Source organism: Sturnira hondurensis, unplaced genomic scaffold (assembly GCF_014824575.4).
Source record: "Sturnira hondurensis isolate 20B ecotype Veracruz unplaced genomic scaffold, ASM1482457v3 Scaffold0021971, whole genome shotgun sequence".
Lineage (NCBI taxonomy): Eukaryota > Metazoa > Chordata > Mammalia > Chiroptera > Phyllostomidae > Sturnira > Sturnira hondurensis.
This window is the reverse complement of record NW_028094602.1, coordinates 366,430-501,985: the sequence shown is the minus strand read 5'-3', so window position 1 is coordinate 501,985 and position 135,556 is coordinate 366,430. Positions and strand designations below refer to the sequence as shown.

The window sequence follows — 135,556 nt, the reverse complement described above, 5'->3', positions numbered from 1 at the left end:
GGGAGTCACACTGACCTCTACCCAGGGCCAATTTTGAATTACAACTTAATTGTGAAGAAACCACCCAAACAACTGAGCAATAGCCAGAGAGAAGCAAAATAACTCTGGACAGACAGAAGAACCAGCTTAGGCACAACCTGTCTGAAAAGGGGTGTGGTGGAGCCTTGAGAAGGCTGGCTAGGTGCCCACAGGTGGCAGTGCCTGAGGGATAATTAAGCAGCTGGTGGATCTCCTTGAGAAGAGTAGGGTCTAAACCTAAGCTGGGATTCCCAGCCTAGGGCACTAGAACACACACACAAAAAATACACAGATAACAACCAGCAGCAAAAAGCAGCGGGGCTGCAGAGACAGATTGCTGGAGATGCAAGAGCCATTTAAAGGTCCAACACACAAATTTTCCTTTGCAGCCTTTTACCCTGGGCACTGGTAAAGGTGAGAGTAGAGTGTACTGCTGATACCTGAGAAGAGACTAAGGACTGAAGCTTGAGGAAGAGAACTGAGAGAGTTGACACTGGGATCTTGGGGCTGAGTCATCTCTCAGAAGGCAGCAGCCATCCTGCTGAGACAGATCACTCCCCTCTGAGCAGCAGGAGCCTGAGGGGAAACAATATCCTTGACCCCAGGAGGGACTCTGTCCTGGCTCTGGGGTACTTAAACCTGACTGCTGAGTGCAGAGCGACCAGATTAACAACTGAAGGAGATAGCCAGAGAGAGTAGATCCATGGCAAATATGGGGAAGAGTGGACTAAAGAGACTTGAGGAGAGACTGGGGATGGAGGCTTTGGGGAGAAAACTGAGGGAGTAGCTACTGGGATTTCAGTGCTGAGCCAGCCCCCATATGCAGCAACCCTTCTGCTCAGGCAGACCACTTCCTTTTGAGCAGCAGAAGCCTGAAGGGAAACAGTAGCCCCTGCCCCAGGAGGGATTTGGCTATGCCCTACAGTGCTTAAACTAGACTGCTGAGTGCAGGGTGACCAGATTAACAACTGATTGAGACAGCCAGTGACAGCAGATCACTGGAAGTCTCGAACAGGCTGTCTAAGGTCAGACAGGGTCAACATCTGACATCACCAGAGGCAGATCCAGAAGGAAAAAAAAAACAGTGGTAAATACAGGAGGCTACTGAGATGAAAGCCACTGTGCCCTTCTTCATTATTTGTGGTATTTTCTTCCTGCATAGCTTTTTCCTATTCATTTCTTGTCTAGCAAGTTTGTACATATTAAGTCACTAGATATTATACTATAGTGTATTTCAATCACATATTTTGCCCCTCCCTCCTCTTAAGCCATTTTGCCTTAACCTTTCCTTGAATCATTTTCATTTCAAACTTTGTTTTCTCTCTAGCTACAACTTGTTTCTATTCCACACTTTTACTATCTCTCCCCTGTCCAGATACACAAAACCAATTTTCTTGTCAAGGGTAATTTCACATCCTTTGCCCTGCTCTTAAAATACCTGCATTCTCTCTCCACCTTTAACAATCTTTGCTACTTGGTGGTGGGTAGGATAGTTGTCATTGCATTGTTTTCTCAATTTTATTTCTAGATATTCACTAATTATGTATTTCAAATACAAAAATACAAATTTTACTGGTCCTACCCTTTTTTCATGTCTCAAATTTTAATTTTGCTGTCTTAGCCTATTTTTTTCCTTCTTGTATTTCTCTTTCACTCTGCCCTTTTATTTTCCTTTATTCTCCTATTTTTTTTCTTTTCACTGTTTCCTTACATCCCAAATTTTATTTTTTCCCTCTCTTAGCCTGGTTTCTGTTCCTAAATCTTAGTATTCCCTCTCCATCTATCATTTCAAAATCACTTCCCATTTCTCTACACATCTCTTAGACTTTTCTTTGTTTCTTTTTTCCCTCTTATTCCATACCAACTATATTAATTTTAGTTCATTTGTTGTTTATCATATTGTGGTGGATCTTTCTCTCCAATTTGGCTCCTATATTTTAATGAATTATTTGCTATTTTCCCTTCCTTTTTCTTATTCTCTTTCACTCTGTTTTATTTTATGTTACTTTAACTTTTCTTTAAGCCTAATATTATATGCTCCCCTTTTCATACTCCATTCTTCATTCTCATTTTTATTCATGAGGTAAATTTTACCTTCTCTTTTTTTCATTGCTCCAACTACCAACTCCCAACTCTTATTAGTACTCCTCCCTCTATACTCTCAAAATTACTTTTTTCAGTAGTCATCTCATATCTGCTTTACTTTCTTTTAATAGTATTAATCTCTTTATACCCTTATTAATACTGGTTCATTTGCTATTGATAGTGGCATTGTGTGGGGAGTTATATTTGCGGGTGTGGATTTGTTTCCTGAGCTTTGTGGTTTTCTTCGGGAAGTACATAAGACATGGTGGGCAGAGTAACCATCACACAACAAGCTGGAGGGAAGGGACCACCAAAGAACTACCCAACAACAATCCAAACCCAATTACATCCAGAGAACCAGCATAGAAGCATAAAGGACATCCCAAGAGCATCAGGTTAAGGTGATTAAGGAGACTACACCACTGAATCTTACAGGCCTCCTACCATAGAAGTTCACACCACAAAGTAAGAAAGTCAAAACAGATCAATTTAAGAAGCAGAAGCAAACAAGAAGAGTCATACAAATAATGGTAAGACAAAGAACAACTTCCAATTGAAAGGAAAGGAGGAATCCTCAGAAAGAATGCTAAATGAAATAGAGGCAAGTCAACTATTAGATAATGAGCTCAAAGCAGTGGTTATAAGGAAACTGAATGAGCTCAGTGCAAATTACCAAAAACTGCAGGGAAACTAAACATAAAAAGGACATAGAAACAATCAAAAGGGCCAAGAGGAAATAAAGAATACAATTTCTGAACTGAAGAACACACCAGAAGGAATCAAAAGATTCAAAGAAGGAATCAAAGAAGCAGAGCATTGAATCAGCAAGCTGCAGGACAAGGTAGAAAAAATCTCCCAAAAAGTGCAAGAAAAGGAAAAAAGACTCAGAATAATGAAGATGGATTAAGGAAAATTCAGGACAACAAGAAACACAATAGTATCCATATAATAGGAATATCAGAAGGAGAATAAGAAAAGGAATGGAAAACCTGTTTGAAAAAATAATGAGAGTGACTTCTGGCCAAGATGGAGGTGTAGGTGGAAACACTGTGCCTCTTTCCACAACCAAGTTTAAAGACAATAAAGTTTTAGTAGCAAAAACGCAGCCAAAACACAGAAAATTGAACTGTATGGAGGTCTGACAACAATGAACCATTCATCCAGACCAGTAAGAGGGGCGGAGTCAGCGGCTGGCAGAGCAGGGTCGCAGAGGAACAAGTAGCTGAACCCACCTAGGCGTGCAGGCGGTGATTGGCAGAGCCCAGGTGTGGGGTGGCACTGGGCGGACCCAGTGGGGGTTCAAGGCAGCTGGCTCACCATGGTCACTCATTTACGCACAGATAAACCAGGCAAAAGTGTGAGCAGTGAGACAGACTGCACAAACCAGGGACCCGGCACCAGGAAATAAAGCCTAAAAGCACCAATTGGAAAAACTTTCGGGGTCGAGGTGCTGGGAGAAGCTCTCAGGCTCACGGAGAGTTTGCTGGAGAGACCCACAGGGTCCTGGAGAGTGCACAAGCCCACACACCCGGGAACCAGCTCCAGAAGGGCCCAATTTGCTTGCGGGAAGCAGCAGAGGGGACTGAAATCCGAGAGAGAGCAGAATAAAGGCTATTGCTCCTCTCTGACCCCGCCCCCACATACAGCATCACAACCCAGCAACCTGGGTCACCCCACCCTGATGAACACCTAAGGCTCTGTCCCTCATACATAACAGGTGCAAACAGACCAAAACATTATGGCTCAGGAAGAACAGCCCAAAGCCCCAGAGCCAATACTTCTAAGTGACCAAGAGATAGCCAACCTATCAGATGCACAGTTCAAAATACTGGTGATCAGGATGCTCACAGAACTGGCTGATTTTAGTCACAAATTAGAGGAACAAACGAAGGCTAAACTAAGTGCAATGAAGGGAAATGCACAGGAAACCAATTGTGATGGGAAAGAAACTGGGACTCAAATCAATGGAGTGGACCAGAAGGAAGAAAGAAACAACCAAACAGGAAAAAATGAAGAAACAAAAATTCAAAAAAATGAGGAGAGGCTTAGGAACCTCCAGGACATCTTTAAACATTCCAACATCTGAATTATAGGGGTACCAGAGGGGGAAGAGGAACAGCCACAAGTGGAAAACTCATTGGAACAAATAATAAAGGATAACTTCCCCAGTCTGGCAAAGGGAATAGACTTCCAGGAAATCCAGGAAGCTCAGAGAGTCCCAAAGAAGTTGGATCCAAGGAGGAACACACCAAGGCACATCATAATTACATTAGCCGAGATTAAAATGAAGAAGAGAATTCTAGAAGCAGCAAGAGATAAGGGGACTGTTACCTACAAAGAAGTTCCCATCAGAATGTCAGCTGATTTCTCAAAAGAGACCTTCCAGGCAAGAAGGGGCTGGAAAGAAGTATTCCAAGTCATGAAAGGTAAGGACCTACATCCAAGATTGCTCTATCCAGCAAAGCTTTCATTTAGAATGGAAGGACAGATAAAGCACTTCTCAGATAAGGTCAAGTTAAAGGAGTTCATCATCACCAAGCCCTTATTATATGAAATGTTAAAGGGACTTATCTAAGAAAAAGAAGGTAAAAATATGAATAATATGAACAGTAAAAAGACAGGAAACTCACAGTTATTAACAACCACACCTAAAACAAAAACAAACTAAGTGGACAGCTAGATCAGGAGTGGAAATATAGAAATGGAGATCACATGGAGGGTAAGCAACAGGGGAGTGGGAGGAGGAGAAGTGGGGAGAAGGTATAGAGAATAAATAGCATAGATTGTAGGTAGAAAATAAACAGGAGGGAGGGCAAGAATAATATGGGAAATGTGGAAGCTAAAATGTAAGAACTTGTGACACATGGATATGAACTAAAGGGGGGAAATGGGGGAAGGGGATGTGCAGGGTGGAGGGGAATGAAGGAGGAAAATGGGCCAACTATAATGGCATAATTAATAAAATATGTATATTTTAAAAACCATGGAACATTTACATAATGGAATACTTTGCAGCAGAAAGAAGGAAGGAGCTCCTTCTTGTGACAGCATGGATAGAACTGGAGAGCATTACAAGAAGTGAAGTAAGCCAGGTGTTGAAAGACAGATACCATTAATCTCACCTATAAGTAGAACTTAATTAACAAAACAAGGGACCAAGGAAAATATAACCAGAGACATTGAAATTGAGAACAAAGTGACAGTAACCAAAAAGGCTGAGGGAAGGAAATAACAGGGGAAAGAAAGTAAATGGTCATTAATGGACATGTATAAAGGACCCATGGACAAAGCCAAATGGGGGTAGGATTGAGGGTGGGATATGAGGGTGGGTAGGGCAGAGGAAAGTGGTGGTGGGAAAATGGAGACAACTGTATTTGAACATTAATAAAAAATGAATAAAAAAGGTCAAGTTTAGGCCAAGTTGTCAAATGGCTTCTATCCACAAGCAAAGGCCCCAGAACCCCACTTGGCTCCATATCCAGCTATGCCAGTAAGTACTTCACTGGGCACTACACATCAGTGTGCTGCCAGCTACCACCAGGGAGAAGGGGTAGCTGCCATCCATAATGGGGCCACAACGAGGCTCAGTGGGGAGTTGGGACATCTGACCACAGCTTTAGTAGCCATGGAGTGAATGGAACAGACTGGCTGTTCAGAGTATCTAGTTCAGTTTTAGCGTTAAGAAAGTAGTGACAAGAAAAAATTCTGAGATGTAAATTAAGTTATAGCTAGTGGAAAGATGAAGGTGATTAACCAGTTAGTAGCTATGGGCCAACTAACAGAAGATTGCTTATTTCCCTGAATATACTCATCTGTTGGAGCTTTGAGTCAACTTCCAGGCTGCTATGTAAAAAGAAACAATTGGCCACCTGATACTGCTGCATCCTGCTTATACTTGAACTTTCTGGACTGTTGCCTACAATCAGTAAAAAGTAGTAAATTTTTTTTTCCTTATGGGCTGTGTACTTATCCTAGAACTGTCCCTGCTTTACCTTTTGCAGCCACAGCCCCCCTTATTTATAGCCAATGTAAAGTTTTGCAAAACAACTTCTTTATAAAGAGCTTCATCAGCACCAGAACAGTTGACATGTTTGTCTTACCCCTTTACCATATCTGTCTGCTGCTGGTTTAAACTGCATATCCAGGACCTGGTCCTTTTTATTGGCTAGCATATGGCTCAATAAACCCTTTCTCTCCGAAAAGCTTTCAGCAGTGAAGGTTTTTGTTTAACAGCTGAAATGTGTAGTCCACTTAGAAATGTTTTTACCAAAATGAGTAAAATAGAAACCAATTGGCTGTGATGGGTGTAGGCTTCAGTTGCCTTGAAAATTTGAGGTTGTGAATGTCCCAGAGCCTCTCTCTGGGCAATCTCTGAGCTCCCTGAGCACCAGATGCTTTCCTTTCTGGGCAGTCTAGGCCAGTTCAGGAGGGCTTGGCTGAATGGGGTACTCTTTTGCCCTTGGCTTTCCAGAGTAGATCCCTACAGTGGGGTTTGGAGGTTGGATGTGACCTGTAGTTGCATTTTGCTTGGTTTTCCCTTTAAAATATTTTTGACTTTGTCATCAATTTTTACAGATTGGGAGATTTCACTTAAAACTTAAAACTGTGTTTACTTGAAGACCAGTACATCAGGTCACACTGTGCCTTCACTGCCTCAGTGATAGCAACAGATGGAGGCCTTTTGGGGCTGGGCTTATTTTTCCAATTTCCTATGGTCCCTGCCAATCCCCTCGGTCCTCCAATAACAATGCCATATAATATAGGTATATAGAGATAGATAGATAGATAGATAGATAGATAGATAGATAAATGATATATGTATCGTGGCAGTCCCATGATCTGCCATCTGCAAGCTGGAGACCCAGTAAAGCCATTGATGTGATTCAGTATGAGTCTGAGGGCCTCAGAACCAGGGAAACTGATGGTATAAATCCACGTTCCAGAGCAGGGGAAGATGAGATGAGCACCCTTTAATCAGCAAGGCAAGAAAAAGGGGACAAATTCCTTCTTTGTCTACCTTATAGTGCCCACCTAGTTAGTTATTTTGCTTTGTGGAGGGTCACCTATTTTATGAATCCATTCAGTCAAATGTTAATCTCACCTGGAAATGCCCTAACAGACACACTCAGAAACATGTTTAAAGTGGCCACTCAAATTGACATGTAAAATTAGTCATCACTGGGATCCTTGATAGAAAAGTTTTCTTTCATTCTGTGATGTTATATGAAGTCTAGAAAGTATCCAGCCATGTACTGTGAAAAATAGAGACATTTATTGAAAAATATACAAGAAACCTTGTACAAAGGACAATGACACCTCAGTCTCCTTCAGAGTAGGCACCTTGGGGTCTTCACACAGTTCTCCCAGCTTCTCTTCCACTGTTAAACACTCTTCAAAATCCTTTGTTGGAATTGCCATCAGCTGCCCCATTTTATTTTCCTGAATCTCATTGGTGGTCTGAAATCTCTTACCTTTCAAAGGTGATTTTAGTTTTGGGAAAAGCCAGAAGTCATAGGGTGCCAAATCTGAGCTTTGACTCAGCCCACAGGGGGCCTGAGTCACCTGGGTGTTTGATGTTTCACCAAAAAACTCTGCATAAGATGGGAAGCATGAACAGGCACAGTGTTGTGATGAAGCTGCCAATCACCAGTTGCCCACAGCTACGGCTGTTTTTATGTATTGCATCTTTAAACTGATGAAGAACTCCTTACTACTTGTTTGGCCTTAAAGGGCATACTCATGATGGACAACACCCTCCCAATTAAAAAACATAGTTAATATGGTCTTGATCTTGCGGAGACTTTGCCACACCTTCTTCAGGTGTGGAGAAGCAGGCAACTTCCATTGGGACGACTGGGCCTTCATTTCTGGATCATGGCCACAGACTGTTATGACCTTCTTGTGGAAATCTGGTTCATTGGTAGGGGTTTGAATTAAGTCATTAGTGACTGCTACACAATGCTCCTTCTGCTCTGGTAGCAGAAGCCATAGAATGAATTTTGACATAATGCATGCAAAGATCCTGCATGAAAATCTTGGACACAGTAGTTTTTGGAATCCCTGGATCAGCTTCTGCTTCTCACATTGTCAGTTGCTGGTCTTTGTTAATTGTAGCTCATACATGTTCAACATTCTTAGGTGTTCTGCTTGTTGCTGGCCTCCCAGAATGTGGGCCACTTTCAATAGATTCTTGAGCATCTTTTAAAAAAAGATTTTATTTATTTACTTTTTTTAGAGAGATGGGAAGGGAGGGAGAAAAAAAAGAGAGAAACATCAAGGTGTGGTTGTCTCTCACATGCCCCCTACCGGGGACCTGGCCTGCAACCCAGGCATGTTCCCTGAGTGGGAACTGAACCAGTGACTCTCTGCTTCACAGTCCGGCACTCAGTCCACTGAGCCACACCAGCCAGGGCAAATTCTTGAGCATCTTTGAAGCATTTGTGCCACACTTTTATTTGTGCTGCACTCATTGATTCATCCCTGAAAGCCTTCTGAATCATCTGAATAGTTTCTGCAGATAAATATTGCAGCTTAATGCAAATTTTCATGCAGATTCATTGCTCTACTTGCTCAATCGCTTTGAATGTGATGGCCACACAGTACACATCCTCACTCAGTGGTTAATAGTGCCCCTACTGACTAGCACAGTATAGTTGTCATCATTCACACATACTCCTTGAAGTCCACTCTCCTTGGCTACCAGGTTACATTGATGTTATGCAAACTGTTTTCATTTCATTAAAATGGTGGGACTTTTTCCAGACATAACTTGTAATAAGAAATATGTATTTGGTTTTCCTTCCCATATCTTCTAAAGCCCTTAGAGCTTCCTAGTGATAAGAATGATAAAGGTGTTTTGATAGTCATAACAAGCTCCTTTCATGTACATCTGAGTTTATGTTAGTAAGGTGATTTTGGGTAATGGGGAGATGGGTTGGAGTTTGGATCAGTTGCTGATAGCCAATGACTAAATCAGTGCTTGTGTAATGAAGCCTCTCTAAAAAACCAAAAGGCTGGGTTTTGGAGAGCTTCCAGGTTGGAGGACACTGGAGAATTAGGAAGAGTGATGTACTAGGAGAGAGCATGGAAGCTCTGAGTCCTTTACCCATACCTTGCCCTATTGCATGGCTCCATCTGGCTATTATGATAAACCTAAAAATAAAAAGCCAAAGTGAAAGGTAAAAAACCGTTATTTGAAAGAGAGCTGTAAGAATACACTGAACCTCAAGAAAAATACCCATAAGTGTGGGTCCTAGAGCAAGTAATCTTGAAACATTGCTGGAGGCAAAATAAGAAAACTAAAGCTGCCCTACTTCGAGCATATCATGAGAAGGCAAGGTTGATTGGAAGAGACAATAATGCTGAGAAAAATGGAAGGCAGCAGGAAAAGAGGAAGAACTATGAGATTAATTGATTTCATAAAAAAAGCCATAGGCATGAGTCTGCAGGACCTGAACAGGGCTGTTGAGGACAGGACACTGTGGATGTCACTATTTCACAGAGTTGCCAGGAGTCAGAACTAACTCAATGGCACGTAACACACACAAAAGTTATTTTGCCAAGTTCAAATCTTCCAAAGGTTCAAGGAACAAGGCAGATCCTCTGGAAGAGCTATCCTGACTCCATTTTTAAATGGATCAACTTATGCCAACACTTCACATAATAAACTGGTAATCTAGTAAGTAAAATGTTCCTCTGAGTTTTATGAGCTGCTCTAACAAACTTAATCAGACCCAAGGAGGAAGGTTATAGCAACCTCAAATTTACTGCCAGTCAGTCAGAAGCGTAGGTGACAACCTGGACTTGCAACTGGTGTCTGAAGTTGGGGTGGAGTCTTTGTAGCACTGAGACCTTCACATGTGGAGTCTGATTCTATCTCCAGGTAGGTAGTGTCAGAATTGACTTGTCTGGTGGTATTGGGAAAAGAAATACACATTGAAACTCCTGACCCCAGTCCATCCCCAATCCTGTTAGAATTTAGAAAGTCTTGTTCATTTAGTTGGTAATGCCAAATCTATAGTGAAGCCTTTCAGCCTATCAGAGGTGCTGAGCAATTTCTCCCCAAATGCAAATAAAAACTGGCTAACTTTACTTGGCATAACGTCCTCAGGGGTCATGTCGTCATGTGTCGAAATTTTCTTCCTTTTTAAGGCTGAATCATATTTCTTTTTTAAAAAATATATTTTAAGCCCTGGCTGGTGTAGCTGAGTGGATTGAGCATGGGCCTGTGAACCACATGATCGTGGTTCGATTCCCAGTCAGGGCACATGCCTGGGTTGCAGGCCAGTTCCCAGTAGGGGACTCACGAGAGGCAACCATACATTGATATTTCTCTTCTTCTCTCCTTCCCTTCCCCTCTAAAGATAAATAAATAAAATATTTAAAATATATATATATATTTTATTGATTATGCTATTACAGTTGTCCCATTTTACCCCTTCACTCCCCTTTGCCCTGCACACCCCCTCCCACCCACATTCCCCCACTTTAGTTCATGACCATGGGTTGTACATATAAGTTCTTTGCATTCTACATCTCCTATACTATTCTTACCCTCCCCCTTTTAATTTTCTACCTACCATCTATGCTACTTATTCTCTGTACTTTTCCCCCCTCTCTCCTCCTCCCACTCCCATTGCTAACCCTCCATGTCATCTCCATTTTTGTGGTTCTATCCCTATTCTAGTTGTTTGCTTAGTTTCCTTTTGTTTTTGTTTTAGGTGTGGTTGTTAATAACTGAGTTTGTTGTCATTTTACTGTTCATATTTTTATCTGCTTTTCCTCAGATGAGTCCCTTTAACATTTCATATAATAAGGGCTTGGTGATGATGAACTCCTTTAACTTGACCTTATCTGAGAAGCAGATATCTGCCCTTCCATTCTAGATGAAAGCTTTGCTGGATAGAGCAATCTTGGATGTAGGTCCTTACCTTTCATGACTTGGGATACTTCTTTCCAGCCCCTTCTTGCCTGTAAAGTCTCTTTTGAGAAATCAGCTGACATTCTGATGGGAACCCCTTTGTAGGTAATTGTCTCCTTTTCTTTTGCTGCTTCTAGGATCCTCTCCTTCATTTTAATCTCGGCTAATGTAATTATGATGTGCCTTGGTGTGTTCCTCCTTGGATCCAACTTCTCTGGGACTCTCTGAGCTTCCTGGATTTCCTAGAAGTCTATTTCCTTTGCCAGATTGGAGAAGTTCTCCTTTATTATTTGCTCAAATAAGTTTTCCACTTGTGGCTGTTTCTCTTCTCCTTCTGGTACCCTTATAATTCAGATGTTGGAATGTTTAAAGATGTTTGGAGGTTCCTAAGCCTCTCCTCAATTTTTTTGAATTCTTGTTTCTTCATTCTTTTCTGTTTGGTCATTTTTTTCTCCCTTCTGGTCCACTCCCTTGATTTGAGTCCTAAGCCCCTCATTTTTTTAAATTTTTGTTTCTTCATTGTTTTCTGGTTCTATGTTTTCTTCTTCCTTCTGGTCCACATTGTTGATCTGAGTCCTGGTTTCCTTCTCATCACTATTGGTTCCCTGTACATTTTCTTCATTTCACTTAGCGTAGCCTTCATTTTTTTTATCTAATTTGCGACCAAATTCAACCAATTCTGTGAGCATCCTGATTATCAGTGTTTTGAACTGTACATCCGATAGGCTGGCTATTTATTCATCACTTAGTTGTATTTGTTCTGGAGCTTTGATCTGTTCTTTCATTTGGGCCTTTTTTTTTTTTTTGTCTCATGGAGCCTGTTGCATAGTGAGGGGTGGAGCCTTAGGTGCATCAGGGCAGGGCAACCCAGTCACTGGGTTTTGAGGCTGTCAGTGGGGAAGGAGCCGAGAGGGAACAATGGCACTTGCTCTGCTCTCTGGTGACTTTCAGTCACTTCCCCCACTTCCCACAAGCAAATTGGGCCCTTCTAGTGCTGATTCCCGTGTGGGTGGGTTTGGGTACAGTCTAGGACCCTGTGGGTCTCTCCAACAAACTCTCCTGTGAGGCTGGGAGTCTCTCCCGCTGCCGCCTCAACCCCTACAGGTGTTTTCAGTCTGTGGTTTGAGGCTCTATTTTCCCTTGCAGGAGCCCTGGGTTGTGCAGTCTGTTTTGCTCCCCAGTGGTTTTTCCTAGTTTATCTGTATGCGAATGTGGGATCACCCGGTCTGCAATCCACCACCTGGCCGGGTTCATCCATTGCTGCCTTGCTGGCCAGCTACAGCCATGTGTGCCTGGCTCCACAATCCACTGCCTCAATGGGTCCTCCAGCCACTGCCTTGCCAGGAGTCCTCTCTATGCAGCTGCCCATCTCTGCCCCTCCTATCAGTCTGGATGAATGTGTCTTCTTTAACTCCTTGGTTGTCAGACTTCCATACAGTTCAGTTTTCTGTCAGTTGTTTTTTTGTTTTTAAATTGTTGTTGTACTTCTTTTGGTTGTGTGAAGAGGCACAGTGTGTCTACCTACACCTCCATCTTGGCCCGAAGTCCTGAATCATATTTCTTTAAATGGGATAGACCACATTTTGTTTATCTACTCATATGTCAAAGTACACTTGGGTTGCTTTAATCTTTTGGCTATTGTGAATAGTGCTGTTATAAGCATGGATGTACAGACATCTGTTAGATTCCCTGCTTTCATTGTTTTGGGAAAAATATACCCAGAAATGGAGTTGCTGGGTCATATGGTAATTCTAGGTTTAGTTTTTTGAGGAACTACCATACTGTTTTCTATAATAGAAATAATATTTAATTATTAAAATTACTTAAAAGACATTCATACTCTTAAACAAAATCAAATAGTGCCAATGGAAGTGAAAGTACACCTTTTCCACATCACTTTATAAGTAGTCACAGGTTCTAGCAGTGTATCTTTGTAGGGACTTTCTACGGATATGCAGGCACATGAACTACATGTAGTTTCCCCTCCTATACAAATGGATCCTCCTAAAGAATGTTCTACATTGATTTTTCCTAACTATGTATTTTAGTGGAGACACGGAATATAAAAGTCTCCCTGTTTTAAAGTGTGCATACTCATTGTGTTCTCTGTCACCACCACTAATTCCAGGACATTTCCATTGTCCCAAAAGAAACCCTGTAGCTATTAGCAGTCTTAATTTCACCTCTCCCCCCTCCCTAGGCAACCACTAGTTTCTGCTTTTTTGGATTTACTCACTCTGGACATTTAATATAAATCAAATCATACAATGTATGTGGTATTTTGTGTCTGGCTTGTATTTCTTAGTATGTTTTCAAGTTTATCCATGTTGTAGCAGGCATCTGTACTTCATTTGTTTTTAAATGAAGGTTTTATTTATTTATTTTTAGAGAGATGGGAAGGTAGGGGTAGAGGGAAACACCAATAGGTTGTCTCTCCCATGCACCCAACTGGGAACCCAGCCCACAACCCAGGCATGTGCCCCAACTGGGAATCGAACCGGTGAATTTCCAGCTCGCAATCCATCACCCAATCCACTGAGCTACACCAGCCAGGGTCATACTTCATTCTTCTTTATGGCTGGATAGTATTCCATTGTGTGGATAGATCACATTGTGTTTATTCATATCTGTTGATGGGTGATTGTTTCCAGTTTATATTGCAGAGATTATGAACAATGCTGCTTTAAACATTCACATACAAGTTTTTTGTGTGGATGTGTTTTCATTTCTTTTGGGTATATTCCTAAAAGGGGAATTGCTGGGTCATGTGGATATTCTATACATAACTTTTTGAGGAGCTGCCAAGATTTTTTCCACAGTGGCTTCACCATTTTACATTTCCACCAAAATGTATTAGGGCTCCAATTTATTTATTCACAGCCTCACCAATACTCATTCTTTCCTATCAAAAAGAATTATAGCTATCTTAGTGGGTGTGAAGTGGCACATCTCCTTGTGGTTTTGATTTGCATTTTCCTAATGACCAATGATGTTGAACATCTTTTCAGGTGCTTATTGGAAATTTGTACTTTTTATTCAGAGAAATATCTATTCAAATACTTTGTCTATTTTCAAATTGGGTTGTTTGTCTTTTTGTTGTTGAGTTGAAGGAGTTTTAAAACTATATTCTGGATAGCTGATCCTTATCAGATATGACTTGCAAATTTCTCTCCCATTCTGTGGATAGTCTTTTCATTTCATTGTTGGTATACTTTGACCCAAGGTTTTTTTTTTAATCCTCACCCAAGAATATGTTTTATTGATTTGAGAGAGAGAAAAAAACAGAGAGAGAGAGAAAGAAACATTGATTGGTTGCCTTTGATGGGGGATTGAACCTACAACCTAGGTATATGTCCTGATCAGGAATGGAAGCAGCAAACTTTTTGGTGTACAAGATGATGTTCCAAGCAAGTGAGCCACCCCATTTGGGTCCCAAACAGTTTTTAATTTTGATGAAGCCAAATTTGTTTCTTTCACTACTTGTACTTTTGGCTTCATATCTGAAAAATTGTTACAGAAACACTCCCTTCTCCCCAGGGGTCTTCTGCTCTTGGTTCTTTTTGCCCGTTGTGGCTCTCAATGCTAGAGTTTGATAAAAAGAAAAGGAACTATGTTTTTAAAAGTTATAGAGGTTTAGAGTAATGGCAGAATGTTGCTGTTAAATCCCAAAGTCCCTTTAAAACACCTACAAACACATGCACAGTCCTTGCCAAACCAGAGCAGTCAGGGGTGCTGGCACTCAGGAAAAGAAATAGAAGTCCATAGCTTGGCTAGACTCTTGTTCTTAATCCAAAACCATATCCTCTTGGTGGGCTGGGGAATCATTCTGCATCCTTTCAAACCAAGTGGCCCAGAAAGAGAGCTGCACATGGCAGCTACATCTTGCTTTCCTGCTTCCTAAGCTGTGTGGTCAAGAGAGCCCCTTCTCTGCTCCCAAAACATATGGTTAAGCCCCAGCATGTTTGTTGCTGCATCTGGGTTTAAATCCAGCATGGATTTTTCTCTGTAACCCTATTTCTGACTCCTCCCATACTGGGTTACATCTGCCAGTAGTCTGGTTTCTTCTGCCTTTCTTGGCTGCCATTGTTAGTCCAAGCAAGCGTGTTCCTGTGCGACAGAAACTGCCTCCAAGCTGCTCTTGCAGGTGCAGGAAGTCTGCCCAGCCACATTGCTACAATGCATCATGGATTAGAGTTACACCCATCTCCCTGGCTCCTCACAGGCACATGTTTTAATAGTTAAAACAACCGGCCAAGTTCTTCAGATATACAAAGTAGCTCTCAATCGCCTTGCTCCACATCCCTCACTCCCCAAGTGATAGTTATGGAGGTTTTCTTTATTTGGGGGGACTTTCGGCTGAACACCCTGTTGCAAAATTATTTACTAATCCAAAATCACACAGATTTTCACTTAGGCTTTTTTTCTAATAGTTTTAGCTTTTACATTTAAGTCTTTGATCCATTTTGAATTACTTTTTATGTATGGTGTGAGGCAGGAGGTCCAAATTATTAATTTTTTTTACATGTGGATATCCAGTTTTGTAAGTAGCATTTGTTGAAAAGATTATTTCATCCTTTGGTCTTGGAAAAATACATTTTTGGCACACATTCATACATATACATATTAACATATTTCCTTTTTTCAGTACCATTGATGTACGTTCTTTTAAAAATACTTTCCACAATAAAACATTCATCTATTCATATGTATTTACTGAGTCTTTGTTGCTAGCCTCTGGGCATATAGATGTGAAAGGGACTGACACAATTCCTAGACTCAATGAGTTTCCATTCTAAAGGGGACACAGACAATGGAATATAGGGAAAGAGAAAAATAAAAACAATGGCAATTAAGAGCTATAAAAGTAAACAAAAGGGGAGTTGGAGAATAAGGGTCTGGGTGAAGGTGTACTTTGGTTCAGAAGGGCAGCTAAGACTTCCCAGAGGAATCAAAGACCAGCTCTGCAAAGTCTCTGAGGTTGAAATTGCTTGGCCTGTAAGAGAAACTGGGAAAAAGATGGTGGCAGTGAGATTATAGAGTGAAAGCTAACATGGTGAGAAATGCGAGCAAAGAGGAGTATATTTGGGGGCAGGGGATACCAGGAAGGCCATAAGGGAAATGGGGAGCACAGAGGAGAGCATAACTAGATTTCCATTTTTGTAAGATCACAAAAGTTTGCTCCATAGAGAACAGATTGAGTGGAGGGAGTGATAGATGGAGGATGAGGACCAGGTATGGAGTTATTTTCCTAAGAACTCAGGGGGAAACGGGTTTGGATTTTGGTGCAGAGACATAAAAAGTGGAGGGACTCCGGATAGAATCCGGAGGTGCAGGGGTGGGGAAAGGAAACAGGGCAAGGGCTGAGTTGAGGGCTATCAGGTGAATTGTGTGAAGTTTACTAGGAAATGCAATTGGAAGTATAGGCAGGAATCTTGTCAGGTAAGCCATAGATACCAGGAAAGGATATGGGGGTTCTGCAAGCGAGGTCTCTGGCCAGAGGCCAGTGCAGGGACGGTTGACAATTTCGCTAGTTTTCTGAAGCCATTCAGGTCTGTGCAATGTGGTGCAATGGACTCGAACTTTCTGTGCCTCAGTTTCCTCAGACTTGTGAATGTGAAGGTGAGCAGCTGCAAATAACCCACTACCCAGATGAAAGAGAACTGCTCTAAGTCAGGCTAGCCTCGCTCTGGGGTAGAGAATCAAAGGGGGCAGCCCTCGAAGTAGGAAATCTGACTAGGTCGCGGGGACCACGGAGAGATGCCTTTTACGTCGCACACGTCGCCCCTCAGCTCACGCGCAGGCGCGGCTCCAGGCCGTACCCCGCGCCGGGTTTTGCAGCCGACGCTCCGGAGTAGACGCACAGCGTTGCGCATGCCTGGGCGGGGCAGACCGTGCTTCCTCGGACCTGCGACTAGGACGCCCCTGCTGGGTCCAAGATGGATCTCCCGGAGTTGTTCGCAGCCCAGAATCCGCGTGGAGCCCAACATGGCGGAGGCTCCAGCCGACTCCGCCAAAGTCCGGGGCCACCTCCCAGCCCGGGCCCTGCGCGCCGCCACCTGCTGCTCCTGCGTGGTCCTGAGGATGACGGGTCCGGACCACTAAGATGGGAGGCCCGGGCGGCGGCGGACCCTGGGCCAAGACCACCGACCTTAGAGGATGGCGGCGACTCCTTCTTGGTGCTGCTGGAAGTGCCGCGCGGCGTCCCGGCCGAGACTTCTGGGCGACGAGAGGCCGAGTCTGGCGCCGGCGCGAGTCCTGCTGGACGCCCTCAGCCGGGTTCCAGCGGTGCGGCTGCCATCCCCGGGCCCGGTGCGGCCCTCATGAACACAGCCACCCTTAGCAGCCAGGACTTGGTCGTGCGCTTCGACCACGGCGTCTTCACGCTGGCTGCTGCTCAGCCGCCACCGCAGGATCCCCCATCCCGGGGCCCGCCCCCGCAGCCAGGAGAGGAGTCTGCGAGCACGGCCGAGGGCCGCCGTGGGCCCCCGGGTCCCAGCGCGCTCCGCTACTCCTGCCCTGAGCCGCAGTGCGCTCTTTCCTTCGCCAAAAAGCATCAGCTTAAGGTGCACCTGCTGACCCATGGAAGCAGCCAGGGCCGGCGACCCTTCAAGTGCCCCCTGGACGGTTGCGGCTGGGCCTTCACCACCTCCTATAAACTCAAGCGACATCTGCAGTCGCACGACAAGCTGCGGCCTTTCGGCTGCCCGGTGGGTGGCTGCAGCAAGAAGTTCACCACCGTGTACAACCTTAAGGCACACATGAAGGGCCACGAGCAGGAGAACTTGTTCAAGTGTGAGGTGTGCACGGAGCGCTTCCCCACGCAGGCCAAGCTCAGCTCTCACCAGCGCAGCCACTTCGAGCCGGAGCGGCCCTACAAGTGTGACTTTCCCGGTAACCCGGGGCCTGCGGGCGGGATGCGGGGTGCCAGGTCCAAATGCATGCAGTTGCTTAGACTGCGTGCACGGAGACCTGCCCCGGCCTTGGGTTGGGCAGGATTTGAACTAGGTGGGCCAAGTATGAGAGGTGGGAACGGAAGCACACCGCCCAGGTCACGTGAATCGCTGCGGAGATTTCGACCATGAAGTGTCACAGCTAATCAGTTGTCATTCCCCATGGTGGAGACAGGAGGTCTTTGTGAAGGTGCTTGTAGTGGTTAATGAAAGAAAGAATGCAGAGATTTGTAGTGAGACAGGTCTTTACTTCCTTCGGTGTCATCATTTAGAAATATATCTATATATCTATGGGGTGCACACTCGGTGCCAGAGGAAAACAGATGAGTGGCCAGATGTAAGACCCTAAAATGGTGTAGCACAGATTTTTGTGCCTTTTATACTTTTCTTTGGACTTCACAGTTTTGTGAGGTTCTTAAAATTGTCCTCATTTTACAAATGAAGCAACTGAAGCTGAGCAGTTAGAAAAAAATCAGTGGTGTTTTATTCTCCACATTGATTGCCTGCGGTAGTGGATAGGTGGATTTAGTTGCTTCAAGATAGACACAATGCCACCTGGGAGAAAGAGGAGATTCCTTCCTGGGAAGGAGTTGGTTTGGGGAAAGTTGACTGGTAAATATGCAGGGCCAAGGCAGGAAATGTGGGCTGTGGGGAAGGTGTGGGAGGGCCAAGCAGAGGATGAAGGCAAGCATGCACCTAACATGAGTCCATGAGTGTGTTGACATGTTATAAAATATACTCAAATATAGGGAATTTGAAAGAGTGAAATGAACAAATGCTAACAAGTTCTAGTGTTTTTCCCCCCACATGTTGTAGATTGTTTTGTGTGTCCCTCTTTGTGAAGAATATGGCTTTAGGCCACTGACTGGAAACCTTTTTCAGTCATACACTCTGGGAACTTGAAAGTGACTTAAAGACAGTTTTATAGTAAAATGTACAGAGAGCATGATTCTGAGTATAATACTAGGAAAAGTCAAGGACCCACTGTGCTCTAGAGCATGAGGTCTTCTGAGGGCTTTGAGCTAGATCAGGGATGTCTAACTCATTTTCACCAGGGGCCACATCAGCCTTGTGGTTGCCCTCAAAGGGCCTAATGTAATTTTAGGACTGTATAAATGTAACTACTCCTTAACTGTTAAGGAGTTGAAATTACATTTGACCCTTTGGAGGCAACCACAAGGCTGATGTGGCCCCTGGTGAAAATGAGTTTGGCACCCCTGAGCTAGATGATCTGTGGAGTGTCAGTGTTTGAGATGGGTAGGAAGAGGAGATGGATCAGTGAAGCACCAAGAAATGTTTCAGATTCAGCATGCTCAGATTTACCTGATAAAGTAGTCATCTATACCAAAGCCCCAAATTGGGGAAAGGGGGTGGGGAGCAGACGATGGCAAAGAGGATGCTTTTAGGCATTTAGAGAGGTTACATTTTCCCAGTTCAGTTTTGCCAGAAAGAACAGGGCTCTTTGGGTCAGTACTTTTATGCCGATATGTGGTGCTGTGCAGTGTGTATCTGCTGGGTGGTTTATAGGTACTATGGTAGCATGTTAAAGGCTGTGAGAAGAGCTGCAAGTAGGACACCTGATAAGCATCTTGTAGCCTGAGCCTGATATCTTCCACTCTCTTTGGGCACCAAATATTTTTCTCAAAGGAGAACTATTGGTGTGGAAAGTATGGAAATTGCTTAGGTAGACTGCTTTGGCTGGGGCTCAACTTGGGGCTGAAGATGGAGGGGATAGGAAAGACCGTGTTAGTGAAGATGGCTCCAGTAGCCTTTGACAGAGCAGGGAGTCCCGAGAAAATGGGAAGAAGGAGAAAGAGAAGCCAGATGACAGCACTGGGGGCTGCCAGTTGCAGAGGATATCAGGGAGGATGTTTATAATTGTAGAGGATGCGGCATCAACCCCAGGGGTTAAAAAGTCTCAGATACTACAGTGATTTGTGGCCATTCCAACTCAACCCTAACAGAGAAAATCTTGTTCCTTGTCTAATTTTTCTCATTGGATTTTTGGGGTCTCACACTGGCAGCATTGACACTTGAGTTGATAATGTATGCAAGATCTGTGCTACAGAACTGGGAACAGGTGGTTGTGATTGGAGGACTTTCCTTGATCAGGTCCTTCATCTCTTAAGTCACATCAAAACAAGTGGCTTGTGTGAACCTGTTGACTCCCCTTGGCCACTCTTTAACTGTTACAAAGCCAGATGTCAATGGTAGTAAGTTTTCACAGTTGCTTCTTAATCATTTTATTCCTTGTCTGCTTCAGTCAAGGCCAGCAGTGAGTGTCCTGGTTGGTGACAAGTGTAGCTGTGTTCTGTGATTTTTGCCACATCAGTGAGCAGGTCTGTTTTTGTTGTTTAGGCTGTGAGAAGACCTTCATCACAGTGAGTGCTCTGTTTTCCCATAACCGTGCCCACTTCAGAGAACAGGAGCTCTTTTCTTGCTCCTTCCCTGGCTGCAGTAAACAGTATGACAAAGCCTGCCGCCTGAAAATTCACCTGAGAAGTCATACAGGTAATGAGCTAGAGAATGCAATGTCATTTGGACCAGAGATTTGTCTTTGTTGTAGCTTGCAGTTATAATTATGTGATGTAACCTTTTTTTTCCTAAGGTGAAAGACCTTTTATTTGTGACTCTGACAGTTGTGGCTGGACCTTTACCAGCATGTCTAAACTCCTGAGGCACAAAAGGTAATCTATGCATTTTGGTTGAATTATAAGTTTTGAAAATGAATGAATTGTTTCTTAGTAGCAGAAGCCTATGAATGAAATATATGTCATTTTTTATAAGACAGCTGAATATAGATAATTTGGAAAATTCAGAAAGTTATAAAAAGAACCACTGAGAACCTGATCACCTAAAGTCAGTTTTTTTTCTGTGTAAACTTGTTTTTAAATTTAATTGGCACCCTTTATATACATTCCTATATTTTTAAGAAAAAATGAGGAATAAGCTTTCCTTGTGCAGTACAGACTTTCCATGATAATAATGATCACCTTGGAGGGTTTAGTCTACCTAATCGTGATGCGCATCACTTTGCATGTGTATCTTTTTAGTCTTTACAGCTTTGACTCTGATGTTTTTGTTCTCCCTGTTTTGCATTGGGACTCAAGAGGTTGGGTGGTTTTTCCATGCTTGCACAGCTATAGTGTTTGAGGGGTTTAATATAAAAAGTTTACTTGAAAGGACAGTGTTTATGCATGGGCTTGAGAAGGTCCTTTTAGCATTGCAGTGGATTTTCTGTGCACACTTATCATTGCCCTCTATGAGTTGGAAGCCTTGCTTATTATCAGGATTCCTTAACAGTGGATGAAGCTTTATCAATACATTGGGAATCAGCTATTTCTAGATTAAAGCAGCACTGATTGTTCTGGGTCTGACTCAGGGATCAGCTAGGTCATTGAAGTAGAATTTCTAATTACAGGGTGGTTAAACTGCAAATACGCCCATGTGGACTAGAGATACAATTAAGATTTTCTGAAGTGTACTGGTTGTTTTTTAAAAAATGCAAAGTGTTTGTAGTTTGGTATATTTTGCAGAATTTTAAACAAAAGGTCACCTCTGAGGCTTGGTGCGTTCAGGTTATATGAGTAATTAGTGTCCTGTTTTTCTGTTCTTGCAGGAAACACGATGATGACCGGAGATTTAGCTGCCCTGTTGAAGGCTGTGGGAAGTCATTCACAAGAGCAGAGCATCTGAAAGGCCACAGTATCACCCACTTGGGCACAAAACCATTTGAGTGTCCTGTGGAAGGTAGATTTTTAATATGTTACTTTGAGCTGTAAACTAGCACCATTTCCACACTGATGTTGTAATTTTTAGCTGTTTAAAGGTAAGTTTTAGTTGCTTAAAGACAAGGTGAGTGTAAGTTGTAGCATTAGATTTACTTGGTTTTTAGTTAATTGCTCTGTCTTAGGATCAATGTATTGGAAAGAACAGGCTTCAGAATCAGACCTGGTTTGATTTTTGGCCCTGCAGTACTCTCACTAGATCTGTTACTTACCTGTTTAATTTGGTTGTGGCAATTTGCTGAAATAACCTGAAAAATGCTTGTTTTGTCATCTGGCATACATCATGGACTCAGTAAATGGCTGCTACTCCTGCTGTGATTGGGCAGTAGTAAAGCTAGGCTGGCTTTTTAGAAGGGTATTAGGGCTTTTTTTCCCTCTAAAACACTGAAGGTATGATTCATTCACCAAAAGTGTGGCTTGGCTGTGCTAGCCTTACTGTAGGCACTGGTAGGTGGCAGGGCCAGGTCAGTCTACAGTTGTGAGTTTGAATCCTGGGTCTACTCTCCTCTAAGTTGGTGACCTCAGGCAAACTTCTCTGGTTACTAAAGACCCGTTTGAAGCCAAGACCATTTCCTACAAAGTAATGAGTATAATACAGATGATAACCAAGGTTCAGTTCTCTTCATCAGAGCTCAGTTAGGGTATGACATGGAGATAGGTACCATGTAGAGTGCTATGGAGGCACAAAGAGGGTCACCCAGACTGTTTCTGGGGCATGAGAATGGCCTGCCCGTCAGCTGAAGAGTGAGGAAAAGTTAGCCAGGTGTTGGGGTGGCAGAAAGGCCAGAGTGAGGGATCTCCCAGTGCTGTAAGAAAAGCAAGCTCTTGAGTGCTTGGGGCTGGGGAGCAATGGGATCAAATTTCAGTGTAGGCTCAGTCTGGTTTCCTTAAATCAGTTGCTGGTGCCTGGATTGGGGTTTGGCGGGGGAAGGAAGGGAAGGCGGCAGAGACAGGAGAGGTAGAAGTTAGAATTAACAGTGCTTGATGGCAGATTTGGAAGATGGGAGTTGTGGGAGAGGCACTAGTTGGGGTCAGTAACTTAGTTTGGAAGGGGAAACGGCAGTAGTTGGAGGAAGCAGAGTTCGGTTTGGACATGCTGCATTTTAGGTATCCATGCACTTTGCAAATTGAGTTCCTCAGAGGGCAGGGGGCTGTACTGCTGGGCTCGGTGAGAAGGTAGTCTGGAGTGGGGCAAGCAGCACACCAGTAATCATTTAAGCCATGGAAATGGATGTAATTCTCAAGGAACAGTGTATGGTTGACCCCTGAACAACATGGATTTGAACTGTGTGAGTCCACTTACATGCACATTTTTTGGAGTTGACAGCAATTCAGTTGACCAACACAGTTCAAACCCAAGTTGTTCAAGGGTCAACTCTGTGGTTGGGAGGGATGGCTGTAGTCATGCATGGATTTTTGACACTGCAGATGTCAGCCCACCTAACCCCTGTATTGTTCAGGGTCAACTGTAAATCAAAGAGAGGCAGTGTAGTGATTAAGAATGTGAAAGCTAGATCCAGACTGCCTGGATTCAAATCCAGGGCCTGCCCTTTAGTAGCTCTGTGACCTTGGTTGAGCAGCTCAAGCTTTCTGTGCCTCTTCATCATTTGTAAAGCAGTAATAAACCTCATAGGTTTATTATGAGGGTTCAACTAGTTAATAAGATTAATTAAGGCACATCTAAGCCACCTGGAAAGATCACCTATTGCTGTTGTTATGATTTGTATTGTCAAGGAGGCCTAGGACAAAACCCTGGGGACTGCCACAAATTCAGGTGAAAAGTAGGAAACCATAAGGTCAAGGGAGGAGGATGTTTGGAAAAGGAGGGGAGTCCTGAGAGCCGAGGCGTGGCAGGTTGGTGAGGAATGTGTGGGGGCTCCTCTAGAAGGCAGGGTCATTGGATTGTTTCACTTATAAAACAAGGTTTGAGGTTCAGTGGAGTAGCTGGGGCAGAACTCTGCTCTAGTACCTGAGAGGGAGGCTAGGGTGAGGCTGGAGATGCTTCTAGAGAGGTGGTTGAAGGAAAGGAAAGGGCAGTTGCTGACTACGGTAGAGTTAGAGCGATGCAGATAATGCAGATAGGGCATTGGCTGGTTGAAATTGCTCTTGACTGTCAAGAGTGGTGGTGAAGGCAGGAGCTTGGTGGAGGGATCTCAGAGCCGGTTTTCAGATTGGGAAAGAATTGATATTCTTGGATCTGGTTGATTATGCCATTTTCTCTGCTTTTGTAGATGTTCAATAGTACGTTAAAAACAAGCACTATCTTTTTTTCCATGGTAACTGGAGGAGGGAGAAAGGATAGAGGGCCATCAGCAGGGAGCATGTATAAGGGAGGACAGATGGTGGACCAAGGACAACATGTATGGGATGGGAGCTTCTCCAGGACACATGTGGTGGTTTCTCTAGTATGTTGCAGAATGTCTCACAGGGAGTCAAGGTTGGTAGATGTTTGTGTGGTCACTATGCAAATGAGGATGCAGGCTGAGCAGATGCCTGTGGATATTGCCAGTTTGGAGGGAAGTTGTCATTACAGGACTGCTTTCACCTTTCCCCTGGGTGTGGTGTCTTGGTATAAAGGTGGGTTGCTGTTTATTAATATCTTTGATTTGTAAAGAACTGACGTCTCAACAGTTAATGCTGTAATTAGGAAATAACACTGTCAACGTGAAAAAAATGGTCACATTCTGGTCATCAAAGAAAATACAAATTAAAGTGAAATATATTGTGTTCCCTGTTGAATTAGCAAATATTAAAAAAAAATGGAAACTCAACTGCTGGCAAAAGTGTGTAGCAGACCCCCTCATTGTGGTTGATCTTTGATTTGAATAATTACATGCTCTTTGGGAAAGCAACTTGATTAAAAAGTATATCCAGCACCTCTGCTCTGTGAGCTGCCTTCAGAAATCTGTGCTGAGTACTCCCAGCTGGAAAAAGTGGTCAGGAACATGGCAGATAGAGGGTATTGCCATGCACTGGGTAGAACACAGTAGGCATTGTAGACAAGATGCCTGAGGGTGAGGCCTAGAGCATCTGCTTTCTCTATGGTGTTTTCCAAACGTACTGGCATGAGCCTGACTAGAAAACAAGTTTGAAGCTTTGTTTGAAAATGATATAAGTTCAAAACTCATCAGAAGCAGCCAAAACCCTTATTCATCTGGCCATGTCCTGTCTTTATAGCTTCTTTTCCTAAAATAGGCCTCCTCCTGGCCCTGGACTCCAGCAGCTCCCCCTCACCACCCTGAAAGTTGCTACAGTGTAAAGATGCTTGTTTCTACTTGGTTAGGCACTCTGTGAGTACTCTGTAGGTTGGTATTGCACACTTAGTCCTCATAATTCTTGTGAGGTTGGTGTCATTTCTACTTTACAGAAAGGAAAAAGGAGATTCCAAAAGAATAAATAAGGCTATATGCTACAGAGGGCTGAACTGAAGTTGAGATACAGTCATGCTAGCTCCAGAGCAGGACCTACCCACTCAGCATTGCTGCCCTTTATGGTGTCCATGCCTTAGCTTGGCAGTTCCCTTGACCGGGGATGCCCGTGCTCTGCTCTGGCTGGCCCCTACCACTTGTTGGGACCCAGTTACCTCACATGGTAGCTGCCTTCTGAAATCTTTTTTCTATCCTCTCTGGAGGTGTGCTGCTTCCTCTGCTTCCAGCATATGCCACGGCACTAGAACTGGTTTATTCTGCCCTTTGTTATGACATCTGATTGTTTACATGTCCCTACCAGGTCACAAAATGCCAAGAACCCCACTTCCCTTTCTGTCCCTGTGGTGCAGACCTCCAACAGCGGAAAATCAGGGCATGAGGGAAGGTGGCTATATTTTTGAATCTCTCTAGTTTTCTCTCTGACCTGTGTGCAGGTCTACAATCTTACTGACTGGCTAAGCAGTTGAGTAGTCAATAAAACAGTGGCAGTTCTAGGTTCTGCTCACATCTGTGACTTAGGGCCATTTGTTTGGTCTGGGCATCAGTTTCTTAGCGGTAAAATGATAAGAATTGGTGTTGGTAATCTGTTGAGATAGCTTCTAACTTTAAATGTCATACAATTATGGTGGTTATATAATAGTAGCTTAATAGAGATGATTAGTATAAATTTTTAACAATTGAATGTTTAAGGAGTTAACACTTAATTTAACTTAATCTTTCTAGCAGCCCTGTGTAATGGGTGAAGAAATAAGCTCAGAGTTAACTTATCCAGGGTCACACATCTTACACACAAATGATGTGGAACTTCAAATCTCCTTTTAAAAACAGAGTTTGCTTTCAAATTTAATTACTTGTGATGCTACTTCAAGGGGTCTTCAGTGTATCTCTCTGGCCAGTAGCCAAAGCATGGACATGATTCTGATATGACAAGGAAATGTCAGTATTGGTTTCTTGGTAATCCACAGATTTAACAGTCATCATTGTTTCTGTTCCAGGGTGCTGTGCCAGGTTTTCTGCTCGTAGCAGTCTCTACATTCACTCCAAGAAACACCTGCAGGATGTGGGTGCTCCAAAAAGCTGTTGCCCGGTTTCCAGCTGTAATAGACTGTTCACCTCCAAGCACAGCATGAAGGCACATGTCATCAGGCAGCACAGCCAGCACCCAGGTCTGCTTGATTTTTGTCCCTCTTAGAGGACTCCAAAGGTGTGTAAGGTCAGCCTGTTTCAGAGAAGCAAAAGCATGTCATTCCTTCCTTAGCTTCTCTCAAGTTGGCTGAGTCTTAGGTTAAGTTAATCTAGTACAGTGAGGTGTTACCAGTCTAGGGACCATGGCTGCCAAACCTGGTGGCCTCTTTCAGACTCTCCTGCCGCTACTTACCTCTGCTTCTCTGATCCATCCTTAGAAAACATTCAGTCTTCTACTTGGTTGGCTTTTCCTAGCATATGCCTCCTAAATCTGTGTCCCCCTGAGACCTAGGAACCCCCTGTGTTCCTCTGCTGTTTCAGTCTTCTTCAACTGCTCTTTTTAAGTCCCATTGGTTCTTTCTGAGCACACCCTTTTGTCTCCTCCATTTCGTTGCTGGGGAAAGGCCTTGAAGATGAGAACAGAGTTGTGTTTCACCATGTGGACAGGATTGTGAGGGCAGAGAGGGAACCATGACAGTTCTCTGAGAGGCAGGGGGCTCACAAGATAGCCTTGTTCATTTGGTTACATGGTGGCATGGAACTTAGAATCTTGCCTCTTGAGGCTGCAATCTACAGTCTTGTGGTCAGGATGTCGAGAGGTCTGGGTGGCCACGTGGTTGATTCCTTAGAGTTCTCTCATCACCCTGCTCTCTTGGGTATGGCGGGGTTGCTGTGCCTGGCAGGACCTGGCTGGTGAAATCCTGGCAAGCTATAGAGTTATCTGAGTGTGCTGCTAACCAGGTCCTGCTTATTGCCACCTGTGTGACAGGCAGCACCAGCCTTGGGTTGTAATTGCTTACTAGCTGTGCGATTCTGGGCAGGGAATAGGCCTGCCAGCCCTGGTTTGTCCATCTCTCAAACATGGAATTTGAGTGGTTCTCATATTGCAATATCTTGTTAAAGTGTCAAGAATAGGGCTTGATGAGTAGTTTAGTTCAGTTGAATGTTTGTGACCTTCCTGTACCTTTCTCTGATCCCATTAGTGTGGTCACTTCTTCCCTCCTTTGGCTGTAACAGTGATTGCTTTGTATTTAAGAACACTGTCCTTCTAGACATTAGGTAGGTATCTTGAGGACTCATGTTAGAGGCTGTCACCTTGGCTCACAGGCCAGTCAGGTCCCTTATGCTGATGTTCAGAGGCCCTCAGTGATTGATTAGGTTCCTGCCTCGGTCTTTAAAACTTACCTGCCCAACTGTGAGCTGGTGGTCTGTGATACCATGCACCCGGCCTCTCTGCTCCTTCCCCTTTCCTAGTCTGGCTAATACAGAAGTCAGCAACAGCACTGTTTGTTCTTTGGATATAAGAACCTCTCAGGTGCTTCTGTAGTGCCCGTTTTCCAGGCTCCACATTTATGATGTGACATTGATTTACTTGTGTAATTCTTCCCTGCCACAAGTTAGGGCTGGGTAGATGACCAGATGTTGGCTCAGTGCATGCCTCATGAGAAATAAATGCTTGGGAACGTCCATTTATTGTGAACCAACTTTCCTGGATTAGCTCTTTGAGTTTCTCCTCACAGTGGTCCTGGGATAGAGGGTTCCTAACCACTCTGTCAAAGAAACTGAGATGGAAATGAGAAGGATTTGCTAGAGGTCACATAGACAAAGAAGGACTGGAAGAAGGCCATGATTGTAACCTAATGCTGGATGCTCTATTAATTAATGTTAATGATTTTTGAATATGTGGTTCTTGTACATACCAGGTCTTCAGTAAAAGTGGAATTAATAAAGTCCTAACTAGGAAATTTTTGGACAAATCACTATCTATTTGCACCAAGCTTTTTATTCTTAACCTTTTCATAGGGAGCTGATTCCTCAGAATTGTCAAGGGAATTTTTGGAAAGTTTTGAAAAAAGATGGTTTTTATTTTTAACTTTTCCAAAAAATCACTGCCATTTTCTTTCAGAATATTTCATTACTAAGAGATACTTAAGAAGTAATAATATATTGACCCTACATTTAAACTTTGAAGTAATAAGACAGTAAATTTGATTATTTTTAAATTTATTTTGGGGGGGTTGTCTAGAGTCGATTATTTCATAGGTTTGCATGGCAAATATATTGGGCACTCTTACCTGGTGTCCACAGTTAGAAAGTAAGAACTTGGGATTAGCTAATGTTTGGTATGGGAGGAATAGAGCCAGGAACTGAGAGCCTTTTTCATCTGGCTGGGTCCTGGCACATTGTAGAAGTTGCAGGTAGGAATTTGTTAAGAATAATATCAGGCCCTTGTTTGGCTCTGGATTTGGGATGATTGAGTGCACTTGTGTATAAACCCCCCACTTGAATATTCATTGAAATTTTTAAAAAGTATGCAGTGTACATTATTCCCCCAGGGATATTCTGATTATTTCGACTACTTGATTGGATAACTAATAATTAAATGATTAAAGAGTATTGGGACCAGTAAGACTGAATGAAGAGGGATCTACTAGAATTGTTTCTACTGTAATTCTTAAATGTTGCTTAAGGGCCAACAGGCACTGTGCCTGGTGCTGAGGCACAAAGGTGGTCAGACAGACTGTCCCCTCAGGATGATCATAGCAGGGGGTCGGGGGAGTATTAGAGGCTGGGGGCAGAAAGGTGGTAGGGGGAGGGGAGTCCATCTCTAGCGTGCCTTGGGGGCCAGATCTCTAGTTCTCTACAACTCCCTAGAGCTGGGGCCTACCGGCCAGTTTTTTGTCCCCCTTTCACCACTCCCAAATGACTCAAATCTGTTTTGGAGTGGCAGCTAGTTGTGCAGTGGTGCATAGAGTTTGATGAGACATGAGCTGATACAAGCTAATTCCAAAAATATTCTCAGAACCAGAGTTTATCTTTGGTCTGACTTCGGAAGATTTGGATGCCATGGAGAGTTTTACAGTCTCAGGGGTAGCTGTTGTACAGCAGGAGTAGCTGTTGTACAGCAGGAAGTGTACAGGGTTTACAGCCGGGAAAGAAGTGGCTTCAAGGTCTGTTACCCATTAATGTGATTTTAGAAAGTGTTATTTAGAGTCTTGAGTTATTTCCTCCATCTGGAGACATCCCCGTCAGCTCTAGGATTTGAGACAACATATGCAAAATGCCTTATGTGTCATCAGGCTTTCTTCATTGAATGTGCTGCTTTTGATGTGCCAGGCAGCAGGGTCAGGAATTAAACAGTAGATGTTGTCTTGATGGGTTGCCTAACATCTTGTGTACAAATAAAACTTGCTAGTCTTCTGCCCTGGCTGGTGTAGCTCAGTTGATTGAGTGTGGGTCTGCACACCAGAAGGTCACTGCTTCGATTCCCAGTCTAGGGCCCATGCCTGGTTTGTGACAGGCCCTAGTAGGCGGCACACGAGACACAACCACACATTGATGTTTCTCTTTCTCTTTTTCTCCTTCCCTTCCCCTCTCTCTAAAAGTAAATAAAATCTTTAAAAACAAAACAACTTCTTAGTCTTCTAAGGGTATAAAATAACTGGACTGTTCCTTCCTTTTCAGATCTCTTCCCTCAGCTAGGAGCTCCCAGTTCTCTTCCACTCAGTGAACTTGGCAGCCCAGGCCAAAGTGAGCTCAACAACATAGACCTGGCAGTACTCTTCTCTGATGTTCCTGCTGATGGTAGTAGTGCAGCAGGGGCCTCGGACGAGGCACTGACCCCTGGAATCCTGACTATTGATGTGACTTCTGTGAGCTCCTCTCTTGGAGGGAACCTTCCTAATAATAGTTCCTTAGGGCTGATGGACCCACTGGTCTTGGTGGCCCACAATGACATTCCTCCAAGCCTGGACAGCCCTGTTGTTCTTGGGACAACAGCCACAGTTCTTCAGCAAAACAACTTCAATATGGATGATATACAAACTGTAAGTGCAGGAGGATTAGGCTGTCTGGTAGCTCTGCCTGTCAAGAACTTGAGTCAGGACCCACGGGCTTTGACCTCCAGCAGCAGTTTAGCAGTGGACACCACCACACTGACCTCTTCAAGCAACCTCCCAGGGGACACCAGTGTCCCAGAATTGCTGGCTTCAATCAAAGTGGAACCAGACTTACCTCCCGGCCCTGAAGCTGTCAGGCAGCAAGAACAAAGCAGAGAGGTGCCCTGGCCTGTGTTCTCCAGCCCTCCAGAAAAGCACAGTCCTGTGAGAGATACAGGGCTCAGTGCAGGGACTGGCAACTTTTATTTGGTATGAAATGCTATATTCAGTCACTGCCACATAGCCCACTTCTCTTACACTCAATTTTGAGAATGTTCTGGATTAATCATTTATGTACAGACATTTCTTACTCTTTGTGAAAGAATGGAGCCCTGGACTACCAGTTTGGAAATCTGAATTCTGATCCTGAGTTAGAACTAATTAGTTTTTACAACCTCGAGCAAATCACTTAACCTGTCTGAGCCTTAAAGTCTCATTTCTAAAATGAGGGGGATTGGCCAGATGGTTTCTGAAGTCCTTTTGAGTGCTGTGTGATTACTTGGTAATGTGTTTCTTTTCCTGAAAAAAAATTGGTAGTATTTCATAATGTTGAAAGGTCTGCCTTTGTGCTTTTCACATAATAACAAGTCCTTAGACTTACTAATAACCAGAGTAAGGGGGATCTTGTTATCAACTGTCTTTAGAGTATTAATGGAAACTTTACAATCATACAAAACAATTTTCTTAAAATAATTGGAATTAAGGGGGAAAATAGGAGTGGTTTGTGAACCTTTGTTTCTGTAGGGTTATGAATAGTTCTCCAGTTTTGAGGCTTGACAGTTAATATACTTTATATAGCTTTTACGTTTAATGTAATTTAAAAATAATTTAAAGATTCTTGGAGAAGTCTGATTTCTTTCCTCAGGTTCAGATGGAAATGATCAAACAGGTATTTTTCTTTGTGGCACAGGTTAAATTTGATAGTGATATTGATCAAAATATTAAATCTTACCACAACTTGTTAAAAAAGTTTAATTCTTTGAATTAGGATCAATTTTGAAGGATGTGATAATTCACCCACCATGGAGCCAGCTTTTACATCTTTTGAGAGCACCTCCATCTCTGTTTAGCCTTGTCTGGTGCCTTGTTTATTGTGGGGGCATATCTAACATGTGCTAATCTCTGCTTTGGTGGGTACAGCAATTGCCTGGTGTGCAGGTGCCTGGGCCTGGAGGAGACATGGCTAAGGCTCAGAGATTTGTGGGATGTCACTGCCTGAGTGCAGGGCCTCAGTGCCTTGGGAAACAGTAGTTCTCTGGTGCGATTGCATCATCAGAGGCCTAACTGTGGGTGGAGGCAGGAGGAGCCACCATGACCTTGGTCCTGACCCCTTGTTCATTTTTTTGCTAGCTGAGTGACGTGGGGCTGCCTCGATTTTCTGAGCACAGATGGTGTGTGGTGAATGGGTTACAGGTATGCCATGAGCTGTTTAGGGTTGTTCTTTCTATTTTTGTAGTGATAAGCATTAAAATGTTTTTCTTATAAAACATTCACAAACTCAGCTGAATTCCTATTTAAATACTGTACTACTGTCTGACTCCCTCAGTAAACTTCCTGAATTCATAACCAATTACTTTTTTGGTCTGTAAGACACTGAGCTGAGCACCTGCCACAGGAGTGGCCTCTGCAGTGGGTATATGGAATAGGACCTCTCCAGGTCTGCCATACAAGTATTAATGTGGCATGCTCTGGAAAATGCTGGGAATTGCTGCAGTAAATTAATCCGGAATCATTGAGGGAAGACTGCTTATTTGTTTCAGACAGCAAAGAAATATGTAATTCATTTTTAACAGTTTCTGTATAAAATATTTTAATGTTTTAGACTTTGGAGGAATGAATTTTGAATATCTGGGTAATAAAATTATATATATTGTTCCAACTCTGATTTTATTTAACTATCACTATAATTGTATATAATATTTGATTCTCTATAATATTTGAGCCTTTGCTGGAGATTCTCAAAGAGTATTATACTTCACTCTGTTCAGGAAGCAGAATTACTATGTTTCAGTAGTTCCTTGCTACCCTCCCTTTGCTGTTTCGGTCAAGTGACTGATACACTTTTCTTTGATCTCAGGAAAGTGGGGGCTCAGCAAGAACTGATTCCCGAGCCATTCAGCTAGTCAAGAAAAAAAAGCAGAAAGGAACTGGGAGCATGCAGGTGAGGCTGTGTGTGCTGCTGTGCTGGGGGAGTGAGGGTTCTGATAGTTAGCTTGGGGCTTAATTAGGGACAGGAGAAATACATAGGATGGATGTTTTCTATGTTCTTTGTATTACCTTATGTTCAGAATGCTCTTTCATCAACTCCTTAGTTTTTATGTGAATTTAAGGAAAAAAGTTACAAAATTCCTAGCATCAGTGTGGACATGTTTTATTTAACTAAACAAAAAGCTGAATGAAAGTTAGTGGTTACAAACTTCAGTGTTTGTTACCTGGTAGGCTGCAAGTTAAAGAGCAAAGCAGACCATGTGTCAAAAGTGCAGGTGGAAATCTGATGATTAACAGTGCAGGTGGAAATCTGATGGTAAACGGCTGCTGGCCCTTGAGCTTGGCTTTTGGGAAGACCCCGAGGACAGCTGCCACTGTCCTGAACCAGCCTCTAGGTGGCATGAGTCATTATGGGTACCTAGTTCAGAGTTATGTTGAAATCTAATTTTAAAATGTCAGCAACATTTTTGATTTTTTAAAAAACACTAAGTAGACACAACAAGACCTGCTACTTTGTGGCTTTATGCATCTATATATTCATCCATCCCGAAAACAGAATAGTGAGGCACAGTATTTGAAGGAAACTATGGTAAATTCTTTTGTAAAGGTAACAGTGAATTTTTTTTTATTTTATTTAGTTTTAGAGGGGAAGGGAAGGAGAGAAGGAGAGAAGTATCAATGTATGGTTGCCGCTCATGGGTCTCCTGCTGGGAACTGGCCTACAACCCACGCATGTGCCCTGACTGGGAATTAAACCGTTGACCCTTTGGTTCTCAGGCTGTCAACTCAATCCACTGAGTCATACAAGCCAGGGCCCATAAATGGTTTTTATAACTGCTTGAATCAGCTTCCCAATAACACTTATTTATGACTATGGGTTGACATGTTTCTTAAGTTTCTTTTACATTGGTAGGCTTCTCCTTCCATCTCTCTTCTGTGTATTTGTTGGAGAATCTGGCCAGTGTGGATTTTGCTGATTGTGTCACTGTGGTATAGTTTAACAGGTTCCTGTCTTCTGTTTCCTATAAATTAGTAGTTACATCTGTAGCCTTGGTTTGATGGAAGTTTGATTCTTGGGGGAGAGGGGTTAGCAAAACTCTTGCCAGGTGGTAGGGCGCTATTCCAGGGGTCCCTGACATCTTTGTTAGCAGCTGTTGATGACCAGTAGTGACTGGAATGATTAGGGATTGCAGAAAGATAATAGTCTATCTTCCTTTTAAAATAATGAGCTAGTTTCTTAGCACCTTCCAGTAGTGGTCGAAATGTTTTTATGTACTTGTTGATAAACATTTCACAGATTTTTATGGGAAGAAATCTGGAACCTGCCAAGTATTCAAGCTTCATGTGTTGAAGGCAGGAGAATTTTCCTGTAAGTGCCAGCCACATACCATCCTTGAAAAGCCCTTTTGAAGTAGTATAACCAGCTGAGAGAGAGAGAGTAATGAAACTACAGGCGCAGAGTCCCTTTTCCAAAACCCTTGGAGCTAACTGTGTTTCCACCCCACCCCAGCCATTAAATGCTTCTCTTGTTGGCAGTATTCCATATGTATTGTCACTTATTTGTGTCCTCCATTTGTGGTGTCCTTCACCCAGCCTCCCCTCATATTAGCATCTCCCACAATCACAGTGTATTTACCTAACTCATGATCACGGCTACTGTTCTATTACATGGACTGCAGGCTTTTTTTGGATTTGACCAGTTTCCTACCTAGTGTCTTTTCTGTTCCTGCATTGCATTTTGTTGTCATCATACCTTAACCTTCTCCAGGCTGTGTCTGTTCCTCAATACTTCCTTGCCTTTCATGATGCCTATGAAGAGTGCTGGTTCCCTAGTTTGGAATGTCCCTCCATTTGGATCTGTCTGATACTTTCTCTTGGTTTGACTGAAGTTATGGACCTTTTGAAGCCAAAGTGAGGTGTCCTCATTGCATTGTAACAAGGTACATATAATCAACATGTAACAGATAATATTAACCTTGATCAGGGTTAAGGTATTATCTGCCAAGTTTTCCCATTGTGAAGTTACTATGTTTTCCTGTAATTAATAAATACTTATTTTGAGATAGGTACTTTGAGGTGGTGTGTAGATCTCGAGGGTCTGTAAGATCACCCTCATTTTCTCTGCCTGTTTGATGATCTCCAAGGCCAAAGGTTCACTAATTTTCTAGAAAGGCTCAGAACTCACGATTATGGTTTATTGCAGTGAAACAAATAATAAAATCAGCCAAGGGAAGAGGGACATATGGCAGGGTGCAGGACAGTTCCTAGAGTGAAGATTCCAGTTGACCTGTCCCTGGAGTTGTGGACAGTGCTAACTTCTCCCACTGTGTGACAACACACAGGGTATTGCCAGCCAGGGGAGTTCACCTGAGTCTTGCTTTCCAGCTATTGAGCAGGGCCCCAAGGCCTCCACCATAAGTCACATTGTTAGACTACTTGGAGTGGTGCAGGGCCCACAGGTAAACAAACACACCTACCAGACAGGACATTTCAAGGACCTTGAGATTCATTCCCAGGAGCCTGGAGTGAAGGCCATACCTCACCTTCGGCAAGGTTAATCCATTTCCACACACTGTGCAGATACCTTGTTTCTCTTTCAGCCTCTCACTAATTCAACACTTAAGGGTAGATTTGCCTGTGATATTATTACTGTTGTGTTCTAAAGGTGATTTTCTGTCTCCTTCATTTCTTGTACATTTTATTAATTAGAATTTTCCTATAAAGAAGAGTTGTCCCTTCTCTCCCATTTATTTATCTATTTATTTATCTATCTATCTGTCTGTTTATTTATTTATTCGGTTACATCAGTATGGATGCAAAGGTATTTATTTTATCCTTTAGGTTATTATAATTAATATTGTATTTTTTTAACTTTTTTATTGTTGTTTAAGTACAGTTGTCTCCATTTTCCCCCACTCCTCCCCCCACCTCTACTTAATATTGTATTAACCATTATTATTAGTATTTATTTTGATGCTCAAATTGTTCAGCTTTGGCCACTGGTAGCAATTTTGGTTGGATTCCTGTGTCCTTTCAACATGCCCCCATCCTGGTGTTTTAGGGAGACACGTCCTACTTTTTGGTTCCGCCAGACTTATATTATCCCTACCTTAGTTCTGGAGTCTGTCACTCTCCAAGGATCCTTGTTCCTTTTATTGGAGAGTGATACCAAACTGAGGTCTAGGCTGTAGGTATGCTCGTTGATGCCTGCTACCAGGGTATCATTGCGTCTAAGCTCTCTTGGCAGACGCTGCTAGGAGGTATATTTATGTCTTATATTGGGTTGGCCAAAATGTTCGTTTAGTTTTTTCTGTACGATGGCTCTAGTAGTACTTAGTTGTCTTTAACTTAATTCAAAACTATTTTGTTACCTTGTATTGGGACAGCTCTCCTATCAGCATGCATTTAAAATTATCAAAATTGTTCCATTTTTGTGCAGTCCTTTTGATTGAAGATGGAAGAATATGCAGAACGTTTTTTACATATTACGCTTTATTATTTCAAGAAAGGTAAAAACACAACTGAAATACAAAAAAAAAGATCTGTGCAATATATGGAGAAGGTGCTGTGACTGATAAAATGTGTAAAAAGTGGTGTGCGAAGTTTCTTGTCACTACTGACATTTTGGCCAAGTACTTCTTTGCTGTGGGGGTGTCTTATGCATTGGAAGATGTTTAGCAGTACCTCTGTCTTCTACCTACTGGAAGCCAATAGCGGGAAATAACCAACATATTCCAAATTAATAAAGTTATTTGGTGAAAATGAAAAATATGTCCAAGTCACTGGACATATTTGTCAAAAAATATTTTTGTCCAATCCAGTATTATATTACATATATCAGTAAAATATATTGACCTGTACTAGCTATGCTTTAACAAAATATTTCACATTTTAGAATGGAAATATGGTACATATGTTCTGTATTTGTTAACATGCCTAGTTATTGCATTGGCATTTTTTGGTGAAATATATTCATGTAAATGGGATCTACTAAGATTATAAATAGCTTCATGGGTGTTCCTGCTAACTTATTTTTGGCACCAAATTTAAGGGGGGAAATGTAGATTTTGGAACTTCCTGGATTTTGGGATTGTGGTATAATAAGTCCAGGGACAGTGAGGTTGCAGGTTAACAGGACTGTTAGTGGAATTAAGTAATTTGAACATAGTCTGGACTTCATATTGTCAGTGTAGTGAAGTCCAAAGTGCATGTGCTGATTCTTAGAAAATGTGCAATCTGAATGATTTGAAAAATAAGGTATAGGGTGTAATATCTAAGATCCTTCCCATTGGGTTGCTCTTCACTGTACAAAATAAAAGTGTGCCATTTCTTTATCTTCACTATTGAGGTCCCCCCTCAAAATAAACCAAGAATATTTTCTCAACATAAAAAGTAAAGAGAAACTTTTATTCTTGAAGCTGATAGTTAGTAAAATGAGCTTTAAAAATGTATAACCAATTTTAGAACTATAAACATCTGTTTTCTGCACTCTAACAGTAGGGGGAAGGAAAGAAAACAGTGCTTACTGGAAGAGACAGTAAACAGCAAAACACACGTTAGGGGAGTCATATAGTCATATAGTAAAAATGTAAACAAGTGTGAGTCCCCTGACTTTTAAATTTTTTTTTGACTGAGTCAAAGAGCAGAATCCCAACTTTGTGTTGTCTAGAAGAGGCACATTTTGGGTGTAAATATATAGGAATGTTAAAATCAAGATAATAAAACAGAAGAAAAGCCAAACTCACAAAGCAGAGGCTTATACTATTAGTATTACTTTTTAAAAAATTCCTCACCTGATGTGCTTATTGATTTTAGAGAGAGGTGAAGAAGGGTGGGAGAAAGAGAGGACGAGAAACATTGTTTGGTTGCCTCTTGTACATTCCATGACTGGGACTGAACCTGAAACATAGGTGTGTGCCATGATGGTAATTGAACCCATGATCATGAACTGCTGGTGGCCTTTGGTTTGTGGGACAGTGTTCCAGCCAACTGAGCCACACCAGCCAGGGCAATACTACTAGAATTAAAAGTATACAATTTAAAGATGATGACTTGGGGCAGAGAAGATTTACCTTGTTTTTGGTTGCTCTCCACATATGATCAGCAGCAGAACTATAAAAGACTTCTGGCCATTTATGTGGATATTTATATGAAGACTTACATTATCAAACATTAGAAAGTGAAACTGAATGGAAATCTAGGATTGGATAAATAAAAACCAATATCTGAGGTGGTTAATTAACTAATTTACAGATGAAGCAGAAAAAGATATAAAAGATGTTTATAATGGGAATAATAAAGTTGATTCAATAGGTCCTATTCCATGAACATGGAATATTTATAGAAATTAAATTGAACAAATTAGGCTATCAGAAAAAGCATTACAAAATTGTTAGGCAAAAATCCCCAACCTGACAGTGTATGTATTTGACCATAATGTGATAAAATTGAAAGTAAAAATTGGAAAACAAAAGAAAACCTATCAAGTTATTGGGTAAAAGAAGCAATAAAAGCTAATTACAAATGCTTACAGAAGAAATGGATAGCCAGTTGGTTTTATGTTTGAACTCTTGAGCAAGCGTTTTCTCTGTGCTTCAGTTTTCTCCTTTGTAAAATAGTAATAGCAGCTATATTGGATTCTTATGGGGAATAAGTGAGATAATACAGGTAAAGTGCTTATAAGCACTCCAAATCTCAGCTACTTACTGTTGTTAAGGATGAAAGGTAAAGAATATGGCTAAAGCCAGACAGAAGTTTATGTAGTGCTTGCCTTCCTATTAAGTAAGAGAGAGGAAGTTAAGTGGAATAAACTTATTTCAGGTGGAAGAACAAATCTAAGAAGAATCAGAAATCTGAATTTTGATGCTTAAGTGTGACAACCTATTCAGTGTGGGCCAAAAAATCTTTATGTGGATATAGCCCCTAGCTTGTCAGTTTCTACCTCTGAGCAATATCACCAAGAGGAAAAAAAGTGTAAGTGAATTTCAAAAATTCAGAATAAATAAGTATCATTAAAACTCTATGATAATAAATTAGAGTGCTTGCAACAAAATGCACACTTTGTAGGAAAACAAATTATCATTATTCAAAAATAACAACTGGGTGAAGTTAGTATTTCAGAGTCTCATGCTTGCCTGTTACACAGTTTCTCCAACAAATTATCATTATTCAAAAATAACAACTGTGGGTAAAGTTAGTATTTCAAATCTCATGCTTTCCTGTTACACAGTTTCTCCTTTTCCATATGTGTAGTAGCCACTGTTCTAGTGTGTTTGTGGAAAATAGGAAATTCCCCGTGATCTGGGTACAAAGCCTGACAAGGATACCCCATGAAAGGAGAGCTATACATTGATGTTTATGACAGTTGATGGAAATGTTCTCAAAACACATAGGATCTAGCAGTAAATTTAATATTCTGACTAGTGGGGTTTAGATCCATAGCTTGAGGATATTTCAGTGTTTTCACTCTATTTATCAAAATAGGTTGGTGAAGAACTTTATTATTTTTCTCTGGATTCTGTATTTATTTAAAAAATTGATACCCATTACTGATGGAAATAGAATGTAATAAGAATTCTGAATCCCAAACCAAGAGCCAATATAATACTTAATGGTGAGTTAGCAGACACTCTACGTGCATGCAAGAATTATATTTGTTACCATTATCACCCTTGGTATTTAATTTTGTTCTGGAGTTTCTTGCCATTAAAATAAAGTAAGAAAGAGAAATAAAAACTATAAGGAGTAGACATACAATAATTTGGATATTATTTGATTGTTTATTAGAAAACTCAAAAGAATCAGCCCTGGATGGTGTGGCGCAGTGGATTGAGTGCTGGCCTGTGAACCAAAGGGTTACTGGTTCGATTCCCAGTCAGGACACTTGCCTGGGTTGCGGGCTGGGTCCCTGGTGATGTGCATGAGAGGCAATTACACATTGATGTTTCTCTTCCTCTTTCTCTCTCCCTTCCCCTCTTTCTAAAAATAAATAAATAAAATCATTTTTTAAAAGAAAATTCAAAAGAATCAACTGAAAAATTAGAACTTTAAGGATATTTAAGTGGCCAGTTTTAAAATAAAGGTATAACCATCTGCAGTGTCCTGTGTGGCGCCAGGAGCTAATTAGGAAATACAGTGGGTAAAATACCTCATTCACAATGGCAACAAAAATTACAAAGTATCAAGGAGGAAATTTCACAAGTGAGCAGGGCCTGAGTGGAGGAGACATAAAACCTGACGGAAAAGGAGACAAGGCAACTCCTTCCTTCTGGTACATGTCCCTGCTGGGGGCCTGAGACAACACAGATACCACTCTGATGGGGGAGGGGGGGTGCGGTGAGGTTGGAGCATTTGATAAGCAAGAAAAAACTGTAAACCAGATGGTAAATGTGAATAAAAATAGAGAATAAAATGTGATGGATTCTACTTTTAAAATGGTAGACGCCTCAAAGAAGGTGACATGGAGGAGGTGAGGAAGGGAGCCCCCCGGACAGATCTGCCTGAAGAACTAATGAGCCCCTTCAGCTCGAGGCTGCTGTCAGCAGAAAGGCCTTTGTTGGTAGAGCCAGGCAGTCTAGGGGAGAGGTTTTGGGACGTGGTCAGAGCTGGGGGGAGGCAGGCTGTTTAGGGTCTCAAGGTCATTGTCAGAACTTTGGCTTTCACTCAGATGGGAAAACAGGTATAATTACAAAAGTGACATGATATTTTTTAAGGGATTATTCTGGTTGCTCTTCTGAAAAATAAAGGTGTTGAGCAATGAGAGAAGGTAGAGGTTTTTTTGTAACTCTCCAGCAAGAAATGAGGGTAGCTGGTATCAGATTTGTCGCTCATCAGTGGCTAGAGTTGCTGACAGTTGTGGGTTTTGTGAGAGAAATCATTGCAGACATGCTAACTCTTCCCATGGTATTTTAATACAGTTCCATTTGAAATTCCTGACCGATTTTAGAGCAATTGTGTAAGAAGCTATGGGTAAGGACTTACAAGGAAACATGGGAAAACTAGCATATAGGGTTTGCACTGTGCTTGTTAGGGCATCTCACAAGCTACATTTAAAACTGGTTGTGCTGGTGACCTATAGGCAGACAGGTCACCAGAGCTACATGCACTGAGATACAGGCCTAAGACCACAAACCTCTGTGTGTATAAAGGTGGCTCTTTCAGTTATTTACAAATGAGTGATGACCTTTTGGGAAAAAGATATATAAAAATTCCCTACAAGATAAAGAATAAAGATGAGAGATTTAAGGGTTTTTTTAAAAAAAACATGGAAAGCTGAAATAATAGCCAACACTTTGTTCACTCTTCTGTGTGCTTTATGTGTGTTACCTCATATTGGATCTCTAAATATAACCTTCTAAGGCAGGGGTGTCAAACTCATTTTTACCTGGGGCCATATCAGCTTTGTGGTTGCCTTTAGGACTATGTAAATATAACTACTCCTTAACTAGGCAAGGAGCTTGGCACTGCTGCCGGTAAGAAACAAGGTGCCAGACTGGATAAAACAAGGTGGAGGGCCAGATTAGGCCTGTGGACCTTGTGTTTGCCACACTTGTGTTCTAAGGTAAGACTGTTAGTACTGGACCTTTCTGCAACTAGGCCATCAAGGCCCCTCTCCCCAGCTCACTCACTGCTCAGAGGGTACATATGTCCATAGGGAGACAGAGGCGTGGGCCTTGAAGACAATTAACATCGAAAGGTTTTTAAATAAGTAGGAACTATGAAATGATAAGAAAGATGACCACCCCTCTAAAAAACTGATACGGTGTATGAGCCAACAGAAGGCTGCTAACAAATGAGCAAGTATCTTAGCCATAAGCCAACAGAGTGTGCTTGGACCTCAGAGGTGAGGAAGGAAACCCAGAGCTTGCATAGGTGTGCAGGGGGCAAATTCTCATTCTTCGCAGGAGGCAAATTCTCATGCTTTGCTGGTGAGAGCCTTACTGGAAATTTCTCACTGGGGATGACATTTCTGGGGTGGGGGTCACTTGATAATGTTTTGAAGAGCCAGAGAATATGCATAATATTCAATCTTGCAATAACATTTTTGGAATTTATCTCAAGGAAGTGTTTGGGTAAATGTACCATACATGTGCCAGCTGCAGCTCTGTGCGGAAGTACGCGTTATTGAATATTTATAGCTCAAATGTGCAGTTAAGGGGCACACTTTGTGTATATTTTTGCTAAGTCCATGTTTGTAGGAAAAACTGGGTATGTTGATAGACATGTTGATGTATGTATTTGTGTAGAAACAAAAATGGTAGAATTAATGTTAGTACAAGGATAATGGTTTTTTGACTTAAGTTTATAGATTTTTAAATCATTATTTTTTTCACTTAAAATACAGTAATTATGTAATTTAAAAACGAGTATTAATACTACACCCCCTCCCATTTACATACTGAGAACTAGAGCAGCTGTGCCTTATGAGTGGAGCACACAGTGGAAGTTTCTTAAGTTGGACCTGCAGCACTTGTGAGGGCTCCTCATGTGTCTCACCAATAACCTGAGATATGTAGTCTAGAATCAGTTTCCCTTCCTAGAAGGGAGTAGGGGTTGAAAGCAGTAGGAAGCAGGCAAGGGTCAGGGGCAGCTCTGTGGCTCCTTGACTTTAGTCCAGGTCAGCTTGTCCAACCCTGGGAGATAGGCCTGTGGGCAGAGGGCAAGGTGAGACTACTGCACTTGGTGCTGCTGGTCAGTCCCCAGAGCTGGAGTGTCGGAGTGAACAATTGGGCTGAAATAAGCCCTGAAATTAGGTTAGTGATCTACTTTTTAAAATACATATATGGAATTTTTTTACATTAAAACACAAATCTTTGTGCATGTGAGTTACAAAGTTGCTCCCTGTTGCTGCTATGATGGGAGCAGAAGGACCACACTGAGGAGGACAGGAGAATTGCCCAGGTGTTGCTGTCAGTTAACTAGGGAGTTACAACAAGCCGTTGTGACTTTTTTCCAAAAGAGAATTCTAGTAACCTTCACATGGACATTGAATGTAAAGGCCAGTGTGGCTTATGAATGTGAGTGGTGTCATGAAGCGATACCCCCCCCCCCCACCCCACCAAGGGGTATGGATGAGGAATCTTGACTACAGATCCAGAAACACCGCCCTAGCAGTGTGGAAAATGTGTCATCATCACTCAGGGCTTTTCACGCTCTGTAGACCCTATTTAGGCACCTTGGGGCAGATGTAGCCTGTGATTGGGGAAGGAAAGTGAATTTGGACTATTGGTGACTTGGGTGGGGGGGGGGCTCTGTTCTGAACTCTTCTTTAGATGAGGGATGTGTTGGCTTCACCTGGCCATGGTAGTTCTTTGTGCTGACCTTCACTTTCCTGGGCTTAGAGCCCTTCAGGCTAGGTAAGCACAGCTGTCTGCTTTGGAAAGCTTCTCAGAGAGTGAGCCTTTTGCAGTAGACTCATGGGCAAGACCATATTCCTCTCTGGTCATTGATCTCTCAAATGCAAGGATTATGTCTGTTCTTGGACTCCAGCTGTGGTTTTAAAGGCTGGCATAGCTGGAGATCCCCCATAGCGTGGTAAAAGAATTTGGTGACAGTAACCTTCCTATTGTTTTGGTGGAAGATTGTGACTCTGTGAACAGGCTGTAAGTTGAGGTGTCCAGTTAAAAGCTCTCTTTAACAGGTCTCTACCTCTTATACAGAGGAGGTCTCTGTTTAACCAAAAAATATAATCAGCTTCGCTACACATTGAAGAGCTATGCTGTCCATGTGGTCCATGGTGACAGTGCCAAGTGGTGGTGTCTACGGATTCAGAGCACTAATTCTGGAGTCAGGAATGGGGACAGGTCTGCTCCTCTGGATGCAGTGGCCTTGGGCAAGTGTCCAGCCTCTGGCTGCAGCATCCTTCTCTGTGAAAGAGGGGCAGTGTGGGAGCTGCCCTTTAGGTGGTTGTGAGAGTCACATGCAAAGATTCTTACAAAACATTCAATCGAAGGCTAATGAGAGCCCCAGTGATAGGTTTAATTAAATGTATGTTTTGCTTATCACGTCTCCTGTACGTTCATTTAATGTTTTTGTTGGAGCAGAATAAGGAAGACAGTGGCAGGGCTTTGTGTGTTTGTGCTTTTAGGTCCTGTCCTTGAGAGCTGACCTGACAAAATTAGGTACTGTGACCTTAGGCAGAATTCCTGCTCCATGTAGGCTTGCACTCCTGGCTCCCTAAAGCCTGACCCACCATCCTCTGCCTGATGTGTACTCTAGTGGTCCTGAGCTGCTGACAATGCTCGGACACACGAGGTCCTACAGCCTGTCCTGGTTTCTCTGTCACTCTGGGAGCTCCTGTTAATCCTTTCTATGTGCCATTTGACTTTCCCCTCCTTGAAGACTGCTCCTCAGACTCAGCCAGGGTTGGCTGGCGAGAACATTGATAGGAGACTAGGCAGAGGGAAGAGGGGGAATCAGTTCCTCGTTTGTGCTCTGCTTTGTTAGGAATTTTATGATAATGCTCATGTCTCCTGTGGTTTCAGTTCTTGCTGGGTTGCCCCTGATGTCATTCTGGATCCCATACACTGTCCCTCTTTCTGGACTCGTGTGCTGTTGCCTTCCTGGTGTGCCCATCTGCTATTTGCTTGTGCCTTAGTGCACTGTCACTGATGTACTGCATTGTGTGCGTGAAGTCCCTCTGAGTGCAATAAGCTAGAGTGTTCCTGTGGTCCTGATGGGACCCTGACAGCTCCCCTAACTAAACACAGTTTGTCAAGGGCAATTGTCTGCATTATGGCACTACAGTATCCCCCAAACCTTGCTCGGGTCTCTTGGCAGTAACCCCCTCACGATTCCCAGGGTACCCTGTATTCCTTCATCATTGTATTTTGATTGTGGGTTTTTCTGTATGACCCTGAAAAACATACATATCTGCATTTAGAACACACCAGCCATTGGAAGCTCCATGGTAAGGCTCATCATTATTAGCACAGTATACAGTGGAGTACACATTCAGCCAGTATTTATGGAAAGAACATAAACAGGTTGCTGGTAACTGGGCACGTTACAATAAAAGCCATTCAGTTAGCCAACTTCAGTGCTAAACCTAACAGGTATGACCACTAATTAAATGGTACCCAGTATTGTTCAGAGTTCCTTCCATCTGTTAGCACCTGAAGTCCTTATAGTACCAATACCCCGTTTTCTGGATGAGGAACTTAAGGCACATAGAGATTAACTTGATGGCACCTACATAGCTAGTGGCTGACCAGTCCAGGAGTCAAACCCTCAGCTACATAAACACACGGGAACTATCACTGTCAAGTGAAGTGGACCTGGAACTCCCAAGTAAATAAACTAGCACTTGGACTCTGGGTCATTAGGGCTTGTCCAAAGTTCTGGGTGGGTGGGGTTAGACTGTTACAGAAAAATGAAGTGACCAGACACCGAGGGTTCAGGAGCACGATCATTATTACGTGCACAGGCCCAGAGGAGAGTGATCTCCAAATTCTGAGCCCCGAGCAGTGGTAGGGGTCTTTCTTTAATACTCCTGTCTTTCTTCTTAGGCTACGTGGCAAAAGCAGATTACAGAAGCAAATGCAGAAGTTAGGTCTATTTCCTTATTTGGGGATATCTGAGGCGGTTGTATCTCCCTGCGGCTATCTGGCAGAAGCAAGTTACAGAAGCAGATTCGGAAGTTAGATTACCCTGTGGCATTCTTAGGCTAGTGGGAGGGTTTTTTTTCCCTATCAAGACAGCTCTCACCATGATCTGCCACATCAGAAGACCGGAGGAGAACCACATTCTCTTTCCTGAACCAAAAAAAAAAGCAGCCAAAAAAGTAGTTTCTCATCACTGCTGTGTTTTTTTTTTAATCACAAACCTTAATCAACTCTGAACCAAAAACATTTCCCTAATAATGGAGAGCAAGTCAGACTAACAGTGTCAGTGGGGAGAAGTGTTTATATTACAGTCTGGAGAAGAGGCAACCAAACCAACAATGCAGTGATTGGGCACTTTTATAGGAGGTTTAGAGAAAAATAGGGAATCAAATAGAAAGGAAATAGTGATTATTAATGACAGTGATCAGGTTTAGAAAATCTAAGGGAATAGACTCTAAGTAGAAATAAAGATAAATAGGCAGCTAATTGTATAATGAATATTTATGTATATCACATTAGTAGCTTTTATTAGAAAAACTAATAAAAACTAAATCTTCAGATGGCAATAAAAATAATGAAGCATCTTGAGATCACCAGTGACAAATGTATACTGGGCCCGGATGAGGTCCTGCTTAAGGCTTACCATGTACTTAGTTCTTATTAATTTACATCTTTGTTCAGTTTCTTTCAAATCCCAAAGGAACTTAAAAGGAAAAAAAAAACAGTTTTAAGTTCATCTGGAAGAATAGTGAGAATCTCCATGCAGGCTTTGAAAAAAAGAAACAATGAGGTGGAGAGACTGCTATGCTGTGATCTAGGCATGCTGAGAAATGTTGGTGATGAAAGCCTGGCTGGTGGCCTGGAGGAGAGCTGGTCAGCAGGACAAATGCGGACAGCTGGTGCGGGTGCACAAGTCATTAAGCAGAGGACTAGTGTTCAATAAATGGTTCCAGTAATGTTGGTTTACTCTGAAAAAAGTGAATTCATTTTTATGCACTGTCTCCCACAGCTCCACCACCTAGAGAAAACCACTTCTAATGTTTTCATGTTAAACATTTCACTATGTGTATAAACTATACCTGTAACTTAATTTTGAAGAAATGACACGTTTTTGTCTGCTTACTGTTAATATGAATTTTTTTATTGTGAATAAATATATTTTATGGTACATCTTTTTAATAGCTGTGTAGCAGCTATTCCTGGTCAGGTGGCTCAGTTGGTTAGTGTCATCCTGATATGCCAAGGTCACATGTTTGATCCCCAGTCTGGGCGCATACAAGAACCAACCAATGAATGCATAAATAAGTGGAACAACAAATCCATTCCTCCCTCCATCCATCTCTCTCTCTCTTTCTCTTTCTCATTCACTTAGCGGATCCCAGCTCCTGGGGTCCAAGATGTTATGGACGATGCAAGACAAATTCACTCGGACTACCTAGTCCTGTGGAGGAAAGGGGATGGCGTGGCTTCTCTCTCAAGTGGAGAAAAAGCTTTGGAGCACCTTGACTTTTGTCTTGGCAGACTTATTAGATTCAATTTGCTCAGGAATACAGGGTATATATATACAGCTCATCAATCATTGTCAGGCAGAAATGATTAAACAATAGATAACATTCAAAGAACTCTAAGGGCTTATTCTGAGTCAGGGTCAGATAGTTAAAGGGCCATAAAACTTTGGGGAACAAATTCACGTCCTGCTTGGACCCTTATAATTTAAATTGAGGGTAGTAGCAAGGTAGGTTGCATAGGATTTTATGCATTCTTTCATAGGCCTCATTGCTCCAGGGAACCCGCCCTTTCCAGCACAGGGCCACACCCACCTCCAGCATTGTTTCAAGCTTAAGTCATGCAGGGGGAGTAAGGCAGCCAAGAGATTAGGAGATTTCTTGCAGACAAAATGAGGACTCAGGGTATGTCAAAGCCGAGGGGTGAGGGTCCATGACCTCCTTTTTCTGTAGCCCCTCAAGCCCTTCCTTGAGGGCCCCTTCATGACCATGCCAGTTGTCCCTCTTTTGAGGAATCTTACCCATCATTGGCTAACCAGTCATCTGCCTGGAGCCAAGCAGGGTGAAAGGAAAGGGGGCAGAGGTGGTGTCCCTACAAGGAAGATAAGCTTTGTCTCCTAAGTGATCCCACATCCTTTACTCGGCCTTAGCCATGGGGGGATTACAGCTTCTGAAACCAGGCAGGGCAGTTCCCAACAACTCACTCACTTCCCCTCCCTCCCTCTCCCTCGTACCCCTCTTCCTCTCTCTAAAATCAATCAATAAAAAAAAATTTAAATAAAGTAGCTGTGTATTACCGAACATCAGAAACAGAGAGAATTAAGCCTCAGTACCCTCCACCATCCATGATATATAATGAGTCAAATATCCCATCCTCAGAATTGGGAAGTTACTCAAGTAGTTTGCTGTGTTCTGTGATTCAATGAGGAGACCAGTAGAGAAAGTGCACATAAAGGCAAAGTTATCAGACACACCCCTCTCCCCCACCCCCATACACCAGATTGGGGAAAGGGAGGCATCTGAGCCAGTGGTGTGTAGGATAGAGGGCTAAGTGCTCTTGAAGCCCAAGCCATCTTCAGTGCACATTTCTCTCAGAGTAAGGATAATGGGCACTTGTGTTGGCACTGAATTCTGTAGCTGTCAGTATAGGGGCACCTTTAGGAGGTGTCCACAGTGGTAGGGCTGGTGTCCGTGCAGCACTTCTGAGCCAGGTTGTGTCCCGCTGGCCTCACTTAATTCTCATAGTGGCTCTATGAGGTGATAGCCAGCTGTGCTGCCATTTCAGGAGTCGTTGGTGGTAGCTCAGGTCACATGACTGCATGGTCCAGCTCACTTTGGTATTATCCGTAGGATTATTTTTTTAAATCTACTTACCAGAAATTTCCTTGGTGGTAGAATTTATACTTCTTTCCCTACTGTTTAAAGTTGTCTAGCTCAAGTCAGTGTTTTAGATCAATGTTAAAAATATAAAAGCAAAATTCATTTCAATATGAAGATTACCTTGCTCTATACGGGGCTGGGGATTTCCACTATAAGAAAGGACTTTTTTATTTTTCTTGTGATTGGTTTATTAATTAACTGGGTCATGTTGTATTTAGTACTGTGACTTTTTTTACTATTGAGGACTCTTGATGTGTGGTCATAAGTGGGGTTCCATGTAGGGACCACATGTTTGCTTTAGCATGCTTTGAAGCATCCATAGATGGAGAGTCTTGCTTAACAAGGAAGTATATAATTAATTTTTACTCATCTTAAATGTTGACGACATAATTCCAGATAGCAAGGTGTATTGTTTGGGACCATATAACAAAATGCACTTCCCTGATGGCTCCAACAATAAAGGTGTTTTTTTTCCCCTCTTCAGCAGGGAGACTAATAGCCACCTGCTGGGCTGATGGATGGTTGGTGCACCATGGGGGTCAGATACCCCCTCTCCTTGCTCTGTCTTCTTATTTTGCATCTCACAGGAGCTAATGGGCAGTGTTCACCCTGATTTCAAGGACCTTGGGTGTTTGGGGAGACTTTCAAGGGGGAGGCAGTTATAAATAGTTCTCAAGGAATCGGCTTTCAGATTGTCATCTTGCAAATGTAATCATACCTAAAATTGAATTGCCCGAGAGAGTGTATTTGAGCCCAGGAGTTCTACAGATTCAGTTTTATAGCTGCCCTTTCCCCCCCAGTTTTCCTTTTATAGCTGCCCGTCTGCTTTCTAAAAAATTAGCCATGTCCCTCAACCAGGCTTTTACAGGGGTGCATGATGTAGGGTCTGGATAAAAATAAACAGAATATCCCTGGCTGGTGTGGTTCAGTGAATTGGATGCTGGCCTATGATCCAGGAGTCCCCAGTTGGGGCACATACCTGGTTTGAGGGCCAGGTCCCCAGTAGGGGGAGTGTAGGAGGCAACCACACATTGATGTTTCTCTCCCTCTCTTTCACCCTCTCTTCCCCTCTAAAATAAAAAAAAAATTAAAAACAAAACAAGAGTTTTCCAGAGGACCAAACCCAGCACACTTCAGGATGCTGGTTTTAGGGCCAGCTTGCCCTTTGTTGTGCAGAGAGTTTTGTTTTTAGAAGTGAATGGTGAGATGTTCTGAATGGAAATATATGGTATAAGGGGTCTTGGGTGAGATAAGCAGTTATCATTTGAAGCTGTTACCATTCCTAGTCCTGTACTGTTGTCATAAAATGAACTACTTTTTGAGGAGCAAGTCCCATGAAAGCAACAGCATTCAGCTATTCACATTTTTCAGCTATTTGTATTTCATCCCTAGAATGAGTTATTAATTGGAAAGAAAAATAACCTGACACTAGAGCAGTTCAAGTGAGTAGCAGTGATTCTTTTAAATGTAACTGTGGTGTCTGCAGGATTACCAGATTTTCATACACTGGATTGAAGGTACAGGCTGAAAAGAGAATTTCTGTAAATTTCAGATTGTATATTGACAGAGTAGTTAATACCAATTTAGCTTTTGATACACCATAAAATAGTCTAGTTATAGTCAGTCTTATTTCCTGTTATAGAATTAACGCCTTTACAATGATACTCTAGTTGCTGACTAGTTTTTTGATAGTGAACATTTGTGTTTCATTAAATGTAAAGGAAATGTTTAATCATGGTGTCTAGCAAAATTAGTAGAATTTATTTCTGGCTTTGTACACATGATTTTTTATTTAATTTCCTCATAGTTGAATAGCATACATGGTAGCACACATTTAATGAAGGAATGCAGGCCTTGATTATTATCTCATGTTTCATAGATTTAGATTGTGACCCACACAGTTGGTACTGAATCATTACAAAATAAAGGAGAAATAGATAAAATTTATCCTGTTTTTTGTTATAAAACTAAATGATAAATATCATTTATGCATCATTTAAATCTTGCCTGCTTCTAAATGTAAGTTGAAAAAAATACATGATTTGATGCCTTCTTTTAATTCCATAATATTCCTTGAAACATGTTTTAATATTGCTTATTTGAATTAAAAAATGAAGTCAGACATTGTATCAGAAATAAGCCAACCATCCTAATAGTAATGACTAACCATGCTGCTTGGCTTCGTGACACACAGTGCCCCTACACTGAATGAGCTGAGTCTGCAGTTGCCATGTTGTGATAGAATTATCTTTATTTATTTTTAAAGATTTTATTTATTTATTTTTAGAGAGAGGGAAGGGAAGAAAACAAAGGGAGAGAAACATTGATATGTGAAAGAACCATCAGTCGGTTGCTTCTCACCCCCAACTGGGTACCTGGCCCACCACCCAGGCATGTGCCCTGACCGGAAATCAAACTCGAGACCCTTTGTTCCACAGGCCAGTGCTTAATCCACTAAGCCATATCAGCCAGGGCTAATGAAATTATATTTGAAGAACACAAGCATTTTATTTTTAAAAATATTTTTTAATTGGCAGAAATATATGCTTGACTGTGTCTCAGTCTAGCAATAAGTAATAGTTACACAGACACATGTACTCTAGACAGAATGGTTGACTCCGGAACCTGGCGGTGCCTGGTGGAAGTCTGTGTGGAAAACAAGCAGTCAGGCTCACTCTTCTTGATGTGTTTTCAGTACAGTTCTGCTTTTATTATTTTATAATTATCTGTCAAAGTTTTTATATGTTATTTGGGTTTGGTTTGCATTACTAATCATTGCAGTGGTAAGTAAGTTTTTCAGATGATGAATTTTAACCCCTAGAAAGTTTATTTAAATACATTTTAAAAATAAATAAAATTGCAGTTTACAGTTTTTTATTGTAGAGAAATATAACAGGCTGATAAACGACTTCATAGTATAACAGCACATTCAGGTAAAATTCCAGAGGTGAGTAGAATTAATATTCCCAGAAGAATAGGGAGTGATGTAGAAGTTGTAACTGTTACAGAAGAGTACGTGAATTTACTCCCTAGCACCTCACCCCTTGCCTCCTCACCCTAGTCCCCGCCCTGCTGTGGTGTCTGAAACCAGTAGAGCAATTTAGAGAAACATGGAGACCAGCCAGAGCTTGTGGGGGTGGGGGTGTGTTATTGGGTAAACTGAGGCAGAGAACAGAAAAGGAAGTGCTCAGAGGTGTAATGGAATTTTATTTCCCTGTAGCAAAAGGGGCATTGAATCTGCTCCCTAGGAAACTGAGGCTTGCCATCTGAAGTTCTTAGTAATTATACTTTAAACATAAAGAATTCCTCAGGTACCTAGGAAGAAAATAGTAAGCTGTGTGCAGGAAGATGCACTGCAGTTATCAGTGCCCCTTACCCCGGAGCTATGAGTATCAAGCATCGAGGGTAGGGAGTTGTGATCCAAGAGTTTCATACCAGCTAGGGTGGCTGGTGAATGCCGAGGGCAGGAAAGCTTTTAGGACATGTGGGACTGTGAGAGAGATGGCAAACAATTGGAGTGAGATCCAGCCACTCAAGAGATGAGTAGGGTCAGGAAGCAGCAGGCACCATGCTCACAGAGAGGAGATAGTACAGCTCTGGAGCTGGGGCCTCTGGGCTCTTGTGGCATTGAAACCTTAAGGTAAAATCTGCTGTAACAAAGACAGTTCGACCTGTGTAGTTCGACAGGCAGTCAACTGTTGCTGTTTAAAATAGAAACTAAAGTTCTAAAAAGAATCCAACCTCTCCTGTTTTCCATCTTTTTTCTTTAAATTTAGATTAGAAATTTCAATGAAAAAATAATTTTCTGGAAGTTTAACAAGGACTTCAGTTGAATTTGTTTCTTTTCATTTTGTTAAATTCAACAAAATTAAATTGAATACTTTTATTCAGAATAACTTGTATGCTATTCCATATAAAATTATCTTTATGATGCCATTCATATATATGTGTCCAGCTATGTCTGGACATAGCAGTAATAGCATCTAAAATTCCTTGGCACTCACTATGAGCCAGGCACTGTTTTTAAACTCTTACACATATTTATTTACTCCTCCCAAGACTTCGAGGTAGGGACTATTATCCCCATTTTATAGGTACAGAACACTGAGACTAGAGCTTAGGTTACTTGTCCAAGGTCAGGTCAACTGTAGAGCCAGGCATTAAATACAGACTGGTTTTCGCTTCTGGTATTTCCTGCTGCTCACAAACCATATGAGTGTCAGGAAAACCTTTTCTGAGTGTCAGGATTTTTCTTCTTTGTATTTAATTTTTAAAAAAACCTTAATGAAACAAATGAAGTGATGATGATTTTTGGAAAGGAAGCTGGATGGAAATAGCTTGAAGGATGTGGCAGCCATTTAGCAAGTGCCAAAGTGCCCAAGGGTGGGATGCAATGACCTGCTTTCTTTCCTTCTTTTCTCTGATTCTGCTGTTCTGACTGGTTGGTTTTGCTCAGAGATCTGCATGCCTGGAGCTGTTGGATTTGGAGGGGAAAGAAGAGTTTCTGCCCTCAAAAAGTAGGCATCTGGGGTCTGATTGCTATCTGTCCAAACACACATGATCAGTATGTTTTTTTTTTTTACCTCTTACCTCCTGACAGTCCCTGTTCAGTCATTTTAATTCTGCAGGGCTGTGCAGAGTGACAGGTAACGGGAAGGCTGTCTCCACCAGAGTGTGCCCTCCATGAAGGCAGAGGCCTAGACAGTACAATGTTCAGTGCATTGTTGGTTGGTTTCATTTTAGAAGCCTCAGGGTCTACTCAGAGAAAAGTGAAAGGTGGCAAAGTAAGTCCTACTCACTTGTATGCAAGTCAGAGCAGTTGATGGTGTGGGAACCTGGTAGTGCCTGTTGGAGGTCTGCTAGAACAAGCTGGGGTGCATTGTGTTCAGGCCCACTTAATGCAGGTAAGAGCCATCCAGCTGGGAGAAGACAGGCCACAGAGGGGTTCAGCCGAGAGCTGTGGGCAAGGCTCAGGCCTTATGTCTCCGAATATATCTTCAATGAACGTCCTGGTCCCCTCACCCCCCGCCCCCGCTTCTGAATTGTTCCAAGTGCTGTTTTATATCCTAAATATTCTCTCCATAACCCTAACCTTTTCTTTCTTCCCATCCATCATTTGTTCAAGCTTTTATCTTCATTAGGACTGATGTGTCAGTGTCAAAACTCTCTGTGTCTGGTCTTCCCCACTCCCCATGCAGTGTATATTCCATACTTTGTTAGGAGTCCTGTGGGGTGTAGAAATGTGCCTGCTCCATTCTAAGGCCCCGTGTTGCCGTCTTGCAGCTGCTTGAGCTACCTGAAGCTGGCCACAGACAGGCACTACAATGCTACAGATGCCTTATAGTGTCTGGCTCCTCATGTTGCCTGCCTCTCCCTAGACTCTAGTTCTCTCTTCAGGGCTGGGGTAAAGGGGATTCCTCAGGCTGAATTGGTCACCCCCATCTCTGGGGACTACTTGCAGCACACTAGAGGATGTAGCCTTTGTATATTACACTTGCCAGCTTTTTTTTTCCTTTTCTTGTTTTCTTATTCACCAATCTAAGCCCCTCAAGGGCAGGGCCAGCCACCTCTCAGATTGTGCCCATGGTCCAGCAGATTGTCTACGCTAGCAGCCACTCCATGAACACTCACTGGACACATTCACCTCTATACCTCTATGTACATTTTTATTTCTAGTCTTATTTTTGAGGGGCCAGAGGGACCAGAATAGGGAAGTAAGGTAATTTGGGTTTTAGGACAGAAGAGATTTAAAAGATAAGGGTACATTCCACATGACCTGATCACATGCTACCTCTTTACTGAGCAATATTCTGTGTTCTGGGTACTCTGGAGCCAAAGAACACCATGTGGCCAGGGCACAATTAAGAGATGTCATAGGACATCTGAGTCCTGAGCCGATCTGGAAGAGGAAGGAGAGTAATACCATCTGTGGGGTGTGTAGTCCTGGGACAGGTTCATGAAGAGGATAGGACTATGTTGGCTGTTTAAATAGTCTGTCTGTAGGGTTCAGGTAAGTGAAAGAGAAGCAGGAATGGCTTGGGCAGAGCCTGGGGAGGCCTTGAGAGATGGGCCCAGTGAATGGCCATGCTGTCGTAAACCAGAAGCTGATGTGAGGATTTTGTGGAACTTGTCTGCAGAGAAGTGAAAGATTCTCCCAAGATAGAGGTAGTGGAAGTTGGTGTGTGTGAGGCAGACTGGCCCAAACCTGAATATGATCACTGTCAAGGCTGATCAGTCAGAAGTGAAGAAGGCAGGATTCAAGTTTCTGAAATGGAGGCCACAGAGAGGCTGGTACCACTGGCAGAACAGAAACTAGTTGGAAAAGGAATAGTGGTTATTTTTCTTTAAAATTTTTTAAATTGTATTTTTTTCATTACCATTTATCTCCCTTATAACTCCTCCCCCCTGTAGTCACCACACTGTTGTCATGTCCATGAGTAATTCTTTCTTTTTGCTCGATCCCTCCACTCTCTAACACCACCCCCATAGCTAGCTGTCAGCCTGCTCTCTACATATGAGTTGGTCTCTATTTTGCTTTTTTGCCCATTCAAGTTCACATGTTAGTGAAATCATGGGGTACTTGTCTTTCTTTGATTGGCTTATTTCACTTAGCATAATGTTCTCCAGGTTCATCCATGCTGTTGTTCAAAGGGTAAAGTTTTTCATCCTTTTTTGTCCAATTGGTGCAACCACTGTGGAAAGCAGTGGCTATTTTTCTAAGAGTTACCCGATTAAAGATATCAGCTTTGAGGTAGAAAAACCTGAGTTTTAATACTTTATCTTTCCCTTGCTGGCTAGTGTAGTCTTAGGCAAGTTAAGCGCTTTGGCCTCTGTTTTATCATATGTAAAATGGGAATAATGGTGCTCAGTGCTTGACACAGAAGGTTCCTGAGGCTGTGGAAGGAATGAAAGATGCTGATGGTGGTGGCACCAGGATTTGAATAGTGAGGGCTGTGGATGGCCATGGGCTGAATGTGCAGATGAAAGACAGGTAAAGTGTTAAGTAGTATCCCTTTCCTAAGTTGAGTGATTAGAGGCCTGGTAGCCTCCCCCTCTTGGAAAGACTTTCTGTCTCTCTAGTCCCTTCCAGCTTGACTGAGGACTGGGTCCAGGACAGAGATGAGCCTACCTGTGTCATCTGAGAAGTCTGCTGGAGAGCACTGAGAACATAGAGGAAGGATTACCAGAGTCTCCACCAGAGTTCAAGAACAGCAAACAGGAGAGAAATTGGCATTTGGACTAAGGGGAGGAATTTGAGTGTGGGAGAATATGGGAAAGTTCCAGAAGAAGGGCTTGGGAGGGAGCAACAACTGATCATAGGTGGTTCAAGCCCTGCTTAGCCCACTGGACTTGGGCTGGGATCAAGGTGAGACAATAAGGACCAGAAGGAGGGGCAAATAGCTCCCAGCCCCAACGCCAATTATTGTGGAGTTCTCAGGCTTCACATGGGTCCAGGTGGTGCCTTGCCTGGAATACAGTGGTGGGACTAGTTTTGCGCATAATCATACTGAGATATCTCAGGCTGAGGTAAGGAATGCTGTCATGCCTCCTTAATAAAACATGTGCTGTTGCCTCCCCAGGATGACCCTTCAGGTGAAGGAGTCTTGCTGTTGGTACTCAGTCCACAGCCTTCTACCTTCCACCCCCTGTTCACCATCAGTTTGCCCATCTATGTTCTCCAGGTCTGATGCCTTACAGCTCTGTGGGTTTGTTAGTAAGACTATCATGAAGCATCCCGCTTCTGAGGCTGGTCAAGGAGGCGGACCTTGGGTTTATCTATTGGGTTGGTTGCCAACATATGTGCTGCTTTCTAGAAAAGGTGGTAAATGGCCAAGAAATAAAGGCTGAGTAAGACTAAAGTTCAAATTTGCTGTCATTGTAGCTCCTACTTGTAAATAAGATGAAAATACTCTTTAAAACATTTTATATATAGAAATTCTAGTCACTTTCTTCTGTGGGAAGTTAGTTTTTAACCTGTGGGAAAATAGACCCAAACAAATTAAAGAGTTTGCCTAATTAAGTGGTTAAGCTGGGTATAGGTGGCTGTGGATAATTTGGATATAAAATAATGAAAGTATCTAGCTTATTAAATGTCTAAGCTTAAATGATAAGCTAAAAATTTCTAGCTTATTAAATGATAAGCTTAAATATGTATTTAAAAATCCATACAAATAGGAATTTTAGCTTTCTTGTATTCAAATTGGGCTGTTAAACATTTTCCTAAAGCTCTGGTATGAGGTGGGGGTGGAGGTGGGAGCTCCCAGACGTGCTGGAGTGGGGGCGGATTGGAGGGTGGTTTGATAGCACCTATCCAGAAAGCCTCATTAGTGTCTGCTGCATTCTGGCTGTATTCCCACTCACAAGATCATTCCTAAAGAAATAAGGTAGGATACAAGTAGTGTTGTAGACAACTCTGCCTGGTTTTAGGAATTGTATCTGTACCCCTTGTGGCTAAGGGCGTGGGACAACCTTTGGAGTGTGAGCCGCAGGAGACAAAGCTTGTCTCTGGTAGCAAATGCTGCCTCAGTTTCCTCTCTCTGCCCCCAAAGCTTGGTCAGAAGTCAATGACGGGTAAGACCCCTCACAGTGCGGGGCAACCTAAGCCAGACTCCATCGCTTGGGAGGCCTTCATGGAAGGACTTGGTGGGGACTGCAACAAAGAGCAATGGACTCTCGCCCTGGCTTTGTCAAAGCCCGAATCCCCATGTTCTCTGGGAGAAGTTCTTCCTGGCTCTAATCCCCTTAAGCCTGAATACCTGTTGGGGAGAGGTGCAGGTCCTTGTTGCCTTGCTAGAGCGTGTCCTGGGGGAAAATCTGGCATCACAAAGACTTGCTGATAAACCTGTGAAATCTGCTCTGCTGAGAGTGCTTTCATTCATATGATAAGGGTCCGAAAGGAAATGAGTATGTCTCCCAAAATTTCTGCAACTCTCTTCTTGACAGACACTGACCCAGAATCTGAAGCCCTCAGATACCTTTGAAATGTTATCTACTGTTTGATCCTTGCCGCCCTGTATTCCTGTGTATTACAATCCAATAAAAGGCTATGGAGGAAGGTGCTTGGGCCTTTTTCTCCTTGGAGAAACTGGTTGCTTCTGGCCTTTGTCTCCCCTCAGAAACTGGCCACAGCTCACTTCTCCTCCCCAAGCAGGTCCGTCATGTCTCAGTCATTATTCACTTTAGTCTGTGGCACCCGGGGGGACTCGTGAGAGAAGTCGCCCCCATAAAGTAGCAAAAAGTTGGTCATCATGGCCTCTCTAATGATGTAGGAATATTTTTCTGGCACAAAGAAGTGTATTAGATGGGTGATGATGATGCAGCTGGAAGTCTGGTCAGCCACTGATGTTGCAGATGGACACCTAGTAACTAAGAAAGGTGCTTCCCACATATGAAGTTGAGGGAACAGGTTTACAGGTTAAACAAGAACAGTCTTATTTTTTGAGGAAAACTATAATACAGTATTGAGTTTATTTATCCTTATTTTTGTTTAAATTTCTTCAAGGAACATATGTTTAAACATAAGGGAAAAACAAGTTCTTTTTAATTGAGAAACATCAGGATCACCCTAAGTGGCCCTGCAGGTTATACTGCCAGTTGAGTGGCAGTGAGGTGGTCCTATACCACCTCAGCTCTCTGCTCTGTCCCCCTCATTACTCTGCTTGGTTTTGCAGGAGGTGCTTCTTGCAGTCAGAGGGGCTGCTGGGCCTGAGGATACACACTGCATAAGCAGCGCAATCAACCTGCAAGACCTGCAGTGAAAGCAGCCCTCTACCTGGGGGACCCAAGGGCAACACCTCCAGTCTGTGTCCTGTGAGACTCTGTTACATGGTCTAGCAGGCCTGGGTGAGAGAACCCACTTGCTTTGTGTTCAGAAGGCCAGCCTCGTTTTTCTTTAGGGACTTTTGGGTACATTTATTGAAAATGTTTTTCTTATATTCTATCAGGAACCAGTTTTAGGGTATACCATTTGAAACTGCCTTGTCCAAGAAAAATGCTTCAGTGATGCAAGGATTACCTTCCTGGCAAAGCATGCACCTCTTCTGTACTTGCCTGTGTGTGCACATCCCTTGTCCCATTTGATCTGAGCTGTGGAGCACCAGTTGCATTTTAAAAAATAGTCTGTGCAGGAAATAGTGTACAAGTTCCATAGTCAAATACAACTTTATCTGTAGTAAAACCAAATGGGGTCTTTCATCTTTGGTGTCTCAGCATTTGCCCTGAGAGATATCTAAAAACCCCATTTTCCCTTTCTGAGAACTATGTAATAGGCTATTTCCCAACCCGTTGGATAGTGTTTATAGTTGGGTTTTAACACACTGTGGGGCAGAAGTGGACTTGCTGTTATAGAAAGCCAAATTTTAATCCATGTTCTCTGGCAGACCAGGCAGGATTCTTGTGTGAGAGGAAAATACTCAGGGTGAAGTGGGCACATTGGGGTCCCTATTAGCAAGCCCTCTGTGTAACCTGAATTTTGAGCTCATAGTTTGGGGGTGGTAGAGTTGAAACATTCCAAATAAGTTTTCTAAATTCTGTATTTGGGTACTAACATTTAATAGTAATTTGACAGGGGTTTATAATATTCTGAATACTGTAAATTATGTGCAGAATTGTAATGATGGCATGTACATGTTTTTGTTGAGATTGAAGATGTGCTATCACATGTGATTGGATAGTTTTACAGAGTAACTTTTGTATTGCAGAAGGAGACAAGCGAATAACCTTGCACATACTTGTTAATTAGTACACTGGACATGGTCACTCAGAAATGCTGTGTTTGCCTTGTGCCTTTTGAAGTGTTTATTCAGACACTATTTTGGTTTTCAGACTTGGAATCATCCACACTCTGCACATTCTTAGTTTTCTTTGTTTCTTGAGTTTTTGGACTTGGGCTTTTAGGAGTGACCCCAGCATTTGATTGTGATTCCTCTCTCTGTCCAGTTCTGAGGTGCCATGTGCTCCTGCTCAGTGCTTCCCCACCTGAAGGGGTTTAAGCCCCATTTATAAGTGCTTCATACAGAAAGAACTCTGTGCTGCGTCACAAACTAAAGTTCTGTGCCAATTTAGCTCAGCTTCCAGGTCCTCCAGAAGTCCCCTCCCTCTCCAAGGTGCCAGGCCTGTCTGCCAAGGGTAGTTGTACTGCACTGGTCTACCAAAGGACGATGTGTTGTTGGACCTTACTCCTGCACGTCCCCAGTGAATGTCCACTACAGAGTGATTGGTACTTGCTGTCAGTTTTGTGGGCACTGAGGTTCCCTGTTGTCAATTGACCCAACTACTAGTGCAAATGAATAAAAGTTTTTGTGTAGTTACACACTGAAGGTTTCTCTTGTCTTAAATTAAGAAATTGTCTGTATAGTGTTGAAATCACTTTTTCCTCCAGTGAGTAGTAATAACCCTTCCATCTGCCCAGCTTGCTGCTTTTCTTGTCTTTGTGTTGGGGCTAGTCCCACACTATACCCCAGCATGGAATTGGCTTTTGTCTCTCAAAAAGCATTTGTTTTAGTTGGGAGTCAAGAGGGGCTCCTTCCCTCAAGCATTTGGAAAAGGGTCTGCCTCCTTAAACAGGCCTTAGACACCAAAGAGTCATGGGGTTTATTTCATACGAGTAAGGAAACATACAGCAGGAGACCATGGGGGGCAGGGGGCCATAGTGATGGCTGCATGGGGCTCTAACACATCCCTGTTCGCTTCCTGCTGCCATCTTTCCTCTGCTGTCAGCCAGACCATCGCCATGAAGCCTAGGTGAAGAAGAACAGTTGCTCCTCCTTTTCTTTGTCCAGCAGCTCGTATTCAGGCTCTTTCTTGGTTTTCAAGACGGGGGGCCGGGAGCGGCACACCAACTTTCTGCCTCTCTGCAGAGGTAGTAGACTCAGTGACCCTCTGCTGGTGGCTTCAGTACATCAGAGGTGCTGTCTAGATGCTGAGAGGCCACACCCCTGCCAGAGGGCTGGGGAGCTCGGACTGTGGGGCCCTGTGAGCCATCCCAGCCTCTAGTCACTCCTGGTCAGCCGCAGGCTGAGGGCTGTAGTTGCTGAGCTGACTCAGGAGTGTGTCTGTCCAGCACTAAAGCCTGTGCCCTGGGATGCCAGCCCTACATGTGTGTGGGGGATCTAGGGGGTGGTAAATTCCTGGAAACACAGATGGGAAATAACTCTTGCTGTGGGGATTATGGGGAGTATCCTACAATGTCAGCCATTTTCCATGGGACAGTGGAGAATGCTGGTGTATTCCAGGGAAAGTCCATCAGCCTTGTTGTCTGCTATGAGCCATGTTCAGGCTTGGGCCTATATTAGAGACCATGCCTCCTGTGTTAGGGCAAGAGGCAAGTGTCTGGTTCTACCCATTCACTGTGGGGTTGGAGGCCTGGGACACAGCGATCTGGGGGACCCTAGGGGTAGGTGATGAGCTTGGCCAGAGGTATAGGTTGTGTAGTGAGACTCTGGAAAGATGAGCTTTTATGCTAGCTCTCTGTGCTCAGGGGCTGCCCTGAGGCAGGGCTGGGAGGGTATAACCAGGCCAGTCACTGACTAGGAATGTGTGCAGGAGGGCTGGCAGCCCCAGGGGAAGGATTCTGGAGGAAGGGGAGGGCAGCCCTGGGGGGTAGTAGGCCCAGGAATGGGAGACCCTGCTCTACCCAGGCTTTGATCTTAAGGCCCCAAGACCCCTGCAATTGCATCTGCTAAGGGTTTGGTGAACCAGGCTTGGCTGCAGGCCCTCTTTTCCCCCCAGCCCCACTGTGCCTGGTTGTGGGACCCTTGCCCAGCAGTAGCTCCCCAGGGCCATGCTGCCAACCTTCTTCTTGATCTCAGCTTGGGCCCGGGCTTGGGCCCGTTGCAGACGCTCTTCTTGAAGCTGCTTCTGCACCTTGGCCTTCTCTTCCCTAAGTCTAGGTGATAGTGGCAGCAAGAAATGAATTAAGGACTAGAGGGGCCAGAGGAAGCTGCCGAATTCCATCTCCAGCTCCCTCCTCCACAGCCCTCAGACCATGGCCCACCCTCTTCTGAGAAGACTTCCCATTCCTGTCCACCCTTCACTTCCAAGGCAGGGCCATGGTTTTGCCACTGCTCCTTTGGGGGCATCGCAGCTCTGGGCTTCTCTGGGAGACAACCTAAGGGCCATCATCTCGTACCTTCAGGAAGCCCAGGTTCTTGGATTCATCCCCTGGTCACTGATTCATGTGCCAAGGGCTTTCCCATCATCACCCTTGAAGGCCCATACCCCAGCAAAGTTAGTAGCCTTTTCTCCTTCCTGTTTGTACTTCTCAAACCTTTGCCCAGTGTCTGCCCTGAGCAGGGCACTAGAGGAAGAGGCCCGGTGTTCATGGGAGAGACAGATGGTTGTGTCTCAGCGTTCTGCACAGGAATGAATGAACCAGGAGCCCACAGGCCAGAGGAGTCATAGCCTCTGGAAGCCATCCGCACCCCACTAGGCCTATGGGGAGTTCCCCAGGCCTCCCCTCAGAGGACAGGCCCATGCTACCTGTTTCCAGTGTTCTGACACTGCCAGATCCACCTTTCTGCCCCTGCCATTAAACCTTGGGCTCCCCTCAAGCTGCTGCCAGAGTCTTTACCCCTTCCCTTCCCTGGGCTCTGGCAGTGCCAATGTCTTCTCCAATCCAGCGAGGAAAATATCCTTTGTCCTCAGAGGTGAGGCTGTGCCAGCCACACCTCACCTTGGCTCCTGAGTTCCCTGATTCCACAACATCCCACTTTCTGCAAAAGGGGCTTCCCTAACTGGGGTTGAGCTTGGTATCCCCTCCAATTCCCACAGAGTCCTGGCTGCTGGCCCTCCCAACATGGAGGACCTGGGTCCAGTCCCCTAGGTTTGGGAGTTCTTGGAGAGCAGGAAGACATGGCCAGCCCTAGGAGGGCAGCCTAGGCTCTCACCTCTGACGCCGTTCCTTCTCCTTGATCTTCTCAGCCTGCTCGACCTTGACCTGGGGCACACGCTCCAAGTTCTCGAGCAGCTCATCCATCTGGTGCTCAATGATGGTCAGCATCTGCACGGTGCCCAGGTTGGACTCCTGCTGGACACCGACACAGTGCCGGTACACATCCAGAACCTTCTGGTTGAGGCTCTCCAGCAGCTTGTCCTGTGAGGTGGGCAATCCACCAGCAGGGTCACTTGGGCTTGTGTCTGCCCCCACTTCATGGTCTTCCCTCACTGTGGCATGGTGGACCTCCCAGGGTCTTGTTGAGTACAGGTAAACACTCAGGAAGCATGGGAAAGGACAGAACTTGGACACCTATACTTACCGTGACCAGAGCTGTGACCCCCTTGCTCTCTCTTGGTCAGCCAAATCTTGGGTTCCAGTCTCCACTGAGGCTACCTGTGCCTCAGCCTCTCCCCAGCTGCCTCAATGTGCGTACCAAGGCTCCATCCCCTCCTCCTGGGAGCCCTTTATCCACTGTGCCTACACTGACCTCAGCTCCCCACAAGACCACATCCTGTGACCTACTTTCTGTATGGTCCTGGCCCAATGAACTCCCCTGTATGAGCTTGTTCTGACATTCAGAAAAAGTTAACCATCCCCCTGACACACAAGTGGGCCTGAGGTCTAAATGAGCAACAGCAGACAAAAAGGCTTAAGCCAGGCATAGGGCATAGCTAGTATCTAGTGACAACCAGCAGGAGGTGAGGGATCTACTGGCCTGCTCATTGTGGTATCCTGTGTACCTGGCCCAGTGTCCACAGTAGGAATTTGGATGACTTAGGAAGCTGGAGGTGCTATCAAGAAAGGTGTGTGCCAAATTCTGGTCCCACTGCCTGAAACATTCCTGGCCCTCTGTGCCTTAAGAATTCTCACCCAGGTTGGCCAGGGGATGTGCCTGTCTTCCACCAAGAAGGGTCACCTTCTGGGTACAGTGTATAAGTTTAAGAAGCAGACATATTTGTTGAATGAAAAGGAATGGAGGTGTGTTGGGCAGCAGAACAGCCATGGAGCAGAAACACATGGGGTGCCTTGGGTTTGAGAACCAAGTGCCTTCTTAAGCCAGTGCCCCTTGGTCTGGAGCACAGAGCCTAGAGATGGCAAGGGACCACGGGAGACCCAGAGCATGGCTGAACCTCGAGCCTTGCTTTCCCACTGTCACAGCTCTAGGCACTGGGCCCCCTCCCAGCAGGTGCTTTAATAGGCACACCCCCCCTACTGGTGGTATGGCCTATGGCCACCTGCACTCCTTCCTTGCCCACCATCTGCTGGCTGCAATCCAAGGACCTACCTCCTGAGCACCCTTGTACTCGCCGAAATGGAAGACTCGGGCTTTGAGCTGCAGCTCAGCAGCTGTCTCCTCCTCCTTGGTGATGGCCATCATCAATGTGGTGATCCACTGCTTCAGTTGGTTGACCTCCCTATCCCTGGATGGGGGACCAGCAGGACCCTGCTCACTCAATGTGACCCTGGGCACTTCACCTCTCTACTTCTTCTGTCCTGAGGGCTAAGGGACCATGACTGCAAAGTGTCTGTGTGTCCAGGGGTCAAAGGAGCTGTGAGATGCAGGGATAAAATTTAAGATTTTTAACAGTTGACATTAAAAAAATTTTTAGTATATTCACAAAGTTGTACAATTATTGCCATAATCTACTTTTAGAACATTTTCATTACCCAGAGAGAAACCCAGTACCCATTAGTGGTCACTCCCCGTTTTTCACTCTCCCCCTACTTTTTATCTCTCCTGGACATTTTATAAACATGAACTCATATACATGTGGCCTTTTGTGTCTGGCTCTTTCACTCAGTTCAGTGTTTTCGAGGTTTATTCACATTGTGGCATCTGTCAGAACCTCATTCCTCTGACCACATAATAGTCCATTGTATGGGCAGACTGAACTTTGCTAAACCACTGATCCGTTGAAGTATGTGTGGCTTTCCATCTTTGGGTTCTTGGGGATAATGCTGCTGTGAACCTCATAGACAGGTTTTCACAAGGACTCTCTTGAGTAAATATTTAGGAATGGAATTACAACCATCAACTTTTAAATGATACAAATTTTTAAAAAAATAATGAAAATCACAATCATGGCAGACACTGACCCGTATATGTTGGGGGGTTTTCCAAGCTGGAATCTCAGTTCTCATGGCTGGTATAGCTTCACCCAGTGCAGGCAGTTGCACACAAATCCTGGTTACAATGACCGCATGCAAATCAGGCCACTTCGCCAACAGTGCCTGGGAGGCCCAGAAGTGGCCCCCTACCCCAATGAAGATTTCATGGCTATCTCTCCATTTGTTAAAACCTACTGACATTGTCTCCATCTTAAGCAAAGTGCCATGGACTGCAGCTCTTGCCCACTAGGGGTCCCATGATTTGTCACATGCATCACCGCAGGGCTACAGCCACACCATAGTTTAGAAGACTAGGAGTGTGAGGAATACTGAGTGGGTCTGAGTTTCAGAGGTGGTGGTCAGAAAGGCCACATAAAGCTTGGGCACAAACAGATTGCCTGGGGTGACAACAGCACCTCCTGATATCAGGCCCTGTTTCCCTCCAACCCTGAATACCCACTGCAAGAGCAGGTGCTTTGGGGGCCAGTGGTATCTCTTCTAAAGGATACATGATTGCCTTTGGCTTCAACTTGGTTTCTAATATTTCCTTCACTTCCCTATACCTTAACTGACTGGTGTACTATCCTACATATCCTACATCTGGCACTGTGCTGCTTCACCTCTACTTTCATTTGTTATGTGGATATGGTGGTGGTGGTTTGTTGTTGGTTTTCTACTTCTTCAGGTGATCAAGACCATTGCCCCCTACTAGTTCTCTTTAAATGTAAAATCGATGGGTGACAATCTTTTTCTCAACTGGATCACACCTCCAATTTATAGGAAATGCAGAGGCACAAGGGACGTATGGCTCTTTGTTGGTCCTTAGACTGGCATGTTTGTCACTTGCATGTTTGTCATAAAAGCAGAATCCAGGCTTTGATCAGGACCTACCCCAAGAGAGACTTCATTTTACAAGATTCCATGGGGAGTCCAGTGCATGCACAGGGTCTGAGGAGCACTTTGCTGCCAGAAAAGTTACCTGGTTTCTTCAACAACTGGACTGGAGGGGGCAATAAGACAGAAAAGGAACCTATAAATCAAAATGGATTTAAAAACAACCAGTTGAAGAGTGTTATCTTAATTTGGATTCTAATTCAATCTAATATCTTAAAATGCAATAATATATGGGTTATTGATATTAAATAATAAGGATTGCTGGTTTTTTAAAAATAAGATGGTGTTTTTGAGGTTATGTTAAAGAGCCCTATTGTATAAGAAATATCTAATATCTGTAGATCAAATGATACAATGCCTGCAATTTGCTTATAAATAATACAGAAGATGGGGACGTGGGTGGGGTCTAGGTGAAAGGATATTGGCTCTGAGTTGAGCAGTGTTGAAGATGGTGATGGGACTGGGGACTCATCATACTATTCTCATATATACGTTTGTATATTTGAAATTTTCTTAGAGCTATTGGGCTGAATTGGAGAAGTTACAACAAGGTTTTTGTTGTTGTTGTTTATTGTTAAAGTAATAAGAAAGAGGATTCCTTTATAAATACCTAGGGATATATAATCAGACAGTTTACTAGACAGGTAGTAAATAAAAAAGCAAACACCAAGAAATATAAATAAGTAATTCAAAAGACCAAACAAAATAGAGTTACCATATTCCTGCAGAAATAGCAGCAAGAAAAAACAAAAACAAAATATTTTAAAATAGAGGAAGATGGCAGAGTAAGAAGCCCTAGGAATCTGTCTCCCCATGCAGACAGCAATTTCACTGGCAGAACCTATCTAATAAAACTATTTTGGCATTTTGAAATACTGGAGCTGACAACTTCCAGGGGAAGCCTGGATAGTAATTGCAGTTAATTTCAGTCAATTTCAACTCCGACAGCAGCTACCCTACTACCACTCCCAGCCCCATTGCAGGCAGCTGTGTAAGTTTCCTGCAACAGTTCGCTTAGCCTGTGGGAGCCCTGGTGGGCAAAAAGGACTGTCTCCTCCAAATATTGGGTATTTGTTCTGATTACTGATTGGTGCTTCTAATTACAGAGGGGCAGACATACAGCCATTGATGTTGGCACCTCCCTGCATTGTTGCAGGTTCCTCTTCCTTGGCTGAAGTGACTTCCAAGGGATTTAAAGGGCAGGTGCTCCTCCCTCCCTTCATTTTTTTCTTTTCCCCCTTTTGAAAGACAGACACTAAAGACCAAGGAAGTTCAAGGAAAATATATATAGGGAAAACTAGAAATTGACTGCATGCCCAAGGAAAGGCTCAGAGAAGATCTAAAAAGACCTTAAGTTTACAACTCAGGCTCAGCAAAGAGACAGCCTACAACCTGCAGATAAAAACAATAACAACAACAACCCTGGGGGAGGGGGAGAAGCTGATTTCCAGGGTTACCACATCATTAGATTTGAATGTTAAGTGTTCAAAAACAAAAATCAGAAGGCACACAAAAGCACAAAGTATAGCCCACTCATACAGAAAAAAAAAAGCAACAGAATCTGTTTCTAAGAAAACCTGATGGCAGATAAACTACAAAGACTTTAAAACAATTGTCTTAAAAGAGACTCAAATCACTAAAGGAAGATGTGGAGGAAGTGAAGAAAACAATGTGAACAAAATGAAAATATTAATAAAGCAATAGCCGTAAAAATTCTGGAGCTGAAATGTACAATTACTGAAACAACAAAAAAAATCACTAGAGGAATCCAAAGGCACACTTGAGCAGGGAGAAGAAAGAATCAGAGATCTTTTAGAAAGGACAGTGGAAGCTATTGAGGCTGAGAATCAGAAAGAAAAAAAGAAAACAGAACCTAAGGAATCTGTGGAACACCATCAGGAAGACAATATACACATCTTGATTGTTGAAGAAGAAGGAAAACGGAAAGTACAGAGAAAATATTTGAAGAAGTAATGGCTGCAAACTTGCCAAATTGGATGAAAGATATGAATATAAATGTCCAAGAAGCACAAGGAACTGCCAAGTAAAAGGAAATCACACTGAAACATGTTATAATAAGACTATCACAGGATAATCAAAAGCCAAAGCATCTGGAAAGCTGCAAGAGAGAAGCAAATTCTCACAATAAAAGGCCTTCAATAGGTTATCTAAAGATTTCTCATTAGAACGTTTGGAGGCCAGAAGACAGTAGGCTGATATATTCAAAATACTCAAAGGGGAAAAAAACACTGTCAACCAAGAATTCTGTATCTGACAAAATTGCCCTTTAAAAGTGAAGGTGAAGTTAAGACATTCTCAGATAAAGAAAAGTTGAGGGAAATAAAAAATTTAGAGATTAAAAAAATGCAACATACCAACATTTACATGACACAGAAGTGGTGCTTAGGGGGAAATTTATATGGTAGTTATAAACTCAGTTTAAAAACCCAAGAAAGATCTGAAATCAATCTAACTTTACAACTTAAATACCTATTTAAAAAATATTCTAAACTCAAAGCTAGCAGAGGGAAATAATAACAATTAGATGAGAGAAAAAAATAGGGAATAGAAAAATAATTGGTTCTTTTTGAAAAGACCAAAGTTGACAAAACTTTAGCACAGATGGACTGAGGAAAAACACTCAAATTACTAAAAATCAGAAATGAAAGTGAGGACATTACTACTGATTCTACAGAAATGAAAAGTAAGAGTACTATGAACAATTGTGCCCCCCTAAAATTGGATATCTTAAACGAAATTAATAAATTACTAGAAACAATATCTACAAAGACTAAATAATGTAGAAATAGAAAATCTGAATAGACCTATAACTAGTAAGGAGATTGAATCAGTAACCAAAATCTAATTCCAGTCCTCCTTAAACATTTTCAAAAATTGGAAGAGAAGGGAACACCTCCTGACTCGTTCTGTGACACCAGGATAACTATGATGTCAAAGTCAAAGATACTACCAGAAAGTAAACTACAAACTACTATCCCTTATGAACATGCATTCAAAAAATTAAACAAAATATTAGCCTACAGAATTCTGCAGCATATTAAAAGGATTATACAATGCAACTAAGTGGAACTTATTCCTGGTATGCAAGGATGGTTTAAAGATGAAAATCAATCAAAGTAATGCACCACATTAACAGAATGAGGGGAAAATACCACAAGGTCATCTCAATTGATGCAGAAGTAGGATATGACAAAATTTAATGTCCTTTGTGAAAAAAACACAACAAAATAGGAATGGGGGAAACTACCTTCACATAATAAAAACCATATATGAGAAACCCACTGCAAACATACTCAATGGAGAAAGACTGAGAGGCCACATGCAGCTTGGGTGCAGGTAGGTCACCTGGATCAGAAACAGGTTGGATGCTCACTTTCACCACTTCTGTTCAATATAGTAGTGGAACTTCTAGCCAGAGCTAATATTCTTAACTAATTAGGTAAGAAAAAAGGCATCTAAATTGGAGAGGAAGTAAAATTGAATGTTTACCCATGATAGTGATCTTACATGTAGAAAACCCTAAAGACTCCATCCACCACAGCCCTGGTTGGTGTGGCTCAGTGGGTTGAGTGCTGTCCTGTGAACAGAAAGGTCACAGGTTCGATATTCCCTTCAGGGCATGTGCCTGGGTTGCGGACTGGGTCCCCAGTTGGGGGCGTGTGAGGGGTGATGTATCGAAGTTTCTCTAGCACATCAGTGTTTCTCTCCCTGGCTTCTCCCCTCTCTAGAAAATAATCAATGAAATCTTTAAAAAATGTTTTAATAAATAAAAGACTCTACAATAAATCTGTTAGAATTAATAAATGAATTCAGCAAAATAACAGGACACAAAGGTAACAAAGTTAGTTCATTTTTACACACAAGTAATGAACAATCTGAAAACGGAAAACACAAAAACCATTACATTTACAACAGCATCAAGAAAGAAAATACTTACTGGGGGGGTGGGGAGCCGTAAAGGACTTCATCACTACTAAATCAGTATTACAAGAATTGTTAAAGGACTTTAAAAGGGGGGGAAAGATAAAAATACAAATAAAAAATGGCAATAGTGACATAATTATCAATAATTACTTTAAAGGATTATATGCTCCAGTCAAATGATAGGGTGGCTGAATGGATAAGAAAACAAGACCCATACATTTCCTTACAAGATACCCACTTCAGATTGAAACACAGACTGAAAGTAAAGGGATGGAAAAAACATATTTCATGCAAATGGAAATAGAAAAAAGTGGAATAGCAATACTTATGTTAGACAATGTAGAGTTTAAAACAAAGGCTATAACAAGAGACAAAGAAGGATCCAGCAATTCTACTTTTGAGTTTCTGAAGGAACCCCAGACACTAGTTTGAAAAGACATGAATCCCTATGTTCCCTGCAGCATATTTATAGTAGCCAAGATACAGAAGCAATCTAAGTGCCCATCAGTAGATGAATGGAATATTACTCATAATAAGCATTACATTTTGCCATGTGCAATACCATGAATGGACCTAAAGGGTATTATATTAAGTGAAATAAATCAGAGAAACAAATACCATACAAATACCATATGATTTCACTTATATGTGGAGTCTAAAAATTAAATGGACAAATATCAAAAACAAACTCATAGGTACAGAGGGTATTTTGATGATTGCTTGTCTGATGGGAGGGGGTGGGATTGGGTGAAAAAGGGGAAGGGATGAAGATGTACAAATTGCCAGTTACAAAAACATTCATGGGAATATAAAGTGCAGCATAGGGAATCAAGTTGATAATATTGTAATAACCATGTATGATATCAAATGAATACAAGATTTATTAGGGTGATCACATTGTAAGTTATGTAAGTGACCTAACTACTATGTTGGACACCTGAACTGTAATTCAAAAGTAGATATATACAGAGTCTAGCACAAAACACCCCTTTTATTATAAAACCTTTTATTACAAAATCATAAGCATGTAGTTTTGAAACATAACAATATCACACCCAAGTACCACTATATAACATTTTAGGTGAAATGTTCAAATTAAAACTTTAAATTATTACACCCATATTATTACCCTACCAACCACACTGAAGCAGGTGCTTGTTCTGCTGAACCCTGTATATTATGTTAAAAACAAATCTAATGCACATGGTATGGATATACCGCATTTTGTTTATACACTTACCTACTGGTGGACGTGGGTTGTTTTCAGTTCTTGGCTATTATGAATAACTACTGTGAACATTCCTGTAATACAGCCACCCTTTGTTTCACTATTGGAATAGACTGATAATTTACTGTTGTATGTGTTATTTAAATAGAGGCTTTATTTTTAAGGCAGTTTTTGGTTCACAGCAAAATTAGAAGCAGAAGGCACAGAGATTTTCTAAATATTCTCTGCATCCCCCACCTGTCTCACTGTCAACATCCTGCACAAGAGTGGTGTACTTGTGACCATTGATGAACCTACAATCACACATCATTATCATCCAAAGTCCATAGTTTACTTGAGGTTCATTCCTGGTGTTGTACATTCTATGGGTTTTGAAAAATATGTAATAACATGTATCCATAATTACAGTATCATATAGAATAGTTTTGCTGCCCCCAAAATCCAGTCGTTCACCTATTCATCCCTCCTTTGCCCTAAACCTTGGCAACCACTGATCTTTATAGTTTTGCCTTTTGTAGGATGTCCGATAGTTAGTCATACAGTGTGTAGCCTTTTCAGATTGGTTTCTTTCACTTAGCAATACACATTTAAAGTTCCTCCATCATGTCTTTCCATAGCATGAGAATGCATTTCTTTTTTAGTGATGAGTAATATTTTGTTATCTGGGTATACCACAGTTTCTTTTTCACACATGGAAAGACATCTTGGTTGCTTCAAAATTTTGGCAAGTATGAATAAAGCTGCCATAAACATCCATGTGCAGGTTGGGTTTTTTTTTTTTTAAGATTTGATTTATTAGTTTTTAGAGAGGAGAAGGGAAGGAGAAAGAGGAAAGAGACGTCAATGTGTGGTTGCCTCCTACATGCCCCCCACTGGGGACCTGGTCTGCAACCCAGGCATGTGCCCTAGACTAGGAATCAAATGACTGACTCTTTGGTTCACAGGCCCATGCTCAATCCACTGAGCCACACCAGCCAGGGCTGTGTGCAGGTTTTTGAGTAGTCATAAGTTTTCTGTTTCTTTAAGTAAAGGCCAAGGAACATGATCACTGGATCATGTGGTTAGAGTATGTTTTTTTAAAGTATATTTTATTGATTATACCATTACAGTTGTTCTATTCCCCCCTTCATTCCCTTCCACCTTGCACACCCCTCCCCCACCATTCTCCCCCCTTAGTTTATAACCACGTGTCTCAAGTTCTTTAGATTCTATATTTCCCCCACTATTCTTGCCCCCGCCATCTATTTTCTACCTACTATCTATGCTATTTTCTGTACCTTCTCCCCCCTTCTCCTCCTCCCACTCTTCTGTTGCTAACCTTCCATGTGTTCTTCATTTCTATGGTTCCACTCCTGATCTAGCTGTCCTCTTGGTTTGCTTTTGTTTTAGGTGTGGTTGTTAATAACTGTGAGTTTCCTGTCCTTTCACTGTTCATATTTTTCATCTTCTTTTTCTTATATAAGTCCCTTTAGCATTTCATATAATAAGGGCTTGGTGATGATGAACTCCTTGAACTTGACCTTATCTGAGAAGCACTTTATCTGCCCTTCCATTCTAAATGAAAGTTTTGCTGAATAAAGCAATCTTGGCTGTAGGTCTTTGGATTTCATGACTTGGAATACTTCTTTCCAGCCCCTTCTTGCCTGTAAGGGCCTCTTTTGAGAAATCAGCTGACAGTCTGATGGGTACTCCTTTGTAGGTAACTGTCCCCTTATCTCTTGCTGCTTCTAGAATTCTGTCCTTCATTTTAATCTTGGCTAATGTAATTATGATGTGCCTTGGTGTGTTCCATCTTGGGTCCAGCTTCTTTGGGACTCTCTGAGCGTCCTGGATTTCCTGGAAGTCTATTTCCTTTACCAGACTGGGGACGTTCTCCTTTATTATTTGTTCAAATAAGTTTTCCACTCGTGGCTGTTTCTTTCCCCCTTCTGGTACCCCTATAATTTGGATGTTGGAACGTTTAAAGATGTCCTGGAGTTTCCTAAGCCTCTCCTCATTTTTTTGAATTCTCATTTCTTCATTCCTTTCTGGTTGGATGTTATGTTCTTCCTTCTGGTCCATTCCATTGATCTGAGTCCCAGTTTCCTTTCCATCAGTATTGGTTTCCTGGACATCTCCCTTCATTTCAATTAGTTTAGCCTTCACATGTTCCTCTAACTTGTGACTATAATCAACCAGTTCTGTGAGCATCCCGATGATCAGTGTTTTGAACTGTGCATCTGACAGGCTGGCTATTTCCTGGTCGCTTAGTTATTGGCTCTGGGACTTTTGAGTTCTTCTTCGCCATCTTTTGGGCTTTTCATGCCTGTTACGTATCAGGATCGGAGCCCTAGGTGTTCGCCAGAGCAGGGCAACTAAGTCACTGGGTTGTGATGCTGTATGTGGGGGTGGGGTCAACAAGGAGCATTGGCGTCCTGTCTGCCGCCTCCCGCTGCCACAGCCACAGGTGCCGCAGCTGCCACTGTCACCGGGGTCCATGCATTTCATCCCACTGCATGCGAGTGTGCCACCGCTGTCAGCCCTCACCCCCTGGGGCCTTGGTGTTCCGTCTCACTGTGCGAGAATGTGTGACCGCGGTCAGTCTGCCCCACACCCTGACTGGGTCCGGGCTATCTGCGCGCCTAGGTCTGGGGATCTTTCCTGCCCGACCCTGCTCTGCTGCTGATTCCGCCCCTCTTACCATCCCAGTTGAACGGTTAGTTGTTGGACTTCCGTATAATTCAATTTTCTGTTCTTTGGCTGTGTCTTTGTTCTCCAAACCTTTGTTGTATTCAGACTTGGTTGTGGGAGAAGGCACGGTGTTTCCACCTATGCCTCCATCTTGGCAGAAGTGTCAGTATGTTTTGTTTTGTAAGAAACTGACAAACTTTTCCGAAGTTACTGTGCCAGTTTGCATTTCCACCAGAAATAAGGGAGAATTTCTGTTTCATATCTTTGCCAGCATTTGGTGGTGTCAGTTTTGGACTTTGGCTATATGTGTGTAATAGTATCTATCTCATTTTAAGTTGCAATTCTCTGATGACGTCTGCCGTTGAACATCTTTTTCTATGCTTATTTGCCATCTGTATGTATATGTCCTTTGACAAGGTATCTTTTCGGGTCTTTGGCCCATTTTTCAGTTAGGTTGTTCATTTTCTTATTGTTTAATTTTAAGAGTTCTATGTTTATTTTGGATAATAGTTCTTTATCAGATATGTGTTTTGCAAATATTTTCTTCCAATCTGTGGCTTGTTTTCTTGTCATTGCTTTTTAAAGAGCAGAAGCTTTTAATTTTAATGAAGTCCAGCTTATCAATTCTTTCTTTAATTTTTGCTGTGGTGATATACCTAAAAAGTCATCACCACAACTAAGGTCATCTAGATTTTCTCCTATGCTATCTTCTAGGAATTTCATAGTTTTGCATTTCACATGTAGGTCTATGATCCATTTTGAGTTTTTTTTTAAAGATTTTATTTTTTTTTAGAGAGAGGGGAAGGGAGGGAGGAAGAGAGGGAGAGAACCATCAATGTGCGAGAGAAACATTGATTGGATGCCTATCATATGTGCCCTGACCGAGAACTGAACCAGTGTTCCTTGGCTTTTCAGGATGATGCCCAACCAACTGAGCCACACCAGTCAGGGCTTGAGTTAGTTTTGTGAAGGATTTAAGGCTTATATCTAGATTTATTTTTTTGCATGTGGATGTCTGGTTGTTCCAGCAATGTTTCTTGAAAAGGTTTTCATTATACAGGTTTCCCCTGTTATCTGAAAGTAGAGCATCCCTGTGAAACCTTTTGCAAACTAAAATAGCACAAAGCAGAGTATCCTCTGCTTTCTAAAAGTTTGCATTATACCACTTCACTTTTATGAAAGATCTACATTAGTATGGTAACAGCTTTATTCATAAAAGTGAAAATCCTCTTTAAATTTATTTCAGATAAAACAGGTAATAATGTAGGTCTTTCATAAAAGCAAAGTGGTATAACTTGAACTTTTGGAAAGTAGGCATACCTATGTTACCTTTGCTCCTTTGTCAAAGATCAGTTTACTGTATTTGTGTGAGTCTCTTTCTGAGCTTCTGTTCTGCTCCACTGATCTATTTGTCTGTTCTTTTACCAATACTACACATCTTGCTTACTGTAGCTTTGTGATACGTCTTCAAGTTGCATAGTATCAGTGCTCCAACTTTGTTCTTCTTCCATAAGTACAGTGTTGGTTGTTCTGGGTTTTCTGCTTCTCCATATAAACTTTAAAATTATTTTACTGATATCTACAAAATAACTTGCTGGGATTTTGACTAGGAATATACATATCAACTTGGAAATAACTGATATTTTGACAATATTAAGTCTTCCTATACATGAACATGGAATAGCTCTTTATATATTTAGTTCTTTCATTTCATTCATTGGAATTTTGTAGTTTTCCTCATAAAGATCTCATACATTTTTGTTAGATTTATACCTAATTATTTCATTTTCTGAGGTGCTAATGTAAATGGTATTTTCAACTTCAAATCCCACTTTTTCATTGCTAATATATAGGAAAGTAATTGACTTTCCCATATATTTTGTATATTAACTTTGGGTTCTGTAATCTTGCTGCAGTGGCCTAGTAGTTTTAGGAGGGACTTTTTTGTTGTTGATTCTTTCAGATTTTCTATAGACAATCATGTCATATATGAACAGACTATTTTATTTCTTCCTTCCCAATCTGTATACCTTTTTTTAAAATTTACTTATCTTATTGCATTAGCTAGGACTCCCAGTATTATGTTGAAAAGGAATGAAAAGAAAAGACATCCTTGTTTCTGATCTTAGAAGAAAAGCATTAAGTATGATGTTAACTGTAAGGTTTTTTGTACATGTCCTTTATCATGTTCAGGCAGTTCCCCTCTAATCCTAACTTAAGAGTTTTTATTATGAGTGATTAAATTTTATCAAATGCTGTTTTTGCATCTATTGATAGGTCATGTGATTTTTCTTCATTAGCTTGTTGATTGCTTTTCAAATTGATTTTTAAATGCAGAAGCAGCTTAGCACATCTGGGGGAAAATTTCACTTGGTCATGGAATATAATTCGTTTCATATATTGTTGAATTTAGTATTTTGTTGAGGATTTTTACATCTGTGTTTATGCAAGATACTGGTCTACAGTTTTCTTATAATATTTTTGTCTGGTTTTGGTGTTAAGGTAATACTGATCACATAAAATGAGTTAGGAAGTATTCTGTTGTCTGGGAGAGATTATACAGAATTGGTATAATTTTTTCCTTAAATGTTTGGTAGACTCATCTGTTTTGGAAGGTTATTAATTATTGATTCAACTTCTTCAATAAATAGGCCCATTAGGATGGTTTATTTGTTGTATTTTTTGTTTGTTTGCTTTTTTGGTTTTTTCCTGAGGAAGGGTAGTTGAGTTCATGGAAATTAAATGTGTATGGGCTGTGACTCCCCTGGAAATAACATGTTGGTGCTTTAGTATGGCTCAGATGCTGGAGTGGCTCAGCTGGCTGAAGCCCAGTTACTGGACAATACCTCCAGGATTCTATGAGGTTTGTGTGTGCATGTGTGTGTCCTCTCACCAGGTTCTTGGAATCTGGTTGGCTGCCTGCCTCTCCCCAGCTCATCTCTGTGTGTGTCTCTGCTACCTCCCAGCTTTCTAGAGAACAAAATCTTGCCTGAGAGCTGGTGGTTTCACATAACTCTGGAGATTCCCAGCAGGAGACTGTCCATGGCAGGACAGGGGCCAACAAGGCATGAGTATTCAGGAACTTATTTTCCCTGTGGGACATTGAATCCTTGAGATAGGCTGGCTCCCATTTCAAGGCCTTTGCACTTACTTTCCCTCCACCTGGCACCCTCTTCTCAGATCACTGTTTGGCTTCACCTCACCCAGGAAGTGCCTGTCTCAAATGACATCTTCCCCTAGAAGCTTCCACTGCCCTCATCAATCTGTGCCACTTTCCACTCTAGCCTCCTTCTCATATAATTTTAATTTTCCTTCTAACATGTGTCAGTATCTACAAATCAAATATGTGGGCCTCTCTGGTTTTTTGTCTGCCCCCATAGAATGTCAGCTTCATGCGTCAGGGCCTTACCTTATCCTTGGAGGGCCTAGACTCAGGCTTGATCTAGCATAGGTGCTCAGTGTGTATTTGGGAGTGAATTTCTTGCTCCCAACAGGCCTCACCTAGTGCCCTGGCTGCCTCTGCCCAGCCCACCTCTCCTTGGCCTGGCATCAGCAGAATGTACCTGGGGTGAAAGGTCCTTAGGATATTTCCCCTCTCTGGCTTCAGACTGCTCCAGGGTGGTGATGGAGCAGTCTGGTGTGGCCCCACCCACATGACCTTCTCCCAGAACACTCCTGGTTCCCCATGAGCCTCAGTCTCCCTGCCCAATAGGGCACATCTCACCTTAGCCAAACACAGCCTTCAAATAGAGCTTTCCAAAAAAACATAAGTCAGGGAAGGGCCAGGGCTATGGACAGGTAGGTTGTGAGGGTAGCACATTCAGTCCAGCTCCCAGTGACTGTGGGGCTTCCAAGATGAGAGTCAGTGACAGAGCTCACCCCTCAGTGGCCTGGGTGACCCCACTTGAGACTTACATACGGATCTGGGTGTTTTTCAGGGTGAAGCTCAGCTCCTCCAAGGTCTCTTCCATCTCCTGTGTGTTCTGGATCAGTGAGAGGTTCTGCTCCTCCAGCTTTGTGAAGACATCCAAGAGCTGCTGGGGCTCTGTGAAGTATAGCCCCAGATCCTGCAACAAGTGTGTGTGTGTGAGAGAGAGAGAGAGAGAGAGAGCGGCCAGGGGGTGCCGGCTCTCTCAGGCTCTGCCAGGAGTGGGACCACTGACCTCCTCATCACTGTCTGGGTCCTCTTGCACAGGGAGGGCAGAGCTGGACCTGTGGAGAGATGTGGGTTCAGGGCACCAGGGCCCAGCCTGTTATATTGTACTCCACCCCAGGGGTGTAAAATCCTGACATTTACACAGTATCTCTCCACCCTCAAATCCCTTGTCCTCCTTGTCCATTGCACAAGTTGGCCAGGTGGTGGCATCAGCTTCCTCTTGGTTCCTCAACTCACACAGCAACCAGGTGAATAGTTTTAAATTCAATTAACTCATCTCATTCCAGTTAGCATAAAGGTTGGCCTCTACCCGGGAGCTGTGGTTGGGGACCTTGCTGCCCTCCCAACCTTTGCCTCCTCCACGGCCCAAGGTTACTCTGCTCTTGCCCTGCAAGCTCCCTAGCTGTCTCTCCAGGAGCAAGGCCTCAAGGTCTCTCCCTGCCTCAAGGCCTTGGCACCTGCAGCTCCCATTGCAGAGACTGCCCCTCTCCATTTGCCATCCTTTTTAAAAAGCCACTTTCAGGTCCTCTTGTGCCCATCTCTCTTATTTAGGTGTGTCCTTGACTATTGTCCTTGATGTCCCTCATAGCTGCCCTGTGACACAGCTGCCTTCAACTGACCCTGAGTACTCCACAGGGGCAGAGAACATCCTGGGCCAGCCCACATGAGTGCAGGAAAGGCTATGCAGGCTTGGAGCCCTCAGTGTGGGGCTCTGGAAGGCTCTACTGGATGGGGGCCCAATCTTGCCTGATATCTTTCATCACCCTTTCTCACCTGCTCCAGCCTTGGCCCACACCCAGGATTATAGGTTCTGCTGGCTGAAGAATGGCCAGAGGTAAACCTGGGCTAAGGCCTAAGAGACTCCAGACCCTGACCTGCCTACGGTGGAGAGGTGAAAAATGCAGGACCCTGTGGGAGAGGATATTAAGCACTCACTGGGCCTGTGCCTCACATCGTGTACACATCAATGCCCATTTAGAAAATGAGGAATATGCAGCTGTAAGATCTAGTCACCTACCCAAGGTCACCTGCAGGACATTGCTGGCACATAAAGTATGTTTTTAAGAATCTGGATATAATGTAGACAGCCTCCACTGGCATGCTATATTAAAAAATATCTTACTTTTAGAGCTGAATGAAATACTAGAAAAACTCATAAAAATAAAAAAGAGACACAGCCTGGGGTGCAGACTAGACTTTAGTCTCCACTCAATCTCTTGGCTAAACACCTTGTGTATCATACCCTGCCCAACTGTACACAGAGGCCTGGTTACATGGCTAATAGGTGGAAAGGCCCAGATGCAAACCCAGGACAGAGTGATCCCACACCTCTATTCTCAGGGACTGTCCCAACACAAGACCTTATAGTGGTAGCTCTAGGGCTGAGGGGCAACCAAGGCAGAGGAAACATGCATGCATATCCAACTTCTTGGAGCCTCCATCCAAAACAGAACTGGAAATAGCAGCCCCTAGTGGCAGGAGTTGCAAGGATCAGAGTAAATAAACCATGGTATGTGCCTGGCCTACAAATGGTGGCTACTCTTCCCATAAGGCATGACCATGATTCATAAAGATGAACATAAGCTTGCAAATTGGCAGCACTTGGGTCACCTTCCAGCTGGAGAAGTATCAGTTTGGGATATGGGAGGTTAAGTGTAGAGAACATCTAAGGGGGAGACACACATGGGGGCCAGGAGCTCAGCAAACAGTAGGAGGCAGAACCATGGGAGGGGGTGGACAGTCCACTGTAGAGAAAGAAGGGATGAGCAGAAGATACAGACCCTGAGAAGCTGAGTGAAGGGGAGGTTCTTGAGCCCTTGGGTTACCCATTCTCTCTATCCCCACTACCACCACCTTCATCCAAGCTGATAAACCATGGAGCTTCCAGAAGAAAGCATAGGAGACTATTTTAGTGACTTCGAGATTGGTAAAGGTTTCTTAAGTAGGACACAAAATGTACCAATCATAAAAGCAAAGATTGGTAAACTGGACTCAAGGTAACATTAAGAGTAATAAGAGAGACTGGATGATACTCATACTAGACTTATTACGTAAAGGACTGGCATGCAGAATATACAAAGTAATAGAAAACCAGAAGAGAAAGGCCAGCAATTCAATAAAAATGTACAAAAATTGAACAGATACTTTTCACAAAGGAGGATATCTGAATGGCTATCATATTTCTCATCATGAAAATGTCATTAAAATCATAATATATCACCATACCCCTGTACTAACTCTGTCTTTGATTTTCTGTATTCTGATATTTTGACATCTGAGGCCATGTTGGGATGAACATGGCTCAAGGGATGAACACCCTTGAATGTGCTTTTCAAATGCAAAGTAACTAATCCAGTGCTCATGTCCCAAGCTCTCACACTGCCTCATTATCTCCCTGCCTCATTACCAAGGCCAAGTACCAGACAATCAGGGATAACCAGTGTGTCCCAGAGGCCTGAATTAATTCAAACCAGCCAATTTAAACCCACTTAACCTGCCTCACCTATTCCCTCCTGCAGAAACCATAATAAAGTCTCCTATTCAGTTTCTCTGTGTCCTTTGCCTCCTGACCACCCTGGTGCTTCCCGAGGTGGCTCCCAGGGCATGGCCTGCCTTCTTTTCTGGGGACTGAGAAACAAACTGTCTTTACAAACGTAGTCATCTCATGATCTATTGACCTTATGGAACCTCAGATTTCCTCTCAATATACTCTGTTTCAAAACAATGCTGCCAGAATAATGAGAGGGACTGAGAAAACAATTTGATGAGAAGTGGGGAAGCTGCAACTCTCACACATGCAGGCAGAAGCTACTAAAGCATGTGCCCACCCTATGAACCAATAATTCCACCCCTATTTCCACAGAAATAGTGCTCATGCATAAAATAGTGCTCAGATAGAAAAGTATCAGAATGTAAGTAGTTTTAATCAAAATAGCCAAGCATTGGTCATAGCCAAAATGGCCACCAACAGGAGAGTGGGCCAAGACATCAGGGCTTCCCCCCCCCCCACGGTGGGATACAAATAGGTGCAAAGAGCAGCCTGTGGCTGCACAAAGCTAGGCAAGTGTGAAGTGAAAAGAGCCAGCCCCAGAGCACAGTGGTGGTGGTCTAAGTGCATCAAGTTCAAGAACAGGGAAAGTGACCCAGAATGATTGAGATCAAAACTGGTTAATTTCTGGTGTGGTTTCTCACTGGGAGAGGGCACCGTGGTGTTTTGGATATTGGGATTGTTTTCTATCTGGATTTGGGTATGGTCATGTGGGTATATATTTATGTAAAAAGCCAAATGTTCACTTAAGATTTCTTCATCTTGTGATGTCAATAGCACTTCAATATAAAAGAAAAAAGTAAAGAAGACCTAAACCTGATCATGTCACTGCTTTGCAGAAACTTCCTGGCCTCTGTAGGCTCTGGACCCTAGGGTGGACTATGGAGCCCCGGGTTCCAATTCTATCTGGCTGCTTGGTGCCTCCGTTTCCTCACTTGTCATATGGGTGGCCCTCCAGAAGGTACTCGAGTTTAGAGTGGCTGAGCTGGAGGAATATGGGATGGGGACACATGGGGGAGGGGTGGTGAGAGGATGGGGGAGTGTGAGGATAGGCAGGGGCTAGCTGGGTAGGGAGGAGGTTGAGGGTGGGGCAGGAGGAGATCTGTCCTATGGTCACTGGTCACTGCTGGAGAGCACAGCGGGAAGGTATCCAGGTGTCTGAGAGGTGCTTGGCAGTCCCTGGGAACTGGGAGCTGGAGGAACTACATACAAGACAAGAGACATGAGCTGGAACTTGCCCAGGAGGCCTGGCCTTCAGCTAGAGCTTCCTGGATGACTGATGAAACTGTCAAACACTGACATGATTCTGCATGATTAGCAGATCCAGCTTTCAGCCCCTGGGATGATTTTGTGTGTCAACTTGGCTAGGTCAAACATTATTCTAGATGTGTCTGTGGAGGTGTTTTTTTTAGATAAGATTAAAAATTTTTATAACCTTTAAATTGTCTGTAAATCAATACATTTCTGTATTTTATCAATATTAGCAAAAACAATGTTTTATATATTTTGTATATGTTTTTTAAGTTAATCTTTATTTTTTTCCCATTACCCTTCAGTCCCCTTACACTCCACTCCCTCCAGCAATCACCACTGTTGTCCATGTCCATGAGTCCTTTTCCTTTTTGCTCAATCCCTCCATCTCCTCATCTCCCCCATCCCCAACTGTCATCCTGCTCTCCATCATTAAATCAGTAGATTGAGTAAAGCAACTAACCCTCTGTGACATAGGTGAGCCTCACCCGGTCAGTTGAAGGCCTCAATAGAGGAAGACTGACCTTCTCCAAAAAAGAGAGGATTCTGCCAGACCATTGCCTTTGGACTCAGGTAATAGCAGCAGCTCTGCTTCCTTAGGTTTGCACCCTGATGGCCTGCCTGCCTGCAGAATGTGGACTTGCCAGCCCCTCAATCATATCGACCAATTAAAGTTTCTCTTTCTTTTCCCTGGATCCAGACCTACCAGCTATCTGCAGGTGACTCACCATATGGCTCTCCAGGCCCTCATCACTCTGGCCCAAGGTGGTCCAGAGTCCATGGGGGAGGGGAGCATCCTGGCAGTGGCCCTGGCACTGTGAAGGCAAATGCCAGTTAGCCATTTGATGCTGTAGTCAGCGTCCCACCCCAAAATTCATCTTGTGAATTTTATTCTAGCCAGCATTAAAATGTCAGGGGCAAGACAGGCCACCAGGGAAGCTTGAACCTGGCTAAAAAGGGCTGCCTTTGGATCCACCCTGGCAATATTGCTAATGGAGAAGTAATGACATGTGCAGGTCAGCTCCCTTGTCAAAGGAAGAGTGGGCATAAGAAAATCTCCTTTGCTTGTGTTTAGGTTGAATCATAAGGACATACCAGTACTCTTTTGACCTACATATGGTTCAATGTACTATTTGCTTAAAAATGGCTGAAAAGACATGCAGGAAATAATAAAATTCATTGCAGTACTGCTTGTGGCTTCCTGGGCCAATAGCCTGGAAGGAGGTACACAGGGACCACTCTCAGCTTTTATTACCTTCTATAGAGTTGTGATTTTTGTGAATGTTTCAGTGAGAGAGCAGTGACTGGGTGCTCCAGCAACTAAACATATGCCCATCCTATGAACCAGATGAGGTGGGTGGAGGATAGCTCTGGCCTTGGAGATAAAGGAGTGGAGGGACAGATTTGCATTGGACCATGGATCTGTTTGGGGTTTCTGTGTTCCCTCTGTTTTTTAGAAAATTTGAAAGTAACCATCATACTTAAGTCTGGGTGATCTTATAATGTCTAGACTTCTGGCTTCTCTTGACCAGCTCTGGAGCTCTGACCCCTGGGCTAACCCTCCCTGATGACAAGTGCTGGCAGGGGGCATGTGCCATCCTGTTCTGTCTGTCCACCTGGCTGCCTTCATCTGTTCACACGACTAGTCTACTAGCTCCTGAGTGGGCCACCCCAGGCTTAAGTTTACTGAATCAAGTAGAAATAAACCTTTCTTGAGAAAACCTCTTGATTTTCCAACTGAAGTCACACTGTACTTAAATACCGTTCAGTATGGGAATAGCCCCTCCTCACACTCTTCCCCTCAGGGAGTCTGGGCCCATCCTGGGTACTCCTGGCCTGGAACCACTGGGGAGTACCCTCCCCAGGCCCCAGTGACCTTTGCAGCTCTCCAAAGTCCACTCACCCTTTGGGGTCCAGCCCAACACTCAAACTGGACTGACTCTCCTGCTGGAGGCTCATGGTGCTGGTCAGGATCTGCCCTGCCCGTACCACCTGCAGCACTTTCCAGGGCTTCCTTGGGCCTTGCCCCTCTGGAGGAAGCAGAGGAATAGTTTCTATAGGCTCCCAACCCAGGGTGGGGGCCCTCCAGCCTGGGGCAGCCACATACCTCTGGAGCCTGTCTTGCCCTTGATCCCTGGTCCTACAGGAAGCAAGGGAGGGGTCCCAGATGGCCTTGGCTAGAATCAGGCCAGCAGCAACATGGCTTGGGGGCATAAGGTTCCCCAGGGCCCCTCAGTGGCAGAAGGAAGAAGGTGCATAGGAGGAAAGTCCCTAAGGTTTGAGTTGAGATTCTGCCCCACTTCCCCAAGTAGGTGCTTGGGTTGAGCCACCAGTGGCTAAGAGGAGGCTGCTGCCCCAACTGGAGCTCTGCAAGGTATGGAAGGGGCCAAGTCCATGGCCTGCACACCTCCAAGGCCTCTGCTGGCTGGACACTGAACACAGGTGTCCTTCTGGACACAGGGTGTAGGTGGACCCAGGGACCTGTATTCTCTTTTCTGCTACCTTTGTCCCCATGTGTAGAGAATAAAGCATTCTCTTTGGGGGCCTCGGCGACCTCGACCTCCTCAGCCTGTTTGAGAGCCAAGTGCTTCTTCTCTTGTTCTTCCAACCACTCCTTGGGTGACAGTTTATACAGGAAATCCTTGTAGACCTTGTAATGTTGCAGAGTGTCTTCAAATTTGGAGATTTCGCTAAACCGGGGGAAGGGACAGGTAAGGTCAGACTCTGCCTGAGATGCCCCCACCCCCCAGAGGGGACCCAATGCACTCTGGCCAAGAAAGGCAGCCACAGAAACACTGGTGCCAGGGAGAGTACACCCACCCTGCTGGGACCAATGGGGGTTATGCTTCCCACAGAGTGACAGTCCTCAGGGACTCTGTCTGCCCCTCTTGGGGGAGCCTGGGGTCCTTGGAGCCATGTGAGCCCTGTGTCTTAGCGGTGTGGCCTTGGGAAAGTCACTGAACCTCTCCTGGCTTCAGTCACTTCATCTGTAAGATGCAGAGCAGCTTGCAGGGCTTCAGAGTCCTGACATGTTTAGGATTCAGTGTTAAAATGATATGGTTTGTGTTGGGTGGGGGGGATCTCTTTGGCTAGGAGAGAAGTGGTGGAGGAAAATGTGGGTAGGCCAGCCCAGGTCCAGTTTGCCTCTGACCTCACCTTTTGATGTTCATGATCTGAGTGGTCAAATCTCGGATTTCAGTGATCTTCTCCATCTTCACTTTGGTCTCCTTCTCTGCTCTGGACGTTGGGATGGGGGCAGAGAGACAACCTCAGACTTTAAAGAGAGGTATCCACACTGCCCTGGGGCAGAGCTGGAAGTGGGGTAACTACCAGGGGGCTGGGTTAAGGGTCGGGATTGAGACAGGGTCAGAGGGCAGGAGTAGGGGTGGAAACAGGGGCTGGGCCTGGGTCCCAGCTAGGTTAGGTTGGTGTGCAGAAGCTCAGGGGACCCTGGGGGGGATGGTGCATGGCCAGCCAGCTCCTCTGGCCACAGGCTCACGCTCTCAAGGCCTGCACTGAGCTGCGGTCATTCTCCCTGAGGAACTCATCAAACAAGGCTGAATCCTTCTCCAGGGACTTCTCAGCCCGCTCCAACTCTGCCTCCTCCTTCATCGCCAGCATCTCCAGCCGCTGGATCTCACTTTGCTTCATATCTAGGGCATACTGAGGGCCACCAGAGCAAGAATCATGCTCCTCACAGGGACAGCCCACCAGGGTCCCCTTCACGGGAGCAAATGGGCCTACCTGGATAAGGAACATTTGCCGTTTCTGGTTGATGTACTTGTTTATGTTATCATATTCCCCTTTCTTTTCTGCAATGAGAGAAGAGAGGCATCTAGAGGGGTGGGGTAGGCAATGGGAGACAGACCCAGGTTCTCAGCTGCAGATGGTACGCAGCCAAAAGAGGGGAGCCAGTCAGCTGCTCCTGGTACAGTGCTGTGCTGCAAGGTCCACGTTATTGCAGGGACCATGGGAGAGTGATCCCTTTCTCCAGCAAAGGAGAGAAGACTCTGCTGATATATATCTCTGTGCCTGGAGATGGGTCCAGGTGGGAGAGCCTCTCTGCATTCCTCTCACCTGGAATGAGACTCTGGACGCCCTGCCCTAGAAGTCTTACCCAGCTGGACTTCATTAAAAAAGGCCTGTTGCCCAGGACCTGAGAGAAAAATGGGGCAGCATGATCTCTACTTGGGGTACCCTAAGTCCCCAGAGCCCAATTTGGACAGCAGCCAAGTCTACACAGCCAAGGTTTAAGACAGGTGGGAAGATGTTAAGGTGAGCAACTGGACGACCTTCCAGAGTATAAGCAGAGAGGCAGCACAGTGGGGCCAAGGGCTGTGGGAGCCTCTTTTCTTAGCCTTTCTGGAAAGGAAGACCTAGATACTCCCCAACTTTGGAGACCCCGGGGACTATGGGAAAGACTGCAGGATGATGTGGCTGTCTGGCCTCTCAAATCTTCTCCTTTCCAGGAGAAGCTGGTGTGGTACAGCAGTCCTATTTTAAGTTTAGATGCCTGGCAGTGAGCCCACTAGGTCATGGTCTCCCTGGTCTACCTTGGGGAAGTCTCTGCCCTTAAGGAAACCCACCTTTTCCCTGGAGGCCAAAACTGGACCACTGATGAGTCTGTATCTAAACCCACTGGGTCCAACCTTCCCTATGAAGGTGCCATCTGCCTCTCCTAGGTTGTAGGAATGAAGGGTGGAAACAAAAAGGAAACATGCTGTACTGCTTCCCCCATGCAGAACTTGGCACACAATTGTCAAAGCAGGGTCAGGACTTCTACCTTAAAGAACAAGCCATGGGTGTCAGGGTGGAGGCTGGGAGTTTCCTTACGTTGATTATTCACATCCAGTACACTTATAGTAACTGGGGGTTCCAGTACTCTTTGATCCCAAGCTATTTCTTTCTAGTTTAGTGACATACTTTATCATCTGAAAACACATGCATTTTCATTACTTAAGATTTCCTACTGGGTCACAAAAGTAACAGAGCACATGCACACACAGTTCTTTCTCATTACATACAAAGTCTGGTGACATTGAATCCCACAACCATGAAGTGGCTACTATTATTAGCCAGGAGAGGAAACTGCCCTGCCATGCAAAGACATTAGCTAACTCGCCCAGGCTGGTGCAGCCATTAAATGCTAAAGCTGAGATCTGACCCCAGGCAATCTAGTTCTACATTGACTCTCTTCATCTCTATGTTAAATGCATGTACATAAATCATTGCTTGAGGACATGTTTCCTATTGCTTTTTTTCTTTTTTTTTTTGTAGTAGAGAGGAAGGCAGAAAAAGAGAGTGAGTGAAAAACATTGATGTGATTGTGAGACGGAAACATCCATTGGCTGCCTCCCGTATCCCCCTGACCTGGGATCTAACCTGCCACCCAGGTATGTGCCCTGACTGGGAATAGAACGCACAACCTTTTGGTGTACAGAAAGATGCTCTGACTAACCGAGCCACCCGGCCTGGGAAAGATGCCTATATTTCATACGGCCTGCATTCACTGTGCATAGTCAACAATCAGAATGCAGGCAATACTGGGATTTCATGGGTTTAGACTTGCACTCTAGCTGGAGTTAATTGTTGTGACCCTGGACAAAGAAGAACCTAATTTCTCACTGCACCAAAGTCCTGCCTCTCCAAGCACTTTTAAAGCTCTGCCCTCTTAGGTGCTTCAGATCCTACGTTGGCAAGGAAGGAGCAGGACCTTTGGTCACCGAGAGCTTCCAAGCAGTGTGGTAGCGGAAGGCACGCAACTGGTCGGCCTCTGCATGTGCCTCTTGGTCCTCCATCTCGTCCTCCAGCTGCAGCTCTCTCCGCAAGCTGTTGTGCTTGGCCGACACTTTGGATGAGTATGTCATCTTCTCATGCACCCGCAGCACCTTCTTTTGCTGCTGCTCCTGTGGGGCGGGTCAGGTGGGGTCCTTCAAGGCCAGCCTGCACTCAACCCCCACCCCAGCACCCTCCACCCTGCTCCACCCTGCCTGAGTTTCCTCCCTTCTGCATTGCCTGGCCCCAGGGCAGCACAGACTTGAGGTGGTGCGCACTTAGCTTGGGCAGGGTTGGGGGTGCAAAGGAGGAAAGTGCTCTTCGGAAATCTGGCTGCGGCTTGTGAAGGGAAGAAAGAGCTGGGACAGACCTTGGTCCTTGGATACTCACTGAGCTAGACTTACTCCTCTCCTGATCTCTGAGCAGGAAGAAATCCACATCCCCAGACATGTGGAAAGGATTAGCTGAAAGGTCGGGGAGATATTCCGACTCTGTGGAGAGATATACCTCATTGGAGAGACAAGCCATCTCTTCCAAGCTGATGTCTGTGCTCCTGGGGGTCCTGGCACCCTCCCAGCCCAGCACAGGGAGCTTGAGTAAAAGCACATGCAAATGGCAAATGTTCTCTTGGGTCCAGCTGTGCCTAAAATCCACCCCTGGACCTTCCAGCTCCCTAAACTCACCTGTCTGGTTTAACCTAGTTGTAGTTGGGTGTCTGTCCCTGACTTCTCAAAGACATCTTGTGAACATGGCCCCTTCTGTGTCTCAGATATCTGCTAAATCCTTGGCTCTCTGTCGTCTCCCATTTAAAGTCTTAGTGGGGGATGTGAGTAGGTGGGATTGGGCAAATGGGAACAGAAAGATACTTTGCTTTGGGTGATGGGTACATGATGCAGTGTGCAGATGACGTTTTGTTGAGATTTTTTGTGAACCAAGGTCATTCCAATAACTTCAATAAAAAAATGAAGTCTCAGAAACCCCTACTCTGTAGAGGAGGGAAGCAAGAGCTTGCTGACTCCAGAGCTGAGGTGCTTACCTGCAAATGGGGAGGAGGCGCTCAATGTGAATATGCCTTGTTTTTGCAGAAGTCTGCTACCAGCCTCCCAAGGAAGGACTGGGCTTGGGGATGGGTGACAGCAATGTGCCTAAGGCCTGGGGAGGCAGTGCAAGAATTTGGGAGGACCCCAAGGACCCCAATTCCGCTACCTGCCCCAACCCCAGAGCTTGGAGAGAGGCTCCCACAGCTCAGGTATCAGGGAGGACTGAAGCCAAAAGGCACCAAACAAAGGGCTCAAAAATATAGTTGCTTTCTCCCTCTACCCTTGTTCTAAAAGAAACAGGGTTCTTTGGAAACAAAGTAAAACAAACAAACAAAAAAATTCTTGAAAGTGAAAGAATGTGAAAAAAGAAAAAAGTATTGGATTTGAATCATCTATTGGTAACATTTTTTAGGGTGTTTTCTTCTAGTACTTTTCAACACACCTTTTAAATAATTTCATAAATACTGTAAAAAAACACTTTGCCATCATCAGTTCCCTCTGAAATGACTAATTCTTTTTGAACCTTGTAAGCAAACATTAAGAGCTACAGTGACACACTATGTCATCAGGGTGCATTCAGCACTCGGATATCCTGAGGGCATTGCCAACTACTACTGACTGGTTTGGGGGAGCTGATTTTTCCAAAGGGAGACTAGAGGCCAAAGGCTGTGGGCAGCCTTCTAGATGTCTGGCTCACAAGCAGAAAGAGGGCACTGTTAAAAGGATTCAAAGTTATGATAGCTTCAAAATACCTGTATACAAGATACTTATTAATTATCAAGTGAAAAGGAGCTTTACAGTGGAGAAGTCTGGTAGACTCCATGTCACTCAAGTGACCAAAGTGAACATTGGTGAGAGAAAAGTTGGCACTCTCTCCAAAGGAAACGCAGGACATCACTCAGACCTTCCTGCCCAGGATGCTTCCTTTGTAGTCTGTCCTGAGGAAGGGTCAGAAAAGTCCAAAGTCATAGGCTTTCTACAATATCGTTGTACTATTCTTTCACCTTTTCTGTAAGACTTAAACTGTGTCAAAACACAAATTTAAAAAATTGAGTTATGCTCAGAATGAGAAGAATAAAGGTTATCTGTTCCTTGGCCCAACTGCTGGGAGGAAGTTGGAAGGAAGGGCCTCCAGTCAGTTCTTGACCTGGCTGGTGAAGAGGGAACAGAGCCTGCACTGTGGCAGGAGATGGCCCACAACAGGGAGGGACACAGTAGCAGTGCTGGCCTGAGGCCCATCAAGGACCTCTGAATTGGAGGGCCAGAGATGGGGCAAAGGCTCATGCAAGATGGGGATGAGGGGATCTGGGGGACAATTATAGGGGCTTGCTTGTGCAGTTTTGGCTTGAAGTGTGGTTCTTGTTCCATTGCTATTCATGACTTTCTTTTGTACACTGACTTTCATTCTGACAGACTCCAAGGGATACTTCCAAAGGGCTCCTCTCAGCCTGAGTCATCTAGGGAAGTAGATGGAGATGGTGATCCATGCACTTGACTCCCCATACAGTAGGTCCCTCTTACCACCAGAAAAGACATAACAAATTTACAAATGGTGGACAGCTCTCGACAACAAGAAAGGGTGACATCAGGGAGCAGAAACTGATAGGGAGCTTGGAGGAAGGGAAGTCAGACAGGATAGGGTTAAGTAGGGGAAAGTGCAGTCCAATACAGCTCCAGGAGGGGGGTATAGAGGGCGGAATGGCTCTTGGAAGCAGAAAGGGATAGGAGGGGCCTGAACAGAATTGCCACAGCCATTCTCTTCCTCAGACCACACCTCAATCTCTCTCTCTCTCTCTCTTTCTCTCTCTTCCTGTTCCTGGCCACCAACACAAGGCAGGGGCATTTGCCATAAATTCAGAATGGTAGGAGTGATTCTGGGTCACAGCGACAGGGCAACTAAGAGTCTTTATGTCCCTAAACTGGGTGGCAGCACCTCTCAGTCTCCATCAAGACTAATATGATAGTTAACAAGCACGGAGAATTACCCTTGGCCAGGATGAGGATGTTACATGACTTAACCTTCATAACAACCCGAGGTGGGAATTATTATTACCCCTAATGAGGAAACTGAGGCACAGAGAGGTAAGAATCTCACTAAAGGCTATGTAGCTATATGCTTTGTGGAGACTGGTTCTGAAAACAGAGTTTGCATTTGCAGTTAAGTGAGTAGGGGATTTTTAGTAGATAATCAGTGTATTATTATGAAAATAAGCTCACAACCAAGAATGGCAATCATTTGAAGCAAATCATCCCAGAAGTGCGAAGTTAGTTTACCATTTATAAGCCAATCAATGTAGTATACACCATAACAGAATGAGAGACAAAATTATATGATCATTTCAATAGATGCAGTTGCAAGTATTTCATAAAATTAAAAACTTATTTTGAATAAAAGTCTTAGAAAACTAGTCTCTAGAGGAGACTTCCACAGCCTGATAAAGGGAAGTGGAGTGGCCCGCAGAGATATCTGTGCCTGAATCCCTAAGCCTACGACTACATTCCCTTATATGATAAAGGGGACTTTGCAGATGTGATTACAGACCTAGAGATGGGGAGATGATCCAGGATCATCCAGATGGGATGCCCACTGTAATCACAAGGGTCCTTGTAAGATGGAGGCAGAAGGTTCCGCAGCAAGAGGAGGAGGTGTGATGAAAGAAACAGAGGTTGGAGTGATGTCATGGAGATTGGGAGATGCTATCTATACTATTGGCTTCAGAGACAGAAGAAGGGGCCACAAGCCAAGGAGTGCAGACAACTGGAAAAAGCAAAAAAAGGGATTCTCCCTCAGAGCCTTCAGTAGAAACGCAGCCCTGGGACACCCTGATGTTAACCCTGTAAGATCCCTTTCAGACTTCTGACCTCCAAAGTCATTAGATATTTGTGTTGTTTTAAGCCACTGAATTTGTGGTAATTTGTTACAACAGCAACAAGAAATAAATACAAGTATGTATTAGAAAGTTCTAGGTGAAATATTAAATGTCCCCTCCTACCCCAAGATCAGAAATAAAGCATGGAGACCTATCTTTGAACTTCTTTCTACTCAACATTTCAGCAAGGTTAGAAAGAACAATACAAAGTATAGGATTGGAGATTAAGGGAAAATCATGTCTTTCAAGGTGACATAACTGTATAGCAGAAAATAAAAAATCTACAAACAAAAAGTTTACAATTAGATTAATTAAAATGGCTTATAAATCTTAACTGTAGAATTAAAATAAAACTTATAGAGGATACAATAAGCAGAAATCTTTATGACCTTGGGAGAGGGGGTTGGTCAACAACAGAACACAAAATGTACTAACCATGAGAAAATGTTAAATTGAACTACATTAAAGTTAGAAACTCTTTCACTAAAAGGCACCATCAAGAGATTGAAAACACAAGCCACAGTGTGGGGGAAGGCAATTGCAAGGCCTAAAACTAGTGAATGACTTATATTCAGAATATGTGAAGAGCTCCTAGAAATCATTGAAATAAGAAGACAGACAACCCCATAGAAAAGTGGGCAGTAGATGTAGACAGAAACTGGCATTTCATAACACAGAATCATCAAACGCTCATAAACAGGTAGTCACACTACTTGGTAACCAGGGAACATAAAATACTAATACATAGCTAAATGAGCAGGTGATATTAAAAAGGACCAATAAAGTGCCAAGTGTTGGAGGGGATGTGAAGCAACTGGAATTCACACCTGTTGGTGGAATTGTGAATTGGTATAATTGCCTTGGAAAACTATTCAGTGCTATCTAATAAAGTTAAACATACAACCAGAAATTCCTCTCCTTCATAAATAGCTGGAAAAATGAGTGCTCATGTCCCCAAAGTAGCATGTGCAATATCCATAGCACTGTTATTTGTGATAGCTAACAACCAGAAACAACCCAAATGTTCATCAACAATAGAGAAGGGACTTCTGTTACATGTATCTCACAGATGTGAAGTTGAGTAAAAGGAGCCAGATCAAAAAAGCACAACGTGATTTCATTTATGTGAAATTCAAGAATGAATAAAATGATTCTGTGATAGCAGATTATGGGCCATCTTTTGGGGAAAGAGAACTTCTGAGCAGATGGAAATGTTCTAGATGGTGAATGGATGAAAGGTAAGGAGATTTATTCACTTGTCAAAACTGTATACTTGAGATTTGTTCTTTTCATTGTATATGATATGTCTCAGTGAAGAAACAAAACAAATCCAAAACTGAGATCCTACACCCTTAGTTTAACAATCAGTTCAGCACAAGCACCTATGAGTAGGAAAACTATTGGGTGAATGCCTGATGAGGATCTGTGAGGGAGGGTCAGGTGGCTACCATTTGAATTACTATTGCAGCATGGCCAGCATTGAGACAGCTGGATGTGTGGACTTCTTATGAAATGTAGTAAGAAGCACATTGCCCACCTAGGAAGGAGTTGTGGACAAAATGTAACATGGATTCATTCTGTGAAATATCTATTGTCCAATTTGAAGAAATACAGGGAACAGAGAAACAGTTATAATGACAGCACCAGGAAGCAGACACATAACCAAGGACATTCTACAGGATAATTAACACCATTTTCCCAACAACTCAAGGCACAGAAGGTGAAAGGATGTGAGGGTGTGGCTGTGCTAGATTAAGAGAGAAGGGAGATGTTTCTATCTCCTTTGAATCTTGATCAAAACAGATCTTCTTGGAGGAAGGCATTTCCTAGATAATTAAGTAAATCTGATGATGGTCTGGTTAATTTCATTGTGGGCTTGTAAGAAAACATTCCTATTTAAAAAAAAAATTCACATTGAGATATGTAGGGATGAAATGACACTTCTGGAATTAACTTTAAAATCTTTTGCCAAAAACCAAAAAGGAGAAAAGGGATAGATGAAGCAAATGTGGCAAAAGCTTGTCTACTGTCCAATCTGGTACTAGGTGTGTCAGTTCATGTGAATTCACTGGACTTCAGTCTCTACTTCTGGGCAGGTTTGGATTTTAATCAAAAGAAAGAAGATATTGGCGGGGGGGGAGGTGCAGTAGGCTGAGAGGAGGAAGCTTGGCCTGTGGACAGGAACAGGGAACATGCTCGTATCTGCACACCTCTGCAGATAACCAGGGAAGGACCAGACTGTCCTGTAAGCCCAGGAGTGTTGGGGGTGGATAGGGGCAGTGCAGAAACCAGGAGGAAGTCCAGGAAGCCAGGATGTACAGTGACAGAACAGGGGATCAGAGGATGCAGCTAGCTGCCTACCCTTTTTCCTCCTAACAGGTGGCTTTCACATGCATAGCTGAAAAGCTACATTTCTCAGCCTCCCTTGCAGACCCTAATGACCCTGTGATGAATAAAATATAGTCAGAAATTATTGGGTGGAGTTTATGGAAAGAATATTTTCTGAGGCAGGTAGACAGTTTTGCTCTTCTCTTTGGTCCCTCTCCCTGTCTGGAATGAAATGTGATGGCTGGAGCTGCAGCAGCCATTTTGTGACCATGTGACAACCTTGTTTTTGAAAGCCCTACAGTTAAAGAGAAAGTAGAAGAGAGATAGGAAGAGAAGAGATAGAAGAGAAGAGAGATAGTAGAAGAGATAGTAGAAGAGAAAGACTTGGGATATGGTCACCTGGATAATTTTGTAGAATTGCTATTGGTGGAGCTTCATGGAGTCATGGATTGCCTCCCACACTTCCCATTATTGGAAGAAACATATTCTGCTTTCTTTATGTTCCTGTTATTTCAGTTTTCAGTAACTCATTTTCTAATGGAAACAGAAGCATTTCCCTCTGCCTTTCACACTGGAGACTAGGTCTTAGGGCATCTGGAGCTGAGAGAGAAAGTGAAAGTCTCCACCACCTGAGACTTCAGCTCCCTGCTGTTTAGGTACCTTTGCCTTTTTTCCTCTGCTTCTTTTTTTCTTCTGTGATTGTAGGAGAACAGTTGTCTGAGGATTCCAGGCTGTTCTCTGTGGAGACACAAAGTGAGGGCCACAGCAAATGACATATTTTGTGATAGCTGTGAAGGTAGCACAAAGCTGAGAGTCTCAGACACCCTATAGGGCATGAAGGGCATGAAGGTAGCATGAAGGGGAGAGTCTCAAACACCCTATAGGGCTCCAGCCCCAGTGCTCTCACCTGCTTGCTGAGTGGGCTTGGCAAGTCGCTCAGCTTCTCTGAACCTTAGTTTCCATATTTGAGGTAATCATGCTGACTTTGCCAGGAAATTGCAAGAATTGTGCAAGAAAATGGCCACAAAATTTCCTAGCACATATGCCTGGCACACAGATGATTTTTTTATGCCTTCCCTTTCATATTCTTCAATTTATTCCTGAAGAGCTGCACAGGATTATACAGGAAGATCATGGGCTTTAAGCTTCTTCCTCCTGTCCTGCCAGCACTTTTGCTACCAGCTTTCCAGTTTCTTCCATCAGAGTTGGACCCACAGACTCAGGGATTTCTATTTCCTGTTCTCTCTTTAACTGATACCCATGGGGAAGGAGGCATTTGGCCCCATGCTTCTTCAACTCCAACTCAGGAATCTTTTGTAGCTTGGAGATCCCAGTATGTGCCAGCTCAGGAGTGCAGCCAGCTTAGAGGGCCCATGGGGTGGGGACTGGTGGAGAGCATGGAGGTATGCTTTGGTGGAGAGCTCAGGGAGTTGGTCCTCTTGGGCCAGTGTGGGGGTGGGTGACCTGGGATGATTAAGGAAAAGTGAGGACCTGGAAGCTGTGGGGTATACTTCCAAAGGCCAGGCCCTGAGCTTCTGGGTCATAGGGTATGGAAAGACTGAGGAAGAGGGGATTATTGTGGGACTGGCAGAAAGGTCAGGATCTGGAGCTGAAAACAAATGCCTCCAGGACCAAGCAGCATATATGGTGGTAAAGGGGAAGGAGACTGTAGGGAGTGGTGAGGCCTGTGAAGAACTCAGGGATACAGGTTGCTGAATCTTTATTATTTTCTGCCATTCTTAGTGACTATATGATTCAATTTCCACGTGGTAAACTTTATTTAACCATGTCATAGAAATCAGAAGATATCACTGTAATTTAAATAGACCCAAAACAAAAATAAGCCAAAAATCTTAATGAAATTTAATTTTTCTTAATTGAAAAGGCAATTGCACATACATAGCAAGTTTTTCTAACAATGCAGCTTTGATGTATTGACATCATGAAGATTGATATGACGTGTTTCTATGATGATAAGTCCCTACCTGAAACCCTTATAGATTTTTGTATATATACTCAGAGGCATTTTATGAATGAGTTTACTTAATGTTACTTGCTTTTTCACTAAAAATGCACCTGCTTATATGCTAAGACATTGATAAACCTCGAGGAAATCATACAAAGTGAAAAAATTCAGTCACAAAAGGGCAAATAATGTATGATTCCACTTATATAAGTTCCCTAGAGGTATCAAATTCATAGAGACAGAAAGGAGAATAGTGGGTGCCAGGGGCTGGGGAAGGGGAAGGGAGTTAATGTTTAATGGGTGCAGAGGCAAGACAGAGTTCTGGAGACAGATGATAGTGATGGCTACACAACAATGTGAATGTACTTAATGTCATTCAACTGGACATGTGAAAATGCTTTGAGTGCTTAAAAATATAAATGCTTAAATTTTATGTGTATTTTACCACAATTTTAATAAGTTAAAAAATACATCTGCTCAAGCACAAGCCTCCTAGTGGACCCTGAGATTATTTCCAAACTTCTGCAGTGGTCACTCTCCCTTACCAGGCTGAGCTGGACTATTTCTCACATACCTGGAACTCTGTCAATCTCATACAATTGACAATCTCAGTTTTAATTTGCATTTTTCAATTTCAAATGAGAGTATGTTGTTTTTTCAGGTGTTAATTATCCATTTGCTTCCCTCTTTCTGTTAATATCTTTTGCCAATTTTTCTATTGGGGTTTGTAGTTTTTAAATGATTCTTGAGAACTTTTATCTATTAAAGGACAGTAGCTTATTTGTTTGTCAGAGATGCTGAAAATATTTTTCCTTTAGATGATTTATCAATTTTCTTTGGACTATTTATTATATCTTTTCTTCACAGGACATTTTAATGTTTGCTTAGTGAAATGCTTTAGGGTTTTGTGTCCTGCTTAAAAAGGCATTCTGAATCTGAAGGTAAAATACATTATAAAATATTCCTGTGTTTTTCCTAGTACTTTAACAAAATTAAAAAAATTTTAATTAAAAAGTTTTCAGGAGACTTCCACCAAGATGGAGGCATAGGTGGAAACACTGTGCCTTCTCCCACAACCAAGTTTGAATACAACAAAGGTTTAGTAAGCAAAGACGCAGCCAAAGAACAGAAAATTGAACTATACAGAAGTCCGACAACAATGAACCATTCAACCGGACTGGTAAGAGGAGCAGAGCCAGCAACAAAGCAGGGTCCAGCCCAAAGGATCCCCTGACCCCAGGCGCCCAGGCAGCCAGGGTAGCATCGGGCGGAACCAGTGAGGGCCCAGGGCGACAGGCTGACCGTGGTCACACATTCACGCTCAAATAAACTAGCAAGGGAATGAGCGGTGAGCAGTGAGACAGACCGCGCAGGCCCCAGCAGCGGGAAGCAGCAGAGAGAACCACCATTGCTCCCCTTTGACCCCGCCCCCACATACAGCATCACAACCCAGCAACCTGGGTCACCCCACCCTGGTGAACACCTAAGGCTCTGCCCCTCATACATAACAGGTGCAAACAGACCAAAACATTATGGCTCAAGAACAGATCAAAGCCCCAGAGCCTATAATTCTAAGTGACCAAGAAATAGCAAACCTTTCAGATGCACAGTTCCAAACACTGGTGATCAGGATGCTCACAGAACTGGTTGATTTTAGTCACAAATTAGAGGAACATATGAAGGCTAAACTAATTGAAATGAAGGGAAATGCACAGAAAACCAATAGTGATGGAAAGGAAACTGGGACTCAAATCGAGGGAGTGGACCAGAGGAAGGAAGAAATGACTGAACAGAAAAATGGGAAGTAACAAGAATTCAAAAAAAATGAGGAGAGGCTTAGGAAACTCCAGGACATCTTTAAACATTCCAACATCCGAATTATAGGGGTACCAGAAGGGGAAGAGAAACAGCCATGAGTGGAAAACGTATTTGAACAAATAATAAAGGAGAACTTCCCCAGTCTGGTAAAGGAAATAGACTTCCAGGAAATCCAGGAAGCTCAGAGAGTCCCAAAGAAGTTGGATCCAAGGAGGAACACACCAAGGCACATCATAATGACATTAGCCAAGATTAAAATGAAGGAGAGAACCCTAGAAGCAGCAAGAGATAAGGGGACAGTTACCTACAAAGGAGTGCCCATCTGACTGTCAGCTGATTTCTCAAAAGACACCTTACAGGCAAGAAGGGGTTGGAAAGAAGTATTCCAAGTCATGAAATCCAAAGACCTACAGCCAAGATTACTCTATCCAGCAAAGCTTTCATTTAGAATGGAAGGGCAAATAAAGTGCTTCTCAGATGATGTGAGAATGGAAGGGCAAATAAAGTGCTTCTCAGATGATGTGAAAGGACAGCAAACTCACAGTTATTAACAACCACACCTGAAACAAAAGCAAACTAAGAGGACAGCAAGATCGGGAGCAGAACCATAGAAATGGAAATCACATGGAGGGTTAGGAACAGGGGAGTGGGAGGAGGAGAAGGAGGGAGAAGGTACAGAGAATAAGTAGCATAGACGGTAGGTAGAAAATAGATGGGGGAGAGCAAGAATAGTAGGGGAAATATAGAATATAAAGAACTTGAGACACATGGTCATAAACTAAAAGGGGGATGGTGGGGGAGGGGGTGTGCAGGGTGGAGGGGAATGAAGGGGAGGAATAGAACAACTGTAATGGTATAATCAATAAAATATATTTTTAAAAAGTTTTCAAAACATAAGCCTACTTTTAGAATAATACTCCAAGAGAAACAGGAAAAGGTGAGCTGGCTGAAAAATATTCTCATAAAAAGTGATAAAATACACACACACTCTGGACAATGGGAGATCTGGTGTGAGCTCTGGGCATCTGATGGTTCTCACACCTCATGAGTCACCAGACAGCACAGTGTGGGTTCTGCTGCTCACAGAGACCAAAGACTGCCAGCTCTCTGAGCAAGCCTGCCTCTTAGTGCTTCCCCACCCCTCAATAGCCCCTTCCTAGGGCTTCTGTAGCATAAGTGCTGACAGTTGTTTTTTCCTTTTTGTAATGCAAGTGTCTGACTTAAGCTTTGATTGTCTAGGTATCCATTTCAAGAGGCATCCCCTTCATAGCTGGCTATATCCCAGCTTATGGAGGCAACAAGACTAGAGCCAGGCACCTTTCCCACTGAGGCTCCTGTCTCAGAGATCTTAGGTGATTTCAATAACTGACCATTTGAGCTACTTGTTTCTTTTATCTTCCCTTCCTTTAAATTCCTACTCTTATCTTTAAATTTACCTATGAAGAGTGAGGTCTCAAACTCTAGGCTCCCACACTCAACCCCAAAGAAAGCAAAACTCCAGGCCCTTATGGGAAAGTGCTAGGCACGCTCTCTTCCTCTCTCTCTCCCTCCCCCTCTCCCTCTCTGTCTCCCTCTCCCTTTCCTTCTTATAGTTGTGTGGCCCCAGGTGTGCGGTGTGATTTTCAGGTGTTCTAAGAAAAAAACTCACCCCCCAAAGTTTCCTGGTGGTTATTTCTGAAGGGAATCTTGCAACAGAAGAATCACAAAGGCTTATCCATTGTGAAAAACATTAATCATTGTAAAATAAATAAATACATGGAGCCACTTTAAAATGAGTCAGAGCTGTCACCCCAGAAGAACTGCTTTGCATATCTTATACCTCAAAACTTTGGAATGTTAAAGCAGGGCAGATTAACTTTGGACTGGGCCTGAGCAACATCATGCCCCCCAAAATTACTTTCAAAGATAGTAAGAAAGCAGATATTATGACTTCTGTACTGATGACTACTGGACTGAATATTAAAAACTGTTTAGAATTAATATCAGTATGTTAAGTTATCTGCACCAATAGAAATGCCTTCCTTCTATTGGTGTAATTGTTCCCCTTCCCTTTGTCACAAATATCCATTGCTTTTTGTCCCCTAATTGGAACTACTTGGGCTTCTGCCTGAAACAGTGCACCAGAATAGCTATTTTCATTGATTTCGATAAAAGCTTGTGGCCCCTCACTTTGAAAAGCACTTTTGGGAATATAAGACAGAAAACTGTACTTGAACAAGAATTAAATAAAAAATAAAATAAAATAAAATAAATACAGAAAAAAAAGGAAAAGTACCTTTGCTTTTAGGTAAACATCATCAATAGGCTGAGACCAGACACCCAACATTTCCTTGAATTATTATACTTACATGGACCTCCTGTGTCTTGCTGGGATTCTGGTGATGGCCTTTCTCCAGCTGCATGGACCCATTCTGACAACTGTGTCCCTCCTCACTCATAGCTACCCCCTGAGAGCTGGCCAAACACCATTTGCACTGGCCTCCCTTTGACACCTTCCCCCATGTCAGGAATTCTGGCTTCTGGTCTGTCTGTCACCACTCCCAACTCAGACACTCCACTCACTCTGGTAGGCAGCAGGCGAGGTTATCCTCCCAGGGTACTTGCCCCTCTGACATGCTCCTTTTCCTCCTGTTCTGGCTTCCTTCTGGCCTGTCCAGTTGCTCTCTTCACCTCCTTTGCAAGTTTCTCCAAATGTCAGGATTCTTCAGGCTATGTCCAGGCCATCCTCCCTCTCTGTCTCAGGACCACAGCTTCAGTTTCCATTTGCTGATGACACCGACCCTCCTGACCTCTATTCTTCTAACCCCCAGGCTTCCATCAACAGCACTCTCTTCTGAGTTTCCATTTAGTTGTTCCCACAGGCACCTGAACCAAACACATCTGTCTGAGCTATCCACAGATCTAGTCCTCCCTTGCTCTCTGCCACCTCAGCAAAGAGCACATGATACACAGGTATTCTTAGATAAGAGATAAACTTGCCTTGACACTCCCTTCTCTCCCATGCTCACATTCAATAAGGAACCCAGTCCCAGGACTCTCTTCTAAAAAGCACAGGTTCCATCCAATCTACCTCCCTCCCACCTCAGCTACCACAACCCTTATTTAAGTCACTGTCTGTCTTCTCTGATTTCCTCTCCTCAGCCAGTTCTACATCAACTCCTGACCCCTCAACCCCAACATCATGGTAAATAATTTAAAAATACAATTAAAAAAAAACTGATCAAGTGTCTGCATCCTTTGTGGTAGCCATCGTCTAAGATGGCCCTCTACTAGGGAAAGCCTTATGTGCCAGAGCCCCAAAATCCTTTAAACCAGCCAACCCTAAGCATTCTCACCTTGCTTCATTCATTCCTTACCAGGAAAAACACAATCAAGTCTCTGCCCTGAGTTCCCTGCTCCCTCTGCCTCCTGAGCTCCCTAGTGCTTCCCTGCATGGCCCTGTGTGGTGTGCCTCCTTAAACCTAAATAATAATGAAACCTACATGTCGAAACAATAGGAACCACTCTCTCCCAGCACCTGACTTGTTATGATATCAATAGGGCAACCAGCTCTCTTTGCACTTGCTCTGTGACATTTGCTGCTGAGGGACTCTGGCCAACTCTGATTAATGGGGACGGGGTGTGATGATAGCTTACTCAGCCTCCACCCAGCCAATGTTTACAGTCATTTTCTAAGTGTCTGTGGTGCTACAGGTGCTGTGATGTCTTCTGGGAGTCAACATTCTGAACAGGTAACAAACAAAAATAAGATAAAGAGTTGGACGGTGATATGTGTTATACAGGAAAAAAAAAGGATAAAAGGCAAGTGAGAGAGATGTTCCAGTAAAGAGGGTGGTCAGAGAATCTCAGTGAGGTGAGACATTTGAACAGAGACCTGAAGGAAGTCAGCATGACATAACTGAGGCAAAAGAAGCAGATAGTGTGATATGGCTATCCCTTTTCTGACAGTGTGGCATGAGCTTAGAGAGTATGGGGAGATGAGGTGGCTGGGGCCCCACGAGCCATGGAAGGACCTTGGATTTCATTGAAAGAGCAATGTGAAGTCACATATAGGATTTGAGCGGGGAATGATACGATTCAAGGTGTGATTTTTAAGAGCTTGGAAGCTGTCATAGATGGGATTAGGCTGGTAACAGCTGGTGGGAATGTAGGTTTCTGGGCCTTGGATGTTGAGGGGAACAGAGAGAAGGAAGGGAGAATCCCTGATTATTGACTTGAACACCTGGATGGCAGTTAGTGTTGGGATACCTTGTGATGTGGCAGAAAGGAATAAAAGTTTGTGGTAGTTTGTTCTGTCACTGGACACTCAAGGGATTGCAGAGTAGGCAGCCAGGTATGAGTGTGGAGTTCAAGGGAGGTCAGACTGGATATTGGAACTGGGGCATCAATAGTTTTGAGTAACTGAGATTGCGAATCCTCCTAAAGCCACTGTGGGTCAGGTAGAGGTGGAATGTAGTCAGCTGTGCTGTGCACATGTATCAAATGTACAGAGTGGGTGTCAGGGCTGAACGTCCCTTCCCCTTGACAATACTCCATGGACCAGAGAGCACTTAGATGTTAAATCTCACACCTGGGGTTACAGGTGACTCCTGAGTGTTCAAGTTAGGTATGCCAAGAGGCTTCAGAAATACTTTAACCAATTGATTTCAGTTACTTTTTAAAGTATGCACATGTGTGATATATGCTAGGAACCCCTGTTTAAATAAGTCTAAAATTCTAAGGCAGCACTGAGTCACTGGCCACATTTTTCTTTCTTAGTGATGCATAAAATAATGCTGGTCTTTTAGAGTCTGAAGACAGCCCTTGGGAATTTGTGGGTTAGGGTCACTGAGCTGGATAGGAGTTGGTAGAAGAGGCTGAGAAGGGGAAGAGAGCAGAGGCAGGTGGGAAGTGTGGCTGCTTGGAAGCTGAGGGAGGGGAAGAAGCACCTTGAGTAGGTAGAGGTGGTGTGACTGTCACAAGCTGGTCATTTTGGTATTTAGATGACTCACAAATCAGTATTGCAGAATTCCCCTGAAGCACCAATGGTCCACCAGGCATAATGGTGCTGTAGGCTATGCCAAAGTCTGCTCCACCATTCCCAGAGAGCCTACCTGCTGCCCCCCATCTCCAGTCCCTCGCCTAGCCTCCCCTGTGGCAGCTGCTCTGTTCTGGGTCTTCATTTGCTTGCCCTCCTCTCACCACCCAGGGCGTTGTTTTGCTTGCAAGCCTTGAGTGCCTGTCCACTGCCCACTGAGGCCCAGCCTGGTGTATGGGCCCCCTGTGATTGCCCTCAACTTACCTTTTTAAAAAATATATTTTATTGATTATGCCATTACAGTTGTCCTATGCCCCCCCCTTCATTCCCCTCCACCCTGCACACCCCTCCCCCACCATTCCCCCCTATTTTGTTCATGTCCAGAACAAAGTTCTGGATGTCACAAGTTCTTTAGATTCTGTATTTCCCATAGTATTCTTGCCCTCCCCCCTGTCTATTTTCTACCTACTATTTATGCTACTTATTCTCTGTACCTTCTCCCTCCTTCTCCTCCTCCCACTCCCCTGTTCCTAACCCTCCATGTGATTTCCATTTCTATGGTTCTGCTCCCGATCTTGCTGTCCTCTTAGTTTGCTTTTGTTTCAGGTGTGGTTGTTAATAACTGTGAGTTTGCTGTCCTTTCACTGTTCTTATTTTTATCTTCATTTTCTTAGACAAGTCCCTTTAGCATTTCATATAATAAGGGCTTGGTGATGATGAACTCCTTGAATTTGATCTTATCTGAGAAGTACTTTATCTGTCCTTCCATTTTAAATGAAAGCTTTGCTGGATAGCATAATCTTGACTGTAGGTCTTTGGATTTCATTACTTGGAGTACTTCTTTCCAGCCCCTTCTTGCCTGTAAGATCTCTTTTGAGAAGTCCACTGACAGTCAGATGGGCACTCCTTTGTAGGTGACTGTCCCCTTATCTCTTGCTGCTTCTAGAATTCTCTCTTTCATTTTAATCTTGGCTAATGTAATTATGATGTGCCTTGGTGTGTTCCTTCTTGGGTCCAACTTCTTTGGGACTCTCTGAGCTTCCTGGATTTCCTGGAAGTCTATTTCCTTTGCCAGATTGGGGAAGTTCTCCTTTATTATTTGTTCAAATAAATTTTCCACTTGTTGCTCTTCGTCTTCCCCTCTGGTACTCCTATAATTCGAATGTTGGAATGTGGCGGACTTTGGCCAGCAGAGTCCACCTGTTGTGGCTGACAATGGGAATGAATGCACAGGTGACAGAAATCCTGTGGAGAAAAAGAGAACAGCACAGCTACTCTCTCAAGGCGAGAGTGCTTATGGATGCCTCAGCCACTCCCTCAAGAGGAGAGTGCCTGGACCCTTGCCTAGACAGGCTTTTATCATTTTCCTTGGGTCTTATATCAGAGAAAGATTTATTATTATCTATTACATAGAATATTGTTGTCTACATTTTAGGTACAATCAAGGAAATGAAAATAACATGCGAAGGGGAATGATGATGAGCTGATTAGCTCTGTCCTTAGGAAAATTCATACAGGCTTTGGAAATTACCTTGAAGATAGAGAATACACATTTGTTGTTTTAGACCAGGGTGATGGAGTTTTAGCAAGAGCAAGCCATAACTGTATGCATTTTCTAGGCCTGATTCCCATGAGAAAACTCGCTTTGAAGGTCTGGCTCCTGTCTACCACTTCACTTCTGTAGGTTTTCCACACTGAGCTGAGCCACATTTGCCAGACTAAAACAAACCAGTCCCCTATATTGGAATGTTTAAAGACATCTTGGGGGTTCCTAAGCATGGCCTCAATTTTTTTTTGAATTCTTGTTTCCTCATTCTTTTCTGTTTGGTCATTTTTTTTCTTCCTTCAGGTCCACTCCCTCGATTTGAGTCCCAGTTTCCTTTCCATCACTATTGGTTTCCTGTGCATTTCCCTTCATTTCAATTAGTTTAGCCTTCATTTGTTCCTCTAATTTGTGACTAAAATCAACCAATTCTGTGAGCATCCTGATCACTAGTATTTTGAACTGTGCATCTGAAAGGTTTGCTATTTCTTGGTCACTTAGAATTATAGGCTCTGGGGCTTTGATCTGTTCTTGAGCCATAATGTTTTGGTCTGTTTGCACCTGTTATGTATGAGGGGCAGAGCCTTAGGTGTTCACCAGGGTGGGGTGACCCAGGTTGCTGGGTTGTGATGCCGTATGTGGGGGCAGGGTCAGAGAGGGAAAAATATGGTGCTTTGCTCTGCTCTCTCTCAGATTTCTGTCCCCTCTGTGGCTTCCCACAAGCAAATTGGGCCCCTTCTGGTGCTGGTTCCCAGGTGTGTGGGCTTGTGTACCCTACAGGACTCTGTGAGTCTCTCCAATGAACTCTCTGTGAGCCTGGGAGCCTCTTCTGGCACCTCGACCCCAAAAGTTTTTGCAATTGGTGCTTTCAGCCTCTAATTCCCGTCACTGGGGCCCTAGCCTGAGCAGTCTGTCTCACTGTTTGCTCCTCGCTTGGTTCATCTGCGTGTGAATGTGTGAACACTGTCAGTAAGCCGCCTTGCCCCCTCACTGGGTCCACCTGTTGCCACCCCATGCCTGGGATCCGCCGACCACCACTGCCTTGCTCCTGGGTTGGTACCTAATGATCCTTCCTGCCTGACCCTGCTCCGCTGCTGATTCTGCCCCCTACCGGTCTGGCTGAATGGTTCGGCGTTGTGGGACTTTCGTACAGTTCAATTTTCTGTGTTTTGGCTGTGTTTTTGTTACTAAAACTTCATTGTCTTTAAACTTAGTTGCACGAGGAGGCACAGTGTTCCATCTTGGCTGGAAGTCTCAACTTACCTTTCTATATAATGGTGTGGCCCTCCCCCACAAGGCCACCTTTGTCTGTTTGCCTGCAGTTCTTCCCAGAGTGTCTTTTCCCCTCTCCATCTGCTCAAGTCCAGCCATCAGCCTGGATCTTCAGGTGAGCCCTCCCACAGGACCACAGGAGCTCACACAACCATGTGCTAAATTCTGTACATGCTGCATAACCCTCCTGTCTCAGGAACAGAGAAAGATGAGGAAACTGAGACTCAGAAGGTTTAGTGTTACCTCAGGTGCAGCTGGGTTCCAGTGCCGTGCTTGCCCTTAACCACTGGCTTGGAGAAAGGTCTGGGTCTGGCCTCAGGATGGGGCTCTGCAGGGAGCAGGCACCACCAGTGTGTGGCCCCAGAAAGCCATCTCCATTCTTTCCGTTCTTACACAATAAGAACATAAGGACTGTATTCCTGGCCTCCTCCAGCTTCTGTTTGCCCATGTGACTAAGTCTGGTGTCTGGAGATGGGCAGAAGTTCTTAAGGAGAGCACCAGGAGGTCAGCAGAGCAGTAGGATGACAGAGACCAGCCTTGGCTGCCACTCTGAGCTCTGTGCAAGTATTACTTTCTGGGCACTGTTTTGAGCAGCCAGCCTCAGTCCCGATGCACATTCTCACTGGACAGTAGCTGTGCATATAAAAGACTTTCAGGTTTTTTGACCCTGTGATACATCTTGTATTTCATCCCAGAAATGTGGAGTCGGGTAGGGGGAAATGCTTGTATAGGATATCTACTGTAGGACTGTTGGGAAAAGCAAATACTGAAACCAGAATTAACCCACAGTAGAGGGAGATCCAGTGAATGCTGCAATGTCACACTATGGGCATCTCTGCAATCTTTACAAAGCATGGATCATGAATGTGTACAGACAGTAAATGAACTCCACTACCTAGAGTTAAGTGAAGAAACTTGATCTCACAGCACATGAGGGCATTGGCACAGATTAAGCCCCACTCCACATCAGGGCCTGGAGGCCCTAAAAGGTGTGCTTGCTGAGACCTCTCTGCTGTCTCCTCTCCCATCTCCTTCTCCCTCCCTCTGCTCCAGTCACTCAGCCTCCTTGAGGCCCTCACACAGGCCCCACAAATCCTGCTCAGGACCTTTCCACTGGCTCCTCTGCCAGGGCACCTCCTTTGACCCTTTGCACAGAGGACTTTTTCTCTCTCAACTGATGCCTGCACAGAAGGGTCTTTCCTGACACCCAGTGAAAGACACACCCATATCAGTGGATGCCACTTGAATTCACTTTATTCTCAGCTCATATCACCTTATCTGAAGGCATCCGAATCATCTGAGCATTGCTCATTTTCTGTCTCCTACCTGTAGAATCTAAATCTCATGAGGATACTTTTGTTCACAGCCATGCCAACAGCATCCCTGGTATGCAGTTGAAACACTTGATTATTTGGTAAAAACAAACATGTACATTCCTTCACAGCCCTTGGTGCAGGAACCATCATAAGCTTTTATGTATGTGCTTGAATGTCCACCATATATTTGCAGGCAACTCAACCCCAGTCACTTAACCTCCTTCCAATCTTGGGCTTAGCAGGAGGATGGGAGTGGGCCCTGAATCGTGCTGCTTGCTGCTGAAATTCCAGCAATGCCAATTTGCATAAGTGGAAGGAAGCAGGAAGCCAGCTGAGGAGCTGAACATGGACAACCTCACCTGTTTCCCCTGCCCTCCCCTTCCCTTCCCTCCTGATCAGGGAACCTGACCACCTAAAAGCCAAGCATTGCCTCTCTTCCTCTCTTTCTGAGCCCCTTCTGTGAAATCTCCCTCAGACTTTCAAGAACACAATGCTGTCTTGTTTCCTGGGTGAGTATGGAGAGAGGAGATACTACTCACCATAAGCCACACCATGACGTACACATCACACAGACATCCGTATACACACATACACACGTGTGTTCACACCCACCCCACTCATACCTTCTACTTGTATTTGTGTGGCCCCACCTAAACACTGCTGGTGTCATAAGCCTGTCCTACTTGGCACTCTTTGCGACTTGTAATGGACAAATGCACCCACCCATGCCCCTCAGAGTCCCATCCTCAAAATTCAACCATGTTGTAGCACATGTCAGAAAAATTCTTCTATTTAAAGGCAAAATAGTATTTCATTATATAGATATGCTACATTTGTCTATCCATTCATCTATCAATGGGTATTTGAGTTGTTTCCACCTTTTGCCCATTGTGAATAATGCTGCTATATGCATGGATGGACACATACCTGTTTTAACCTCTGCTTTCAGGCTACAGGTGGAGTCACTGGATCATATATATGGTAATTCTATGTATAATTTTTTGAGAGCTGCTGTACTGTTTTCTGCAGCAGCTGCACCATTTTACTTTCTCACCAGCAATGCAGGAGAGTTCCAAATTTTCTACATTCTCATTAATACTTGTTTCTCTCTTTTATTATAATCATCCTAATAGGTGTGAAATGATACATCATCATAGTTTTGATTCAGATCTCTCTAATGACTAAGGATATTAAGTATGTTTTTTAAAAAAATTAAGCATGTTTTTGATTATGTTATTACAGTTGTCCCATGTTTTTCTCCCCTTTATCTGCTGCTGCCCTGCATGCCCCTCTCTCCTTCCAGCATTCCCTCAGTTCATGTCCATAGGTCATAGATATAAGTTTTTTGGCTTCTCCATTTTCTATACTATTCTTAACATCCCACTGTCCATTTTGTACCTACCAGTTATGCTATTATTCTCTGTATCTTTTCTCCCCTTGCTTCCTTTCCCCTCCCCACTGATAACCCTCCACATGATCTCCATTTCTATAATTCTGTTTCTGTTCTAGTTGCTTGTGTAGCTTGTTTTTGTTCTTTTTTTTTTTAGGTTTGGTTGTTGATAGTTTTGAGTTTGTTGTCATTTTACAGTTCATAGTTTTGATCATCTTCTTTTTTTTTTAGATAAGTCCCTTTAACACTTCACATAATAAGGGCTTGGTGATGATGAAATCCTTTAACTTGCTCTTCTCTGGGAAGCATTTTATCTGCCCTTCCATTCTAAATAATAGCGTTGCTGAATAGAGTAATCTTGGATGTAGGTCCTTGCCTTTCATGACTTTGGGTATTTCTTTCTAGCCCCTTGTTGCCTGTAAGTTTTCTTTTGAGAAATAAGCTGCTAATCACGGGAACTCCTTTGTAAGTAACTGTCTCTTTTTCTCTTGCTGGTTTAAGATTCTCTCCTTATCTTTAATCTTGGGTAATTTAACTATGATGTGTCTTGGTGTGTTCTTCCTTTAATCCAATATCTTTGGGGTTCTCTGGACTTCCTAGACTTCTTGGAAGTCTATTTTCTTCACCAGATTGGGGAAGTTGTCCTTCATTATTTTTTTCAAATAAGTTTTCAATTTCTTTCTCTTCCTCTTCTCCTTCTGGCACTCCTATGATTTGGATGTTGGAATGTTTAAAGATGTCCTGGATGTTTCTAAGCCTGTCTTCATTTTTTAAAATTCTTTTTTCTTTCTGATTGGATGTTTATTTCTGTTCTGATTGGATGTTTATTTCTTCCTTCTGGTCCAAACTGTTGCTTTGAGTACTGGTTTCCTTCCCTTCACTGTTGGTCCCCTGTGTATTTTTCTTTACTTCACTTTGCATAGCCTTAACTTCTTCTTCTATTTTGTGTCTGTGCTCCATCATTTCCATGAGCATCCTGATTACCAGTGAGTTTTTTAATATTTTATTTACTTTTAGAGAGGGAAGGGAGGGAGAAAGAGAAGGAGAAAAACATCAATGTGTGGTTGCCTCTTAGGCACCCTTTACTGGAGACCTGGTTAACAACCCAGGCATGTGGCCTGACTGGGAATCAAACTGGTGACCCTTTGGGTCTCAGGCCAGCACTCAATCCAGTGAGCCACTCCAGCCAGGGCCTAATTACCACTGTTTTGAACTCTGTATCTGACAGGTTGGTTATCTCCTCAGCTCTTAGTTCTTTTTCTGGAGTTTTGATCTGTTCTTTCATTTAGGCCATATTTCTTTGTCTTGGTGTACCTGTTATGTTGTAAGAGGTGGAGCCTTAGTATTCACTAGGGTGAGGCAATCTACTTTCTTGTTTTGTGGCTGTTTGTAGGGGAGGTGTCACTGGGGGAACGATGCCATTTGCTTGGCTCTCACCCTGATTTCAGTAACTTCTCCTGCTACCCTCAAGCAAATTGGGCCCTACTGGTGCTGATTCCAGGGTGGGTGGATTTGTGTACATTCTAGGACCCTGTGGGTTTCTCCAGCAAAACTCTCCTTTGAGACTGGAAGTTTATCCTGCTACTGCAACCCTCACAGATTTTTACCACGAGAGGTTTTGAAGCTTTATTTTCCCATGATGGAGCCCTGGATTATGTGGTCTGTCTTGCTCCCTAGTTGTTCCTTCTGGCTTATCTGCACGTGATGTAGGACTGTCTGCTTTGTCTCCTTGCTGCACATACTCTCTGCCCAGGCTGCCCATCTCTGCCCCTCCTACCAGTCTGGATGAATGTTTCTTCTTTAACTCCTTGGTTGTCAGACTTTCATAAAGTTCAACTTTCTGGCAGTTCTGGTTGTTTTTTGTTTTTAAATTTGTCACTAACCTTATTTTGGTTATGCAAGGAAGCAAAGTACATCTACCTATGCCTCCATCTTGGCTGGAAGTCCTTGATATTAAACACCTTGTCATGTGTTTATTGACTATTATATATTTTTGGAAAACTGTCTATTTAAATTCTTTGCCCATTTTTGAGTTGAAGTGTCTGGTTTTGATTGTTTTTGAGTTTTAGAAATTCTCTCTATATTCTGGATATCAGTATCTTGTCAAATATTTTTTTAAATGTCTGGCTCCTGAAAGGGTGGGGCAGGAATGTCTTATCTCCTTAAATCCCTGTTGACAAATGTGGCAGAGAAGTCACTCAGCTTTTGATGAAGACCCTCCGTAACTAAATATATAGCTCCAACTTGAGCAGGACAAGGCACCAGCAAGCCACACAAGAAATGTGGTCACTCTCACCACTGAAGCTGGTCGTAGGGGTTGGTACCCTCTCCACAAAATGACAATATGCACCAAAATTTCCCAGCCTCTTCATCACTTTCCTCTGGAAACTGAGTGTTTAACTAAACTCCAGAGTTCCTATTTTGGATTTTTAGAGTTGCCACCTCAATATTTGTTTTAGTGGAGAGACCGATTCCTGAATCTTACTACTCTGCCACCTCCCATGATGTCACTCTTGATATTGTGCTGTTTTAGATGCCATTGTAAATGGAATTGCTTTCTCAGTTTCCATTTGGACTGTTTATTGCTGGTGTATAGAACTAATCTTTGTGTGCTCATCTTGTATTCTGCCACTTTGCTGAATTCATTTATTAGCTTTAGTAGCTTTCTTGTGAATCCTTTGAGATATCTCTCTATAGGATCATGCCACCTGTGATTAGAGACGGTGTCACTTTCTCCTTTCCAATTTGGACACCTTTTGTCTTTCCTTGTCTAAGCACTCTGGCTACTACTCCCAGCACAGTGCTGATAGCAGACATCTGGCCTTATTCCTTCTCTGTAGAGAAGGCTTTCAGGCTAACAGAATTCTATGGAGGGCTTATTATGTGCCAGGTTCTGGGGAGACAGCAGCACACAAGAAAGACAAATACTCCTGTCCCAGGGAGTTTACATTCTACTGGAAGAGAAAGAGAAACAAGATAAGCAAGGAAAGATGAGGTAGGTTGACAGTGGAAAATGCTAACCAGAAAAATAAAGCAGGGAAGAGCCAAGAGAAGAAGAGAAATGGTGTGGGGTGCTTCAGGTTTTAAAGAGGATGTTCAGGGGAGGCCTCACCAAAAGGTGGTGTTCGAAAAAACTCCTGAGGGAAGAGAAGGAGGGAAGGAGCCACAAGGAAATCTAGGGAGAGAGCATTCATGACAGAGGGAACAGAAGTGCCAAGATGCTGAGGGAGTGTGCCTCGGCTATCCGAGGAACACAGGTGGCCAGAGTGGCAGGAAAGGAGTGAACACAGAGGGGAGAGCTGTTTATTGCTCATCTCTGCAAACTACCTGAGAGCAGGCGTCACCTCTATCTCATTGACTTCTGCAACCCCAGCAAACACAGTAGGTGTTCCATAAACATCAATCAAATGACTGAATAACAGTGGCCTGGCAACTGTATCTAACACATAGTTCATGTGGCCACCAGGGTGGGATTCAAATGGTCCAATGTTGCAGCTCCCCAGATGAACTTTGGATCACTTTAAAACCATAGTTCTTAAAATCGCCAACTATAACTTCCCTCAGCCCTGCTGTCACACAGAGGGAAAGCCTGGGCACCTGTATGGCTAAGAAGTTTCTTTAGATCCCTACATCTTTTGTTGATGCTTCCAGCATGGGGAGTGTGAACTTGAGGGGCAGCACGCATGTCTGTTCAGCATCTGCACCTGGTGAAAGAGTCATTTTAAACAGGGATGAACTTTCACCACACCCTCATTCCAGTGTCCCATAGCCTGGTCTCAGCCACTCAATGAAGACCACTTCCCACCTCTGTCCCCATGAAGCTCAGGCTGGGTTCCAGCCTAAATGTCAGGAACCCCCAAAATGAAGGGACCAGGTGCAGGCTGGGTCTCCCTGAAGTGGCTCTGAATTGAAGTGGGGTGCAGAGGGTAGGGGAGCCAGAGTTGGGGGCATGTCCTATAGCCCCTGTACACACTAGCCCTGACTGGGAAGCCTTGGAGACTGCTCTGGACTTTCCCTGGCTCTTCTGCCTGACCAAAGTCTCTATCAAGTGTCTTCTGTTTTCTGCATCAAGGACAAAGCCTTACCCAGGTGTCCTGAGGGAGGTTGTGGGCAAGCCAGCTCCACTGCCTGTGTCATAGGGAATGGTGCCCTTAGTCATAAAAGTCATAAAAACCAGAAACTGGGCATTCTCCCTGCTTAAACCTTTCCAGGCATCTCAACAGAGCTGCTCTTCTCCTCTTTCATCCTTTAGGGTTGTTAATGATAGGTATTAAATGTCACCTTGTCCCAGAGGGCTTTCCTGGCCACCTTTTCTACTTAAATTACTCTGCCACCTCTTTGGGGCTGCCAGTTGATTTTACTTTCTCCACTTTTTTGGCTGTTGTAAATATAAACTGGTTGTGGGTTTTTTTTTTAAAGTTCCATCAGGGGAACTCCATGTGTTTTACTCACCCCTGAATCCCCAGTTCCTAGAACACATGCCTGCATAGTGCTGGCATTTAAGTGTTTGTGAATGAAGAACAATCCCAGAGCTCACTTCTCTGAGTCACATTTAAGCTAAGTCTTTGCCCAAATCCACCCCTCTGCCCTTGGCCCTCTGGCTAAGACTGGGGTCCAGACACCTTATCTGTTCCTGGCCCAAACTTGGAGCTCAGTTATTCCCAAGCCCCTCATTCCCTAGGGGTTAGGAGACTTCCTGGTCCCCACTTTTGTTCCTAGCTCCTACAGCTGAACCCAGAACATCAGACTCAGCAATCCTCCTGGCTTAAAGCCCTGGCTGGTGTACCCCCTTATAGGCCAGCTTCACTCAGCTGCCTGGTTTGGTGGGCCTGGTTTGGTGCCCCTGCTTGGCCTGGCCTGCCAAAACCACAGGAATGTCAGCTTAGTAGTGGCCTGGCTTGGTTTCCTCCCAAATGTTTAGACTCTCAACTCAGACCAGGCTACTCAGCTCAAAGAGGCCTCCCTTTTGCATATCACTTCCTAAGAAGGTGAGTCACCCAACCTTGAGAGTCACAGGGTACCCCCTTATCACCACACCCAGTACCCCCTGGATGAATCAATATAGTTTATAGAACTTCCAATTGTCTTGTCATAGTGCCATTATGTTGCATTGTTTTGTGTGTGTGTTTTAGAGTTAATTTGCTATCTGTAAATTCCAAAGCTATCTCTTGTTTTTTTTTTTTTTGTAATCCTATTTCAGCCTTTCTTTGTTTTTCTGTTTCCTCTGGAGGAGTGTGAGCAAAAATGAGTGAGCACCCAAGTATGATGATAGGGACAACTGTTAATAGTAACACATTTTTGGAAATAAGCTAAATGCCCATTAACAGACAACTGGCTAAACAAATTAGGATACATTCACACTACAGGATTACTATTCTGCTCAACACTTTAAAAGTGTAAGGAAACTTTTAGTTGTACGTGCAGGGAGCATGGGCTTGGGGCTCATTTAGATGAATGAGAGAAACATTGCTGACACTGGCCACCTCAAGGAGGGGACACTGGATGTCTGGGGTCAGATGGGGCCAGAATTTTCACAAGACAAGGTTTTGAACCTCTGAATTTTGAACCATTTTAATATTTTATCTATTCAAAACCAAATTAAAGTAAAAACTGAAGGTGATTTAGAGTACGTGGCAGCAGATAATATTGCCTGCTCTGCCCAATTCAGCCCAAGCAGCCCCAGGTGTGCCTCAGCAGTCTCCCTCTGTGTCCCACCCACAAATGGAAGTGCTGGGCAGCCTCTGCAACTTTGGGGAGGCAGATGTTTCACACAAAGACCTGGGGCCGGATGGCACCTTCTCTGGGCTGAGCCCAGTGGCCATGGCTATCAGAAAGCTGAGAGAGTCCCACCTTCACTATGGGACCTTCCTCAAAGTCTGTTTCAAGATCTCACGGTCTGAATTGTGTCCTGCCCCAAACGAATGTTTTCGAATATTTGACATCTTAACTGCTAGTACCTCAGAATGTTACCTTTATTGGAAATAGGTGACTGCAGGTATACTGTATTTTTTGGACTATAAGACACACCTTTCCCCCCAAATTTGGGAGGAATAACAGTGGTTAATGCTGCTGTTAAGTTCTGTTTACATTTACATTGGTGAAATATTATGTTATTAAATATTTTACCACATTTTTTGCTTCAAAATTTTTCCCTACTTTCCTCCTCTAAAACCTAGGTGTGTCTTATCACCTGAAAAATATGGGTAACTAAGATGTGGTCATGCTGGAATAGTGTGGATGCTTAATTCATAAATTTGTAACATACACATATCCAGACAGAATTTCATGTGAAGAAGAAGGCAGAGACTGAGGTCTACAAGCCAAAGAACATCAAAGATTGCCAGCAAACCAACAGAAGCTAGGATAAAGGCACAGAATAGATTCTCCTAACATCTTGATCTTGGACTTCTGGCCTCCAAACCATGAGACAATAAATCTCTGTTGTTTAAAACACCAGTCTGTGGTGATATTTTGTTCTAGCAACCTTAGGACACTAATACATGGGGTTTCTAGGAAACCTGGCAATATCTGATTTCTGCCTCACAGCTTGTTTTAGAGTCACTTGAACCCTGGATTAAGTCTAGACCTCACTGTTCAGGCTTTCAAGGCTATCTTTATCTTTGAAAGAGCCCACACCAGCTGAGTACTTACTGTTGTATGTCATGTTCTTTGATACCATAGTAGACTGGACCTTGGATATCCTGGCAGAAGAACAAGGGCTTGCTGCAAAACTTGACTTTGGCTAAAGGAGGTTCCAACCTGGCGAGTGACACAGTGCTTGAGCCAGATGGTCTACAGCACCACCCCCCAACCTGGCCTTGAATGGCTGAGAACCTCAGCTGGGGTTTACTGAGGATTCACCATATGGCCAACACCTGCAGTTCCCAGCCTTTCCTCTGTCCTGAACCCCGTTCTCTCTCTCCTCCCTGACTTTTTTTAGCTTCCCTGTCTAATCTGTTGCTAGGTCACACCAACCATAGTCTGCCTCAAGGCTTTTGCATTTGCTGACTCCTCAGATAAAAAATTTTCTCCCATACCCAGCTCCCATAGTCTCTCTTTAGAAATCAACTCAATGGTCATCCCTTCAGAAAACCTTCAGAAAAGCCTTCTCTTTTCACTCCATCTAAAGTAAAGTAAAGTAAAGTTCCTTACTTCCACGCCCATGACTTCACTTTATTTTCCTCTCTGCAATTAACCGCTGTCCAATTATCGTTTCAAAAAATCAGTTTATTGCCTATTTCCCCCTGAATATAAGCTCCACAAGAACAGGGGTCTTTTCTGGTTTGTAGTTCCTGTGCTTATCAAAGAGCCCCGCACATCCTTAACATTGAGTGGCTTTTCATTTTGCGAAGGAGGAAACAAAGTAGAGATTCAGAGAGGTGTACAAAGTCACACAACCAGGAAAGGCCAAATTGGGATTCCAGACTAAAATTCCTTGACTCCAAAGCCTGTGCCCTTCCAGCCACATCCCTGCTACAGTCCCACGTTATCTGGGTACCAGAGGTGGGCGGATTAGCAGGGTCTGGCCTCCCCATCCCCAGCTAGGCTAGGACAAGAGGTCGGGGACCTGGGACAGACTAGGTGAATGATAAAGCAAGTATAGTGACCGGAGGGGGAGGGCGGGGAGCTTCGCAAAGAGGTCTTGTACCTCCGCCCAGAGCGCACCCAACACCGCCCGCCCCCAACCACAGCCCCGTGCGCACCCTGAAGCCCTGAGCACCCTCCAGCCCTGCGCACCTGGACTTGCTCCGAAGCTTCAGTAGGGTTGCTCCCGTAGGGTTGTTCTGGGCTCAACGCGCCAGGGCCTTTGTTTGACGTCGCCATGGCAACCATTCTCTTGACTTCTGGGGCCGTGACATCACAAAAGCCTCTTTCGGGTCGGGTCTATGGCCGCAGGGTGGAGTGTCAGGAGGCTCAGAGTTCCATTACTTCAATTCCAGAGGTCCCACTAGTTCGGTGACCCGCCCAGGACGGGGTGTGCTGAACAAGAATTTCCTTCTTCGGTCATTCATTACATTCACTCTACTCCAGTTTCTCTTTTATCCCCTAGTTCATTGAATCAAAGTGTGCCCTCAGATGCATATGGATGGTCCTTTCAGCCAGGTGGATCTCACTATTTCAAGGAGCAGTTTTTAAAGCGTAGCCACGAGACCTGAAGCTTCAGAAATATTTGGAAACTCATTGAAAAGCAAACATTGGGCATGCTCCTGTAGCAGAAGCTCTGGGGCGGAGCTGTCAATCTGAGTAATAGCAAGCCCTCCCCATGATTCCCCTGCTGGTTAAGGTCGGAGAACCACAGCTCCAGAGGCTGTATATGAAACAGAATAAAGACACAGAGAAGCAAGTTCTATCAGTAAACAGAGTGGAGGGGATGAGGTGAAAAAAAGCTGGAATCCAGTTTATATCATCCAGATTCACCAGCTGTTGTGGCTACAGGCACTAGTCTGCCTTCTTTCCCCTAGACTCTCAGCCCATGGCCCACAGAGCAGCAGAAGACCTCTCCTGAGTTCTGACCAGGGTCACCAGATTTTCCCATGTCTTTAGGCTTCTGGGTAGAAAAAGGCTATTTGGAGTTGGAGATGAATTCAGGGCTCTGTCTTTTCGAGGACATTTAGAGGTCTCTAGAGCAGTCTGCTGGCTAGTAATGTGGTGCCAGTGAGAATGCTAGCAGCTCTTAGCTCTGCTCAAGGCAGATGTAGTGGGCAGGGAGACCAGTCCCACTTCAGGAACTCTGGTAGAGCCAAGGGTGGGAGTATTGAGGGGCTCCTGGAGGTGGAAGGAGCAGGGAGGTCTGAATCACCATTGGAGGGCAGTATCCTACTGGTAGTGATAGCATTCTATTGACAGTATCCATAATGGACTGTGTACAAGGGTGAAGGAAGTTTTATTGTGTTAAGCCACATATGTAATATGTGCATATGTTTGTGAGGGAGTGTTTGTTAGAGCAGCCAACTTTAAATACCCTAAACAGACAAGTGGCTTCCCTACCACCAGGATAGAGGCTCCTTATATTGTCACTTAGAGTCCTAAGTAATCTAGCCCCTGGCTGTCTGTAGCCTTACCTCCTTACTAACTGTCACAGACTAGCAGAACAGAAAGCTATGCACTGGTGTTAAGTTTCAGCAAGCATTTTGTTAACTAGTGACTGAGGTAGGAAAACAAACATTTGAAATGATTTATCTTAAGCACCCGAAGTTTTAATAAGACTTGTAGGAATCTAGGAAAGAGGTGACCCAAAGAGAAAAAAGCTAGTGGACATACTTCCAACTTATTGTTATCAACAGGAAGTTATGGACAATTGTAAATTTCCTGTGAAGTTTTACAGTGTTTCTGTGTGCCAAGGCACTGATTTCTGTGCCAATTTAACGCAGACCACCTAAGTAAGTAGGTCCTGTTATTACCCCATCTTTCACATGAAGGAGAAGACGGAGTCTCTGTGAGGTTGACAAATATGCCCAGAAGAACCAGAAATGCCAGAGACAGGATTTGCAGGCAGGGGAGTTCATCATTGCTCTTAACCAGACACACAGTGTCTCTCTCCAGAATTTGTTCTATGATTTTATGATACATTTTGAAAAAGGCCCAAGAATTCCAAAGGTGTACTTCATAATAAGATGAGTTCTCTGGTCAAGGTTAGTGTTTTGTCTTTGCTTTGGCTGTCAGTGATTTAAAAGGTTAGAAAGAAACCCATCTACAGAATGTGTCCTGCTTTGGAACTGGTAGTCTTAGCCTAACAAATCTAATTAGCAACACAATTTATAGATTAAAAGCTAACTTTCAACATAAGATGACATAATGAAGACATAGAGAGATGGGTAGCTATGTGATGTGCTAATTGTAGAGTCCAAATGGTGGGAATGTGGGTATTTTATTAAATATATTTTATTGATTATGCCATTACAGTTGTCCCCCCTTCACTCCCCTCCACCCTGCACACCCCTCCCCCACCATTGCCCCCCTTTCATTCATGTCCATGTGTCACAAGTTCTTTAGATTATGTATTTCCCATAGTATTCCTGCCCCCCCTATTTTCTACCTACTATCTATGCTACTTATTCTCTGTACCTTCTCCCCCCTTCTCCTCCTCCCACTCCCATTGCTAACCCTCCATGTGATCTTCATTTCTATGGTTCCACTCCTGATCTAGCTGTGCTCTTAGTTTGCTTTTGTTTCAGGTGTGGTTGTTAATAACTGATTTTGCTGTCCTTTCACTGTACATATTTTTAATCTTCTTTTTCTTAGATAAGTCCCTTTAACATTTCATATAATAAGGGCTTGGTGATGATGAACTCCTTGAACTTGACCTTATCTGAGAAGCACTTTATCTGTCCTTCCATTCTAAATGAAAACTTTGCTGGATAGAGCAATCTTGGCTGTAGGTCTTTGGATTTCATGACTTGGAATACTTCTTTCCAGCCCCTTCTTGCCTGTAAGATTTCTTTTGAGAAATCCACTGACAGTCTGATGGGCACTCTTTTGTAGGTGACTGTCCCCTTATCTCTTGCTGCTTCTAGGATTCTCTCCTTCATTTTAATCTTGGCTAATGTAATTATGATGTGCCTTGGTGTGTTCCTCCTTGGATCCAACTTCTTTGGGACTCTCTGAGCTTCCTGGATTTCCTGGAAGTCTATTTCCTTTACCAGACTGGGGAAGTTCTCCTTTATTATTTGTTCAAATAAGTTTTCCACTTGTGGCTGTTCCTCTTCCCCTTCTGGTACCCCTATAATTCAGGTGTTGGAACATTTAAAGATGTCCTAGAGTTTTCTAAGCCTCTCCTCATTTTTTTGAATTTTTGTTTCCTCATTCTTTTCTGTTTGGTTGTTTCTTTCTTCCTTCTGGTCCACTTCATTGATCTGAGTCCCAGTTTCCTTTCCATCACTATTGATTTCCTGTGCACTTCCCTTCATTTCAATCAGTTTAGCCTTCATATGTTCCTCTAATTGTGGCTAAAATCAACCAATTCTCTGAGCATCCTGATCACCAGTATTTTGAACTGTGCATCTGAAAGGTTGGCTATTTCTTGGTCACTTAGAATTATAGGCTCTGGGGCTTTGAGTTGTTCTTGAGTCACAATGTTTAGTCTGTTTGCACCTGTCATGTTTGAGAGGCGGAGCCTTAGGTGTTCACCAGGGTGGGGCGACCCAGGTTGCTGGGTTGTGATGCTGTACGTGGGGGCGAGGTAGAGAGGGAAAAAAATGGTGCTTTGCTCTGCTCCGCTCTTTCTCAGATTTCTGTCCCCTCTGCGGCTTCCCACAAGCAAATTGGGCCCCTCTGGTGCTGGTCCCCAGGTGTGTGAGTCCGTGTACTCTCCAGGACCCTGTGAGTCTCTCCAATAAACTCTCTGTGGGTCTGGGAGCCTGTCCCGGCCCCTCAACCCCGAGAAAGTCTTTCCAGTTGGTGCTTTCAGGCTCCAATTCCTGCTGGGGTCCTAGCCTGAGCAGCCTGTCTCACTGTTCGCTCCTTCTCTTGGTTTATCTTCACGAGAATGTATGACCACAGTCAAGCAGCCGCTCTGCGCCCTCACTGGGTCCTCCTGTCGCCACCCCATGCCTGGGATCCACCAACTGCCTCTGCCTCCACTTCTGGGTTGGTGGGACCAAATGATCTTTCCAGCCGGACCCCACTCCGCAGCCGACTCCACCCCTCTTACTGGTCTAGCTGAGTGGTTTGTTGTCGTCAGACTTCCGTACAGTTCAATTTGCAGTTCAGGGTGTGTTTTTGTTTCTAAAACTTAGCTGTCCTTAAATTTAGTTGTGGGAGGGGGCACAGTGTTTCCACCTATGCCTCCATCTTAGCGGGAAGTCCAGAATGTGGGTATTTATTACAAAATTCTTTCAACATTTCTGTATGTTTGAAGTTTAAAATTTTTCATGATAAAATGTTTGTGATAAATGCTGAGGATTTTTTAAGGGGCAAGTTATATTTATAATTTTATATTTTTCTCCTTGAAGAAGGTACATCAGTCAGGGTTCTTGGGAACAGACAGTAGGAATCAGATACAGCTGGCTAAAAGAAAAAAGGATATGAAGGCTCCCAGAATCTGCAGGGGTGATGGGAAATCAGGATGGGAGATGTCGCAGCACGGAGCCAAGCCCAAAGTCAGTTGTACGTGTGTCCTTGTAGAGACCCTGTGGTTGTGGTTCTTGGTCTAGCTGTGTGATTCTGACTGGCAGAACATGGGTCACCAGCCTGCATTTTATGTCTTATAGGTAGAAGCTTAAGAGTCCTTGCCTTCACCATGGCTGCAAGGGAGATGGGAAACAGAGCTTCTACAGCATCGGTGGAGACCCAGAAAGGGTGTTCAGAGGTGCAGGTAGTCTACCCACAGGAAAGCAGATTGTGTATATTCTCCACTGCACTAGGTCTCGGTTGCTCCTGCAGCACTGACATTAAAAGCACAAGTGACAAAAGAAAAAAGGATTGATCGTGTTTCTAACACAATTAAAATCTTTTGTGCTATAAAAATACCATCAAGAAAGTGAAAAGAAAGGGAGAAAATATTTCCAAAACACATATCTGGTAAGAGACTTGTACCTAGAATATATAATGAATTCTTACAACTCAGTAACGAGAAGGCAAATACTCCAGTCATTTGGCAAAAAAGCTTAGTAGATATACAAAGCTGACTTATGTGATGAGGCAACATCAACTCATATAATGAGAAGCCCCTCAAAGCACTTCTTGTCATGTCTACTTAGCAAAAATATTTTTTATGCAGGCCTAAACGAATGCAGGCATGGAGATGGGGACTTCGTGGGAGACCCCTGCCTTGGAGAATATGGCCCCAAGGACAAGGGCAGGTGCTTGGACACCATCAGATGTGTTCGCAAGGCAATGAGGGGGGTGTAATTTGAATGGGTGATGGATTGGTGTTCGATGGCATCTGCTATACCCATAACTCTCCACTTCAAGACATCCTCATGATGGGGTGTCTGTGAGACCTTGAGGCAGGGGCTGTAGCCTTGCTCATTGTCATCCTACCATCTAGCACTGAGGAGCACAGCACAAGCTGCCCGCATCAATGGACAGGAGATCTCTATATATTCACATACACCAAAATATTAGCTCTGCATGGTAGGATTATTAATTATCATTTTTCCCTTACTGATTTCTCTTTGGTACAATGAATTGTAGAACTGTATTATTTCTGTAAAAAGTAAAATAATTTAAAAGTAGAAGGAACTCTCCTGTGGCACAGCCACCTGGGGTGATGTCCTCTGATAAGCACTCTGATAAGCTGTCAGGGGCCTTATTGGTTTGCCCTCTCTTCCCTTAGCTCCTTCACACACTCTGCTCAGAGTCCACTCTGAGGTGAACTCTGTGAGGGGACTGGCCTTTGGCATCCTCCTTTTTGCCTGGCTCATCCCAGCCATTCTTTAAATCTCAGCTTAGAAATTTTTCACTCAGCCATCCTTGGCCCCCAAGTCTAAGCTGATCTGTCCTCAGAATGCTCTATGAACACTATGGCCATTTCACAAGGCCCTCTTTAGGTATCTCTCCTCTGCTGCCCTACAGGTCCCATAAAGACAGGACCTGTCCTCTAACTCCCTGGTCCCAGTGTTTTGCGAAGGCCTAGCATACAGGTGCTCCATGGATATTTTGTTAAATAAGTCAATGGATGGTAGGTAGATGGTGAATGGATAGTGATGGGAAAGATAAATATTTACATAAGAGGATGAAAATTCCAGTGGAGGGATGAATGGGTGGGGAGTTAGATGTAGTGGATGGATGTGTGGGCGTGCAATGAATGTTATGCATAGATGATGTATGGTGGGTGGATTATAGATGTAGGTAGAGTACAGATGGAGGAATGGCAAGAGTGAAGGGGTGGGTGTGCACTGTTTGAATCCACCACGGAGTGTCGCCCTGCACCAGTTTGAGTACTGGGCTCTGGTGAATGCCCTTTCTGACCAAGGTGGACTTCAAAAGAGGAACCTTTTGTCCCAGGCAGAGGTGAAAGGTTTCCGGGTGACGCAGGCTTGTAAAAAAGTTGAAAAGGCGCTGCGAGGCGATCCCACGTCAATGCGAGACCACACAAACAGCGTCGCCGTGACTTTAGCTTGGCTCACCTGAGTCCAGTGTACTCCGCTCCCGTTCCTAGCATGTGGGTGCACGTTGGGGGACACACCGAGGCAGGTCAGGAGTCTTTCTCGGAGCGAAAGTCAGCGAAGGCGCTGACTTAGCCACCAGCGTCCGGAATGGGGGCTTCGAAGTTCCCCTTTCTTGGATTAAGGCCAAAAGCCACAGGGAGACGATGATGGGGTTAGGAGGTGGGAGTGTCTCAAAGACAATGCAGCCCCATTGTAAGAATGTAAGCTTACACCCTTACCTTCTAACCTGCCTGGTTTAAAAACTTAATCGGGAAATCTACCTCCTATCTCAAACTCCAACCCCACCCCACCTTTTGACTCCACCAGAATCTGAATTTATTCCAAATCTTCATTCATGCTCACAATTTGAACTCCATCCTTCCCAATGCTAACCATTCCAAGGCATCTTTACTCTGACTCTGCTGGGTCTTTCAGTGCAAATGCCATTCCTAATCTCAAACCCCAGTCTTCTAACTCTAATCACAGCACCTCTTAAACCAATAGTAATAAAACCTAGCCCAACCCCAATCTGAACCAACTCCACACCCAGCCATGGATTGATAGTCACTTTGTGGGTGTAAAAATTCCAGTGATACAATTGAAAGTGGTCAAACATGGATGTCCCTCTTCACATGGCAGTGTCTTCCTGCCCTCACTCTCTCCAGAACCCTCAGCATTGCACAAGTGGGACTTGCATCCTTTCACTAACTGGATTATCCTCTCCATACTTTCCTGTGACCTGCTATTTAGACAATGCTATGTCATGAAACTTTTCTTTTTAAAAATGTTTTATTTATTTATTTTTAGAGAGAGTGGAAGGGAGGGAGACAGAGAGGGAGAGAAACATTGATGTGTGAGAGAAACATTGATTGGTTGCCTCTCACACACCCCTAACTGGGGACCTGGCCCTCAAGCCAGGCATGTGCCCTGACTGGGAATTGAACCAGCAACTTTTGGCTTGCAGGCCAGCACTCAATCCACTGAGCTGCACCAGCCAGAGCACATGCAATTTTTCTTGGGTAGTCTTTGGGAGGCTATGGTCCAGGAGAAAGAAGATCATCACAATGAAGCAGGAAGGAGGCAGTGTATGTGGTAAAATGTGTCCAGGTGCCAGATACATTGTGACTGTAGGTTATGAGGCAGAGGAACCTGTGAGGACCTTGGAGATTTTGGCCTGAGCATATGGGAAGGACCAGAGCACATGATGAGAACACTCTCATTTACAGGCTCCCAGGGCCTACTCATCACTCAGCAGGACTCCAGCTCACCCATGTATTCCCATGTCATGGACTCAGATCTAGATAATTTGTTCAGTCATTTATTCACTCAGTGAATGTGTATTCATCTCCTACTATGTGCCATGCTTGTGGTAGGAACTGGGGATGTGACATGGTCTCTGTCCCTAAGGAACTATACCCAACAGGGGAGAGAGAAGTTAATCTTTTTTTTAAATTTTATTTTATTTTTTAAATATATATATTTTATTGATTATACTATTACAGTTGTTCTATTCCCCCCTTCATTTCCCTCCACCCTGCACACCCCCTTCCCCACCATTCTCCCCCCCTTAGTTTATAACCACGTGTCTCAAGTTCTTTAGATTCTATATTTCCCCTACTATTCTTGCCCTCCCTCCTATCTATTTTCTACCTACTGTCTATGCTATTTTTTGTACCTTCTCCCCCCTTCTCCCCCTCCCACTCCCCTGTTGCTAACCTTCCATGTGTTCTTCATTTCTATGGTTCCACTCCTGATCTAGCTGTCCTCTTGGTTTGCTTTTGTTTTAGATGTGGTTGTTATTAACTGTGAGTTTGCTGTCCTTTCACTGTTCATATTTTTCATCATCTCTTTCTTATATAAGTCCCTTTAGCATTTCATATAATAAGGGCTTGGTGATGATGAACTCCTTGAACTTGACCTTATCTGAGAAGCACTTTATCTGTCCTTCCATTTTAAATGAAAGCTTTGCTGAATAAAGCAATCTTGGCTGTAGGTCTTTGGATTTCATGACTTGGAATACTTCTTTCCAGCCCCTTCTTGCCTGTAAGGGCCTCTTTTGAGAAATCAGCTGACAGTCTGATGGGTACTCCTTTGTAGGTGACTGTCCCCTTATCTCTTGCTGCTTCTAGAATTCTCTCCTTCATTTTAATCTTGGCTAATGTAATTATGATGTGCCTTGGTGTGTTCCTTCTTGTGTCCAACTTCTTTGGGACTCTCTGAGCTTCCTGGATTTCCTGGAAGTCTATTTCCTTTGGCAGACTGGGGAAGTTCTTTATTATTTGTTCAAATAAGTTTTCCACTCATGGCTGTTTCTTCCCCCCTTCTGGTACCCCTATAATCCGGATGTTGAAACGTTTAAAGATGTCCTGGAGGTTCCTAAGCCTCTCCTCATTTTTTTTTTGAATTCTCATTTCTTCATTCTTTTCTGGTTGGATGTTTCATTCTTCCTTCTGGTCCATTCCATTGATTTGAGTCCCAGTTTCCTTTTCATCAGTAATGGTTTCCTGTGCATTTCCCTTCATTTCAATTAGTTTAGCCCTCATATGTTCCTCTAATTTGTGACTATAATCAACCAGTTCTGTGAGCATCCTGATGACCAGTGTTTTGAACTGTGTATCTGACAGGCTGGCTATTTCCTGGTCACTTAAGAGTTATTGGCTCTGGGGCTTTGAGTTCTTCTTGTGCCATCTTTTGGACTGTTTGTGCCTGTTACGTATCAGGATCGGAGCCCTAGGTGTTCGCCAGAGCAGGGCAACTCAGTCGCTGGGGTGTGATGCTGTACGTAGGGGTGGGGTCAAAGAAGAGCAATGGGGGCCGCAGCTGCCTCTGTCACCTGGCCTGCAAGTTTCGTCCCACTGCATGCGAATGTGCCACCGCCGTCAGCCCACCGCCGTCAGCCCTCCACCACTGGGTTCGCCCGCTGGGGCGTGCGAGGTCTGTCTCACTGTGAGCGAATGTGCAACCTCGGTCAGTCTGCCCCGCACCCCAACTGGGTCCTGGCTGCCTGTGTGCCCTCTGGTAGGGGGATCTTTCCTGCCCGACCCTGCTCTGCTGCTGGCTCCACCCCTCTTACTGGTCCCGGTTGAACGGGTCGTTGTAGTCGGACTTCCGTATAATTCAATTTTCTGTTCTTTGGCTGTGTCTTTGTTCTCCAAACCTTTGTTGTATTCAAACTTGGTTGTGGGAGAAGGCACAGTGTTTCCACCTATGCCTCCATCTTTGAGAGAAGTTAATCTGATGAAGGAATGAAACACAGTGGAGGCCCTTCTGAGTTTGCTGGCTTTGCCCTTACTGTGAAGGAAATGGGAGGCACCAGGGGCTAGTCCCTCCATTTGCTACCTACAGTCCAGTACGGGCCTCGAAAGTACAGGATGAGAAAAAGACAGTAGAGGTGTGTGCAGTGACAGGGAAGATGGGGCTACAAAGGAACAGAAGGGGCAAGGACACGGACAACAGGGGATCTACACAGAAGGTCACAGAGGCAATTTTACCAAGGTATTTAAGGAGAAATGTAAAGGCTGAGCTGAACTGGGTTGGCACGATTGGCATGAAGCTGGACCTAGGTGGGCAAAGCTTGTGTGAAGGACCAGAAGTTGGGAAGACCTTGGCCAGCTTGAAGAACTACACCACAGTGTCATCCAGCTGCTACTCTGTAACAGACCACCCCAAAATGGAGTGCTTAAAACAATGACCACTTGTTTTGCTCACAATTCTGTGGATCAGCAGTTTGGGCTTTGTTCTGCCAAGTGGTTCTCTGACTGGGTCTGGCTATGTGTTCTCGCATGTCTGCAGTTGATGGGCAGATGGGCTGGAGCTGGGTTTCCCTGGAGGCCTTGGACGAGAGGGCTTGTCTCTGCTTCCCAAGAGCTAGCCTGAGCCAGTCCCAAGGCAGCTGAGCAGGGGTGTGAGAGGAAGCTGCAACGCCTGGTGAGCCCCAGGCTCAGAGCAACACAATGTCACTGCTGCCACTTTCTGTGGACCAAGGTGAGTCACAGGCTGACCCAGACTCAAGGGAGGAAGGAGCAATCTCCAAGTATGGACAAGAGGAATTGCATGGATGATGGCTGTGCTGTATCCACAGTGGCCAGTGGGCTGGAGCTGAGAATTAGGAAGGGTATGGTGTGGCGGTAGGGGTTGGAGTCTTCATGTAGTTCCAAATGCAAGGGGAAACTGCTTAAGTGGGTAATACTTAATCTAATTAAAAATTTTCCAAACTCTGGATGGATTGAAGTAAACAGGAGTAGGCATGGGAGGAGATGCTGCTCTGTCCTAGGGTGAGAGGGTAGTGACTTGGACCAGGCCCCAAAAACTAGAGAAGGGAAAGGCAGAAAGAGAATCTGCTGGACTAGGCAACAGGCCTCCAGGCTGCTGCTGGGGCCAAGAAGAGGGAGTGTCGGGGGTGACTTCCCAGGTTTCTGGATGTTAGAGTTCCCTGCCCAAACAACTGGGAGCCTGGCCCCAGGCCTGACCCTGCCAAGGTGGCCTGTGCCATGGGTGTGTGCTGTTTGCAGGGGCAGCTGTTGGTGTGTGCAGAGCTTTGACTTGGCCCTGGGTGTCATGCTTGTTTGAGTGAGACCCCGAAGCTCTGAATGAAGCAAGTGTGCGTTGAGAGGAGGTGCTCTGGATTCCACAAGTATTAAGAGTGTGCTGCTGAGGTTGGGGGACCAATAACAGAGGTTTGATTGTGTCTGAGAGGCACCTATGTGGAAATGGCAAACAGGTAGCTAAATGCAAAAGATTGGGATTCAGAGACATCCTGGCAGGAAACAGAAATTTGGAAGTCACTGGCAGAACAATGGAATAGAAGCCACAAACACCATTGAAGTAACTTGCAGCAGCCCTGTCCCAGGGCTTAATACAGTACCAGTATATGAGTGTTTGTTGAATAAACGATTCAATGGCAGCAAGGGAAGTAAATTTTCCCCTTGACTATATATGCTACTTGAAACAGAAGTGAATGTCAGAAAATGGCTGATTTCATTACTTAATGAGATTTTTACAAAGGTTTCAAATCCATAACACATGGGCAGGGAAGGTCAAAGTTGAGCCATAATATTGGGATAATGATTGGATCTATGAAACTGGGCGATGAACTTGACAAGCATCCAGAATGCAGAATAGAATGGTCCACCTAGTGAAAAGCTGGTCAACCAGTTACATATAACACAGGTTCTTCTTCAGGACAAAACAAATGGTTGCAATTTATATATCAAGGTCCCAGAGGGGAAGAAAGTTAGAAAGGAAAGAAGCCAGCATGGATTAGAATACACCCACCAATGATTTAAGTAAAATGAACATGAAAACTCAGCCCCAGTGTATAGCTGCCCATTTTTCTATACTTCAGAATAAATCACCAGACCCCAAAAAGCTTCTGGCAGAAATAGAAATAACTTTCAAAGACTTGAGCTTCAGATTTATCCTCAAGAAATAGCCTCAGAGTGACAGAAACCTTCAGGGGTAAAGGGGGGTAAGACAAAAAACATTCATAATCAACTGAGTGAGCTGCTTAGATTTATAGCTCTTGAGAATATGCCAGGCCCTGAGCTGGCTGACTGCCACATTGTCCCAGAGTCCACATCTGACTCCTGGGCCCTAGCAGATTGAGCCCCTGAATTCTCCTGGCCTCTCCAACAGTGGTAATAAGCTCACTGCTATGTGAGAAACCTTTGCTTGTGCCAGAGACATGGCTAAAAGTCCCAACCAGTACTGGGACCAGATAAAGCCCATTTCCAGGCAGTTGAAGGTCTTACTTAGCCTTGAAGAAGGAGGACAGCCAGAGGCTGGGCAGGGGAAGGGGAGAGAAGATGCAATAAAACCCAGAGAACTGGGCAGACCCAGAGAATAGGGATGAGCCTTGCCCCAGAGGAGGCTTGCTATTACCCCAAGCAGAGAGGAGAGTCTGCAGAGGTGAGACAGTGACTCCCCTCCCCAGCCCTGGGAGAAGAAAGGGGGCTGGGGCAAGGCTGCAGGTATGCCAGGCACTATTGGGGCAAAGAGGCTAGGTAGGAGTCAATTACCCAACTCTGCCTCTGTGGATCCTCACATCCAATCCAAATTAAAAAATCCAAATACCCTTTTCTTAATCCCCCTGTCTACTCCTTTCCCTCCCACCTGTCATTGTGCTACAGACTCACTACTCTGGTGAGCAAATGCAGTCACAGGGGGAATCGCTGCAGTTGTGGCAGCAGAGGGAATGCTCTTTGGAAGGGCATGACTGATGAGTGTTCTGCATGATGGAACTACCTGAGGGGTCAGGGAATGTCTCCAGTTCACATATGGTTTCCTCAGAAAGAGTAAGTGTGCATGTGAATGGTAGATTCCAAAAAGAGTGATGTGCATTTTTTTTGGCTTAGCATATCTATGGAAGTGGCCACAGGGAATGGGTGCTGCAGGAAGTGGTGCCCAGTAGGAGGGACACTTGCTCTTCATTGATTGTCCTTTCATACCATTTGGCTTATTTGCTGTGTGCACAAATTACACAGAAAAGCCTGTTACACTGAAAACAAGCCCATATGGTCACTGCTCCAGCAGTGGGCATAATGGCAGGGTGTTTACACCACAGAGCAGACTCGAATTCTTTTAGTGCCTTGTCCCGCAGGGGCTCTGCACACGGCTGGCGTACACAATGCAGTCTGTTTTGAACTGGGTAAAGCTCACCTGTGAGTCATTGGGAAGCAGATTGTGAGATAATATGGCTGTCCTGGACCATGGTGGGCCCAGGACATGGATCTGGGGTTGCTGGCAGAGTATAGTAAAGAGCCTTGCACAACTTTCCCCTTGGCTGGAAGCAAGCCCTTTCCTCTTTGACCTGCTGACCGCCACTGCACTCCTTGCACTGGCCTTTTGACAGACTATGCTTTGGATATACTGGCCTCCTCTCAGTCTGTCTCACCTCAGGGTCTTTGCATGTGCCCTGGTTTCGACGAGGAATGTTCTCCTGTGACTTTCAGTCTGGCTAGGCCTTATCATCCTTCAGGCCTCCATTTAAATGCCCTCTTGGAAGATACCTGTCTTGACATTCCAGTCTAACTATGCCCCCAGCTTCCTTTTCTTATTCTCAGACTGGTTTTCTCAATTTATGTTATTAGAAAATTTCCTTCCTGACAGTTATTTATATAATGTCAGGGAGCGGGGACTTTGTTAATTTGCTCACTACCCTCTGCCCCTCACCCAGAACAGAGACTTCATAGTACTTGGTGTCTTCTTGATGTCCTTTCTGACCCTTTTACCCTTATCCTCATGGCTTCAGAGCCAAAGGAGTAGGGTAGGTCCTCTCAAGGCTCTGATCCACTTTCACTTCCCCAAGAGTATGCCTCCCTACCTGTGCTCCCCCTCCCTCCAACTCTGTCCCACTGAGGCATCCCTGGGGACCATTCCTGTGTACTCAGGCAGTGCAAGGGGCTTTGAAGTCCTACAAGGTGGCCCTGGACAGGCCATTCTCCTTCCCTGGACTTCATGGTCCTTATCAGTAAAATGGAGGAAAAAAAACCAGGCTAAGATGATGCATTGAGCTAGAGGACGTGAAAAGTGAGAGAGGGGAGAGTTTGCACAGGTCCCAGGGGACAGGACCTGACAGCCAAGGGAGCTGTCTATCTGGGGTGCAATATGCAAGTGGAGAAAAGAATCAAGGTTACTTGCTGGCAAACACACTGACTCCCTGATTTTCTTGTTTGTAATTGAAGTTAAGGAATCCATTGACTATGGCAAGTCCGAGAGGAAGGTTTCACAGAAGAGTACTTACCTCACCATCTGCTATAAACTCTGATAGCTCCTTTTCTTTTTGATTTTTTTCTTTCCTCTGATTTTTTTAAACTATGCTGATTGCAGTTTATTAAATGGATTCCAGGGCCCACTACTAAATTACAATTTTCAGCTCAAAATAGCAATAAAAAACTATGGTACATATACACAATGGAATTTTATGCTGCAGAAAGAAAGAAGGAGCTCCTACCTTTTGCAACAACATGGATGGAACTGGAAAGCATTATGCTGAGTGAAATAAGCCAGGTGTTGAAGGACAAATACCATATGATCTCACCTCTAACAGGAAGCTAAACAACAAANGACTCCCTGATTTTCTTGTTTGTAATTGAAGTTAAGGAATCCATTGACTATGGCAAGTCCGAGAGGAAGGTTTCACAGAAGAGTACTTACCTCACCATCTGCTATAAACTCTGATAGCTCCTTTTCTTTTTGATTTTATTCTTTCCTCTGATTTTTTTAAACTATGCTGATTGCAGTTTATTAAATGGATTCCAGGGCCCACTACTAAATTACAATTTTCAGCTCAAAATAGCAATAAAGAGATCTGGCAAATGACTGTTGCAAAAATACTCATCCAGGCCTGGCTGTACCCCTGCCCCACATCCCTTCCCTGAGTGTGTTGGGGTTGGGGAGGTGACAAATTTCACATGTCTTCCTCTGTGTTACAGTTGTCTTGCAGCTGGATTGGGCCTGTCCCCCAGGCTGGGCTCTCCCTCTGTTTTCTGCTTTTGTCTTCAGAATATCCCAACATTATCCCAAATGACACATCTGGGAGGTGACAAACCCGGGATGACCTAGCACAGATGGACAAGCTAGGAAAATACTCAACTCTGGGTAAAGAACCCTAACCCAGCACCCCCCACCCCTAACCCAAGGGCCCTTATTCCCAGCCATTCCACTGCTCTGGGCCCAGCTCTGAAACCCGGTAATGGAAGGGGACACCTCACACTGCCAGCTCTGCTTCATTGTTCTGATTGGTGGAGTACTGTGCCCTTCCAATGTGTAGTTGTGTGGAATGTCATCCCTACCCACACATCTGTACTGGATCAGAGTTTGGCTCCAGACCTAGGTGCTTTGGAACTTGGTATCTCCACTCTACCACATCTTGTCTTTTTCTTCACCAGAGCTTTGCATCTTGTATTTTGCAAAGAGTCACCCCACATGGAGGAAAAAAACCTTTTCCTCACTCAAGTCTAAGCCACTGGCTAGTTTTGAGCTTCTGCTGACCATATTATCAAGGCCATTTACAGAGCCAATTGCCACTCCTTTTTCTGCCTTCTGCTGTGTCCTGGGGAAGCCCCTTGGGTCTCACTCTGGGTGTCTGGTTTGGTTTGAACAATAGGAGGCCCTGGAAGGTAGGCAATGAGGGATTGGGAGCAGAGAGAGGTCAGGGTCACCCTCACTCCTGCCAAGGTTCTGGCATTGTTGCTGGCATCCCATCTCCACACTCTAGTCCTCAGCTTCTTCTCATCTCCAGTGGGAGGAACTGATTTCTGCATTGTCCCTCATCTGCCCCACCTTTGTGAAGAGCATCTTTAACTCATTTTTTCAGCCCTTTGAGTACATTGTCTTGTCCTTATGGGATGCTGGCTGACTGATATGCCCTGACTGCCCTTTGCACACAACAGCAGAATAGTCTTCAAAAAACCTAAATCAGTCTCCCCCTTGCCTAAACACTTCAGTGGACTCTATTGCTCTGAGAATACACACAAAAATCTTTATTACCATTTATTACCAATTGCATCCCTTTAGCAGATCAGGAGGTTAATTGATGGGTTGCATGTTTTCCCTTTCTTTTTATTCCCTCCTTCTTCCAAGGACACTTGAGTAGAGTAGAAGGGGAGAGGATAGAGAGCATCAGTGCTTACCTCCAGAGCCTGGGTTAGAGGGCTGTGTGTGGTTGGGTCAGAGGTGATGTCTCACTTTGGCTGTGGTGCCAAATGCTGGAAGGCCTTGGCCTCCCTTGGCCATTTTCACAGCCCCCACTCAGTACCCCCAAATCCATCTGGCTCACAGCCTTAGCCCCCTGTCAGTTCCTCAAGCATGCTGGCTCTTTCCCACCTTGGGGCCTTTGCATCTGCTGTTTCCTAGGCCTGGATTTCCCTTCCCTCTGATCTTCCCAAGACTTCTTCTTACTTCAACATCATCTCCTCAGAGAGGCCCTCCCTGGTTGTCCCACCTGAAGCAGCTTCTCTCTATCTTCCTGTTGTCGTCCATGGGACATTGTTTTATTAGAATCTCTAAGAGGACACAAAGAGTGGCTAGATGAAGAGCATTAGAACTTACTCTTAGCACTTATTACCATCAGTAGTTATCATGTTCACTCACTTGTCTCCTTCCTTATCCCCCCTGGAGTAGAAGCTCCCAGAAGGTAGGCCCTCACCTTTGTTGTCAGCGGCTGTATCCTCAGATCAGTATCTGGCACATAGTAAGTGTTCAATAAATGCCTACTGAGTGAATGAGTGAATGAACTCTGTTGCTGGGAACACACTGACTTCAGGGAAGAACTTTCCCAGGATGACTTGCATACTTGGTAACCCTGGGTTGGGGCTGGGACTCAGAGGAGTGGGTTGAAGTGGGGACAGCTGAGGGTGCTTGCCTGGCCTGGGCCCTGTGTATGTCTTCCCTGTTCCTACATCCTGTAAGGTCCAACTTTGTCTGACCTGACAGTTGGAGGTCCTTCTAACTCCCTGCTCCAGACACCAGGTCTGTTCACTAGCAGAAAGCTTGCAGATGGGCACCAGGAGAGCCTTCTGCCTCTGCCATTTGTGGATTATCATCAGACTCATACCTCTTTACAGCTCAGCCCCTCAGCTGAGAAATCAAGATAATAGTACCTATTGTGAAAATGGAATGAGGCCGTGTTCTGTGCAGTCAACTTGCTGAAAGACTGACATGCAGTTGACACTGATAGTCAACCATCCCCAGTCATGGACAGAGTGTGTACATCCTGGTTGGCCAGTGGGAGGAGAAGCTCCTTGTCCCACAATAGCTTGTCTATTATGTGGGATGGTGGCAGTGCTTGATGCCACTGTCTGGACCCCTTCATCTGGTAGCCTCTCCCGAATTCTCTTCTGAACAGCAAATGCCTCTGGGAAAGGCTGTACAGTAGGGCTTGGTCTTCAGAGCAGGAGAGTTTTTATCTCCTTGAAGGTGGGGATCATGTAGAAGGCCAACATATTATAAGAGAAAATGATGGGGGGTGGGCAGAGAACACAAAGGAAAGGACAGACATCTAGGGTTGGCCTGGCCATGACCTTTAGATATAGGTGAGGTCCTCATCTCATCACACAGGCATCAGAATAAATTCCAAGTGGACTAAATGGTAATGATCCACTGAACCGCAACAGTTCTAGAAGGTGATATGTAACTATGCAACAGCATAAAAATGTGACTAAATCCACAGATAACCCTGAAAAGGGAGAGTTTTCTAAACATGACACTAAAGGTAGAGTCCCTAACTGCATTTGGCTATATAAATATAAATGAATCCTGAAACTTGAAAAACATGGTTGACCGCATATATGATGCCCCACATTCAAGTCTTCTTACATCAGTAAGAAGAAGGCCAGCATCACTCTACCAGGAAGACATTAAAAACAGGATGCCACAAAAGAAACAACCACCAGTAAAATATAAACAAGCATACGAAGAAAACATTCAACTACATCAATAATCCAAGAGATGCAAATTGAAACAATGGCACTTTTCATTTTACCTGTCACACTGGCAAAAACTGACAAAAAAGTCACTTTTTATAAAGTGACAATCCTCAGTGTTGATTGGGACATGAGAAATGGGGATTGTGATATACTGATGGTAGGGATCTAAGTTATAATTTCTGAAGGATAAGTTGGTTACAAACAACAAATCTAAAAAAAAGAAAACCCGAGCCTGAAATCTCACTTTTCAAATTTATCTTTCAAATTTATCTTTCAGAAATAGTAAGTAGGTACACAGAGATATGTGCACTAGGGAGGTTTATTGCACTTTGTATATTATAGTGAAAAGTTGGATCTAGTATGGATTTGTGCCCTGGCTGGTATGGTATGGCTCAGTGGATTGAGCACTGGCCTGCAAACCAAGGGGATGTTGGTTTGATTCCCAGTCAGAAAGATGTCTGGGTTGTGGGCCAGGTCCTCCGTAGTGGGGGGGCGGGACATATCAGAGGAAACCACACATTAATGTTTCTCTCCCTCTCTTTCTCTCTCCCTTCCCTTCTCTCTCAAAATAAATAATTAAAATCTTTTAAAAATAATGGATTTGCTAAATAGATTATGATGCAGCTCCCTCTGTGGAATACTAGACAGCTTCTAACAATGACTGCTATCAATCTATTATTATTGGCATAGAAAAAAAGCCCACAATATATTCTTCTGCAGCAGCAAAATTAAAAGGAGAACCAATTGTATGGGAAAAAACAAATTATCATTGGAAAATGCCAATGATACCTTGGACAAGGGTGTGATCTCCAAAATACATAAAGAACTCACATGACTCCACACCATGAAGACAAACAGCCCAACTGAAAAATGGGCCAAGGACCTGAACAGACACTTCTCCAAGGAGGACGTGTAGAAGGCACAGGGACACGTGAAACGATGATCAACATTGCTAGCCATCAGAGAGATTCAAATTAAAACCACAGTGAGATGCCACTTCACACTGGTCAGAATGAACATCATTAACTTATAAACAAACAACAAGTTCCGGTGAGGCTGTGGAGAAAAGGGAACCCTAGTGCACTGTTAGTGGGAATGCAGACTGGTGCAGCCACTGTGGAAAACAGTATGTCATTTCCTCTGAAAACTAAAGATGGAACTGCCTTTTGACCTGGCAATTCCACTGTTAGGATTATACCTTTAGAATCTTGAAATGCCAATTCAAAAGAACCCATGCACCCCGATGTTCATAGCAGCACAATATACAATAGCCAAGTGCTAGAAACAGCATAAATGCCCATTGGTAAATGAGTGGTTAAAAAAACTATGGTACATTTACACAATGGAATATTACTCAGCGGAAAGAAATAACTCCTACCCTTCACAACAGTATGGATGGAACTGGAGAGAATTATGCTAAGTGAAATAAGCCAGGTAGTGAAAGACAAATACCGTATGATCTCACCTATAAGTGTAACCTAATCAAGAAAACAAACAAGCTAGCAAAATAGAACCACAGACATGGAAATAAAGAACAAACTGACAGTGACCAGAGCAGACGGCAGAGGGTGTTAATGGGGGAGGTGGAGGGAAGAAGGGGAAGGGTTGTCAAGGCACATGTATAAAGGACCCATGAACAAGGACAATGGGGAGGGACAGGGAGGATTTAATGTGGGAGATGGGGAGTAGGCAGGGAAGGGGAGAGAAATAAGGGAAAAATGGGGACAACTGTATTTGCACAACAATAAAACATTCTTTAAAAAGGCCCCAGAAGCACCTCATATCTATCTATTGGTGAATAGATAAAATGTGGTCTATCCATGCAATGGAATGTATTTCAGTCTTTAAAAAGAAGGAAATTCTGAGTCATGTTACAGCATGGATGAGTCTTGAGAACATTCTGTAAGTTAAATAAGCCAGTTACAATAGGACAAATATTGTCCTCTTGAAATCTCATATGATTTTGCTTATATAAGATTTCTAGAGGAGTCAAACTCATAAAGACAGTAGGATGGTGGTTTCCAGGAGAAGGAGATAGGGAACTAGTGTTTAATAAGTATAGCATTTCCATTTGGGAAGATGAAAATTTTGGAAGTAGATAGTGATGATGGTTGCACAATGATGTGAGCATATTTAACAGTATTGAACTGTGTACTTAAATGATTAAGATGGTAAACAAAGTCATCTTTCTGTTTTCAAAAAAGTCACCAAAACAATATGTATATAATGTTTCCTTCTTACAACCTTTTTTGTAAGATAGCAAAAATATGTTAACTGTGATGTAATTAAAATGAGTTTTTTCTTTTTTATACTTGTCTGTATTTTCTGATATTTTGTCCAGATAGAATATTTACATTTATAGTAATAAAACCTATTTCAGATATAACATACTAATTTTCATAATCAAAACAGACAAAACAAAACCATATTTTTCCTGGTTATTAAAGAAGTATATATTCATTGTAGAAAATCTGGAAAAGTGAAAAATTTAATGCTATAAAGGAGATCACTTGTGATTCCATTACTCACAGCAGACATTTAAAAATATCAACATAGCCCTGGCTGGTGTAGCTCAGCGGATTGAGTGCAGGCCTGCGAACCAGACGATCGCAGTTCAATTCCCCAACAAGGCACATGTCTAGGTTGCAGGCCAGTTCCCAGCGGGGGACTCACGACAGGCAACCATACATTGATATTTCTCTCCTTCTCTCCTTCCCTTCCCCTCTAAAGATAAATAAAATCCTTAAAAAATATCAACATAAATATTTCTATATCTATTTCTAATATTTCTATGAATATTGAATGTTTTTACCTACTTAAATATAAAATAATTCTTTTTTAAAGATTTTATTTATTTATTTATCTTTAGAGGGGAAGGAGAGAAGGAGAGAAACATCAATGTATGGTTGCCTTTTGTGTGTTCCCTGCTGGGAGTTGGCCTGCAGGGAACTGGCCTACAAC

The 135,556-nt window shown here is 43.8% G+C and overlaps 2 protein-coding genes across 8 annotated transcripts; one reads left to right on the top strand and one right to left on the bottom strand.

The window, feature by feature from the left end:
* The first annotated feature begins 16,891 nt into the window (after positions 1–16,891).
* On the top strand, positions 16,892–76,796 carry ZXDC (ZXD family zinc finger C). Of its 3 annotated transcripts, XR_005064750.1 has the most exons (10): positions 16,892–17,914; positions 20,332–20,484; positions 20,582–20,660; positions 21,593–21,723; positions 26,185–26,355; positions 29,840–30,522; positions 31,663–31,725; positions 32,390–32,473; positions 52,751–52,911; positions 76,728–76,796. XR_005064750.1 is itself a non-coding variant. In XM_037034036.1 (9 exons), the coding sequence occupies exons 1-9, from the start codon at positions 16,960–16,962 to the stop codon at positions 35,966–35,968; spliced, it is 2,328 nt and encodes a 775-aa protein (XP_036889931.1). In that variant the 5' UTR covers positions 16,892–16,959; the 3' UTR covers positions 35,969–35,986. The 3 variants fall into 3 exon arrangements, 2 of the variants coding, with proteins under 2 accessions (XP_036889931.1, XP_036889932.1); XM_037034036.1 differs by lacking the exons at positions 52,751–52,911; positions 76,728–76,796 and adding an exon at positions 35,960–35,986; XM_037034037.1 differs by lacking the exons at positions 31,663–31,725; positions 32,390–32,473; positions 52,751–52,911; positions 76,728–76,796 and having other exon boundaries at positions 29,840–30,528.
* CFAP100 (cilia and flagella associated protein 100) lies at positions 59,746–115,192 on the bottom strand. Of its 5 annotated transcripts, none has more exons than XM_037034038.1 (18): positions 114,817–115,192; positions 113,731–113,838; positions 110,710–110,783; positions 93,384–93,495; positions 86,910–87,010; positions 86,458–86,650; positions 84,489–84,556; positions 84,244–84,407; positions 83,901–83,981; positions 83,247–83,434; positions 82,852–82,884; positions 82,648–82,774; positions 76,953–77,001; positions 76,705–76,856; positions 63,229–63,364; positions 61,894–62,099; positions 60,800–60,893; positions 59,746–59,859 (listed from the first exon to the last, which is right to left on the bottom strand). In XM_037034038.1, exons 2-18 carry the CDS (start codon positions 113,756–113,758, stop codon positions 59,746–59,748), a joined length of 1,920 nt encoding a protein of 639 aa, XP_036889933.1. In that variant the 5' UTR covers positions 113,759–113,838; positions 114,817–115,192. The 5 variants fall into 5 exon arrangements, with proteins under 5 accessions (XP_036889933.1, XP_036889934.1, XP_036889937.1 ...); XM_037034039.1 differs by lacking the exon at positions 114,817–115,192 and adding an exon at positions 113,941–113,987; XM_037034042.1 differs by lacking the exon at positions 86,910–87,010 and having other exon boundaries at positions 93,418–93,495.
* Positions 115,193–135,556: the final 20,364 nt, after the last annotated feature.

Excerpts from the sequence above, each read along its gene's own strand:
- ZXDC (XM_037034036.1), top strand. The coding sequence starts at position 16,960 with ATGGATCTCCCGGAGTTGTTCGCAGCCCAGAATCCGCGTGGAGCCCAA. Across the intron at positions 20,485-20,581 it reads TCACCTGAGAAGTCATACAG|GTGAAAGACCTTTTATTTGT; the intron begins GTAATGAGCTAG and ends TTTTTTCCTAAG. Across the intron at positions 21,724-26,184 it reads ATTTGAGTGTCCTGTGGAAG|GGTGCTGTGCCAGGTTTTCT; the intron begins GTAGATTTTTAA and ends TTTCTGTTCCAG.
- CFAP100 (XM_037034038.1), bottom strand. The coding sequence starts at position 113,758 with ATGGTATCAAAGAACATGACATACAACA. Across the intron at positions 63,365-76,704 it reads AAAAACACCCAGATCCGTAT|GGATAGGGAGGTCAACCAAC; the intron begins GTAAGTCTCAAG and ends TCCCCCATCCAG. Across the intron at positions 60,894-61,893 it reads GAGAAGGAACGGCGTCAGAG|ACTTAGGGAAGAGAAGGCCA; the intron begins GTGAGAGCCTAG and ends ACTATCACCTAG.